The sequence below is a fragment of the Lygodium microphyllum genome, chromosome 27 (genome assembly GCF_053477565.2).
Source record: "Lygodium microphyllum isolate KBCC chromosome 27, Lygodium_microphyllum_v1.1.10, whole genome shotgun sequence".
NCBI classification, from domain to species: domain Eukaryota; kingdom Viridiplantae; phylum Streptophyta; class Polypodiopsida; order Schizaeales; family Lygodiaceae; genus Lygodium; species Lygodium microphyllum.
The window spans coordinates 74988107-75132285 of record NC_141161.1 but is presented as its reverse complement, the minus strand read 5'-3'; the positions used below and the strand labels follow the sequence as shown (position 1 = coordinate 75132285).

General features: G+C 40.8%; 1 pseudogene; it reads right to left on the bottom strand.

Annotated features, from left to right (window-relative positions):
- Positions 1 to 103997: 103997 nt before the first annotated feature.
- LOC148012476 (uncharacterized) lies at positions 103998 to 105150 on the bottom strand (annotated as a pseudogene).
- Positions 105151 to 144179: the final 39029 nt, after the last annotated feature.

Here is a 144179-nt window from a genome sequence, read left to right as displayed (position 1 = left end):
AGCCTAATGCATCTCTTGTGAGCATTAAAACAAGCATCTATCAATTTAAAAATACATTACTTACGACCTGTACGGCAAATTGGATTGATAGTGATGCCTTCGCTCGAAGCTCTGCTGGTTGTAGGATTGTCATCTGCACGCGACATTCTTCGCTTGGAGGCCATCTTCCGCAAGTAAACTCAAGAGATTAAGAAGGTGGAATAGATTCGAGATGGGAGAGCGAAAGAGAAGATGGTTAAATCGAGAATCGAGATAGAAGGAAATTGTGCAGCCTCTGGGGGTAACTCTTCTCTCTCTCTCTCTCTCTCTCTCAAGATCTCTCTCACAATCTCTTGGAGGGGTATACTCTCTCTCTCCCTCTCTCTTGCAGCCTTTTAGGGTCTCCTTATGCCTCCTTATGCCTCTCCCATGCCTCCTATTTATAATAAATTAGAGAGGAGGGGATAAGCCTGAGAACAAGAGTGGGGGGGCTCTTAGAAGACTCAGTGATCTGACGTTCAAATCATAAATCTGATGGTTGCATTGGCTTGAAAAGGGGGGTAAAACTCCAAGACACTTGATTAGAAAGCTCTTAGTTCACTCCTTTTTTTCTCTGTTCGAAGTGTTGTCTACTGCCTGTAGACTGCTATCGCGGTGCCCGCGATTTCACAAATAAATTTTCTTTATTTTTCTTTTTATAAATTCTCCAAAACTAACTAAAACATCACTTGTCTTTTCTTTTAAATGGCATTGTCGTACTGCTGCGCATCCGAGGTGTGGAATTCACCAAAAAGTTGTGTGTGTGACGTTTGTTACTTTGTACATACTTAGTTGTTGTGTTTGCATTTTTGTTCTGCGTGGGCAATATAGTAGAGAGGGGTCTGGAAACATGAAGGGGAGAAGCCGAGAAGACATCCGGACTTGCTGATGTCCATTTGTGCGAAGTTTCTGTCAGCTTTATAATCTCCAAAGTATAACACCAAGACATGTTACCTCTGATGATCCTTGCAAGTCTCGTTTAAAGGTTGAGATAGACTTGGCATATAGTACTATATGCTCAAGAAATGGGCTAAGATCCAAAGCTTGCATGCTGAAAGATAACCTAGATTGTGCTGAAGATACCCTTGGAAAGACCAGCTTGGTGCAAAATGTGTCAGGTGGGTTTTCTGGTCAAGCAGAGTCTAGTTCAGGCTTTTTGGGTACATAGGAACATTCATGTGCTTCTTTATCAGCTAGAGAGGGGTTCCCTTCAAAAAAACAAGATGTCATTGGAGATGTTGCAGGCCCTGGATTTGTTACTGCTCGTCAACTGCTAGGGGTCTCTTCCTTAGAACAGGGACAGGGAAGAGCGGCATCAAAATGAAAATTATCATCAATTAATGACTCAGCTGAAGTGCTCAACGATCTAGAGTCTTAATTCCAACTAGAAGTCAAAGATCAAGGAGGAGCAAACATCTTTCTATAGGTGCAAGGACCTCAAGGTCCATTGATGTTGATGCTTTAGAGTCCCCGAATAGTATATGCTTAGAGGATGATCAAGAGTCACAAAAGGCAAGGCTTTGCAAGTGCTTGGGCCAGGATTTTCTGCCTTACATGGATATTGTCATAGGCCCAGCTATTATTCCTGAATGGTGGTATCTATAAAAAAGATATCATTATACCATGGATTGATGAAGCAGAGGAATTCCTTTCATGGTAAATTGCAAAAGGACAGAGGATGCATAGGCCCAGTGATGCTTCTTCTACTGCAAAGAAAGCACTCAAAGCAAGCACACTAGGTTGCATTATGTCTTGATCCACATTATGCAAGATGTTTTGCTTCTTCTATTGCAATGAAAGTCATCAATGCAGGCCAGACTGGCTTTAATGGGGAAGAGCATCTCAATCAACATGGTGTAAGAAGATTATGCTGAGTGTTTGCATGCTTATACATCCCAACTGCACTCAGAGTCTCCTGCTGTGTTGACAATTATATTTCCATGATGATTGTGGAATGCAAGAGTTGATAAGCATCCTGCAGGACTGTAGGCGGAAGAAGAACCCCAATTATGCCAAGCAATTACATGCCTATATGCACCAACAAAATCTGGAGTCCAATCCAGTCATTGGAAATTATCTTGTCCCTATACTTGTGGAATGCAGGAGTTTGCTGGATGCCCAACATGTTTCTGATAGGCTACCTGCACTTGTTACATCATATGCTGAAATTAGCCCACTTTCCTAGGGAAAAAGGGGCTACTTTTCTGGAAAAAGGGGAAGCTTTTTGAATTACGATGGAGGGACGGGGCGAATTCACAAAAGCTGACGAAGATCACAAAACCTGTTGAAGACAAATGATGGAGAGAGAGACGCATTAAGGCTGTTGCAAATTCTATGCCAGCTACATTCCTACGTGTTGTTGGTAGTGAACTTATACAGAAGTACCTTGGAGATGGAGCAAAGCTGGTCAGAGAGTCTTTTAGAGTTGTCGATGACCTTTCCCCATCAATAGTTTTCATTGATGAGATTGATGCTGTTGGTACCAAGCGCTAGGATTCACTTTCTGGAGGTGAACGCGAGATTCAGCGTGTCACAACTCTATAGAAACAGAATTTGTATCATTTTTCATTAATTTGTCTATATAATGATTTATTAAATTTATTTCCTTTGCACTAATTAGATATAAAGAAAAGTGCATTGGAGCTGGCCACTGATGAGTGGTCACAGGTTATGGTGGACCCACGCGGTGGGTTAGAGAAAAGATAGTTCACACTTCCACCTATATGACCCGATTGGGCGCCTCTGACTAGAACTCACGCATATCAGGGTTAGACTCGCACACAGAAAGGATTGATGCCTTGAAGTGTGGGCTAGATCCACGAGAACAGACAGTTACAATCAACAAGATGGCATGATCATGAAATGCTTGTATAATGTGCATGTGTGGGCTGAAAGCTTGAAATGCACATTTATTTGCATAGGAAAGTCACATGAAGATTCGGATACCATTTTTGCGATGTACACGGAAAAAGCTTTCATATGATACCCATATTGGGGGGGGGGGGTCCCTAAATTTTAGGAGATTCCTAAATTTTAGGAGGTCCCTAAATTTTAGGAGCCTCGAATTAGCTTAAAAATGCTAGTCCTAAAAAATAGGGATGTCACTCTAAAAATAGTAAGTTCTGTACTCTGACTGTGCTTACTAAATTTGGTTGTTTCTATTCTTGACAGTATTCAACCCAAAAAGGAAGGCCATAGAGAAGAGACAAGTGTCAAGACACTTGTCACACAAGTTTCCAAGTGTCCCACCACTTGTCACATCCCATGACATGTGGCTGGACACTTGTCTTGTGCTACTCCACTTTCCCCTTTTGTACTAGCTCTCCCCTCTCCTATAAATAAGAGCTCGTTTTTCTTCATTCATCATCATTTTTCTTTGCTGTAAACTCATGAACAGCACCCACAGATAGCCAGAAACTGGCCCCATCCATCCCCATCATCATTCCCCACTTCTCCATTATCAAATTCCTCCATATTCCCTCTTCTATCACTGTTTTTTTTTTACAAGACAGCAAGCCTGTAAATTCATTATAGCACCTCCTTCTCGAGCTCTTTCTTCCATTTTAGCTACAAGAAGTAAGCCCTATCCATGTACTGCTGATCAACGATGGAGAAAGGCTGAATTTCCCTTTTTCTTCTCTCATATTGTAAAGAAATCAGTTCTTATCATTGCATAATAGATAATGCATGTGTGTTTGTACATCTTTGCATGATCTTGTGAGAGTGAGAATTACTTCTTCTCACTCTCAGGTTGATTGTAACTGAGCTCTTCCCTAAGGGACTTGGGTTGAGCAGAAATACATTCCTTCGGGGGGGTTGCCCATCTTCAACCCTCAATTTTGTCTCCATTACTTTTACATTTTCATGGCTGTAATTTTGTGAGAAATTTTCATTTTCAGCTTTAAGTGTTCATTCTCTTTTATATTAAATCTCGAAAACAAGCGAATATCATAATTGTTAAGCATACTACATTGTTCGGGGCGTTTACAGTGGTATCAGAGCTTTGGCTCGGTCCTCACCCCCAACACTGGTAGTGCTTACAACTATAAGTTTGTTTGTTTTCAGCCCTTGCATTGAGTGCTTGAGCATACATTTTTTTTCCTTTAGTCTCAATGGATCAATCAAGTGCTATCCTTCAAGCCATTCAAAGTCTTAGAGAGGAGAATCAGCAAATTCGTGATCAACTTCTCAAACTAGAAAAAGTTGAGAATCCCAAAGAATTCAAGGAAAGAAGCCCATCTACTTCAAGGAGACAAAGCCATACCAATGAAAGGAGCCGATCAAGAAGTCTAACTACTTCTAAGAGGCAGTCCCATTCTACTTCAAGACAAAGAAAGAGATCGCATCGAAGCTCATCCTGTTCTTCAAAGTCATCTGGCGCCTATTCTGATGGATCCTCTTCTAGTAATGAGGAGTCACACCCTTCTCGTGGAAGACCTCATCGTCGTCAAAGGCGTCGACATTCTTCACCCTCGTCTCCATCTCCATCCCCATCAAGCACTTCATCATCTTCAACCTCAAGATCCGAGCATGGACGAAGGCATAAGAAGAAGAAGAAGACTAAGTCACTATCTCAACTTGAAAAGAAGATCAAGTTCAGTATGTATGATGGTTCCCGAAATCCTGATCTTCTTCTGAAGTTTATTCGTCAATTTCAAATTTTGTATGGTCGTGACAAGTATAAAGAAAAAGAAAAGATTAAGTTTGCAGCTTTACATTTAACCGACTTAGCCCATACTTGGTGGACGGGGTTGGAATATGATCATGCTGCCCCAAAATCATGGCGGTCCTTTGTTCGCCTGATACAAAGCCAATTTCTTCCTGTTCATTTCAAAAGAGATGTAAAAATGGAATGGGATCGGCTTTGGCAAAGGAAAAATGAGTCACTTGGTGACTATACCAAGAGATTTTGGGAGCTACTTTTGAAGGTCCAACATTTCAAGAAGATTAGCAGTTCGGAAAAGCTTAGGAAGTTTCAAGGAGGTTTGCATTTTAAACTTCGTACTGCTCTTAATCATTATCATTGTTCTAGTCTTAGGGAACTCATTGACCATGCTGAGACATGGGAAATGGAGCACAATGGCAACAAATCATTCCAAAAGAATGATAAGAAGAGAGTAGCTGATGATGAGGAGTATTCAGCCCCAAATGAAGGACAAAAACAGTCGCAAAAGCAGCCATCAAATCAAAAGAAGATGAAGCCCTATGCACCTCCTAATGCTCCTCAATTTCGCTCCAATCTATACCCACAAGCAAAGCAACTTTCCGAAGAAGAAAAGCAACGCTTCATGAAAGAAGGAAAGTGCTTTAAATGTGGACAAACAGGCCACATAGCGAAGCAATGTCCAAACAAGGGACAAAGCAAGGTTTCTGATAACAAGCCTAAGTCGCCAGTGAAAATCAATGCTATCAGTGATGTAGTTGCAAACACAACTCACACTCCAGAGAAGCACAAATTATTAAAAGCTTGGGGACAGTTAGAAGGTAAGCAAGCACTATTCTTGATAGATCTTGGGGCGAATGAAAATATCATTTCCTTGCAATTAGCTAAAGAGCTTGGATTAAAGAATGAAGAGATGGACACTCCGGCAGAAGTTCACCAAGCTTTAAATGCTGATGAAGGTGACACAGTGAAGACTGTGATACCCTACATTGGCAAGCTCAAGTTTCAAATTCAAGGCTACAGTGATGAAGATACCTTCTGTATCGGAGACCTTGATGGTTGCGATGTGATTCTTGGCATGCCCTGGAATCATAGAGTAGATTCAACCATCTTCTCTCAGAAAAAGAAGGTAGAACTCACCAACAAAGGCAAGAAGTACGAGATCCAAGCTGGAGTTTCTGGAGACACCATACCTATGGTAAGCCATATGCAAGTCTCTAGAGCAATTAAGGATTGTGTTCAATGTTGTCTGCTTTATGTCACTGATGTAAAAGATAATATGAATGCTGAAAACCAAGAGCAACTTCAGCTCTTGGAAAAGTATAAAGATTGTTTTTCGGAAGATCTTCCTTATCAGCTTCCCCCAGAAAGGCCAGAAGACCATCATATTGATATTATCCCGGGCAGTTCTCCTCCTAATATAGCACCATACCGTGTGAGCCGTCCTCAACAAGAAGAAATCAGAAAGCAAGTCGAAGACCTACTCAACCGTGGGCTAATTAGGCCAAGTAGCTCACCATTTTGTTCACCAGTTCTTCTTGTTCAAAAGAAAGATGGCACATTCAGGATGTGCATTGATTATCGAGCCCTCAACAAAATCACTGTGAAGAATCGGTTTCCTATTCCTAGAATTGACGACATTTTGGATCGTCTAGGAGGCTCAAAGGTTTTCAGCCGCATTGATCTAAAGAGTGGTTATCATCAAATTAGGGTAATACCACAAGATGTACACAAAACTGCTTTCCGCACTTCATACGGTCTTTATGAATTCTTGGTGGTTCCTTTCGGATTAACCAATGCACCAGCCACCTTTAATCGAATGATGGAGCGCATCTTTAGAGAGCATCGACAATATGTCGGTACTTTCTTTGATGATATTCTTGTCTTTAGCAAGAATGAAGAGGAGCATCATCAACACTTGGAAATTGTTCTACAATTACTACAACAAAATCAACTCTTGGTAAATGGTAAAAAGAGTGAATTTTTCATGCATAAAATAAATTACCTTGGGCATGTCATCTCTTCTGAAGGGATTCAGATGGATCCTGAAAAGATCAGGATAATCCAAGAATGGCCTCATCTTCGTGATGTACATGAGGTGCGATCGTTTCTTGGCTTATGTTCTTATTACCGCCGCTTCATCAAGCATTTTGCACATATGGCTTCTCCACTTCATGACCTTACAAAGAAGAAGATCTCTTTCCAATGGAAGGAAAAAGAGAAGGCAGCCTTCACAAGGCTGAAAGCAGCTCTTACTTCTGGACCTGTTCTTATCATTCCAGATCTGGTAAAACCATTTGTGGTGGAAGCAGATGCTTGCGGTGATTGTATTGGTGCAGTGCTAAATCAAGAAGGCCATGCCGTAGCCTTTGAAAGCCGCCGTCTAAATGATGTGGAGAAAAGGTATGACATTTATGAAAAGGAGCTCTTAGCAGTGGCTCATGCTTTAAAGATATGGAAACATTATCTTTTAGGCAATGAATTCCTTATTAAAACCGATCATCAAAGCTTGAAGTATTTCAAGACTCAAAAGCATTTGCAGGAGAAACATGCAAGATGGGAAAATTTCTTGTCTATGTTTCATTTTCAAATTATGTACACTCTAGGGAAACAAAATGTAGTTGCTGATGCACTTTCTAGAGTGCCTCGCATTGCAACTATTACAGTGGCTCATCATGAAGATTTTCAAACGATGAAGAATACTTATGATGAAGATATTGATTTTGCAGCAATTTGGTCAAATTTACAGCAAGGAGATTCTCATCTAGATTATTCCATCAAAGACGGTTACCTTCTCATGAACAATCGCCTTTGTGTCACTCTTCCTGTTCGACAAAAGGTGCTTAAAGAAAGTCATGAACCCCCTTATGCAGGGCATAGAGGGAGGGCAGCCACTCTAAGTGCAATTGAGCGCTACTTTTATTGGCCAACATTACGAAAAGATACACATAACTTCATTGAGGCTTGTCTGGTATGCCAAAAATCCAAATATGATAGGCAGAAGATTCCAGGATTGTTACAACCTCTTCCAGTGCCCAAAGATCCATGGGAATCTATCACAATGGATTTCATCTCAGGTATTCCAAGAACACCTCAAGGTCATGATATGATTTGGGTCATAATTGATAGATTCAGCAAACAATCACATTTTATTCCATGTCATAAAACATTGAAATCCGCACAAGCTGCAAGACTTTTCATTCAACATATCTTCAGATTACATGGTATGCCTTGTGAGATCATTTCAAATAGAGACTCCAAATTCACAAGTAACTTTTGGCATGCTTTATTTGAGAATTTGGGAACCACTTTAAAGTTCTCTTCAGCTTTTCATCCTCAAACTGACGGCCAAACAGAGGTGATGAATCTCACTCTTTTGGATATGTTGAAAGCTTATGTTAGTGAACATAAGTCACAATGGGAGAAATATCTTCCATTATTGGAGTTTGCTTACAACAATACAGTGCACTCATCCACAGGGAAAGCTCCAAATGAAATAGTACAGGGTAAAGTGATTCCTCCTCCAATTATTCGCACTAAAGATAAGATTTTTGCTGCTGATGAGTTTGCTTCAGATTTAAAAACAACAATGGATCAAGTTCGAGCCACTATCAAAGTGGCCCAAGAGCGACAAAAGAAGCAAGCAGATAAACGAAGAAGACCTTTGGCTTTTGAAAAAGGTCAATATGTCTTGCTAAAGTTTGATAAAAGCAGGCTCAAACAAGGTTCTGGTCAAAATTCATCTTTTCCAAAGCTCTCCAGTACATACTTTGGACCCTTCAAAGTGATTGAGAAAATAAATGAAGTTTCTTATCGACTTGAGCTTCCTACTCATTGGAAAATACACAATGCTTTTCATGTAAGTTTGCTAAAACCTTATATAGGACCAGAACCAAAGGAACCCATTACTGAAGATCCCCCAGAAGTTGAAGAAACAGAGCAACTCTTGGAACCTGAAAAGATTTTGTTTCTCAAGGATCGAACCACGAGAAGTGGCCTTGTGACACGAAAATTCTTACTAAAATTCAAGAATCTACCCACAACAGATGCACAGTGGGTAGATGAAAAATTCATGAAGGATTACCCAAATATTCTACAGCAATATCAAGAAGCTTTTCAGCTGAGGACAGCTGAATAAAAGCCAGAGGGCTGTCACAACTCTATAGAAACAGAATTTGTATCCTTTTTCATTAATTTGTCTATATAATGATTTATTAAATTTATTTCCTTTGCACTAATTAGATATAAAGAAAAGTGCATTGGAGCTGGCCACTGATGAGTGGTCACAGGTTATGGTGGACCCACGCGGTGGGTTAGAGAAAATATAGTTCACACTTCCACCTATATGACCCGATTGGGCGCCTCTGACTAGAACTCACGCATATCAGGGTTAGAATCGCACACAGAAAGGATTGATGCCTTGAAGTGTGGGCTAGATCCACGAGAACAGACAGTTACAATCAACAAGATGGCATGATCATGAAATGCTTGTATAATGTGCATGTGTGGGCTGAAAGCTTGAAATGCACATTTCTTTGCATAGGAAAGTCACATGAAGATTCGGATACCATTTTTGCGATGTACACGGAAAAAGCTTTCATATGATACCCATATTGGGGGGGTCCCTAAATTTTAGGAGATTCCTAAATTTTAGGAGGTCCCTAAATTTTAGGAGCCTCGAATTAGCTTAAAAATGCTAGTCCTAAAAAATAGGGATGTCATTCTAAAAATAGTAAGTTCTGTACTCTGACTGTGCTTACTAAATTTGGTTGTTTCTATTCTTGACAGTATTCAACCCAAAAAGGAAGGCCATAGAGAAGAGACAAGTGTCAAGACACTTGTCACACAAGTTTCCAAGTGTCCCACCACTTGTCACATCTCATGACATGTGGCTGGACACTTGTCTTGTGCTACTCCACTTTCCCCTTTTGTACTAGCTCTCCCCTCTCCTATAAATAAGAGCTCGTTTTTCTTCATTCATCATCATTTTTCTTTGCTGTAAACTCATGAACAGCACCCACAGATAGCCAGAAACTGGCCCCATCCATCCCCATCATCATTCCCCACTTCTCCATTATCAAATTCCTCCATATTCCCTCTTCTATCACTGTTTTTTTTTTACAAGACAGCAAGCCTGTAAATTCATTACAGCACTTCCTTCTCGAGCTCTTTCTTCCATTTTAGCTATAAGAAGTAAGCCCTATCCATGTACTGCTGATCAACGATGGAGAAAGGCTGAATTTCCCTTTTTCTTCTCTCATATTGTAAAGAAATCAGTTCTTATCATTGCATAATAGATAATGCATGTGTGTTTGTACATCTTTGCATGATCTTGTGAGAGTGAGAATTACTTCTTCTCACTCTCAGGTTGATTGTAACTGAGCTCTTCCCTAAGGGACTTGGGTTGAGCAGAAATACATTCCTTCGGGGGGGGTTGCCCATCTTCAACCCTCAATTTTGTCTCCATTACTTTTACATTTTCATGGCTGTAATTTTGTGAGCAATTTTCATTTTCAGCTTTAAGTGTTCATTCTCTTTTATATTAAATCTCGAAAACAAGCGAATATCATAATTGTTAAGCATACTACATTGTTCGGGGCGTTTACACAGCGGACTATGCTGGAACTTCATAACCAGCTTGATGAGTTGCTACCAACGTGCGCTATTCCAATCTATCACAGCATTGTCACCATGGACCCCTACAAGTTCTGCCCGTCCAGTGCTTACAACTCCCCCTTCTTCACCACAAACTCAGGTGCTCGAGTATGGAACAACAATTCATCCTTGACTGTCGGCGCCAGAGGTCCTATTCTTGTGGAGGACTATCATCTGGTTAAAAAGCTTGCTCAGTTTGACCGTGAGAGGAGTCCTGAACGTGTTGTCCACGCTAGAGGTGCCAGCGCAAAGGGCTTCTTTGAAATGACTCATGATATTTCACACCTCACATGTGCAGATTTCCTACGTGCTCCTGAGACGCGGTTTTGCTGTGAAATTCTACACTAGAGAAGACAACTTTGACATGATTGGCAATAACTTTCTGGTGTTCCTGACACAGTGGAAAAGGGGTCACTTATTCAGAGCTACTGCTGCAGATCTAGAACCAGTGTATTGACTTGGGTAATCTATATCATTTTGCAAAAGGTGGAAAGGGCCATTGCAGCTGAGTGAACAGTACTTCCTGACTACAAGTTTACTTTTGGGTGAGTACTCCAGATCTCACATTAGAGTCCTCCATAGGCTGGTCAGCATAGGGGAGGCTAGAAGGATTATGGAGGTTGTTTAGTCTGAATAGCAGTGTCAATCAAGGTACTAGATTGATCTGGACGCATCATCATGCAAGATTCGGGAAGCTGTTCAGAAGAAAATGCAATGCCAGAGGTGATCAGAGTCTATCATGTAAGATTCAGAGGTTTTTGATGTGGGAGAGGGGATCACCATAGACCTGGAGCTGATCCAGTACAATGGTGCAGAAGAGATTCTTGTAAATTGGATTTGCCAGTCATTCCCTTTTCTTGCCAGCCTATTTTACGAGGAATATCACCACAGAGTAGCTAGCAGAGGAGAGTATAATATCCTTGATGCAATTGCTCGTTTGACCATGCAGTGTCATGCGAATTAGAGTTCTGTATTGGGTCGCATCTAGCACCTATAGATGTTTCTCAGATTAACATTTAGTACTAAACCTCTTCAAGAAGGCTGGAAGGGCAACTATTTTTCGCATTCTCATGTATGTTGGAGTTTGTGACGTCCAGTATTAATCAGCTTTGCGAAACTTTCAAGAGCCATGTGCAGATGCCATAATCCATTCGTATTGTAATGCTGTCATGAAATCTGAAGGATTAACCGTATTTTCCATGGAAGATACTCCCCATAATCACATGTCCAAGATGTCTCTTTGTGATTTACAGTGGAATGTACTGGTTTAACAGGGCGAAAACATGCCATGCGCTTGAAATGTTGCTAATACTAATGGGGAGGAAGGTGCTACGCTTGTAGAGGCAGTAGCTCTTTACGTATTACTAGAGGAAGAACCCAAAAGGATTGGTGAAGACCCTGTAGTTGGGAGCTTAGCAGATCTATTACTGCTCACAAATCCTCTCATCTTGCTTATTCGTACAATTGATCTTCTATCCTAAAATTAGTCAAGGTCCTCTGTGGTCGCGACTTTGCTTTCGAAAACCCTTCCACATCTTTGGTGAACTCGACGTGAAAGCGTCGCATTTAAATTTCAGGATGGGAGATACTTCATCATCAATTTCAGCCTCTTCTACGATGCCTGCTTTGTCCTCTACTTCAGCTCCATCATTGACTGCTACTTCAAGTTCTTCAACGGATGATTTAAAGCAAATTTTGTAGAATATGTCTATGTATATGCAGCTTCAAAATCAACAGACACAATTGTATACGCAGCAGCAGCAGCAGTTGCATCAACAACAGTTGTCTCAGCAAAGGCAACTATATTCGGAGCAAGAGAATGCAATCAGCGCGACTAAGGCAATTGAAGCACTTGAGAATGAAAAGAAGCTATTTGATGGCTGTAATGTATTGGCTTATTTGAAGACGTATGAGATCAAGATGGGATTTTTTGGAGTACCAACAGGACTTATGAGTAAATATTTTCTTCGCCTTGTCACACCTGCCTTGAGGGCAAAAGTGACTGATCTTTTCCTTCAAAATTCGCATTGGCAAGATTTTAAGAAGGCCCTGAAAGAGGAGTATTTTCTTGAGGACTTTGGGATGGCTACATGGCGGTCATTCCGAGAGTGGGTCTACATGCCAAACAAAGGTCTAGTTGCTTCAGAATTGATACAAGAATTTGAAGAGAGGTATAGTTAGCTTGATGCCATTGAACAAAGAGCATTGGATGTTGAGAAAGTTGAGCTTTTCTTGCAAGCTACAGATCCTGCTCTTTAGGAAGAATTAAGAGAGCTTCTTGAGGATGGCACGAAGCCTATGGGTCTTAAAACGGATTGGCATGATGCCCAGGATGCGGTCTCGACTTTGACCAAGAGGAGGATATGGAAGACCCGCTTACAGAATGGATCCATGACACGAGGCCGTCTTCTGCTCCTATGTCTGCTTCTACCCCTGTTATTTCTTCTCTTCCTCAGCCAGTTTCTTGGCCTATGCCAGTGCCTACTGTTTCTAATCCTCATTTCCTCCTATTCCAAGACCGATGTCGGCTCTTTCTGCTCCAAAACCATCCACTCCGTCGGTTCCTTCCTCTCTTGATGACATAATCAAAGGCATAACAAATTTGACACTGGAGTCACTTAAAGCAGAATTGGTGGAAAATTTGAAAGAGCAATTTGCTTCGATTGTGCCTACTATTCCTTCTAGTGCTCCTACTGCACCTAGGAGTGCTCCTACTGCACCTAGGAGAGATCGAAGATGTATTTGGTGTGATAGTACGGACCATCAGCATTGCAGCGATTGTGAATCTTTTCAAGATGCAAGGAGGAAAAATTTGGTATTTTGGGGACAAGATGGCAAGATTTGGTTGACTGAAATAGGAGCTCCGCTTGCTACCAATTTTGGGAAAGACGGAATGAATAAATTTATAGATGATATGGCTGCGCGTACTTCTTATGTGGCAGCTAGAGGAGATGCTTCTGCATATGGAGTCCAGATTGAGAAAAGTTCAGAGAATCAGTCAGCATTATGGACCTATGCTATGGAGACGGCAAACAAGGGGAAAATTCAGCAGACTGTTTTGACTAGTGCAAGTTCTAGCATCATATCTGAGACAGGTTGGGATTCGCCTGTTGACAGGTACGCTATTTATGCCTACTTGGCTAAGTCTGAGGGAGCAGATGTACTTGTTGAGGAGAAGCGTAAGAGGGATGAAGAGAATCCAAATGCAGCTAAAAAGACTAGAGGGGGTGAGTTTGTTACTCCACCTACTACAGGGCCGTCTTTGAGACCACGGTCAGAATGACAGATGGAAGATGCTCAGAAGAAAGAAAAGAGGCAAGAGCCTAGAGAGAGAAAGCAGTCAGGGTTTAGATTGATGTCCGATATTGAGACATCTATGGATATGAAGAAAATCTTTAATGACAAGATACTTGGCAGTGAGGTGACTTTTACTATTTCTGAGGTTTTGGGCATCTCGAAAAGAGAGTTTCAAGATCAGTTCCAAGAAGTCCTGAAGAGGAAAAGACATGCATTGCCTACTATTGATACACAGGGAGTTTTGATTGGGGAGTTGGATGAGGATGAGGATGAGGTTATGATTGAGAATGCTTCTATTTTTCCGCAGACAGAGAAGAGGGTTCAGCCTATGCATTATGCTCAAACTGATGAGCCTATCTCGATACCGCATAGTCATTTTTCACGGAGTCATTGGGCTAGAGCAACTACAGAAACAATGGTAAAAATTGGAGAGAAACAGATGCGTTATGTTGCTTTGGTGGATCATGGTTCAGAGATTAATCTCATAGTTTGTGGAGTTTATGAAAGTAATAGATGGCCTATGGATGCAGAGCATGGGTGGCGTATGAGAGCCACTAACAACACTGCAGGTGATTGCTGCATGTCCTAGTGTCAGGATTTCTATTGGAGATGTAGAGGAGGATTTCCATTTCTTTGTGCACGATTCATGCTCTTACCCCATAATCCTTGGACAACCATTCATCACAGAGATGCGCATGGAGACGAAAGTAATGGATGATGGATCTGCTTATGCATGGATTCGCAGTAAAGATGGTATGAGAGCAGTCCAGTATATGACTGTGTGTGTAAACCATGCAAGAAACAGAGATACTCTTCGAGATGCACCTTTGCCCACTGTGAGGGATTCAGGTTTTCATTAGGTATCACTGTCCCGCGAGACGACGGTGGTACAGAGCAGAGGAGATTGGAGTTCTCGCCTCCTAGCAGCAGTGTTTTCTCCTCCAATTTTGTTGAAATTTCAGCAAACAGTTTGATGAGTTATCAGAAGATTTCTAAGTTGCCTAGAGCTGCCAGGCAGTACATATGCAGGAATGAGAAAATTTTGAAAAATGCAGGTGTTTTAGAGGATGATGAGCGTATAGATGGGATATATGATAGTATGGTTTGTGTAGATACGATGACAGAGATGGAAAATATGCTGAAAACTGATATGCAAAGTTGTCACAGTAATGTATCAATGCAGTCCCTGGACGTGTTTCATGAAATTTTAGATTTTGTGTCATAGATAGAGTCAGAGGCTGAGGTGACTCAGCAAACAGTGTTGAGTGCTGAAGAAATTCAGTAAATAGAGTTTTTAGTTGATTATGATCAGCCTACAGAGACACAGAGGGTTGAAAACTTTTAGCCAACAGAGTTTACTGCTGAAATATTTCAGCATCCAGAGTTTAGGGTTGTTCCTATGCAGTCCATAGAGTAGAGGACTGAGGATATTCAGCCCCACCAGAGTGCAGAATTGCTGATTTACAGCATGATTTGAGTAATGTAGAGGATCATAATGAAGCTAGGGTTGACACGAAATACAAGACTGTGGATAAGAAGGTGAAGCCAGTAGTTGGACCGCTTCCACCTGACAGTGATCAATAAATAGAGAGGGCTGCCAAACAGCCAATTTTGAGGAATCCAGAGCATATAGGCCATAAATTTTCAGTAGAGACTCTTGCCGAATTAAAAATTGGAAAGGGTGATTTTTTGCTACGTTCAGAGAAGCAATGCTTTCAGGATATGCTTGAGCGACATGGAAGGGGGTTTGCTTTTTTCTCGCATGAGATTGGATGTGTGAATCCAGATATTGTTGCCCCTATGGTGATCTTTACTATTCCTCATATTCCATGGAACCTCCGACCTATTCCAGTGCCTAAGGCACACCTGCCAAAGTTAATTGACTCGTTGAATGAGAAAATCAGGATGGGAATCCTAGAGCCATCATTTGCACCATACTCAAATAGGTGGTTTACGGTTCCAAAGAAGAATGGTACTCTCCGTTTTATACATGACATGCAGCCAGTAAACATAGTTACTATCAGGAAACTTGGTATAGGTCCATGAGTTTGCAGAAGCATTTGCTAGATGTGCCATCTATTCTTTAGGTGACTTGTATTCAGGATATGATCAGTTTTAGCTAGCTTTGGAAAGCAGGGATATAACCACTATGAGAACTCCTATTAGGCTTGTCAGAATGTGTACCTTGCCTCAAGGTGCCACTAATTCTGTTGCACATATGATGAATGCCATGCATAAGGTCCTTTGTGAGTACATATCTTAGCTTACCATGCCTTTCTTGGATGATGTGCCCATTAAGGGGTGTGCAGAAGAAGAGAAGGATGAGAGTCTAAATGAGCAGGGATGCAGATACTTTGTGGTTGATCATATTTCAGCTTGTGAAAAGATTTTGGCCAGGTTAGAAGAAGTGAACTTGACACTATCAGGGCAAAAATCTGTTTTTGGAGTAAATGAGGTTGTCATTGTTGGACATATGTGTGGGTATTATGGCAAGAAACCTTCACCTGAGAAGGTGGATGCTATAGGCAAGATTACAGAGTATTGTTCTACCACTTCAAAGGTACGGAGATTCATTGGATCCTGTGTGTTTTATATGATTTGGATACCCCATTTTGCACACATAGCAGATTGTTTATATTAGCTGCTTCGAAAGGGACAGCATTTTTTTTTGGGATGAGAGCCACACTAGAGCCATGCGAAAATTAAAGAAGTTATTTTAGATTGCTCCTACTCTCAGGAAAGCAGATTATAATTGCGGAAGGCCTATTGTATTGACAGTTGACACTAGTCCAATTGGCATAGGTTGGGCTGTGGGTCAAGATGATGCAGATGGAAACATGTATGCTATTTAGTTTGGGGAAAAAGTCCTAAACGAGAGACAGAGGAGGTATCCGCAAATCAAGAGAGCAAGAGGGAATTACTGGGAATTGTTACAGCTCTCAAATGTGAGAGGGAGTACTTTATTGGAGCCTTAGTTGTGGTAGAGATTAGGAGTTGCTCTACTCCGGATATAGCTATGCTGAGATGGATCACATACATCAAGTCATTAAATCCAAAATTTAAACATATAGCAGGGATAATCCAGTGGTGGCGGATATGCTGTCTAGAGCCAGATATGATGATGAGGAGACACTACTTGCAGAAGAGGATGATGCAGAAATTTCAGCCGCTATGGTTGATCATGTTTGCCATGTCTATGATATTGTGGCTTTCATAGAGGAACTCTATGTTGGAGATTGGTTGCAGATTGGCAAGTATCTTAGTACACTAAGCAAAAGAGATGAATGGACAGATGAAGAGTTCAAGAAGATCAAAAGAAAAGCCTATGGTTATTTTCTCAAGGACGGATTTCTTTGGAAGCACCCGAAGAAAAGAGGTGGATTACGCTTTCAGGTTGTCTGCGATGAAGAGACCCAGTTACAGGTGATGAGAGAGTTTCATGAGAGTCCTTGGGCTGGTCATAGAAGAGTGTGGGCTACTTATGAGAAAATCAAGGAGAAATATTGGTGGAAAGGCATGTACAAAGATGTTTCTCGCTTTGTAGAGACTTGCAGAGACTGTCAGATGTATTCCGTAGTGCGTCATCGAGATGAGCTTCATCTGACCTATCCGCTATGCATTCATTATAAGTGGGTAGTTGACTTGGTTACTATGCCTATGGGTCTATGGCAAATGAGGTATATTGTTTTGGCTAGAGAGGATCTTATCAATCATGTTGAGGGCAGACCTTTGAGAACGAAGACCACTAGTGCAGTGTGTAAGTTCTTATTGGAAGAAATTTTTTGCAGGTATGGCTGTGTGGGTAAGATCACTGCAGATCGTGGTGAATTGGATGCGAATGAAGCTAGGGAGTTTTTCTCTCAGCTAGGAATCAAGTTGGCTCTAACCACAGCATACAATCCAGAGGGAAATGGAAAGAGTGAAAGAGGGCATCCGCCGATAGTGAAAGCATTAGCCAAAGCATGTAGAGGACGGATTGGAGAATGGCCGAGACTTCTACCATTTGCTTTGTAGGCTGATCGTATGACTCACAGTGTTACCACTCGATATATGCCCGCAGAGTTGATGTATGGTCAGAAACCGATTATGCTGACTGAGACTTGTGCTTTGACTTGGTCAGTTTTACCTTGGTAGGAGGATTTGACGAGAGAGGAGCTCTTAGCTCTTCGGATCTGGTAGTTGGAGAGAAGTCCGGACGATATTCAGCTAGCTATTGACAAGTTGAAGGTTGCTAGACTTAGAAATAAGGACAGGTTTGACAGAGCAGGTATCACTTGCGGCCTAGAGCAATAGAAGAGGGAGACTGGGTATTAGTCTTTGATAGCAGCCTTGAAAATCAGCATACTGTACTTCGAAAGATGGTGAAAAGATGGTTTGGGCCGTACATAGTCAGATATGTCTTTGATAATGCAACATATGAGTTGTCAAAATTGGATGGGACAGTGCTTAGACTGCCCATTGCAGGGAAAAGAATCAAGATTTTCAAGAAAAGAGATGATGAGGATTATGCATTGGAAGAATTTGCAAGAGAAGAGCAACGAGAAGAAACTCCAGTAGAAGAGACATATGATATGATAGATAATCTTGTTGATATACCGGAAATACACAATGAAGAGATTCATCTGTTCGTGGATCTTGACGACAATGATCATAGGTAGTTGGCCCATCTAGAGGATGCGCAGGATCAGAGGGGGTGGATGTTGTACTGCTGCGCATCCGAGGTGTGGAATCCACCAAAAAAATGTGTGTGTGACATTTGTTACTTTGTACATACGTAGTTGTTGTGTTTGCATTTTTGTTCTGCGTGGGCAATATAGTAGAGAGGGGTCTGGAAACATGAAGGGGAGAAGCCGAGAACCATTCGGACTTGCTTGTGTCCATTTGTGCAAAGTTTCTGTCAGCTTTATAATCTCCAAAGTATAGCACCAAGACATGTTACCTCTGATGATCCTTGCGAGTCTTGTTTAAAGGTTGAGATAGACTTGGCATCTAGTACTATATGCTCAAGAAATGGGCTAAGATCCAAAGCTTGCATGCTGAAAGATAACCTAGACTATGCTGAAGATACCCTTGGAAAGACCAGCTTGGTGCAAAATGTGTCAGGTGGGTTTTCTGGTCAAGCAAAGTCTAGTTCAAGCTTTTTGGGTACACAAGAACATTCATGTGCTTCTTTATCAGCTAGAGAGGGGTTCCCTTCAAAACAACAAGACATCATTGGAGATGTTGTAGGCCCTGGATTTGTTACTCCTGGTCAACTGCTAGGGGTCTCTTCCTTAGAACAGGGACAGGGAAGAGCGGCATCAAAATGAAAAGTATCATCAATTAATGACTCAGCTAAAGTGCTCAACGATCTAGAGTCTTAATTCCAACTAGAAGTCAAACATCGCAAGGACCTCAAGGTCCATTGATGTTGATGCTTTAGAGTCCCCGAATAGTATATGCTTAGAGGATGATCAAGAGTCACAAAAGGCAAGGCTTTGCAAGTGCTTGGGCCAGGATTTCCTGCCTTACATGGATATTGTCACAGGCCCAGCTGTTGTTCCTGAATGGGGGTATCTATAAAGAAGATATCATTATACCATGGATTGATGAAGCAGAGGAATTCCTTTCATGGTAAATTGCAAAAGGACAGAGGATGCATAGGCCTAGTGCTGCTTTTTCTACTGCAAAGAAAGCACTCAAAGCAAGCACGCTAGGTTGCATTATGTCTTGATTGACATTATGCAAGATGTTTTGCTTCTTCTATTGCAATGAAAGTCATCAATGCAAGACAGATTGGCTTTAATGGGGAAGAGCAACTCAATCAACATGGTGCAAGAAGATTACGCTGAGTGTTTGCATGCTTATACATCCCAACTGCACTCAGAGTCTCCTACTGTGTTGACAATTATATTTCCATGATGATTGTGGAATGCAGGAGTTGATAAGCATCTTGTAGGAGTGTAGGCAGAAGAAGAACCCCAATTATGCCAAGCAATTACATGCCTATATGCGCCAACAAAATCTGGAGTCCAATCCAGTCATTGGAAATTATCTTGTCCCTATACTTGTGGAATGCAGGAGTTTTCTGGATGCCCAATATGTTTCTGATAGGCTACCTGCACTTGTTACATCATATGCTGAAATTGGCCCGCTTTCCTGGGGAAAAAGCAGGCTGCTTTTCTGGAAAAATGGGAAGCTTTTTGAATTACGGTGGAGGGACGGGGCGAATTCACAAAAGCTTACGAAGATCAAAAAACATGTTGAAGACAAATGATGGAGAGAGAGGCGCATGAAGGCTATTGCAAATTCTACGTCAGCTACATTCCTACGTGTTGTTGGTAGTGAACTTATACAGAAGTACCTTGGAGATGGACCAAAGCTGTGGTCAGAGAGTCTTTTAGAGTTGCTGATGACCTTTCCTCATCAATAGTTTTCATTGATGAGATTGATGCTGTTTGTACCAAGCGCTATGATGCACATTCTGGAGGTGAACACGAGATTCAGCGGACTATGTTGGAACTTCATAACCAGCTTGATGAGTTCAATCTCCAGTTGCCAACATGCGCTATTCCAATCTGTCACAGCATTGTCACCATGGACCCCTACAAGTTCCACCTGTCCAGCGCTTACAACTCCCCCTTCTTCACCACAAACTTCGGTGCTCTAGTATGGAACAACAATTCATCCTTGACTCTATCGGCGCCAGAGGTCCTATTCTTCTAGAGGACTATCACCTGGTTGAAAAGCTTGCTCAATTTGACCGTGAGAGGATTCCTGAACGTGTTGTCCATGCCAGAGGTGCCAGGGAAAAGGGCTTCTTTGAAGTGACTCATGATATTTCACACCTCACATGTGCAGATTTCCTACATTCTCCTGGTGTGCAGACACCATTAATTGTCAGGTTTTCAAGTGTGATTCATGAGCGGGGCAGTCTTGAGATGCGGTTTTGCTGTGAAATTCTACACTAGAGAAGGAAACTTTGACATGGTTGGCAACAACTTTCCGGTGTTCCTAACACACTGGAAAAGCGGTCACTTATTCAGACCTACTGCTGCAGATCTGGAACCAGTGCATTAACTTGGGCAATCTATATCATTTTGCAAAAGGTGGAAAGGGCCATTGCAGCTGAGTGAACAGTACTTCCTGAATACAAGTTTACGTTTCGGTGAGTACTCCAGATCTCACATTAGAGTCCTCCATAGGTTGGTCAGCATAGGGGAGGCTAGAAGGATTATGGAGGTTGTTCAGTCTGAATAGCAGTGTCAATCAAGGCACTACATTGATCTGGACGCATCATCATGCAAGATTTGGGAAGCTGTTCAGAAGCAAATGCAGTGCCAGAGGTGATCATAGTTTATCATGCAAGATTCAGAGGTTTTTGATGTGGGAGAGGGGATCACCATAGACCTGGAGATGATCCAGTACAATGGTGCAGAAGAGATTCTTGTAAATTGGATTTGCCAGTCATTCCCTTTTCTTGCCAGCCTATTTTACGAGGAACATCACCACAGAGTAGCCAGCAGAGGAGAGTATAATATCCTTGATCCAATTGCTCGTTTGACCATGCAGTGTCATGCGAATTAGAGTTCTGTATTGGGTTGCATCTAGCACCTACAAATGTTTCTCAGATTAACATTTAGTACTAAACCTCTTCAAGAAGGCTAGAAGGCCAACTATTTCCCACATTCTCAAGTATGTTGGAGTTTGTGACATCCAGTATTAATCAGCTTTGCGAAACTTACAAGAGCCATGTGCGGATGCCATAATCCATTCGTATTGTAATGCTGTCATGAAATCTGAAGGATTAACTGACTTTTCCATGGAAGATGCTCCCCATCATCACATGTCTAAGATGTCTCTTTGCGATTTACAGTGGAATGTACTAGTTTAACAGGGCGAAAACATTCCATGCACTTGAAATGTTGCTAATACTGATGGGGCGGAAGGTGCTACGCTTGTAGAGGCAGTAGCTCTTTACGTATTACTAGAGGAAGAACCCAAAAGGATTGGTGAAGACCCTGTAGTTGGGAGCTTAGCAGATCTATTACCGCTCACAAATCCTCTCATCTTTCTTATTCGTATGATTGATCTTCTATCCTGAAATTAGTCAAGGTCCTTTGTGGTTGCGACTTTGCTTTCGAAAACCCTTCGACAACATTCAGTTCTAAAAATCTCCATATCTTTTTTTTAGGATAATATCTAAAATATCTAGAATATACTAGTTTTTTCCAAAATTTAATTTTTTTGGACTATACACATTAATACTAGTGATTAAGAAAGCTCATAAGTCTCATTCACGTTGTAACTTACATGAAGGGTGGCTACGGTCCTTGTCAATCCGAGAAAAATATCGGATTTATGACTCTCAATTTTTCTTAAAAAAATATTTTTAATTAAATAAAAGTCCTTAATTATTAATGTTAATTAGTTTTTACCTTCATTAGTCTTTAGTTAGTACCCTTACTAACTTATTAATTGATAAATAACTTTCAAACTAACCAACTCACTTTTATTGTGCGAAGATATTACATCCTCCTCCCCTTCGAGAAATCGAGATGTCCTCATCTCGAGAGAAACCGGGGGGTATCATTTTGGAAAATGTGGGTGATGGTCCCACCATGCTTTCGTTGCGCTACTCTGATCACTCACAGACATGCGGTTCTTTGAAAAAGGAAACAACCTATTGTATTTGATATATCCGAGTCTTGATTACAATAGAAAATTTATTGTAGTTACATCTCATGGATATCTTCTAGGTTTTTCCTAAGCACTTGGTATATCCTAGATCACTGGAGCTTGTACAACTTCTTTTCTTGTAAGCTCAAGTTCTCTTCGAGTTCTGTTGGGACAATTGATATAATTATGTCCAATGTTGTGGCACTCGGAGCATCGGTGTTTAGGGTGCTTTGGACATTCCCTTTTGAAATGACCTAACTCCCTGCAATAGAAACAACGCGGAGCTTTATCACTTGTAGGCACAATATTCTTGGTTGTCCTTGGTAGGATTTTCTTCTTTAGACCAAAGTGTCCTAGGATTCTTTTAGCCAATTGGAGTGGTCCTTTATCTTGGAAACTACATTCCCAGATCATCCTCTTCTTAGTTCGGGACTGAGCTCCATGGACAATTGGCTTTGCTTGTAATACTAAAGAATACTTCCAAGCTTCAACATTCTGGTAAGACCCAATCTATATTAGTTGACAAGAAACGACTTAAGAGAAATTCATTGCACGTTATAACTATCATTCCTTGCGAGAGTATCTCCAATCATTTGCAAGTTCTAGACTCAAAATAGATGCAACTCATATTACTCAAGTTAATTGTAGTTACAAGAGTAAAGTTTATTCCAATACAAGTTGTATTTCATGCCGACAAAATTTCTTAGATTTCTAATAATCTTGAAGTGGTGTAGTGGGTGCCTGACAATCAAGCCATACGACTCAGGTTATTTCTGTTTAGGATATGTCTATGAACCGAACATTAATCAATCATGTATCATCATGAAGTTTCGCTTTGATACCAACTGTAACGTGTCTGCTTGACCACTTGTGGGACACATCTTAGCAGCCCATCAGGAGGAGAGTCTAGAAAGCGCCACCTGGCACTTGCAAGGAATGTCACAGGGTTTTCAATCTAGGTTTTCCCGAGTGTGCCCCGAAGCGGAAGTATCCAGCCGTTCCCACTTAGGACCGACCTGAAGTCAGAGTTTCTTTGCTATCAGCCAAGTCTCTAGGAAGTAGCTAGCATTGAGCTCCAAATGACCCACTTTGAGTAGGATTAACAGAGTCGAAGCAGATTTATGCTACACTTGGTTCATAGAGAATGGGAAACAAGAGGGATGCACCGCTCAACCTCTCTGCCCGTAGCGCATAGTCCCATTCCGGTCCTCTAAAACAACATGAATTGAGTTCTAACTTAACAATAACTAAAGTCATCCGATGGTAAATCCTTGTGAGAATCCTCCCAGTTCTTTGGGACCACCCAACGGTAGAACGGACCCGTCAGGGGATTCCGTCCACCACTTCCCTTGATAGCTTTAGTTTTCTAATTAGGTCCTACTACATTTATGTGCGACATTTAAATCACCTTCATTAATTAGGCCTTTTAGGACACAGAGTCCGTTCACGTAATTTACAACACATACACAAAAACAAAATAAGCAGTCCTTTTATCAAACAAGTTCCTTAACTTATCTTTAAGTTAATCTTTGTCTCCTACCCATACAGGAGAATTTTATATCCCTTTTATCCAACAGAAGTACCCGGTCCAAATCTCATGGCATCGAAATTTCCATCCTTTATCTAGAATAGGATCTTCCAATGTCCCAGATATTGGGCTCACAGGGATCTCCAACTCCATTCAGGATAGGTAAGGGTGTCCAGAGCTCCACCTAACCCACAAGTGGTCTAGGAATGAGATGCCATTTTCGTGGTTGGCATTTTCACCACTCGATCATTGACCTATGAATCGAGCAGTGGCCTCTTGGGATAATCCGCAATGCGATCTTGGAGATGATCCACATGTGCAAAATATCATTTCTTAATTAATCCATTTAAAATTCAAGCACAATCAAAGCAATCAGCCCTAATATCATCTTCTAGAAAAATATTCATTTATTCCCATGGCAACTTGTCATTACAGACCCCTGCCATTCATTTGCCATCAACACAAGCCTTGGAATATTTATCCAAATCACAATGCAACAATTCCTTGATTGATAGAAAAATATTTAGGGTGTTGTTCAATCAACAAACAAAACTAATTGTATTTTTCCCAAACAATACAATAATAGACGCGACAATAATTCCATCGCATATTCACTCTCCCCCTTGCAATGGGGCCAAAGAGTAGAATTTACTTAATATTCTCTCCTTTAGCCTAAGGCATATGCTAAAGGTTCCAATACTATACATGACCTAAGTCCTATCATTCCAATGCAAATTAATCAATCTAGCAAAAGCATTTATGCCTCTTCTCTTAGTGACAATTATCTTTTAGCATTTTCCTACTATGCAACATTTTTTTCTCGGCTTTATCTTCCTTTCTCCTAAGGCAAGGAATCGCATGTCATCGATGTAAAGTTTACATAATCTCTCCCATGTATGTACCATGTACATGCATTTGCGAACTTTAAACAATATTATCCTCGGTAAAGTTAATCAAGGACTCATCGATGCTCAATACTTTAGTGTCCCATTTGTTGCTTATGCTATGCATGGATTCATCGCATAGCAACTAGGTGCAATTCAACTCCCTTGATACAAGCACTTCACAAACTTCATCTTTGAATATTTGAGATGCAATTTATCCTTTTCAATGACCTATTCTAGCACCACAAGGTAGGAGCCTAATGCATCTCTTGTGAGCATTAAAGCAAGCATCTATCAATTTGAAAATACATTACTTACGACCGGTACTGCAATTGGATTGATAGTGATCCCTTCGCTCGAAGCTCTGTTGCTGGTTGTAGGATTGTTATCCGCAAGCGACATTCTTCGCTTGGAGGCCATCGTCCGCAAGTAGACTCAAGAGATTAAGAAGGTGGAATAGGTTCGAGATGGGAGAGCGAAAGAGAAGATGGTTAAATCGAGGATCGAGATAGAGGGAAATTGTGCAGCCCCTCGGGGTAACTCTTCTCTCTCTCTCTCTCTCTCTCTCTCTCTCTCTCAAGCTCTCTCTTACAATCTCTTGGAGGGGTATACTCTCTCTCTCCCTCTCTCTTGTAGCCTTTCAAGGTCTCCTTATGCCTCCTTATGCCTCTCCCATGCCTCCTATTTATAATGAATTAGAGAGGAGGGGATAAGCCTGAGAACAAGAGTGGGGGGGGGGTCTTAGAAGACTCAGTGATCTAACGTTCAAATCATAAATCTGATGGTTGCATTGGCTCGAAAAGAGGGGTAAAACTCCAAGACACTTGATTAGAAAGCTCTTAGTTCACTCCTTTTCTCTGTTCGAAGTGTTGTCTACTGCCTGTAGAGTGTGATCACGACGCCCGCGATTTCACAAATCACTTTTCTTTATGTTTCTTTTTATAAATTCTCCAAAACTAACTAAAACATCACTTGTCTTTTCTTTTAAATGACATCCAGTTCTAAAAATCTCCATATCTTTTTTTAGGATAATATCTAAAATATACTAGTTTTTTCCAAAATTTAAATTTTTTGGACTATACACATTAATACTAGTGATTAATATAGCTCATAAGTCTCATTCACATTGTAACTTACGTAAAGGGTGGCTACGGTCCTTGTCAATTCGGGAAAAATATCAGATTTACGACTCTCAATTTTTCTAAAGAAAATATTTTTAATTAAATAAAAGTCCTTAATTATTAATGTTAATTAATTTTTACCTTAATTAGTCTTTAGTTAGTAACCTTACTAACTTATTAATTGACTAACTAACTTTCAAACTAACCAACTAACTTTTATTGTGCGGAGATATTACATCCTCCTCCCCTTCGAGAAATCGAGATGTCCTCATCTCGAGAGAAACCCGGGGGTATCATTTTGGAATTTGTGGGGGTGATGGTCCCACCATGCTTTCGTTGCGCTACTCTGATCACTCACAGACATGCGGTTCTTTGAAAAAAATGTATTTGATATATTCGAGTCTTGATTACAAGAGAAAATTTATTATAGTTACATCTCATGGATATCTTCTAGGTTTTTCCTAAGCACTTGGTATATCCTAGATCATTGGAGCTTGTACAACTTCTTTTCTTGTAAGCTCAAGTTCTCTTTGAGTTCTGTTGGGACAATTGATATAATTATGTCCAATGTTGTGGCACTCGGAGCATCAGTGTTTAGGGTGCTTTGGACATTCCCTTTTGAAATGACCTAACTCCCTACAATAGAAACAACGTGGAGCTTTATCACTTGTGGACATAAGATTCTTGGTTGTCCTTGGTAGGATTTTCTTCTTTAGACCAAAGTGTCCTATGATTCTTTTAGTCGATTGGAGTGGTCCTTTATCTTGGAAACTACATTCCCAGATCATCCTCTTCTTAGTTCGGGATTGAGCTCCATGAACAATTGGCTTTGCTTGTAATACTAAAGAATACTTCCAAGCTTCGACATTCTGGTAAGACCCAATCTATATTAGTTGACAAGAAACGACTTAAGAGAAATTCATTGCACGTTAAAACTATCATTCCTTGCTAGAGTATCTCTAATAATTTGCAAGTTCTAGGCTCAAAACAGATGCAACTCATATTACTCAAGTTAACTGTAGTTACAAGAGTAAAGTTTATTCCAATACAAGTTGTATTTCATGCCGACAAAATTTCTTAGATTTCTAATAATCTTGAAGTGGTGTAGTAGGTGCCTGACAATCAAGCCATACCACTTAGGTTATTTCTGTTTAGGATATGTCTATGAACCAAACATTAATCAATCATGTATCATCATGAAGTTTCGCTTTGATACCAACTGTAACGTGTCCACTTGACCACTTGTGGGACACATCTTAGTAGCCCATCAGGAGGGGAGTCTACAAAGTGCCACTTGGCAACCGCAAGGAATGTCATAGGGTTTGCAATCTAGGTCTTTCCGAGTCTGCCTAACTTAACAATAGCTCAAGTCATTCGATGGTAAATCCTTGTGAGAAGCCTCCCAGTTCTCTGGGACCACCCAGCCGTAGGACGGACCCATCGGGGGGTTCCGTCCACCCGCTTCCCTTGATAGATTTAGTTTTCTAATTAGGTCCTACAACATTTATGTGTGACATTTAAAATGAGCTTCATTAATTAAGCCTTTTAGGCCACAGAGTTTGTTCACATAATTTACAACACATACACAAAAACAAAACAAGCAGTCCTTTTATCAAACAAGTTTCTTAACTTATCTTTAAGTTAATCTTTTGTCTCTTGCCCATATAGGAGAATTATGTATCCCTTTTGTCCAACAGAAGTACCCGGTCCAAGTCTCATGGCACCAAAATTTCCATCCTTTATCTAGAATAGGATCTTCCAACGTCCCAGACATTGGGCTCACGGGGATCTCCAACTCCATTCTGGATAGGCAAGGGGTGTCCAGAGCTCCACCTAACCCACAAGCGGTCTAGGAGTGAGATGCTATTTCCGTGGTTGGCCTTTTCACCACTCGACCATTGGCATGTGAATGGAGCGGTGGCCTCTCAGGATGATCCGCGATGTGATCTTGGAGATGATCCACACGTGTAAAATATCCTTCTGTAATTAATCCATTTAAAATTCAAGCACAATCAAAGCAATTATCCCTAATTTCATCTTCTAGAAAAACATTCATTTATTCCCATGGCAACTTGTCATTATAGACCCCTGCCATTCATTTGCCATCAACACAAGCCTTGGAATATTTATCCAAATCACAATGCAACAATCCCTTGATTGAAAGAAAAACATTTAGGGTGTTGTTCAATCAACCAAAAAAACTAATTGTATTTTTTCCAAACAATACAATAATAGACGCGACAATAATTCCATCACATATTCACTCTCCCCCTTGGGGCCAAAGAGTAGAATTTACTTAATATTCCCTCCTTTAGCTAAGGCATATGCTAAAGGTTCCAATACTATACATGGCGTAAGTCCTATCATTCCAATGCAAACTAATCAATCTAGCAAGAGCATTTATGCCTCTTCTCTTAGTGACAATTATCTTTTAGCATTTTCCTACTATGCAACATTTTTTTCTTGGCTTTATCTTCCTTTCTCCTAAGGCAAGGAGTCGCATGTCATCGATGTAAAGTTTACATAATCTCTCCCATGTATGTATCGTGTATATGCATTTGCAAACTTTAAACAATATTATCCTCGGTAAAGATTAATCAAGAACTCATCGATGCTCAATACTTTAGTGCCCCATATGTTGCTTATGCTATGCATGGATTCATCATATATCAACTAGGTGCAATTTAACTCCCTTTGATACAAGCACTTCACAAACTTCATATTTGAATATTTAAGATGCGATTTATCCTTTTCAACGACCTATTCTAGCACCACAAGGTACGGAGCCTAATGCATCTCTTGTGAGCATTAAAACAAGCATCTATCAATTTGAAAATACATTACTTACAATCGGTACCGCAATTAGATTGATAGTTATGCCTTCGCCCGAAGCTCTGTTGCTGGTTGTAGGATTGTCATCCGCAAGCGACATTCTTCACTTGGAGGCCATCGTCGGCAAGTAGACTCAAGAGATTAAGAAGGTGGAATAGATTCAAGATGGGAGAGCGAAAGAGAAGATTGTTAAATTGAGAATCGAGATAGAGGGAAATTGTGCAGCCTCTTGATGTAACTCTTCTCTCTCTCTCTCTCTCTCAAACTCTCTCTCACAATCTCTTGGAGGGGTATACTCTCTCTCTCCCTCTCTCTTGCAGCCTTTCGGGGTCTCCTTATACCTCTTTATGCCTCTCCCATTCCTCCTATTTATAATGAATTAGAGAGGAGAGGATAAGCCTGAGAACAAGAGTGGAGGGACTCTTAGAAGACTCAGTGATTTGATGCTCGTATCATAAATCTGATGGTTGCATTGGCTTGAAAAGGGGGGTAAAACCACAAGACACTTGGTTAGAAAGCTCTTAGTTCACTCCTTCTTCTTTTCTTTGTTGGAAGTGTTGTCTACTAGTGTAGACTGCGATCGCGGCGTGCACGATTTCGCAAATCACTTTTCTTTATTTTTTTTTTATAAATTCTCCAAAACTAACTAAAACATCACTTGTCTTTTCTTTTAAATGACATCCAATTCTAAAAATCTCCATATCTTTTTTTAAGGATAATATCTAAAATATCTAAAATATCTAAAATATACTAGTTTTACCCAAAATCTAATATTTTTGGACTATACAAATTAATATTAGTGATTAATATAGCTCATAAGTCTCGTTCACGTTGTAACTTATGTGAAGGGTGGGTATGGTCCTTGTCAATTCGAGAAAAATATCGGATTTACGACTCGATTTTTCTAAATAAAATATTTTTAATTAAATAAAAGTCCTTAGTTATTAATATTAATTAGTTTTTACCTTAATTAGTCTTTAGTTAGTAACCTTACTAACTTGTTAATTGACTAACTAACTTTCAAACTAACCAACTAACTTTTATTGTGCGGAGATATTACACTCTCTTTCCCTATTATGTTTAATGTTGCCCCCCTCTCTCTCTCGTTCCTTCTTTCGTTTTCTCTTTTCCTCTCCCTCTCTCAATACACATTATTTTTAACAAAAACAAGTAAACAAAAAAGAGAAAAAATAAAAACAAAGCAAGAAGGAACAATGCACTCATCGTAAAGGCACTACAAGGGAATGGGGCAATAGCGACGCCGATTAGCGACGGCGGATATCGGCGTCGCTATAGGCGTCGCTATTGGCGTCGCAACTGGCGTCGCTATATGCGTCGCTATTTGCGACGCAAATAGCGACGCATATAGCGACGCCAATTGCGACGCCGCAGGGAAAAAAAGCGCGGCCGAAACCAGAGCGCCATTTTCATTTTCTTTTCTTCGCCTTTTGAGAGCGAGAGCGAGGGAGAGAGCCAAGGCTTTGTGAGAGAAGAGGAGGAAGAGACTTGCTGCCGCCGCCGCCACCACCACCGCCACCGTCGTTGTTCGCGAAGGAGAGGAGGAGCCCTCGTTGCAAAGAGAAGCCGCCCACGCTCGCCATATCTCATTGCTGAGTCTCCCTCTCTCTTTCTTTTACTTGTTGAAGGTTTAAATTGTTCTCTTTCATTTGTTTAGGAGAGGAAAAGAAAGAGAAGGAGAGGGAGAGGGAGAGAGAGGGAGAGAAAGAGAGGGAGAGGGAGAGAAAGAGAGTGAGAGTGCATTCTCTCTCTCTCTCTCCCTTTTGCTTGTTTAATGTTTAAATTACTTTCTTCTTTGCTTGTTTAGGAGAGGAAACGAGAGAGTAAGAGAGAAAGAGAGGGAGAGGGAGAGGGAGAGGGAAAGAAAGAGAAAGAAAGAGAAAGAGAAATAGAGGGAGAGGGAGAGGGAGGGGGAGGAAATAGGAGAGGGAGAGAAAGAGAAAGAGAGGGAGAAGGAGGGAGAGTGCATTCTCTCTCTCCCTCCCTCTCCCTTTTGCTTGTTTAATGTTTGAATCACTTTATTTTTTGCTTGTTTAGGAGAGGAAATGAGAGAGAAAGAGAGTGAGAGGGAGAGGAAGGGGAAGGAAATGAGAGAGGGATAGAAATAGAAAGAGAGGGAGAGTGCATTGTATCTCTCCCTCTCCCTTTTGCTTGGAGGATGTTTAAATCACTTTATTTTTTACTTGTTTAGGAAATGAGAGAGAAAGAGAGATAGAGAGGGAGAGGGAGAGGGAGGGGGAGGGGAAGGAAATGAGAGAGGGAGAGAAAGAGGGAGGGAGAGGGAGAGGGAGGAGGAGGAGGAAATGAGAGAGGGAGAGAAAGAGAACGAGAGGGTGAGGGAGAGGGTGAGAGAAAGAGAGGAAGAGAGGGAGAGGGAGAGGAAGAGAGGGAGAGGGAAGGGAAGGAAATTTAAGATAATATACGTATTGATAATGGTATGCAATGTGCTTTGCATACGGCCACGTACTTCATCAAAATTAACCCAAAATTATTGTTATAGAAGAAGAAACCCTTAAATTGAGTATAGGATAATTTCTCTCAGGTCTTATGACTATAAGTAGAATTGATTGAAATAAATTTTATTACTATAGTTATAAAATTTCATAGATGGCGTGCATTAATTTTAAAATGGATTACTTATACTCAAAGCCGAGATATAACAAAAAATTATCTACTGGGACAAACAAATCGTTGAGCATGATACAAGGCCGAGATATAACATCGGAAAATCTCTCGACTACTATATACAATGCAAGGTTTATGGTCAACTTGCAACTTGATGTACATCTCCATAAAGCTATCCATTTAAGCCTCGTTTGCTGTAATGTAGATAAGATGGTAAACGAAGAAGGTCCTATTGTTCAAGACTACGAGTCGTATCTTAATCAGTGTGTCCCATGTCCTTGCTCTCAATGCAAGTTGGCAATTAGACGAAAACGCCGATTGTCTATAGAACACGTACGACGATTTGGCGAGTTTCAATCTGAGATCATTGATCAGGCGATTGCAGATTTTCAGCAAACGGTAATTTGAAGTTAGCATTTTTCATGCATTGTACTCTCAAGCTAATTGAAAACCATACACAATAAGATTGGGTCTTGTTGGCAAATTTTGTATCCAGGGGGGTGATGTATCGACCCAAGGGGGAGTGCACCCTTTGCGGACAATTAGAAGAGTTCGTGGACGTGCGATGGATGGATGGCAGGAGCCAATCGACCACTCGCAAGGCCCATCTATATCGTCAATGCCAGAGGAGACAGACAACCTTCCCGACTTGCCTACAATCTTGGAGCCTGAGATGGAGGCAATGATCGATGCATTGATTCCCATGGATGTTGAGACATCTGACTCGCTTAGAGAGGAAGCATCCATACCATTATATGATGGGTGCCGAGTATCTCGGTTGAAGACATTGCTTGCACTCTTAAGTGTGCAAGCAAAATACGGTTGGAGCGATACGAGTGTGACTGAGTTATTCAGGTACCTTGCACACAGACTTCATTGTTTTTTTTTTAAACAGTATTATTGCAAACATGGATGGATTTTTCAAGGTGTTTTATGATTTTTTCAAGTTATTGAAATATCATATATTGCCACCTGCAAACACCATGCCTGAGTCTCGTGATGATGCACGACATGTTTTACGGAAGCTTGGCATGGACTACAATAACATCCATGCATGTATCAACGACTGCATATTGTTTCGAGATGAATACGAGACTATGGAGACATGTCCAAAGTGTGGTGCTCACAGGTATCGACAGGACTTGCAAGGGCAGACCATCCCTCAAAAAGTCCTCAGACACTTTCCGCTCATCCCCCGCATAAACCACATGTTTCGCACATCTGCCATGGCAAGCTTGACAATGTGGCATGTACAGAATAGGTCTACGGATGGAGTGCAACGAATATCAGCAGATTCGCGTGCATGGAGCCACATTGACTCTACCTTCCCAGGCTTTGCGCGAGAGCCAAGGAATCTTCGGCTCGGTCTCGCCATGGATGGTGTGAACCCATTCGGTCTGCGCTCGACTTCTTACAGTGTGTGGCCTATAGTGCTTGTCAACTACAACATTCCTCCATGGCTTTCTACGAAGAAAGGACATCTCATCCGAAAGGACAGCTCGTCCGGAAGGTAGCATGGCGGAAGGTTGGTTGGTGTCAGAGGCGTTAGTGCATATCTCACAATGGCTACCAAGGGTGGAACCAGACAATGAAATGCTATGGACGCTCAAGGACGATGACAGGCTGACTGGAGACGTGGTGGTTGCAAATGGGGTAGAAAAAAGAATGGATGCCTCAATGGAAGAGAAGGTGAATCGCTTTTGTATGTTGCACCATGCCTCCATGGAGACGTGGCTCGCCAAGTACCAGATTGCAAGGCAAGATCGAGAGGAAGCGCGAGCTGAATTCCGACGCAGTACGCGTCACCGACCGATTCGATATCCCGAAGGCATGGAGGAGATGCCACGGTTTATGTCAACACGATGGTTGCATGGAGCCTTGATAATGGAGGAGTGGGAGTTCTCGAGGGGATGTAGTCCAAAGGTAATGAGGGGTTTAGAATGTGTCGTATCTGAATTTGTTTGCTACATCTAATTAGAGTGTTTCAATGTGCAGTACAAAATATATAGTGCAGCGTGGTCGCGCGGACGGAATTTTCGGGTGGAGCGTATTGACAAAATGCGCTCCACAATGGACTGTAGTGTCATGGCAAGGTTTGAGCAAGAGAGCCGGCGACGAGCAACGGATCTGAACACGGTTGTGGATGAGATGGAGTATTTTGGGAATTTGCAAAGTATTATTACGGTGGATTACCGTAGCTTCTCCATGATAATATTCGATGTGTAGTGGTTCAAAGTGGTACTTGGAGGAGTTGGTGCAACAGTTCGACGAGGTCCATCTGGATTTCTCGAAATAGATTCCGAAAAAAAATGGATGGATTTGCGCGACACCTTTGTGTTGCCGGCACATTGTGAACAGGTACAACTAGTCATTTGCTTGCTAATTGTAATACGACATGGTTTATGTCACAATGGTTTGAAGACGGTTTGTAAGTGTTTGTGAACAGGTAATCTTCTATCCAAATCCCCGACAACCTCGATGGTGGTATGTTATACCTTCAACTCCTCGAGGTGCGAGAGTATACGATCAAAGCGATGTTCCAGGCATAGATGAAGAAAATATGCAAATAGAGGGATCGAAATTACAAGGGGTGGAGGCCACCGCAAGCTTGGAGCCCGTATCGGCTAACAATGATGGAAATACAGAAGTCGTAGAATTTTTTGAGAACGAGGCAGACTCGTTCTTTTGTGGTGACATGTCTATCGACCTTCCAGTGTATGCAAAGTTGTGTCAGGAGATTAACATGGGACCATAGAATACTTCATTCTTGGAGAATTGTATTACTCAATTCGTTGTTTAGATCTTCCATAAAGGTAGATAAGATATGCATTTTAAGAGGGATTTTTCAAAAATGATTTATATTAATGTGCTTTGTATAGTTTAAATTGATTATTCTAACATTATTTTTTATCTGTGCAGGTATCGACATTTTCAGGATGAGTCGAGGGATGACCGATGAGGAGTTTCAGGAGATGATGGCACGTATGTCTCCAGATCAGCTCGTGAGATTCAGAGAGATAGCAGATCAGGAGCTGTCTCGTTCTTCGTCAGGGCGCTCTACTAGATCAGCTTCAGTGCGATCAGATGCTTCAGCTTCGAGCAGATGATCTCGACGCTCGTGACTTGGGCCAGAGGGAGGGACTGCGACTGCAGGAGGATCAGGGGGGTGCTGCTGTGGAGACACGGACACGGTGTCTCCGTCTCGTCGTTCAGCTGGAGCTCGGTCACCTCCAGGATTTGTCACACCTGTGGGGACGTCCACTCCAGTTACTCCGACTTTTGCACAGCCGTCAGCAGATGTCACGCCTTTTGGTGGCACTCCTTTTGGTGGCACCCCCTCAGGTGGCACTCCTTTTAGTGGCACCCCCTCTCGTGGCACCCCTTTGAGTGGCACTCCGGGAGAGGGTACCCCCGTTGGTACACCGGATGTTCAGGGGTCTCCTGGATATGCCCAGGAGCGTGGACGGAGATGGGAGAGGGCCCATACGAGGCCCACTCCTAGGGATTATGGATACCTAGTGGATGGCAGGTCAGGAGCCATCATCATGAATGATGAGGGGAGGAGGGTGATGGCTCGCATGAGGGAGTTGTGCCAACAAGTTTTTCGGCACAACGTCCTGGATCATTGGAGGAACATACCGGAGGGGAGCAAGGAGTACATAGTAGCATCCTTGCACGAGGAGTTCCCGGTGCCAGCCGTAGTGGATAGATTCTCTACGGGCTGGATGATGGATTGCATGCGTGCATACATGTCACATAGACGATCCGACGCACGCAAGGCAATCAAGAGTGGGGCTCCAAAGCCCGAGTGGTTAGATGCAGATGACTGGTGCCGACTGAGGGAGGAGGCTACAAATTCGCCAGGACGTTGGAGTCAGCAGCGGGAGGCGGCGAGGGCACGAATCGAGGCCGGATCGGTACATCATCTTGGGAGTGGCGGCCACAGGACATATTTGGAGGACTTTGTAAGTTTCTCTTTTGTTTTGCTTATTTGTTTTTTTGAGATATTATTTGTACTGACAATCATGTTTCTAACAGTTAGCATTTTGTTTTCTTTGCAGCACTCCATTACAAATCGCGATCCGCAAGGCCTTGAGACTCGATATGCAGAGAGGCACGGTCTCAGATCATTGATCGACCGATTGTACAGACGCGGCGGCCCAGTAAGTCACTCATCTTTCATGTCCGTAGTTACCATGAGATATTTGAATGCATTATTGTATGGTGGATTGATATGTTGTTTCTTTTTCTGCAGAAGCCGTTTGATGCTCCTTTACAGCGGGAAGAGCTTTCGGGGGACGACGATTTGTAGCTCGCCCTTGGATCCTTAGCGCTCACATACCTTTAGTTTTTAGTCGCCCGATCTATGTAGACATTTTCTATGTATTAGTGATATTGTTTTATGATTGTACCAATCGCATTTTATGCGATATCATGTATTTATTCCATCTATCAGTTTTATGATTTCAATATACATTCTTTTTGTTTGCAAACGCTTTGTACGCAGCAATGCAGAAACTATTTTGTATGGCTCTCATACAGCACACTACCCTGCCACAAAATTTTTTTTTCTCTGTTACCGTCGCTATTTGCGTCGCAAATTTACTGCAGGCGTCGCTATTGTCGTCGCTATCAGCGTCGCAAACTGTCTGTAACCGTCGCTATATGCGTCGTTATATGCGTCGCTATATGCGTCGCATTTGTGACGTAAATAGCGACGCTTATACCGACGCATATAGCGATGATTCTATGGCATCGTCAATAACGACGCTTTTTGCGACGACGGGGGCAAATTTTGTTGTTTGTATTTTCGTCGCTTTAAACGTCGCTATAAGGTCTATATCTTGTAGTGAGGCCCGAGGATGGATTCCGCGGCTCCTCTTGGCGACGGCGGCTCCTCTTCGCCCTCCATACACTTCCTCCTCTTCTTTGTGAACGGCAGTGGCAGTGGTAAGAAGCTTTCATTCTCCCTCTTTCTCTCTTTCTCTCCCTCTCCCTCTCAAATGCAAGATGGAGTTCACTCTCCCTTTTGCTCTCTCTTTCGTTTGTTCGCGCAAAATAATGCGCTCGGGTTTCGACCCGGGTTTCGACCCGTGTTTTTTCGTCTGAGCACCGTCGCTATTTGGGTCGCTATTTTGCATCGGAAAGCGCCGTCTCTATGCCTCTGTATCCTTGTAGTGCTTGTAGAACTACTTACCCCTTCAAAACAAGCCCTATTTTTTTCCCTAGGGGGTCCATCTATAAGAAAACATCCATATAATGTGTGTTCAAAGGATATTAAGAAATATCCTTTCTTTGTATACTATAAGGCTTGAAAATGATCTCTTTTACTTTATTAAACTTATGATTTTTTAAATTATAATTAAAAAATCCCTTTTGTAAATATAATCATATAAATTTTACTAAATACAATACCTTTTCTTTTGAACTCATATAGTATCTTACATGTTCTATAAGGTGAACCCCCTAGGTTTTACTCCAACTCGATTTCGAAGCTCAAAGTTACATTGGATTTTGTGCTCACCATGTCTATGCAAATTTTGTATTTTACAAAACTTTCAAAAAATCTCTAAAAATGCCAACTTCTTCATGCATTTTGGGTCCATGTTTGTATTAACTTTGACCAACCAACTCTTAAAATATGCATTCTATTCTGAATCATGCATTTGTTCGATGCATTATGTACATGTAGGCTAGTTTTGTTTAGAAAAAAATCTAGAACGATAGTATTGGCTTTTGTTTCACAAGTCACAAACGAGCTACTCTTTCTTCTTACAAATACTATGATATTGTGAATTGAGTGATCTAAAGTTGCAATGCAAAGCTGCAACTCCTATGACCACTCATACTGAGTCTTTTAAAGACATTATTAATCAACTTGTAGCAAGTGGTGATCCTATTACATGAAGGAAATTAATGACATAATTACTTGATATAGTAAAAGATTCACTATATGATGATATTATTGTGATGATACTCTCTAATAAAGATAGCATTGACTTTGATCATAGCCATACATCATTAATTGAGTGTTCATATGAGTGTGGAGTTGAAGTTCATGAATTTTCCATAGTTATAAAAGAAGATACAAGTCTAGAAACATTCTTTCTTGCTTGAAAGTGTCCTCTTTCACATTTTGGTTGGGGTGGATGAAGGGGCAATGAAAATTCTCCACGACTACATATCCTCATAAACATTGTTTACATTACAATTGCAATGATCATACTTCTTTTGATTATTAGGCACAACAATATGATGAAGAGCATGATATCAAAACTAAGCAACCTTGACTTTCTCAAAGTTCTTTATTCTACTACTATTCTAATAGTGTAGGCCATCCATCTCATCAACGTTTTAAAAGATATATGATCAAAATTTTCATCATGCAACATTGTTCACACCATAATTCCTAGATAATTGTGATCAATTTTTTATAAGACAATATGATTAGGATTTTCATTATGCACACTGCTCACACCACAATTTGTCCATGGATAATCATGTGCATTAAGAAGTTGATTCTCTTCATTGTGATGTTTCACTTGAAAAGATAGTTCATATTCAAGATGTATCTATTTTTATTATTGATCTAGAGCAATCCATAATATGACATATTAATATACAATTATCATTCTCTTACTTTAAAAAAGGTTTATGTATCTTGCTAATGATACTATCTGTCAAGTTATGAGTGTTGGTGATCTAAACCTTTGTACTCTTTCTTCCACCAAATATTAAATGGTGTTCTAAATATACTAGATCTCCAAAGAAATCTTCTTTCTGTTGCATGGGTTATTAATATTGGTTTATTTTTTTGGTTTGGCCATGATCAATGCCAAGGGAGAATGAGGCATTTTCAATGTTGTCAATTGCCAATGAATTCCCCTTATGCCAAATGACTTACTTGTGGATTACTACAATACGCAACTTGGAGATGTTCAAAATGCTATAGCAGCTTTGGGATGCCACTGACTTGGTAGCAGACACAACAATTGGTGACCAAGAGTTGAGAGCAATGCAAGCCGCATTGGTGGCATGTTAAGCACCTTACGGGATACACAACAACAAGCTCCCATTGATGCCAATCTAGACTTGACCAAATCCTCAAAGATGATCATTGATGATGTGTAGAAAGTTAAGTATCATAATCATCATTTTTGAGATTATTTTTTACTATACACACTATTTTGAGCTAAATTATTGTCAATGTAGGCTAGGATTACCATCAATGATTTCACAAGTTGCCAAAAGGGCCAAAGAGCTTTCACGAAAGACACCTCAATAATGTACTATATGGGTCGAATCTTGATTGGTGATATTGCCATCATACATACCTTGTTCACCCTACATGCATAGATCGAACTCACAATTTTGAAGGCCCTGTTGAATATTCTTTGTGCTTGCACCATTAGTTTAAAATGCACATTGTCGAAGTGTTTGGGGTTGAAAGTCTACCATGGGGATAAGAGACAGTAGGGTGAAGGGAAATTTAGGGAGAGCAATTGATGAAAGAGAAGGGGTTTGCAGAAATAGAAGATGTAGAAGAATACTCATAGAGGTGAAGCCTGTCAATTTATATCTACATCCTGAGAAGATGAATCCCTTATAGACCAAAAATGTGCATTAAACAGTAGCTTCTTCTCTGTTGCCTAGACTGTCAATTTGATGCTTTCATTGGCTTCGAAAGGGGGTAAAATACTAGGACACCTAGTTAGATTTCTCCTAAATCACTCCTTCTTCTTCTTCTAGTTCGGAGTGCTGTTTGCTACCTGTAAACCGCTATCGCATGTTGCGCAATTTCGCCAATCTTATTTTTGCATAAAATCCCCCAAAAATGGTTGAAATCCACTTGTTTTTTTTACATGTCATCCTATTCTAGAAGTTGTCTACAGCTTTTGGATACTTACGAGAAATAATATCCAAAATATAAAAAATAGGTTAAACTTGTCCAAAAATCTAGAATTTTTGAACCATCCACACTACAAACACTGACACTAATGACTAATATGGCATTGACTCTCTAAATCAATAAGAAAGCCGAATGATGATGCACTCTAGAGTTCTTCAAACTGTGTTCTCATAGCGGCACGACATTCACCCCCTCTTAACCCGCATGGAAGGATGTCCCTGGTGATTAATATTCAAGAAAATATATGGAAAATTTTAACTCAATTTTATGTTTACACTGATCAATGGGACCCTAGCTATACCTAAAATTCCAAAAAGACAAAAAAATGGGATCCAAGGAGCTTACGGGAGATCTTGCCTACCACAGCATGTGACCTACACATGTCATGGTGGGCAAGCACTCCTATAAGCTTCTTTACTCAAAAACTTTTTAACACTAGTACCATTTCACTTTGATGCACACTCACACCTAACCTACTTTGGACATTGCATGTGACCCTTGCTTTCACTGATGGTTGCATTCATGTCAAGCCTATCTATCCCATTCTTGGGTCTGCCAATGTCATCATAACATTTCATAAATCTCATCGTAACATTTCTCCAAAACTTCACCTTCATTGCTATTGTTTCTCTTACCATCATTTCCCTCTCCACCTTTGTTTCTCTCACCACTACCATTGTTATCTCAATCGGAAAAACTTGACCAAGTGATCTTAGACTTTGAGTGAATGGTAAGAAAAGTGTGTATCAATCATGATTTACACTTGCAAAGTAATTAAATATCACATACAAAAATATTAGACATGACCATGAAATTTGTATATAGAGAGGTGACGCTTCATCCCAAGAAATACACCTATTGTGGCCCATTAGAAAAGTTTGTGGGCATGCAAAGTATGGATTGCCTGAGCCGATACACCAATTGGAGGGCATGCCATAGATGACACCTTCCTCAATATGAGAGGAGACAATGGGCATTTTTAGACCTTCTTGCAAACTTGGAACTTGAGATGGAGGCAATGCTCGATGCATTAATTCCCATGGACACCGAGTAATCTAATCCATTGAGAGAAGAAACATCTATACCATTGTATGATGGGTGCCACGTATCCCACCTAAAGATGCTACTTGCACTCCTAAGTATGCAAGAATAGTATGGGTGGAGCAATGCGAGTGTGCCCAAGTTTTTTATGTACATTCTATGCTTCATTGATTTTTTTGAATCTATTATAAAATTAAAAACACATCTTATGCTCTTCAAGACATCTTCTGATTCTTTAAAGGTTGCTAAAGTATCATATATTACCACCAGGGGACATGATGCTTCAGTCCTGTGATGATGCACGATTGATGTTACAAAAGCTTAGCTCTACAATAACATCCATGCATGTATTAACAATTGTGTGATGTTTCGAGGGGACTAAAAGACTATGGAGATATATCCAAAGTGTGGTGCTCATAGGTATCGATAGGACTTGCAAGGGCAAACCATCCCTTAGAAGGTTCTCAAAAACTTTTTACTTATACTGTATATACGCCACATATTTTGTGCATCAGGAATGGCCAGCTTGACAATGAGGCATTCGCAGAATAAATCCACAGATGGAGTCCAACAAATATTAGCAGATTCACATGCATGGAGCCACATTGACTCCACCTTTCTAGGCTTTGCACGAGAGCCAAGGAATCTTCAACTCGGTCTTGCTATGGATGGCATGAATCCATTTGGTCTTTGCTCAACTTCTTACAGTGTGTGTCCTGTAGTTCTTATTAACTACAACATCCTACCATGGCTTTCTACTACGAAGAAAGGACACCCGATCCTTAGCTTGCTCATTTTTGGGTGCTACAAAGTTAAGAACATGGAAGTCTACCTCCATCCATTAGTTGATGAGCTCAAGATTTTGTGGGAGGAGGGGGACACTGTGGAAGACATGAGCAAGCATGATGGCCGACAGTCCACTAGTATATGAGCCATTCTCATATGGACCATGCATGACTTTCCAAGATTCAAGGAGTGCTCAAATAAGTGGGCTTATTCAAGTTTGTGATATCCAACGTAGCTTGTTTAAGTTTGTGTTGACTAGATAGGAGTGATGCAACATGTTCGGTTATCTCAAGTTATCATACATGTGCATTGTGTGGGACACAGTTAGACTCTTGAAGGTCATAGACCATGAAGAAGATGATATATCAAGGACATGCAGTGGTTTCTTACGGGAGGGTTATGAATTGAGGGAAGGTTTTCTTGTGACAACCTCCAACATGAATGAATACCCAAAGTTAGTACGAGTTGAAAATGGTCCACAAGGAGTCACATCCAAGCTTAATGCGATAGTTCTCAATTTTCTACAAGTTGTCATATTGGATTCACTTACAAATCAAGCATTTGTTGGATCCCATGTATTGGACCCACTTAGAGATCAAGTACAAATGGATTTGAAGGAGATAGGCAAGATGGAGACACTTTGGCCACACTCGCAAGTACTGATGGTCACTTGCAACTACCTCGCACTCCTTGGGTCCTATCCACTAAAGAAGAGCACATCATGAAGCAAATTAGCAGGTCTATCCATGCCCTCATGAGTATGATGGGTTTCCTTAAGTCTGCTTTCTCTAAAGATGACCAGCTCTCAAGGCTGAAATCCCATGATTGGCATAAGATATGTCATTTTTGACTTGATGTTGATTGCAAGTAGCCTCAATATTATGCTATTTAGTGTCTACTTAATGTTTGTAGCGCTTTTTTGTTTGTGACAATTTGTACTGCCAATCTCAGGGTGTCTCACTCCAGAAATATGCAATGTGATTTACATGTTATCAAATTTAGTGCAATAGATCTCACAAAAGAAGATCAAGACATCCTCTATTGAATTCACAAGGTGAGGAGCGATGGAGACAATCTATCTCTTTGAGAGATACCTACCCACAAGCATGTTCATCATGATACAAACTTACCTCCTAGTGCATCTTGTAGATGAAGTAGAGATTAAGGGACTTGTCCATACGCGATGGATGTTCTTTTTGGAGTACTTCATGAAAATCCTGAAGGGCTTTGTACGATAATGAGCTCGGATGGAAGATAGCATGGTTGAAGGTTGGCTAGCGCTTGTTGAAGGAATTAGTGCATATTCTAGAGTGGCTACTGACCATGGATTCAGACAACAATATGCTGTGGTCAATGAAGGACAATGATAGATTGATCGGAGTTGTGGTGGTTGGAAATGGAGTGGAAAAAATGATGGATAATGCCATGGACAAGAAAGTGAATCCTTTTTGTATGTTGCATCATGCATCATGGAGAAGTGGCTCAGTAGGTACGAGCAGGCTAGAAAAGACCGAGAAGAATCACAATTGAAATTTTGATGCAGTACATGCCATCGACCAATTCCATATCATGAGGGCATGAAGGAGATGTCGTGGTAGAAAATTTCTAAGTTTTAGTTGCTTGCTTTGATTTTCGCATATGGGACACATTAGGTCCATACTATGCCACACTAGAATAGGTAATTGAAAAGGATAAATTTCATCCCAAACATTCGAAGATGGAGTTTGTAAAGTATATGTATCAAGAGAAGTAAATTGCATCTAATTGCTATGCAATAAAATCCATACATAGTATAAGCAGCATATAAGATTCCTAGGTATTGTCAACTCCCCTTTTCTTGTAAATAATAGATATGTTTTTCACCACACTGAAAGTATGTTGTAGCTTGCATGCTTGACGGACTGCATGGAAGTAATCTAGCCTAAAGGAAATTCATCCTAGAAACTTTAGATCTTTGCCCAAGCTCTTGCTAATAGCAGAAACTGATAGTTCATTGGGATCTTGATGATGTACGTAGTTAGTACAAGCAATGACCATAAGGATCAAAACTAGGATGCATTGAGATCCATCTGTTAATTACTAGTTTCACCAATCCAATTTGGGGTTAGGCTAGATACAAACAAAAACTCCATACCTCAAAGGCAAGTGGAGAGCTCAAGCATTAGGAAAAAATGAACTCACAAATGGGCCTTTTAGTCCCCCCTCTCTCCTCCTTAAAACAAGGAAAAGAGGAGAGAAGAATAGTAAAATAATCCTCTTCTCTCTCCACTTTTGCAATCTTGTTTTGCCTTTTTTATATTATCTATAAAGATATACTCAGATTCCTTCTCTCTCCTCATTTAAAAAGTCTTTTTCAATCAAATTTTATATTCAAAAAGCAGTTAGTTACGGGAGTTTGGTGCTTTGTTTTTAATGCAAAATGATTAGTAGATACAAGGTATTTGATTTTTTAATTGAGAACAATGAAAATAAAAATTCCAAAGTTCCTTTTAAGATATTTTGGGGATTTTTTTATATTCTAGCTTTTGGTCAAAAGACAAATCAATTGGTCAAATTTCGTGTTTTTTGAAAATGTTTTTGGAGGTAAAATAGAAATGTCTAAAATATGAAAAATCTTGGACATCCCTACTCTCTGAGCTTTTTTTTCCCATATCTATACTCTCTCATGGCTCTATTGTGATCTCTTCTCTGTGTTTATGCAACCTTCATTAAAACGGAGTGAATTACTTATACCCTCCTTTCCCTTGGCACCTTTGTGTACCTCTCTGTGCATCTCCACTCTAGCTCTTGTGACAACCAAGTAGGCTTCCCATTTCTATTAATAGTAAAATGAATATAGGAAAGAAGGAGTTGCATATTGAGGTAGAGATTGAATACGTCCCATTATTCAAAAGAACCCAGTATACCAGTGTCAACCCTCACGTTTTGCAAAGTTACAGTCAAATGGGATTGAAACATGTGGACTTGTGGGTTGATGGGGGAATCTACCCAATTGACCCCTTAAACAATAGACCTCCAACTTTCTCAGGAATCACAAAAAAAGTATGTGTGCGAGGGTGAAAATGGATTGCTTGATTACACTAGGTGGCTCAATGATCAGCCGTTCAAAGTATTTACAACTTGCCAACAAGAAACCATTAAAAATCGGCATTATGTGATCGTTGCACATCAACTTCATATACAACAGCTCATAGGACAAGTGGTACAACTGAATGACACTATAATTCAACAAAACAATCAAATTATTTCAATGCAGGACACTATTCATGACATTGGTATCTCATATGAGGAGGCAAAGGCACAATTGGATGACCTAATAAAGATCAACAATAAGCTAACATAGGAGTGCAAACAAAAGAAGAAGCCAATCAATGAGTTAATTGTGAATAGTGGCCAGTGGAAGCAACGTATCAAAGCGTGTAAGGTAGCTCAGAATGAGAACCTAAGTGAGGGTGAGGTTGGATTGTGTATTAGTAGATTGCTGAAGGCAAGTACATTGGAAAATGCTTTGAGCAATCCTAAGTTTAAGGTTGTGAAGGAAAAGGTGATTGAGTGCACATTAAAAGATGTGTCAAATGAGTTTGCAGCTATGGATGCACAATCCATTTGTGACAGGGTTGGTATTAGTACAATGACTTACTCAAAGATATTCAAAGGTGTGAAGGCTAGGTTTGGTCGTGTGCTGAAGAGAAATAGAATCGTGCCTTTTTCTCAACCTTCAAAGTTAATAGAGGCCTGATGAAAACTTAATACAAAGGTTTTGGAGTTGATAGGAGATCACATGCATGTTCAATGTGTGGAAACACTAAAGGTTGCCAAAAATGCAAATGAGGTGAAGTTCATCAAACTCAACAATTACTATTTAGATTTGTACAAGGTGCAGTCGGCAATGGTAATGTACTACAATATGTCTATTGAGGAATGTAATGGTAAATTGCAACTTGTTATAAAATTAGATGAAAGTGAGGTCGTGAAAGGAGTAAAGCTTGAAAGAGTTAGTGTAACTCTGATGAATAAATCTTTACAATTTGACAAGAATAATCCAGGGAACTTTACTATTCAATTCGAGTGCTATGTGTAGTGGCTTGCTGCATTTGAAGCTCCTAAGGAAACATTTGAGGTGCTGTAGCTATTCTTTATGTACACAAGCATTCCAAGCATCATCAATCATCATGAACATGGTGAGATGCTCTCGATTGAATGGTATGGTCAATACTTAGTTGAATGGCATCTTGTAGGAGACTTGAAAACTTTAAAATGTATGTGTGGAATCTCCAATGGTGCAAATAAAAAGAATCCATGCCTATATTTCTTAACAAAGAGGGTGGAAGGAAAGTACAGAAATAAGAATTGGCAAAGGGTAACAAGTGTTGCATCGATGTGCAATAGAGAAGATCCCACTTGGAAGCCCATCTTCAACATTCCATTGGATCGTATTCACAATTTTTCATTACATGCTTTTGTCAAAATCATGGAGAAACTTGTATATGAATACGTTTGCTTTTCTTATAGGATGCAACCATAAAAAGAAGCCATTGCAACATGTAGGAATGTGGAGCGAGTGCTATCAGAAATTCGGCTACACAAGCATCAAGTGACAATTGAAAAAGATGAGAAGAGATTAGGAAAATTTGGTTAACTTGCCAACAAAGCCTTGCTTTAGAGGAGCAAAGACTAGGAAGTTTCTCTCAGCACCCATCAATGAGGAAGGGAATGTCATGGTTCGTAGGCCATAGAACTATGATGGGTGGAAAAAGTTACATTTTGTAGTTTGATTGAAGTAATGGAGGAAAAACAAGGTTGGCCAAAGCTAAGGTTTGGATAAGTCTTAAAAAATTGGCTCCCTTACTTCGTAAGATGGTGTTTAACAATGAAGATAAGAAAGAAATTATCAATGCTATGTATAGCTTCTACAAAAGCATGGTGGAAGCATGGAGCAAAAGCTCTATCACACATTACATGGTGCGTACTAAGTTCATATTTTAAAATTGTATGAATTGTATAAACTATTGAGCATAGTTTTACTCAGGTGTGATATGTGTCTTTGTAGCATATCCTTGAGGCACATGGACCATACTTTGCAGAAAAGGGAAGCATCGAAATTGGGTCCACACAAGGGATGGAAAATTCACATTGGATAGCGTGTGGTGCATACCAAAGAAAAATTGATCATGGTGGAGGGTGAATGGTAGCAATTCAATGATCCAATTGCTATCTTGGTGGCATAGGATTATAGTAGTGGATGCAACTAAACTCTCGCAAAAGAGAGCAAATGAAAGTGTTGATGAATCAGCTGCAGACATGATGAAATCACCTCATCTCACTAAAAGAGTGTGTTATGAAGCACCAAGTGCTAAAGAAAACCATGCCAAGTGGCTAGAAACAAGGCTTTGAAAAGGCAAAAAATGGGTTCGAAGAGAGCTAAGATAGTAAGATTAACAATGTATTCAGTGTGAATGCAATTCATAGTTTAAGAGAGAAAGAGAGAGTGTGCATCTATGTGAATGAGTCTTACAGTTTAGGGTTATATAAAAGAGGGTTTCACTTTCTATCTTATTCATTGAGTTCTCACATCTCTTGTGCAGGAAAGATGGCTAGGTCTAAGGTAGTTGCAAATAAGCTTCCCATCAGAACCCCATATCGTGTTCAGCCCCTTGGAGCATCTACTAGCTCTAATGCACCCCCTTCTCAACCTAACCCACCTTCCTCAATTCGCCCGCACAAGGGTCCTCCTCAGCATCCCCACAAGAAATGCAAGTGGAAGCCAGGTACAGTGGCCCTAAGAGAAATTAGGAGGTATCAATGCTCTTTTGATCTCATCATTACGAAGGCGCGCTTCTTGAAACTTGTTTGTGAGATTTTGCAAGACCTCTATCGCACAAAAAGCAGGAAGTGATTTTATGCACAAGGTCAGGATAGACCTAATTGCTTAACAAAAGAATGTCTTCATGCTCTACAGTGTGCTGCAGAGGCCTTTTTAGTTGACTTGATGACTGATGCTCAGTGTTGTGCAATACATGGAAGTGCATCACTGTAACTCCCAAGGACTTCCAACTTGTAAGAAATCTTCAAGCAGTGAAGGATGCATTTGTTTCCAATGGAATGAACACAGTTTGTAATGTTATCTTTTTTGGCATAGTGTTCTCCTTATGCATTGGACATATGACTATGTCCCCGTGCAAAACTATTGTACGTGCCCTTAAAGTACGAATTCAATTATTACTCTTGCTCTTCACTCTCAACTTTGACTGTGCATCTTCGATGTATTTTCAATTCTTACTTATAGTTTTTGCTATCAATGTCAATTTTAATAGGAAAAATATGTAAAAATTTTCCATTTCTTATTGCAAACATTACTCCTAATGCCTCTGTATAGTTGATGTGGTGTGAAGTTTCTAAGAGCCAATAGTTGCGATGCTGATTTCTCGATTATCAATCCATTCATAATTTTGGTATGCGATAATTTTTAAAATACTAAAGTGTATTGGAATGCGATGAAACTTCACAAGCGCACTCGTTAAGTGGCCAAGAGCCCTTTTTTTTGAAAAAAAATGCCTATAGACCCCTGGTCCAAAGTCTAGCATTTAGAGTCACTTTCCTGGCTTCAGACGCCACACTTCGGACCAATGCCAAGAAAGTAGCTCTAAACACCAAACTTCAGGGTGCCAAGAAAGTGGCTCCAGACAACATACTTTGGACCAGGGATCTACATGCATTTTTTTGTCAAAAAAATAATTTTAGCTCTTGGCCACCTAATGAGTGTGCATGTGCATATGAAGCTGCATTAACCAAGTTTTGGGGTTTAAATGGGTTAAATGTTCATTCTTTGTCTCATTTTTACATCTTGATTTCTTTGGTTCCTCCATTCTCACACCCACAACCTTTATCTCTTCTCTATCTTGCCCTCCTTGAGTTTGCATGGCACGCACCAAGCAAGCATGTCGCCATTTTGTCGGCCCTGTGAAGACATCACGCCAAGGCCTACCACCTGGAGCCACAAGGTGGAGCCTCCTCTAGTGCAATAGCAAATACTCCCCATAGAGCACAACAACCACCCACAGAAGAAGAGAAGATGGAAACTGGGCACTGTTGCCCTTTGGGAGATAAGGAGAGTCCAACACAAATACGAGTTTCTCATCCCGAAAAGATCTTTTCATAAGGTTGTTCAGGAAGTCATGCAAGACTTGGAGCTTGAAGGGATGGGAAGATTTTGGGCACGAGTGCAGGATGGCCCACCAGCAGGAAGGTAGAATGTTGCAGCTATGGAGGCCCTACAAACAAATACAAAGGGACTTCTCATTGACTTGTTCAATGATACTACACAGCTAGCGGCCATCCATGCAAAGCGTGTCACAATCACAAATAAAGACATGAACTTTATCATTTGGCTTTGACATGGCAAGGGGACTTCTCCATAGGTTATGAGATTAATGATGTAAAATTTTGTAATGAGTACATCACCATAGCATCTTGGAAGGCCAAAAAATTTTGTATACTTTGCCTCATTGGAATATTTATTTATATATACATAATATCTCATGTGATGTGTACTGAATTCAAATACTTGAGTAAAGTTTTTTTGATTTGTTTCTTGAAACATATGACTTTGCTTACGCACAATCACAAGTGTAGTACTACGTATTGACATAATGAAATTGGATTATGTTAACGTATGCAAATGTGTCATTCACGAATGACACATTATCATCACACTTACATGAACCACACATTTATTCAATAAGTATTTACTTATAGGGACAAAGTGAAATATCTTATATTCATCAAGAAAAATACATGTTATGGTTGATAGTGATGGCAAATACAAAATGCTGATAGCTAACAAGAACTCTCAATTGTTCCTTAGCTTTTTCATCAGTGGGAGAGGGGTCAGCTTTCGATAAAAATATAAGTTCCTTCTTTGCTTCAAAAATGATGCGCTCCCCCTTCAGCTCCTTTTCTCTAGAAGAAGTGGATCTAACACTTTAGCAAGGTCACCTAATGTAGCAAGCACACACACTGCTCCACCACACATTTGGTCTTTAGTGAGCCACCAAATTGTGCAACAGAGCAATCCTTAGTTGGGTACATTACATAGAAATGTCATTAGGTCTATGCTTCATTATTTTTTTTTAAATCTATTATAAAATTAAAAACACTTATTATGCTCTTCAAGACATCTTCTAAATTTTTCAAAGGTTGCTAAAGTATCATACATTACCACAAGGAACACGATGTTTGAGTCTCGTGATGATGCACGATTAACGTTATCAAAGCTTAGCATGGACTACAACAACATCCATGCATGTACTAACAATTGTGTGATGGTTTGAGGGGACTACAAGACTATGGAGATATATCCAAAGTGTGGAGCTCACAAGTTTCGATAGGACTTGCAAGGGCAAACCATCCCTTAGAAGGTTCTCAAAAACTTTTCACTTATACTGTATATACGTCACATATTTTGTGCATCGAGAATGGCCAGCTTGACAATGAGGCATTCGCAAAATAAATCCATAGATGGAGTCCAACGAATATCAGCAAATTCACGTGCATGGAGCCACATTGACTCCACCTTTCTAGGCTTTGCACGAGAGCCAAGGAATCTTTAGCTCGGTCTTACTATGGATGGCATGAATCCATTTGGTCTCTGCTCGGGTGCTACAAAGTTAAGAACATGGACGTCTACCTCCGTCCCTTAGTTGATGAGCTCAATATTTTGTGGGAGGAGGGGGACACTGTGGAAGACATGAGCAAGTATGATGGCCGATAGTCCACTAATATACGAGCCATTCTCATGTGGACCATGCATGACATTTCAAGATTCAGGGAGTGCTCAAGTAAGTGGGCTTATTCAAGTTTGTGATATCTAACATAGCTCGTTCAAGTTTGTGTTGACCAGATAGGGGTGATGCAATAGGTTTGGTTATCTCAAGTTATCATACATGTGCATTATGTCAGACACACTTAAACTCTTGAAGACCATATACCATGAAAAAGATGGTATATCAAGGACATGTCACGCTTTCTTACCGGAGAGTCATGAATTGAGGGAAGGTTTTCTTGTGACAACCTCTAGCATGAATGAATGCCCAAAGTTGGTACGAGTTGAAAATGATTCACAAGGAGTCACATCCAAGCTGAATGCGATGATTCTCAATTTTCTACGAGTTTCGATATTGGATCCATTTACAAATCAAGCATTTATTGGTGGATGCCATATATTGGACCCACTTAGAGATCAAGCACAAATGGATTTGAAGGAGGTAGGCAAGATGGAGGCACTTTGGCCACACTCACAAGCACTAATGGTCACTTACAACTACATCACACTCCTTAGGTCCTCTCCATTAAAGAAGAGTGCATCATGAAGCAAATTAGCAGGTATATCCATGCCCTCATGAGTATGATGGGTTTCCTCAAGTCTACTTTCTCTTAAGATGACCAACTCTTAGAACTGAAATCCCATGTTTGGCATAAGATATGTCAATTTTGTCTTGATGTTGATTGCAAGTAGCCTCAATTTTATTCTATTTAGTATCTACTTAATGTTTGTAATGTTTTTCCATTTGTGACAATTTGTACTACCAATCTTGGGGTGCCTCACTCCAGAAATATGCAATGTGATTTACGTGTTATCAAATTTAGTGCAATAGATCTCATAGAAGAAGATCAAGACATCCTCTATTGAATCCACAAGGTGAGAAGCGATGGAGACATTCTATCAATTTGAGAGGTACATGCCCACAAGCATGCTCATCACAATACAAACTTACCTCCTAGCACATCTTGTAGATGAAGTAGAGATTAGGGGACCTGTCCATACGTGATGGACGTTCTTTTTGGAGTGCTTCATGAAAATCATGAAGGGCTTTGTATGACAACAAGATCAAATGGAAGATAGAATGGTTGAAGGTTTGCTAGTGTTTTTCGAAATCATTAGTGCATATTTTAGAGTGGCTACCAACAATGGATTCCGACAACAGTATGCTATGGTCAATGAAGGACGCTGATAGACTAATTGGAGATGTGGTGGTTGAAAATGGAGTGGAAAAAAGAATGGATAATGCCATGGATAAGAAAGTGAATCGTTTTTGTATGTTGCATCATGTATCATGGAGAAGTGGCTCACTAGGTACGAGTAGGCTAGAGAAGACCGAGAAGAAGCGCGATTGGAATTTCGATGCAGTACATGCCATCGACCAATTCCATATCATGAGGGCATGGAGGAGATGTCGTGGTTTGTGTATATACAGTGGTTACATGGAGCTTTGATCGGAGTTTCTTGCAAAGGGCTATAGGTCTCTACCAAGGAGTGGGTATTCTCAAGGGGATGTAGTCCAAAGGTTACCAAATGCTTTATTTGATGTCCCATCTAGATTTCATGAGCAACAACTAATCTAATCGTTTCAATGCATAGTACATAATCTACAATGCAGCGTGGTCGTGTGGACGATATTTTTGTGTTGAGCACATCAACAAAATGCACTCCACATTGATTGTGGTGTCATGGCAAAGTTTCAACAAGAGAGCCGATGATAGGCCACAGATCCGAATACCGTGGTAAATGAGATGGAGTATTTTGAAAATTTGCAATGTGTTATCTCATTGGATTACCATAGCTTATCCATGCTCATATTTGACGTATAGTGGTCTAAACTGGTGTTGGAAGGAGCTAGGGTAACCATTTGGCAAGGTGCATATAGATTTCTGGAAATAGATTCTGAGAAAAGATGGATGGATCTATGTGACATGTTTGTCCTGTTGGGTCATTGTGAGCAAGTGCATGACCTATTTTTTTAATTTTTCCATAACATGAAACAATCCCAAATGTTGATTCACTCTTATATGTCATACTGAATAGGTAATCTTCTATCAAAATCTTCGACAACCTCGATGGTGATATGTTGTGTCGTCAACTCCTCGGAGTGCACGAGTGTATGCTGAAAGTAATGTTCCCAACATAGAACGAGGAGAGTTTGCCTGTGGAGGAGTCAATATTGTGGGGGGTGGAGGGCAAAGAGGGCTTGGAGTGTGCAGGGGAGGCACACATGGGTAACGTAGATGAAGAGACAGGAGGCCAAGAATTTTTTGAGAATGAAGTGGACTCCTCTTTCTATGGTGACCTATCTGTAGACCTTTCAATGTATGCCGACCTGTGCCAGGAGATTGACATGGGTCCATATGCTAAGTTGTATTTGCATCCGCTTACTCAATTTTTTGACGATTCACTTTTAAGGATACTTTGGTATATGTATTTTAATTAGTATGCATTTTTTTCAAAGTTATATTGTCGTGCTTTATCTAAATCTTTATACTGATTATGATAGCATCATTTTTTGTATGTGTTGCAGGTTACCATTGACGATACCGAGTGAGCAAGATGAGTTGAGGGATGACTGATGAGGAGTTGCAGGAGATATTCACATGTATGTATCCAGATCAGATGGTCTGATTTAGAGATATGGTAGACCAGGAGCTGTCACGGACATCATTAGGCCACTCTATGAGGTCTACTTTGGCATGTTCTAATGCTTCAATTTTTAGTAGATGAGGTCAATGCTCTAGACTGGCCACGGATGGAGAGAGTGGTTTTGGGGGGTGTTGTAGAGATGTGGATGTTGTGAGCCCACAGTTGATTCCAGAGAGGGTCACTACTCCTTGCTCTCATACTGGTGGTGAGTGAAAATGAGTGACCGGGGACATGATGCTTCATGAAGTCAAGTGGGGTAACACATGCAAATATCATTTTTTTGTCTTTCTAACACTTACCCGTAGCGGGAGTCAGGTTGATAAATAGAAATCCCAAGTGCTATCATACATGCTCGACACGTGGTTGAGAAATTTCAATTTTGGGACACACGCTTCATGCAAGAAGAGAAGAAAATGTGTTCTCATTTTCGATTTTGAGTCCCCGAGTGGAATTTTACGTGGCAAGGGGCATGTTTGCCATTTAGCAATTAAGTGGAAGCAAGGGGCAACTTGAAAAATTAAGGGAAAAAGAAAAAACATGAGTAGTTTTTTTTTTGGGAAAAAGAGAAGAGAAGTGTTGGACACAATACAACACAACAAGCGTGAGTGAGAGAGAGAGAGAGAGAGAGAGAGAGAGAGAGAGAGAGAGAGAGAGAGAGAGAGAGAGAGAGAGAGAGAGAGAGAGAGAGAGAGAGAGAGAAAGGGAGAAGAAAAATCTTGCAAGATGAAGAAGGGAGAAATCTGAAGCAAAGAAGAAGAAGAACAAACTGTCAAAAGGAAGAGACCGTGAAGTTGAAGCTATTGGAGCTGAGAAGCAGGATTGCAGAGCTACTGAAGTCAATGGGCTGATGCGAGTTCTCAGTTCTCAAATGATGGTAATAACAATCTCCTTTTTGTCTTGTTTTCTTCTACTACTTTGTGGGGTGGCAGAGAGTTTCTAGATCAGTTTTGGTGTATGGATATGAGTGAAAGACAGGAGAGGGTTGTTCTTCTTCACGATGAGAGTGATGCTTGCTAGTCCTTGAGTGAGTCTCCCCATCAACAGAGAAGAATGGAAGTGAAAGGTCTCTACATCTGGAACTGGGTATGCAACAAGGAATATGTATTATGGTCGAATGTTGAATGTACGAGCTCAGGTTATTGGAAAATATGAAAGGATTTGCAGCCAAGAAGATAATGGATCAGAGTTTGTAAAGTTCAAAGCTCCTGCAACTCTTCATCAATGCAAGATCGTGCTTTTGGAACAGAGAAGTTGTGTTTGCTGTATAAAGCGTGTAGGAATTTATGACTACAGACTGTGCAGAGTTGTTTCAGGGTAGCAAATCAAGGAATTTGACTCTGAGTTATTCTGAATAATTGTAGATTAGAAAGAGAGCTACAACTTTCCTTTTTGAAGCTTGGCAATCTAAAGTCTGATTAGAAAGTTATGAGTTGTTCTGTGTGCAATGCTCTATGAAGCAGTTTCTGTGCTTTATGAGGCAATTTCCATGCTTTATGAGGAAAGAGGTGAATTCAGCAGCTTCTACAACACCAACTTGGTTTCTCGTGGAAGTCATCATGATTATCCATTGATATATCAATGCAAACTCGGATTTGATGCAGTAATGGAATGTCTATAGCTGTGAAATGCTTGTAGCAGTTGAATGGGCATGAACATCTGCCATATAAAGCTTTGATTCCCTGAGTATTTGGTTTGTATTTATGTGTGCCTTGAAGGAAGAATGACAGAGAGGGTGTACAACTCATTTTGTACTGCTTGAAGCAATCATGCTTTGTGGAGCAATTTGCTGCATGGGGTTTCCATCCCTAAAAAATAGGGGTTGTGTGAATTTGAAAGCTCTTATTGTTAGAGTCTATGCCATGGTTGTTTCCGCATTAGATCTTCTCTAAAAGTCGTAAAATATAAGCTTGAAATTTTGAACTATTTAAGTGTTGAGTTGAAGTCTAAGGAGAAAGTGATCAGGAATTTTTGATTATATGTTCAGTAGTGTCGTCTCTCGTGGGTTTTGCTGAGGGAAGATCCTCGATCGTTATCCTATGGTGTTGTCTTGGGGGTTGTTAGAGGCCAACTACCCAATTCACCCACCATAGATTGGTGCCCCCGTTGAGGATCTCCCATGTTGAAGATCTCTTGTTGATCTTATAAGTTGGGAAGTATAAGGTTTGGAAACCAACCTGTACACAAACTCAAGCATGGCGGTGTCAAGCGTTTTTCTGAAAACTGAAATCCCCTAGTCAAATCGTAGTTACGTTTGATTCTTGCTAGCTTAGTTGTTTGTGTGACAGTTTGTTTTATTGTTTCGTAATTGGATTTCTTGTGTTTATCTAGCTTAGGATTTGTCTCTGTCATTTTGTTTGATTTGTTGAGTGTGAAACTTGATAGACTTGGCCGAGCTTGGTATTTTTTTGAACAGGATGAAGCTTGTGTTTGTCAATAGCTACCGAACATTGAGGAGCAAGGTATGTTTTCTTGTCGAGACCTTTGCACATCACAGGGATAATGGGTTCACGAGCACTTCACATTGCACTTGTTGATGCACTAAACTCGGGGTTCGTCTCCTGTTCTTATCAAATACTTCCATGCCATGGGCTAGGATTATGCACGTTTTGCACCATCATTGAGCACTAGCATGGCATGAAGTCCACTGCAGCTATATGAAGTAAATCTTAGATGCACGCGCACATGAGAGAGTACCTGTCATTGAGCACGCACATTTTTACATGCACAATATTTGGGATGCTCATCACAAAGTTAGGAACCTCTGGATGAGTGTGTAAGGAGGTTGGCTGAGTTTAGAGGGTCGCGAAGGACGCCATCAATTGTGAGATGGGTTGTTCTTATCTGGTTAACATCTTGAGGACTATCATTTTCTTGAGAGATTGTGAGATTATGGATGGGTAGAGTGGAGTATATCATATCTTTTTGAAGAGCGTTGAGAGGTGAGGATAATGAATTTTAAATTAACAAGGAATTTTGTTTGCATTTTGCATGATGCACGATCACATGTAGATAGACTAGGCACAATTTCTTCAATGCATACATTATCTTTGTGTGAAGCATCGGTTGAGTGGTTGCATAGCATTGATTTTATATTGCATGTTTTCTCAAATCGTGTATGGTTGTGCACGAAGTTCTCTTTCATAGCATATTCCTGCTAGGGCACACTACATAAAAAATAGGTTCATATCCAAAGAATATTTATTTTGAAGACTCAAGGATCAAAGGAAAAAGGTCGTACATTTTACATCGTCAGAGTATTTCCCGAAGGAAAAGAAGACATGTGTGATGAAAGTGTGTGCAATTACAAGAACAATAGGCCAAGGAAGAGAATAAGTCGTCCAAGATAAAAGATGGAGAAAAATGATGCAATTTACGAATATCGATATTTTTGCCCATTTTTTATGGAATTTCGTAATTCTTCCCGCGTTAGCTTGTTGATCAGATGTGTTACGATCGTTTTGAGTACCCGACTACTATATTCGGAGTTCAAATGACGAAGTTATGATCCAAACAAGTTGCAAACAATCATAAAGCAAAAAAAACGAAAATAGTGAAAAGCAATAGAAAAGCAAAAGCCAAAAGCTGAAAGCAAAAAGCCTAATGTGTGTGAGTGTGGATAGAAAACTATATAAGGAGATGAGAATGGAGAGTTAAGGGCCTTCCCCCTTGATTACAATTGTATTTTGTGAGAGAGGAGAGAGGAGGGTCGCATGCTAGAGTGAGCTCTTGTCATGATAATTTGAAAGTCAGAGCCTTTGGATGTCAAAGCGCTGAGCGTCGGATCATGGTTGTTAAGGTACGAGAATATTTTTCACTTGGTTTGTTTTCAAATTGTTGGATTTTTTTTTGTTGAGTTGTGGTTGTGTGATGCTCTACCCGAATTAGGGTTTTAGTTGTTTGAGCTACAAGAGGCAGTTCTTTATTGTTTTGTTTTCGTGGTGTATTGTCAAATATTTGAATTTTTCAAGTTGTGTTGTGCATCCAACAAAATCAATTATCCCAACCGGCACTCCTTAACGTCTCATTATCGGGTTGTGAGAGAGGCTTGCTCTTGATCACCGCTCGCGTAACATCTCTTTTTTGGTGCCCCCATTGAGGAGTGCTGGAATTGACATTGTTGTTATTTTGAATGTGAGTTTGTTTTGATTTCTTGTGATTGTTGCAAATGGCTGATGAATTTTCCGAGTTCCATGGTAATCATACTGAAGATCCCGAAAGATTTTTAGAAAAAATAGAGCTGTGTTGTTTGATAGAGAGAGTGACTAATCTTGAGGATAAAGTCCAGATTTTTAGGTATCAATTGCAAGGAGAAGCACGAAATTGGTTGCTTGACTTTGAGAGAAGCCTGAAATTTAGGAGACAAAATTTGGACTATGAGACTATTCAAAATGCATTTCTATCTAGGTTTAAAAAAAGAGAAAGTCAATGTGAGATGTGGGCAAAAATAGAAACTTGTGTTCAAAAAGATGATGATCAGTGTGTTGAGGATTTTGCTAGGGAGTTTGAAAGATTGTGGAATCGATGGAGTTTAACATTGTTAGAAGGTGAGATAGCCCCAGTTATGTTGCAGATAATGTATTTTGTAAATGGATTAAAATTAGAAGATTGGAGAGTGAAATTAGAGGTAAAAAACCCTAAGACTTTTGAGGAAGCAGTGAAGATAGCTCAATATCAAGAGAGGAAGACCAAAAGGAAAAAAGAGTTAGGGTTTGATGAACCAAGGGAAAAGTTGAGTTCAAGGCAAGTTGAGAGAAAAGTTTTTGAGGAGAAAAGAGTTAGTTATGCCTATCCTGAGAGAGGTATACTATATTCTCTGTTTAGAAGAGATGAGTTAATAAATTGCATGAACAGTTGGCAAATCTGAATTTGAATATGAGCCTATTGAAGGCAAGGCAACCTCAAATGCAACCTAGATTTAGAGGACCAAGGAATAGATGGGAAAACTTTGAATGCTTTAATTGCAGGGGGAGAGGTCATATTGCTCTTGGTTTCCCTTATCCAAGAAGAACAAGAGAGGAGATGTATCCTATGCCACAAGGGAATGCTAGGCAAGATGCTAGACCTCAACAGGAACAAAGCCCACTTGAACCAGCTAGACAACAGTTGGAAAGAAGACCTAATGAAGGCACATCGGATATGAATTTGATTGAAACCAGTGTGTCTAATATGGGGAAAATGAAGATGTTTTTGCTAATAAGAGAGTTAGAGAGAGGGATACTAAAACTAAAACTCAAAGGGCAGTAAGGATTAAAAAGGGAAAATAGGTTGCAGATGATCCAGAAACTAGCAGGAAGGCTAGACAACGAAGGAAGATTCAAATGGGGGACTTTTATTTGGGAGTCAATCAAGTTCCTTACAACCTGCTTGAGGATTTAAAAGGTAAAAAGGCTGATGTTACATATGGTCAGCTACTGCAGATGAGCTCATCTTTGAGGACGCAATGGCATGGTTTGGTTAGCATCAGGAAAGGAAAAACCCAAACTGGGCATGTTGGAGTGGTATACCTATCAGATGTGAAAGACATTATACATGTCATGGACACATGGATACATGGAAGGAAAATTGATCAAGTTTATGTTGATGGTGGTGCGCAAGTTTTTGTAATCACTGAAGAAACAATGTTGCAAATGCATCTTAAAATGACAGGGAAGTCACTGTTTAAGGTTAAAATGGCAAATAGCTCAAAAGTGAAATGCTTGGGAGTCATTGAGAACTTGGAGATCAACATTGGAGGCCAAAGATCATGTCTGGATTTCCATGTTATGCCTGCAAAACTTGGGGCATATCCTCTCATTTTGGGACGACCGTAGTTGATTGGTATGAGATCCAAACAAGACTGGTATAGAGGTCAATTGGAACTCTATCTAGAAAAGACAGTTCATAAGAGGGTGATATTTGACATGAAAATAGGGTCCGTTAGTCAAAGTGGACATGAAAGTGATGTTGGAGGTGATGAAAGTAGTGATTCAGAAAATTCCAGCCTTGATGAGGAAGATAGAGAATGGGAAGCTAGCCTACTCGCTAGGGATGTTGATCTCTTCGGGTTGTCAATCCAGGGTTCAAAAAAAGAGGAAAAAGTAGTAAATATTGCTGCAAGAAGTGAAGACTTCATGAAGGAAACATGTGATCTGCAACCTGAAATGAATGTTGGACTGCCTAAGCTTATGAATATGCTGGGAAATGACTTAACTAATGATGAAAGAGATGAATATTCGGCCATTTTTCAAAAATACCCAAAACTGTTCGTTATAGAATACCACCACAACTGAGGGGTACTAAAAGCATTATGCACCATATCAAATTGAAAGAAGGGTGTAAACTAGTGGCTCAAAAACTTAGAAGACTTGGTACAATTCATGAAAATGTACTTAAAGATAAAATTCAGAAGTTGCTTGATGCTGAATTTATCTATCCTGCTGATGATGCAGAATGTGTGTCTCCTATTGTAATCAGACCAAAGAAGAATGGAAAGTGGAGAGTATGTGTTGATTTCAAGCCTCTTAATGCAGCTACTAAGAGGGACTACTATCCTCTTCCGTTTCAAGATGAGATCTTGGATCAAGTGGCTGGTCATGAATTTTATAGTGTGTACGATGGATACTCTGGATATTTCCAAATCAGAATAGCAGAAGAAGATCAGAAGAAAACAACATGCATTACCCCATGGGGATGCTTCTATTATAGAGTCATGCCTTTTGATATGATGAATGCATACGCTAGCTTTTCAAGATGGGTTAGTTGGGTATTTTCCCCTTTCATTGGGAAATCTTTGCAGGTATTTATAGATGACTTTTGTGTGTACAACTCAAGGGCCTTACACTCTAAAAAGCTTAATGAAGTTTTTTACAGACTTGATGAGGATGGTGGTGAGTTGAACCCTGATAAATGTAAGATAGCAAGAACTAGAGTGATACTCTTGGGTCATGAAGTGTCTGTTAATGGTATTTCACGTGAGCCTAGTATAGTGGAGGCTTTACTTCTTATGGATTCTTCCAAAACTGTAAAAGAACTAATGAAATTTGTTCAAGAGTTGAGGTATCTATCAAGGTCATTCAATATGCTGGCTAAATATGTATATCCTTTATAGAAAGAAACTCAAAGGGATCCTTTAGTTTGGATGCAAGTTGAAGAGGATGCATTCTTGTAGATTAAAGAAAAGTTAAGCACTTTACCAGTTCTTATGTCTCCAAACTGGGATGAACCTTTCTTCATTAAAATGCAGTGGGAGCCATTTTAATGCAGAAGGGAAAAGGGATGTCTTATATGAGGCCGGTGTTTTATATAAGCAGATCCATTGGAGCGACTGAAAAAGCTTGGATGGAAGAAGAATTGTTGGTATGGGGGCTAGTATAAGCAGTTAAAAGATGGAAATCATACTTGATTCAAAAACCATTTGTAGTACTTACTGGTTCCCAATTGCTTCCACAAGTTTTGCGATCTGTTGAAAATGCTCCAAGAGTTACTAAGTGGGTGTTGGCTTTGCAAGAATTTGAATTTACATGTTTGAAGGAGGATATTGTAAGAGCTAGCTTGACTGATATCTTGACTCATAAAGAACCTGTTGAAAGTGTAGCCGTTATAAGACGGAAACTGATTCCGCATTCGCAAATTCATGAGGAGATGAAGGATAAAGATGCTACCTTGTTTTTTGATAGCAGTTACAAAAGAGTGTTGAAAAAGGGAGGGTTGGATTTTGTCATTATGGATGTTGAAAATCAAGAAGTATTTTCTGGAAGTCAAGAGAGTAAAGAGATACAAAGTAACAATGAAGCTGAATATGCGAGTTTACATGCTGGTCTAAAACAGTGTATTCAGATGGGATACAAAAAGATAGTTGCAAAAGGAGATGCTATGTTGGTGGTTAGACAGGTTCAAAATGTTTGGAAAGACAATAAAGATATTTTGAAGGACTAGTTGTTTAAGATGAAAGACCTCATGAGGCAGTTGCAAAAATTTGAAATTTGGCATGTTGGTAGGGAAAACAACCGTAGACCTCATGAATTGGCCGAAAATACTCTTTCCCAGTATGTTGCTGCCATGAGGGTGGATAATCCTATATATGAGGGTAGGGAAAGCCTTCACCTAATTGAAGAGTTTCTAAAAACTGGGGAGTCCAAGTCATTGGCTGATAAATACAAAAGGTATGCCATTATCAGAAAGGCTAGGGTATATGTGCTCATAAATGATCAGTTGTACATGAAGGGGATTGATAATGTACTAAGAAGGGTGCTAGATAGTTCTGAGATTCCTGCTTGTTTATTTTCCTGTCATGAGGAAGCATGTGGTGGTCATTTTGGTTGAACTTAACAAAAGAAAAATTATGCTAGCAGGACTTACTTGGCCTAGTCTAAGTGCTGATGTTGCTCATTGGAGTAAAAGTTGTCATGCTTGCCAGTCATATGCAAAAAGGGTATTAATTCTAGAACCTACTAAAGCCATTGTTGCCTATGGACCCTTTGAGAAGTGGAGTTTGGATTTTATTGGACCTTTTCCTGGTATAAAAACAGGAAAGTCTTACATCATTACTATAGTTGATTATATGACCAAATGGCCTGAAGCTAAGGCTATAAGGAATTGCAGGAAAGAGGATGTAACTCAGTTCCTCATGGAGGATATATGCTACAGATTTGGGATACCACTAGAAATAGTGACAGATCAAGGTCCTGGCTTTAGAAATAAGCTATTGAGAGAGTTAACAGGGAAACTAGACTTGAAACACAGATTTGCTACTCCTTATTACCCTCAGTGCAATGGATTGGTGGAAGCATTCAATGGAACGTTACAGAAGATTCTCTTTAAGTTGGTGGAAAATCATCCTAAAGATTGGGACAATTATCTACATCAAGCTTTGTGGGCTTGTAGAACAATGCAGAAGACAAGTACATGATTCATCCCTTTTTAGTTAGTATATGGTCAAGATGCTTTATTACATATAAATGTCATGTTTCCTACAATGGAGTTTGTAAGAAAGCATCAGTTAGATAAGACAAAATTGGGAATTGACAGAGGACTGAACTTGCATACCCTACAGTTGGATAGGCAACAAGCAATGGATTGTTATGAAAAAAAATTGTGAAGAGAAAGGAATGGTTTAATACATAGCAAAAGAAGAAGAATCTTGCAGAGGGAATGCTAGTTGTGAGATATGATAGTAGCTTCGATTCTACTTTTCAAACCAAGTTTCGAGTTAGATGGGAAGGACCTTTCCTCATAAAGTAGAAGTTTGAAAATGGCACTTACTTGCTACAAGCTTTAGATGGGACTGTTCACAATAGTAGAATCAATGGGTTCTATCTAAACAAATATATATGCAGGATCCTATAACTCAAGGGAATGTAAGTAATATACATACTATACATAAAGTAGGTTGCTTCTAGTTTATTGTTTGGGGCAGATTCAGTTTTCTGAAATCTGGTGTTGATCAGATGGTTGTAAATTATAGAAACTATATTTGAAAATGTGCTTTGACACCTACTAAAGGTCTTTGTCAAGTTTGGTGTTGATCCGAGCAAGAATGCAAGAGTTATGGTCTCTGGAAGGTTTATGTCTAAAGTGGACAGTGTGCAAGAATTTATGACTGCAGACTGTGCAGAGTTGTTTGAGGGCAGCAGATCAAGGAATTTGACTCTGATTTGTTGCTAAAGAATTGTAGATTAGAAAGAGCGCTACAACTTTCCTTTTTGAAGCTTGGCGATCCGAGGTCTGATTAGAAAGTTATGAGTTGTTCTGTGCTATGCTCTATGAAGCAGATTTTCAGACAAAGGTGTTTGTCTTTGTCAGATGTTTTTAAAGCTTTTAATAAAGGTTTGTTCACTCTTTGTGTTCCAAACCAGGGGGTGGCTAATCATGGTGAGTGAAAATGAGCGACCGAGGACATGATGCTTCATGAAGTCAAGTGGGGTAACACATGCAAATATCTTTTTTTGTCTTTCTAACACTCACCCGTAGCAGGAGTCGGGTAGATAAACGGAAATCCCAAGTGGTATCATGCATGTTCGACACGTGGTTGAGATATTTCAATTTTGGGACACGCACTTCATCCAGGAAGAGAAGAAAACGTGTTCTTATTTCTGATTTTGAGTCCCCGAGTGGAATTTTACGTGGCAAGGGGCATGTTTGTTATCTAGCAATTAAGGGGAAGCAAGGGGCAACTTGAAAAATTAAGGAAAAAAGCAAAAATGTTAGTTTTTTTTTGGAAAAAGAGAAGAGAAGTGTTGGACACAATACAACAGAGAGAGAGAGAGAGAGAGAGAGAGAGAGAGAGAGAGAGAGGAAGGGAGAATAAGAATCTTGCAAGCTGAAGACGGGAGAAATTTGAAGCTTAGAAGAAGAAGAACAAACTGTCAGAAGAAAGAGACCGTGAAGTTAAAGTTATTGGAGCTGAGAAGCAGGATGGCAGAGATGTTGAAGTCAATGGGCTGATGCGAGTTCTCAGTTCTTAGATGATGGTAATAAGAGTCTCCTTTTTGTCTTGTTTTCTTCTACTGCTTTGTGGGGTAGCAGAGAGTTTCCAAATCAGTTTTGGTGTATGGATATGAGTGAAAGACATCAGAGGGTTGTTATTCTTCACAATGAGAGTGATGCTTGCTAGTCTTTGAGTGAGGCTCCCCGTCAGCAGAGAAGAATGGAGGTGAAAGATCTCTACATCTGGAACTGGGTATGCAACAAGGAATATGTATTATGGTTGAATGTTGAATGCACGAGCTCAGGTTATTGGAAAATATGAAAGGATTTGCAGCCAAGAAGATAATGGATCAGAGTTTGTAAAGTTCAAAGCTCCCGTGACTCTTCATCAATGCAAGATCGTGCTTTTGGAACAAAGAAGTTGTGTTTGTTGTATAAAGTGTGTAGGAATTTATACTACAGACTGTGCAGAGCTGTTTCAGGGTAGCAAATCAAGGAATTTGACTCTAACTTATTTGAATAATTGTAGATTAGAAAGAGAGCTACAACTTTCCTTTTTGAAACTTGGCAATCTAAGGTCTGGTTAGAAAGTTATGAGCTGTTCTGTGTACAATGCTCTATGAAGCACTTTCTGTGCTTTATGAGGCAATTTCCATGCTTTATGAGGAAAGAGGTGAATTCAGCAACTTCTACAACACCAACTTGGTTTCTCGTTGATGTCATCATGATTATCCATTGATATATCAATGCAAACTCGGATTTGATTCAATAATGGAATGTCTATAGCTATGAAATGCTTGTAGCAGTTGAATGGGCATGAAAATTGCCATATAAAGCTTTGACACTACAAGGAAAGAGAGATATAGCGACACAGGTAGCGACGCAGGAATAGTGGCATCGTATTTGCGTCGCTTAATGCATTAGCGACGCAAATAGCGACGCCCCACAGGGAAAAAAAAGAGGGCCGAAACCCGAGCGTGTTTCACTTCGCTCATTTTCGTGAGACATTTGGAGAGGGAGAGCGAGAGAGAGAGCGACCGTTTTGCATAGAGGGTAAGAGAGGGAGAGGAAGAAGGCTTGCCGTCGCCGCCGCCACCGCCGCCACCATTCTCGAAGGAGAGGAGGAGCCTTCGTCGCGAAGAGGAGCCACCAAACCCTCGCCATATCTTTACGGTGAGTCCATTCTCTCTTTCTTTTGCTTGTTTAGGGTTTAATTTGTGTATATTGGAGGGAGAGGAAATGAGAGAGAAAGAGAGGGAGAGGGAGAGGGAGAGGGATGGTGAGGAAATGAGAGAGGGAGAGGGAGGGAGATTGCATTCTCTCTCTCTTTTACTTTTGCTTATATGATTTGTGTATATATATTGAGAGAGGGAGAGGAAATGAGAGAGAAAGAGAGGGAGAGGGAGAGGGAGGAAATGGGAGAGGGAGGGGGAGGGAGGGAGAGAGAGAAAGAGAGGGAGAGGGAGAGGGAGGAAATGGAAGAGGGGGATTTAGGGATGGAAGAGGGAGATTGCATTCTCTCTCTCTTTTACTTTTTCTTATATGATTTGTATATATATATTGAGAGAGGGAGAGGAAATGAGAGAGAAAGAGAGGGAGAGGGAGAGGGAGGAAATGGGAGAGGGAGGGAGAGGGAGGGGGAGGGAGGGAGAGAGAGAGAAAGAGAGGGAGAGGGAGAGGGAGAGATAGAAAGAGAGGGAGAGGGAGGAAATGGGAGAGGGAGGGGGAGGAAATGAGAGAGGAAGAGAGAGAGGGAATGAGAGAGGGAGAGGGAGAGAGAGAGGGAGAGGGAGAGGGGGGGGGAGACAAAAACATATTAGGGAAATGAGAGAGGGAGAGGGAGGGAGAAGAAATGAGAGAAGGAGAGGAAGAGAGAAAAAGGAAATGAGAGAGGGAGAGGAGAGAGAAGAAAAAGAGAGAATGAGAGGAGAGAGAAAAAGAGATAAGATGTTAAACATAATAGGCAAAGAGAGAAAGAGAGGGTGTGGGTGAGGGTGAGGGCGAGGGAGGGAGAGGAAGAGAGAAAAGGAAATGAGAGAGGGAGAGGAGAGAGAAAAAGAAATGAGAGAGAGAGATGAGAGAGAAAAAGAGAGAAAGATCATTAAATCTAATGGAAAAAGAGAGAAAGAGAGGGTCAGGGTGAGGGAGGGAGAGGAAATGAGAGAGGGAGAGAAAGAAAGAAAGGGAAATGAGAGAGGGAGAGGGAGAGGAAGAGAGAAAAGGAAATGAGAGAGGGAGAGGAGAGAGAAAAAAATTGAGAGAGAGAGGAGAGAGAAAAAGAGAGAAAGATCATTAAACCTAATGGGAAAAGAGAGAAAGAGAGGGTCAGGGTGAGGTAGGGAGAGGAAATGAGAGAGGGAGAGAAAGAAAGAAAGGGAAATGAGAGAGGGAGAGGAGAGAGAAAAAAAATGAGAGAGGGAGAGGAGAGAGAAAAAGAGAAAAAAAATCATTAAATCTAACAGAGAAAGAGAGAGTCAGGGTGAGGGAGGGACAGGAAATGAGAGAGGGAGAGAAAGAGAGAAAGGGAAATGAGAGAGGGAGAGGAGAGAAAAATGAACGAGAGAGAGAGGAGAGAGAAAAAGAGAAAAATAATTAAACCTAGTAGGAAAAGAGAGAAAGAGAGGGTTAGGGTGAGGGAGGGAGAGGAAATGAGAGAGGGGGAGAAAGAGAGAAAGGGAAATGAGAAAGGGAGAGAGAGAAAAAGAGAAAAAATCATTAAATCTAATAGAGAAAGAGAGAAAGAGAGTGTTAGGGTGAGGGAGGGACAGGAAATGAGAGAGGGAGAGAAAGAGAGAAAGGGAAATGAGAGAGGGAGAGGAGAGAGAAAAGGAAATGAGAGAGAGATAGGAGAGAGAAAAAGAGAAAAATCATTAAACCTACTAGGGAAAGAGAGGGTTAGGGTGAGGGAGGGAGAGGAAATGAGAGAGGGGGAGAAAGAGAGAAAGGGAAATGAGAGAGGGAGAGGAGAGAGAAAAAATGAGATAGGGAGAGGAGAGAGAAAAAGAGAAAAATCATTAAACCTAATAGAGAAAGAGAGAAAGAGAGGGTGAGGGTGAGAGAGGGAGAGGAAATGAGAGAGGGAGAAAGAGAGAAAGGGAAATGAGAGATGTAGAGGAGAGAGAAAAAGAAATATGAGAGAGAGAGAAGAGAGAAAAAGAGATAAAAATCATTAAACCTAATAGGGAAAGGGAGAAAGAGAGGGTACCCTAGCATGTGCTACATAGTATCATAGTACTGGGTACTTGGCACTATGATACTAGAGTACTAGGTGCTAGATACTAAGATGCTATGATATTATGTACTAGGTACTCAGTACTAGGTACTAAATACTAGTGTTTTATGATACTATATACTAGGTCACTGGAAAAAGAGAGAGATGGAAGGAGAGGATAACAATCTAAGAAAAGAAAAGAATGATAACAAAAACAAATTGTTTGTTGTAACGTAGACAAAATGAAAAACGAAGAAGGTCCTATTTTTCAAGATCGCGAGGCGTATCTTAATCAGTGTGTCCCATGTCCTTGCTCTCAATGCAAGCTGGCAATTAGACGAAAACGCCGATTGTCTATAGAACACGTATGACGATTTGGCAAGTTTCAATCTAAGAACATTGATCAAGCGATTGCGGATTTTCAAAAAATGGTAATTTGAAGTTAATATCAATCATGCATTGTACTCGCAAGCTAATTGAATACCCTCAGGGGGGTCACTCATGAATATATGTATATATAACGTGAGTTCAAAATAAGGGGTTTTTAAAACACAATTTTTATACATTTTTTACATATAGAAGGGTGTCATATAAAGGGGTTACTTACAAATTGAATAGAAAAGGGTTGTGTTTTATTCAAGAAAAATTCACAAGTTAGGATATTTATAAATAGGCCATGAATGCACGTTATATAGAGAATATATATATAGTGAGCCCCGCGAGTGAATACCATATACAATAAGATTGGGTTTCACTAGCAAATTTTCTATCCAGGGAGGTGATGTCTCATCCCAAGGAGGAGTGCACCCTTTGCGGCCAATTAGAAGAGTACATGGGCATGCGATGGATGGAGTGCAGGAGCCAATCCACCACTTGCAAGGCCAATCTATACCGTCAATGCCAGAGGAGACAGGAAACCTTCTAGACCTACCTACAATCTTGAAGCTTGAGATGGAGGCAATGATCGATGCATTGATTTCCATGGATGTCGAGACTTTTGATCCGCTTAGAGAGGAAGCATCCATTCCATTATATGATGGATGCCGAGTATCTCGGCTGAAGACATTGCTTGCACTCTTAAGTATGCAAGCAAAATACGGGTGGAGTGATACGAGTGTGACCGAGTTGTTCAGGTACCTTGTACATACGCTTCGTTGATTTTTTTTTTTGCACTATTATTACAAACATTTGTGCTTTTTCAAGGTGTTTATGATTTTTTTCAAGTTATTGAAATATCATATATTACCACCTGCAAATACCATGCCTGAGTCTTGTGATGATGCACAATATGCTTTACGAAAGCTTGGCATGGACTACAATAACATCCATGCATATATCAACGATTGCATACTGTTTCGAGGAGAATACGAGACTATGGAGACATGTCCAAAGTGTGGTGCTCACAGGTATCGACAGGACTTGCAAGGGCAAACCATCCCTCAAAAATTTCTCAGACACTTTCCACTTATCCCCCTGCATAAACCACATGTTTCGTACGTGCGGCATGGCGAGCTTGACAACGTGGCATGCGCAGAATAGGTCCACGGATGGAGTTCAACGAATATCAGCGGATTCACGCGCATGGAGCCACATTGACTCTACCTTCCTAGGCTTTGTCCGAGAGCCAAGGAATCTTTGGCTCGGTCTTGAAATGGATGGTGTGAACCCATTCTGCGCTCAACTTCTTACAGTGTGTGGCCTATAGTCCTTGTCAACTACAATATCCCTCCAAGGCTTTCTACGAAGAAAGGACATCTCATCCTTAGCTTACTCGTCCCCGGCTGCTACAAAGTCAAAAATATGGACGTGTATCTTCGTCCATTAGTCGATGAGCTTAAGATTTTGTGGGAGGAGGGGGTCACTGTGCAAGATATGAGCAGGTGCGATGGTCGGTGGTCAGCCAATATTCGAGCCATTCTCATGTGGAAGATGCATGACTTTTCGGGATTCGGAGAGTGCTCAGGTGAGCAGGCCTCCGTTCTCATTGGTAATATCTATATTTAATCTTGTTCAGGCAAGTATTCACTGGTCGTGGTGTTGGAACTGGTCTGGTTACCTCAAGTTATCATGCATGTCCATTGTGCGGGCCACAGTTAGACTCCCAAAGGTCACGAACCATGAAGAAGATGGTATATCAAGGACACACTGCTTTCTTGCCAGAGGATCATGAACTCAGGGAAGGTTTTCTTGGATGACCTCCAACACGTATGAACGCCGCAAGCTGGTACAAGTTGAAAATGGTCCACGTGAAATCACATCCAAACAGAATGCGGCGGTTCTCAGTTTTCTACGAGTTGCCATATTGAACCCACTTACAGGTCAACCACTTGTTGGATCCCATGCATATTTTCAAGAATGTGGGCAGCTTGCTATGGGACCACATCACAGGAAAGAGAGACATTATAGGGGCATGAATGGATTTGAAGGAGGTAGATAAGATGGAGGCACTTTGGCCGTAGTCAAGTGCTGATGGTTGCGTGCAACTTCCTCGCGCTCCTTGGGTTTTTTCCACTAAAGAAGAGCGCATTGTGAAGCAAGTAATCAAGTCTATCTACACTCTGATGGGTATGATGCGTTCTCTTAGGTCCGCATTTTCTAAAGACGACCAATTATAAGGGCTAAAATCCCATGACTGGCATAAGATATGTCTTTCTACTATGAATGGACTATAATTGGCGTGCGCATTTTGCTATTTGGAGTGTAGCCATTATTCGAAATGCTTTCTCATTTGTGGCAGTTTGTACTACCGATCGCGATCGCAAGATGTCTTACTCTAGAAATACGTGGGGCCTACAGGTTGTGGACTTTGGTGCAATGGATCTCACAGAAGGAGATTAAGACGTCCTCTATTGAATCCGCGAGGCGGGGAGCAGTGGGGATGGTCTCTCTCTTTGAGAAATACCTGCCTATCAGCATGCTCACAATAAAAATCCACCTTCTTGTGCATCTTGTAGATGAAGTGGAGATTGCTGGACCTGTCCATATGCAATGGATGTTCTTCTTAGAGCGCTTCATGAAAACCCTGAATGGCTTTGTGCGACAACGAGCTCGGCCAGAAGGTAACATGGCTGAAGGTTGGTTGGTGTCTGAGGCACTAGTGCATATTTCACAATGGCTACCAACGATGGATCCAGACAATGAAATGCTATGGTCGATGTGCAGGACGATGATAGACTGACTGCGCTAGTGCATATTTCACAATGGCTACCAACGGTGGATCCAGACAATGAAATGCTATGGTAGTTGAAGGACGATGATAGACTGACTGGAGATGTGGTGGTTGGAAATGGGGTAGAAAAAAGAATGGATGCCTCAATGGAGGAGAAGTTGGATCGCTTTTGTATGTCGCACCATGACTCTATGGAGACGTGGCTTGCCAAGTACCAGATCGCTGGGCAAGATCGAGAGAAAGCGCGAGCTAAATTCCAACGTAGTATGCGTCATCGACCAATTCGATATCCCGAAGGCATGGAGGAGATACTGCAGTTCATGTCAACGCGATGGTTGCATGGAGCTTTGACCATAGCGTCTCGCGAAGGGACAAAGGTCTCAATGGAGGAGTGGGAATTCTCAAGGGGATGTAGTCCAAAGGTGATGAGGGATTTAGAATCTATCGTATCTAAATTTTATATGCGACATCTAATTTGAGTGTTTCAAGTACAGTACAAAATATATAGTGCAGCCTAGTCGTGCGGATGGCATTTTCGCGTGGAGCGTATTGACAAAATGCGCTCCACAATGGACTGTGGTGTCATAGCAAGATTCGAGCAAGAGAGCCGGCGACGAGCAACGGATCCAAACATGGTTGTGGATGAGATGGAGTATTTTGGAAACTTACAAAGTATTGTTACGGTGGATTACCGTAGCTTCTCCATGATACTATTCGATGTGCAGTGGTTCAAAGTGGTACTTGGAGGAGCTGGAGCAATAGTTTGACGAGGTCCATCTGGATTTCTCGAAATAGATTCCGAAAAAAATGGACAGATTTGCGCGACACCTTTGTGTTGCCGGACCATTATGAACATGTGCATGGACTCATTTATTTGCTAATTATATTATGGCATGGTTTATGTCACAATGGTTTGAACTCTCTTGTACGTGTTTGTGAATAGGTAATCTTCTATCCAAACCCCCGACAACCTCGATGGTGGTATGTTATACCTTCAACTCCCCAAAGTGCAAGAGTATATGATCAAAGCGATGTTCCGAGCATAGATGAAGATAATATGCAAATAGAGGGGTCGATATTGCAAGGGGTGGAGGCCGTCAAAAGCTTGGAGCCAGCATCGGCTAACAATGATGGAAATACAGGAGTCCAAGAATTCTTTGAGAACGAGGTGGACTCATTCTTTTGTGGTGACATGTCTATCGACCTTCCAGTGTATGCGGACTTGTGTCAAGAGATTAACATGGGACCATAGGATACTTCATACTTGGAGCATCCACTTACTCAATTCGTTGACCAATCGCTTATAAGGGTACATAAGATATGCATTTTAAGTGAGTTTTTTTTTTAAAGGATTTATATTACTGTGCTTTGTATGATTTAAATTGATTATTCTAACATCATTTTTTGTCTATGCAGGTGACATTTTCAAGATGAGTCGAGGGATGAGCGATGAGGAGTTACAAGATATCTTCACACACATGTCTCTAGACCAGATCGCGAGATTTAGAGATATGGAAGACCATGAGCTGTCTCGGTCTTCGTCAGGGCGCTCTGCTAGATCTATTTCAGCGCGATCGGATGCTTCGGCTTTGAGCAGATGAGCTCGACGCTCTAGACTTGGGCCAGAGGGAGGGAGTGCTTCGGGGTCAGGGGGATGCTGTAGAGATACAGAGGCAGTGAGCCCGTGGTCGACACGGGATACATGTGCGACTCCTCACTCTCATGGCCCTTCCAGGGATCGTGGCTCAGGCTCAGGTGGATGCTGTGGAGGCACGGACACGGTGTCTCCGTCTCATTGTTCAGCTGGAGTTGCGTCACCTCAGCAATTTGTCACACCTGTGGGGATGTCTACTCCAGTTACTCCGGCTTTTGCTCGGCCGTCAGTAGGGTAGCACCCCTATGGGTGCCACTCCGAGAGATATTACCCCGGTCGGTACACCGGATGCACAGGGGTCTCCTGGATATGCCCAGGAGTGTGGACGTAGATGGGAGAGGATCCATCTTAGGCAGACTCCACAGGGATATGGATATCTAGTCGATGGTAGGTCATGAGCCATCATCATGAATGATGAGGGGAGGAGGGTGATGGCTCGCATGAGAGAGTTGTGCCAACAAGTTTTTTGGCACAACGTCTTGGATCATTGGAAGAACATACCAGAGGGGAGCAAGGACTACATAGTAGCATCCTTGCACGAGGAGTTTCCAGTTCCAGCCTCAATAGATAGATTCTCTACGTGCTGGATGATGGATTGCATGCGTGCATATATGTCACACAGACGATCCGACGCATGCAAGGCAATCAAGAGTGGGGCTACAAAGCCCGAGTGGTTAGATATAGACGACTGGTGCCAACTGAGGGAGGAGGCTACAGATTCTCCAGGACGTTGGAGTTAGCAGCGTGAGGCGGCGAGGGCACGACTCAAGGCCGGAGTGGTCCATTATCTTGGGAGTGGCGGCCACAGGACATATTTGGAGGACTTTGTAAGTTTTTCTTTTGTTTTGCTTGTTTATTTTTTTGCAATATTCTTTATACTGACAATCATGTTTCTAACAGTTAGCATTTTTTTTCTTTGCAGCACTCCATTACAAATCGCGATCCGACTGGATTTGAGACTCAATATGCAAAGAGGCATGGTCTCACTTCATTGATCGACCGATTGTATAGACGCGGCGGCCTTGTAAGTCACTCATCTTTCTTGTCTGTAGTTACCATGTTTAATTAGAATGCATTATTGTATGGTGGACTGATGTGTTGTTTCTTTTTCTGCAGAGTCCGTTCGATGCTTCTTTGCGACGGGATGAGCTTTCAGAGGGCGAGGATATGTAGCTCGCACTTGGATCCCTGGAGCTCACACACATTTATTTTTTAGTCGCCTGATCTATGTAGACATTTTCTATGTATTAGTGATATCTTGTCATGATTGTACCAATCGCTTATTATGCGATCATGTATTTATTTCATGTATCAGTGTTATGATTTTAGTATACATTGTTTTTGTTTGCAAGCGCATTGTACATAGTGTAGAAACTATTTTGTGTGGCTCTAATAAAGCACACAGTGCCCTGCCACAAATTTTTTTTTCCATGTTACCGTCACTATTAGCGTCGCAAATTTTACTACTCGTGTTGTTATTGGCGTTGTTATTTACGTCGTAAACCATCGCTATCAGTGTCGGTATTGGCGACGGTATCAGCGTCGCAAATGATACCGATGCCAATACCGATGCTGATAGCGACAGTGATACCGACTGTTCTATGGCATCGCCAATAACGATGATTTTTGCGATGACGGGGGCAAATTTTGTTATTTGCATTTTCGTCACTTTAAACGTCGGTATAAGGCCTGTATCTTGTAGTGTGATTCCGTGAGTATTTGATTTGTATTTATGTGTGCTTTGAAGATCATCATCAATTATGTAAGTTACAAATGTTAAAAGGAAAAACTTTCCCTCTCCTTCTCCCTAGCTAGTATATAAAGGAGAGGATGGCACTATATAGGGACAGAAATGCTCTTGGAGGAGGCATCACTCTCTCGGTGTGAGTGAAGCTAGAGGGAAGATCTATGTCTTAGCTTTCTCTCTTTCTTCTATAATAGTGTGGGAGCTCCGTCAAAATTTGCCAAGCTTCTTCCCTCTTCTCCACACATGTGCAGAAGCTCTATCAAAATCCACCAAGCTTCTCCCCTCTTTTCCACAGGTGTACAAAAGCTAGATTGAAATCCACCAAGCTTCCCTCCTCTTTTCCACATATATTGGAAAGCTCTATCAAAATCCAATGAGCTCCTACCCCTTTTGTTCACATATTCGTGGAAGTGCTATCAAACTCCGCTAAGCTTTTCTCCTCTTTCCCACATATATGCAGAATCTTTGGCAAAATTCACCAAGGTTTTTCTCCCTTCTCTATCATGATGTAGAAGCTTTATCAAAATCCACCAAGATTTTTTCTCTTCTCTAAAACCACACGAAAGATTTGCTAAAATTAGCGTAGAGAAATATCGTGTGGGAAAAGAAATCATTCAAGAAGACCCTTGTCAAGAACTTGAGGAAGACATCCTAGTGAAGAAGTCAAAAGATGGCATCAATGATGTAGACCATATCATAGAGAGTTGAAATAATTGAGTTTGAGTTGTTTATTTTATATTTTATTAGTTTTATCCGGATTAAACATGTTGCTTTAGTTGAGCTCGTTTATTGATCGGAAAATATTGTATTCCTTGCTTCAATATCTACTTTATGATTTTGCTTGTGAATTAATCAAGAGATTTAAGAGGTTATGTGGTTGTTGGATCTACAGAATCAACAAAAGAGGATATGTGACTATTGGATCCATAGTACCAATGAAGCCATCGATACTTGGACTGTTCCAAAGGTCCAATGAGAATGCTAGAGTGATTGAGATAAACTCAAAAGGGCATTGCTTGGTATCCAAGGTCGAGAGCTAAGTAGTGAAAATGGCCAAGCATGTTGTTGCTACATCACCTTAGGTGGAGGATCTTAGAGAATCTCTAAGCTAATAAATTCCTCGATAGCCTATGATAGGGATGTAGAGCCTCACGATCCCCATTGTTGTGGTTAGGACTAGATGAACTCAAATACTAGTCAACAAGTGGAACGACCTTGAGGGATCAAGATTCCTCATGGGTGAATGAGACAGCTTCGTAGAAGTCAAGATCCTTGTGGGGATCATAATAAAGAAATGAAACTCAAAATAAAAGAAAATGCTTTTGTTATTGATTGTTAATGTCCTTGAGGGATACACCTTATAGATTATGTAAGATACCAGATGAGCTCAAAAGAAAATGTGTTTTATTTAGTAAAATTTACAAGATTATATTTATAAAGGGGCTTTTTAATTACAATTTGAAAAATCTCATAAGTTTAGTAAAGGGGCCATTTTGTGGCCCTATAGCATGCAAAGAAAGGGTAATTCTTAGTACTCTTTGAATGCACATTATATAGATGATTTCTTATAGGTACGCCCCCAAGTTAATGTATTGTGCCTAAATTATGTGTAATGAATCTATGTAATAGAATGATAAAGGGAAGCTACTTTTATATTTTATCACAGCATGACAGCATGTGAAAGGTGAGAAGGATCGAAGCTTGCTTGGAAGTGAGCTATGGTGGAGAGAAAGAGCAAGAAGAGAGAGAGACACAAATGGGAACTCCAACAGTCACAATGTGTGATAGAGCCTTCCTTTATTCAAATTTTCACTAAAAGAATAAAGAATAAAGTGACGGTGACGGGCGCCCGCCACCTGCAGTGTGCAGTGGTGGGTACTGTCAGTGTAATAATGCACGAGCAGCTAGGTAGAGGCGCCTTTACCCCCAACAACCTCCCACTTAAAGGTGAATCTGCCCTAGTGAGGAGTGAAAAGAAAAAGAAAAGACAGTACAATGTACACATGTACAAAAGGATGAGGAAAAACGTCATCTCATCCAATGCCCATCAATCTCCTGAGGAAGGCAAAGTGCTCAGTAGTGAGGCTTTTCATGAGCACATCTACAGGATTTTTGTCAGTGGAGATCTTGACAATGTCAAAAACTTGTCTTCCATGACTCCCCAAATGAAGTGATACCTCACCTCAATGTGTTTTGTCTTCGCATGGAAGACCGGATTCTTGGCTAGCTGAATAGCACTCATAGAATCTGAATGCAGTGTAGATATAGTATCAATCCCAAGGTCATGAACCAAACAACCCAACCATATGGCCTCCTTGCAAGCCTTAGTATCAACACTTCTAAACCTTGGACATCCAAGAAACAATACCTCCAGCATTGTAAGAAACTGGGAATAAGGATTCAGTGTAAAAAAAAAAATTGATATTATGCCATGTCACACTAAAATTGGTATAAAAGGAGAGGACATATAATTTTTCATATCTTTTGACACATTAATACAATTATTGTCCTTCTCTCCCATCTTGCTCACAGCTTCCATGGCTTCTCTTTCTTTCATATCTTTCTCTCTCCAATTCTAGTCTTTCTGTCTTCCTCGTCACTCTCTTTCTCTCTCTTCCTCTAGTCATTCTCTCTATTCTCTCTGGCTCATATATGGCAGAGGATGGCTAAAGTGGTAGGTCATCATCAAATTTCATGCAAAACTGGAGGTAACTAGGGTAAAGGAGAGTTAATTGGGCTTATTTTGGGATTAAACTGTGGTTACTTTTCAAAAGAGGTATTCCTTTCCTCTTTCTCCAAGCTTTGGCCAAGCTTCCATGGAGTTCTTCAGCTAAGATCTTCTCCTTATTCACTGATCCTTGCTCTCCTTCAACAATGGCTTGTATAATGGCCTTCTAGGCATCAAATGCTACAGGTTGCATACCATTTTATTGACTAGAAGATCAGCCACGTGTGCAAGACAGCAGCCCAAAATATGCATTGATTTCTTCAGCCTGTTTCTCACTAATCCTCAGCCAATCTTCAGCACTGATGCTTCTCAATGGTCTTTGGCATTGTTTACTTCAACTCTCTAATGTGTAAACTCTAAAATGAGGCTATATTCTTCATCCTTTCTCTCTCTTGAAACCCTACACGAACAGTCCATGGGTAGCCATGAAAGCTTCAGCCCAAGCTCTCATTCTTTAACAATTTCTTGCGGATTCTTCATCAATTCAGCATGTGGCATCATCTTAGTGAGGATTCTTCAACAAACTGCAAAGATTTTAGCCCGTGGAGGACATTGGAGCTCATATTGAAGGTCTATTTTGGGGCTTTTCTTCAAGAGGCTTGAATCTTTGATATTCAAGTGTTCAAGCAAGCTTGAGGCATTGATTCTTCGTAGATTTGAGCATATTGGAGCTCATATGGACTGATTTAGTAGATATTTCAAACTCCATGGTGGATTTATGGTGGATTTTGAAGAAATCTTCCATCAATGGGATTGAAGCTAACATCTATAATCTTCTCTCAAGCTTAATCAAGGTATTTCTTTCACTTAATCTCTAAAATCTCTCAATAATCCACTTGTAATGCTTTTCCACTTGTTGATGAGAGATTATTGATCAATTAATTCTCTGAATTGATCAATAGATCAAAGATTAGTGTTATTCCTCGTTAATCTCAACCTATTCCATTGAATTTCAGTATTGATTCAATCATAACTTCATAGATATCATTTGCCAAGTTTGATGCACAACCTTGACTTGTTTTTGTTGAATTCTTTTGCCCAAGCTGAAATATTATACAAGGGTAAGTACTAAAGCAATCAGTGAGTCACTGAATTGCATTGGTAAGACCCTTTCCCTATCCAAATATTCCAGATTTCATTCAATTGCATCTCATGAAAAGGCCTTAATGAATATTCCAGCAATGCATTTCATACCGATTGATTAGAATAGAATGCCATTGTCATGTTGATATACCCACTGAGGAGAAAGGTAGATGCGAGGGGAGATAGTGGGACAAAAGAGAGGTGACCCTCCCTCACTATCAAAGATCCCGAAGGGGTGCAACCAACCGACCCGAGGGGAACTTTGCCCACCTCCCGGTGATTTGGAGCCCGTGTAGGAATCTTGTCATGTCATTTTATCCCTCACACATGTACATCGAGTGGAGAATTGAAGATTGAAGAGTTTCCAAAGGCTCAAGTATCTTCAGGATCAAAACAAGGTAAAACATGGATTTTACAAGGCACTACAGGGCATTTACAAGTTGTTACAGTCACACCCTTCATTACTGAAGTACAGGTGCAGGTACAACAGGATACCCACCATAGGTCCTACTCAGCCTTCTACAGGGTTTGGTAGCCATTTGGGGTTACTTTTTACCTTACAGGGTCAAAACAAGGCATTTATAGGTCAAAACAGAGTGCAAGCCTAGACAGTTCAGACTCAGAGATTGAGTTGCAGAATTTTCTGTCCTAAATCTATTATAGCATGCTATAGCTCATATTGAAGAGGGAATTCTTGGCTTCTATTTGAACTAAAAAAAATTGAAATCGGAGTTCCCTAGCAAAAGATATAGCAATTTTTTTGACAGGGGGTATTGCAGGTTTGCACGATTATGGTAGGGCATAAGGGTAAAAATAAGGTCTAGGATGATTTACTTCGAGAGAGCCCTGAAGAGCCTTAACAACAAGGGGAAATAAGTATAATCAATGATACCTTGTGCCTACATGAACAAAGACATAGAGAACATCATGAGGCCTTATTATCAAGAATGGAGCAAATGGTTTTGTCTACTGATCAAACGAAGTCTTCTATTGAGAAGTTAGTAGATTCAACAACTCAAACAAAGGCTTCTATTGACAAATTGCTGGAATCTAATGCTCAAATTATGGCCCAATTCTCCCAACGGATGCAGATGCAAATGGGATCTAAAGAAGCTAAGGAGAAAGCCTATTCAAACAGTGAGCCTTCAGTCCCACTTCGACCATCTAACCAAAATGTTCATGGTCATGGGATTATTGGATGAAGAGGCATCCCAAATAGCCAATATGAAGTAGGTGAGACTTCACAAAGGCATGATGACTATTTGGGCAGTTTGAATGGATCTAACTCTCAAGATTTTGGGCTGAATACTCAACTTTCTACGGGTCCTCTACCAATAGGAAGATTGCATAGTGGTTCTCAGCCACCTATTGGGAGATTTCCATCTCAATTTTGGGGTTCAATTCATAGTACTCATGATCAGTCTATTTTGGGACAACAACCATTTCATGAAAGAGAGCTAAAGGACAAGATTGTTTTAGCCAAGTTTAATGGTCAATCATCTTTACCATCTGATTTAGAGGAGTGGACCTCTAAGATGAAATCTTACTTTGTTATATTCCCCAAATCTAATGACATGAAGACTCATTTTACTTCTTTGCATTTGGAAGGATTTGCCCATACTTGGTGGAGGTATATCAAAAAGGAAAACATACTTGTAGAGAATTGGGAAGCTTTCAAGTCACTTATGACTGAAGTATTTGTCTCCCCTCTTGAAAAAGAGAAATTGGCATGGAGATGGTATGGTTTGGAACAAAGAGGCCTAAGTGTCAAAGAGTACACTAACCAATTTCTCAACCTAACCATGTATGTTGAAAGCATCAGTGATGAGGCTAAGCTCCACAAGTACATGTATGGTTTAGAGCCATCTTTATCAGCTGATGTCATGGCACAAAACCCTACTTCTCTCTTTAAGGCTATTGAGCATGCAGAGCGCTATGCAAGAAAATATAGAAAAGAATCTTCATTTCAGCTTGGTTTTGGAAAGCCAAGGACTATTTTTAATAGGGGCAAGTTGGTAACACTTATGGCAGCGATCATGTGTCAAATGGGAGCTTATGGGTGCCAACTTATCCACCGTTCAATGCTTCTAGACCTCAAAGTAATTTCAGGACAGGAAACAGTCCTAGACTTGACTTGAAACAAGGGGACAACAAGCCTAAATCCAATTCGGCCAACATGACTCCTAAGTCCATTCCTATGGATCTTTACAAAGAAAGAAAGGAGAAAGGCTTATGTTTTAAGTGTGGGAAAAAGTATACACCTGATCGTGCCTCAAAGTGTGTATATAAAAATGTCAAACCCAAGCTTCAAAGTATGTTAATCTTTGAGGATCTTGAAGATGAGATGGATGAAGCCACTGCAATTGCACTCAATGTTGAAAATGGAGATCTTGAGGAAGAAGTTGGGCAAGAGTATTTCTATGATCCAGTTGACTCTTTTCCTTTTGATCCAGGTGGAAGTGTTCCTTTTGATCCAAGTGGGACTTGTAATGACACACTTGCTACCACTAGTTGTTCTATTTCCATGGATTCTTGGACATGATCTAAGCACCCTAATACACTCCATATGAAGGGTAACATTCATGGAAAGGCAGTGTTCATTCTAATAGATAGTGGCAGTACCCATAGTTTTGTGAATAAGTCCATCATGGACAAGCTGAATTGTATTCCCACAGATTTACAACAGCCTATTAGAGTTCAAGTGGCCAATTGTGAAGAATAAATCAGCACACAGATATGCCCACAGGTTTCTTTACTGCTTGCTGAAAATTTTGAAGAAAAAGTAAACCTGATTACTTTGGAAATGGGGCCTATAGACATCGTACTTGGTTGTGATTGGTTGATGACATTAGGCAGGATCACTATGGATTTCTCACAGTTGTATATGGAGTTTATCTTCAATGGACAACTCATCCATTTATAGGGAATTCCTAGTAGATCATATATTTAGCTTGTTACCATTCAACAACTCAAAAGGGAGTACAAGAGGCGCTCACAAATATTTGTTTTGCATTTGAATAAAGAGATGCAAGATCAACCCAATAATTCAGCAAACCATCCAGCCTTGACAGCTCTTCTTGAGGAGTATAGGGATTTGTTTGAGGTGCCTATTTCATTGTCTCCCAAGAGAGTAGTAGATCACCCTATTGATTTGGAGCCCAACTCAAAGACAATCAATAAGCCACCTTCTAAGTGTGAACGAGAGGAAGTAGCCAAGCAAATCAAGGAACTTCTTGAGATGGGATTCATTGAACCAAGTTCTTCACCTTATGCATCTCCAGTTCTGTTAGTCAAAACGAAAGATGGATCTTTCAGAATGTGCATTGGCTATAGGGATCTTAATAAGATCACAGTGAAGAACAAGTATCCGATACCTAGGATTGATGATTTGCTTGATGAGCTCAAGGGGACTCGATTCTTTACAAAGATTGATCTGAGGTCAGGGTATCATTAGATTCGCATACGAGAGGGTGATGACGTCAAGACTGTTTTTAGGACTGATCCATTAGGGCCAAAAATGCTTCAAAATATGCACTTTTGTTAATCACAGGATTAAGGAAAGGGCCAAAAAGAGTTTTCCACGTGTGCAAGAATATGGTATTCTTGTCTCCTCCTTTTTGGAGATAGTAGAGTGGACTTCGTGGTTCTCTTCTCTCTTTTAGCCAAAATCTCCAAACTCTGACATGTTTTGATGGTCCCGAAGTCCTTATTTAACTATAAAATCTGACAAAACCAGTTATGATAACGATGTTGTGAAGTTAATACTAACTTTTTTGAAAGTGGGGAGCTTTTGGCGCCCTGACCATATTTTCATTAGTCTTTTCACTATTTCTTCTTTGTTCATTCATCTTTCTCGGTGAGCTTCTTTATTTGTTCATTTGCCTTTCTCAGTGAGCACTTTTCTCTGCGATTTCAATCTAAGTATGGCATCCAAAAGGCACCCGTCTCGTTTAATAAACTCCTGCACCCTCTATGGCCAAGGAGTAGATGGAAAATGGGAGCCCAAAACCTTTTGCATAAACAATTGGGTGACCATGTTGCCCTCTTGCAAAGGCTCTCACAAGGTCAAAAGAAGAAAAAGAGAGGATATAAAACATCACTGGAAAGGGCATATCATTGCTTTCAAAATTACGCATGAAGGGTGGTTAGTTAAAGTGCAACATGTTTACATGGCCAGGGATATGCACTTATCTCCTAATGAATGTGTTTGCCAGCAAACACATTTTAAGTCTTAAGTTGATAACATATTTGATTTTTAAAAAAATTTAAGCAATTATTAATATTGAATTCTTCGTTGCAGATATATTTTCATCAACAAGTATTGAATGGCAACCTGTGGAGAGTTTGAGTGGAACTTTGAATGTGATTCATAAGGCGTTTGCGGACATTATATATGCTGATGAGACCGTCGGTTCTTTCAGTGAGAGAAGAATTTTTATATATTATGCACAATATGTGGTTCCATCTAAAGAGGGTACATATGGACATATCGAGGATTTGCCATTGCCAAGTCTCTCCTCTCTTATTTGGGAGGTTCCTGATAAGGCAACCATGCATAGTTTTAAATTCAAAATATGTCAAGATATTCAAAAGTCCATGACAGCTGGAAGGATCTCAAGAAGAATACGCCTGTCATGGTTTATCCCCTTACATTTTTTTGTGGGTTGCTTCAAAATAGCAAACTTACAGAGAGCAAAAGTATCTTGGCTCAGTAGAAATTTTGCAAGCGCAGAACTAGATAACATTATAGGGAAGCTTTGGAAATCTAGAGATGTTGACCATAAGGGCGACACCATGAGGTGTATTGTATGTCCCCAATCCTTGTCTCTGTGTTATAATATAGCACAACAAACTCTTTCTTTGGGTTTTGATTATAGGAGATACAAACTTACACTAGGCATGTGGATTCCCTTGGATTCAGATACAGATTGCATGCCCTTCAATCTTAAGGTGCAAGTTATAGAAAAGGAAATAAATATCACTTTCAATTGGAATCTTAAAGATGTAAGGGATACCTTGGAGATGCTAGACTGTACATCCCCTGAATATAAGTTCAAAGTAAACGGTAAAGTAGTAGGGAAAAGAGCTAAACGCTTTTTCTCTTGTATGAGTTGCTTGCCTCCTTCAATTTGTAAGCTTCGAGCCATAAAATTGAAAACATTACATTGGACAAAAAGCTTTTCATTGAATGAAGAGTTACAAAATTGAAGTGTAGATATACAAAGATCTTGCCATTTGTATCTATTTTTCTTCTTTCATCATTGTAACTTCTTCGTCACTTTTTGAAAAGATAAATCTTGCTGTTGCAGTGGCTTTTTTTTTGGTTGGTTGAATAATTTAACTTGGACAGGGGCCCTCTTCTCTTGAGGGGGTAGATGAGAAGATGGATGAGAAAGTGTTGGCATTTCTGCCTTTGTGGAGCTTGCCTTACTTGTCTTTCCAGATGACTTGCCTTTTGCCTTACTCTTAGTTAAGGATTTATGTGGAGGAGAGTCGGGGTCCACTGGCATGATTGCCCTATCCAAAATTAACTCAATACATCTCTCTCTTATCCACAATAGAATGTGAAAGATACTTACATTAACCCCATCTACCTTGAGAATCTTTGAATCTATTGTCCTACAAACATTTGAAATTACTCTCCACCCACAAGAATACGCATCATTTTGTAAGGGTACTTATTGTAAGAGAAAACTATATGGTTTTTGAGGATCAGCAATATCCTCATATGTAGTATCCAAAAAGGTTACCACCAACCTCCCAGCACTGTCAATGGAAACATGTTATAAAAAAAGTACAATAAATAAAATAAACAATAAACCAAAAAGTGAGGATTTGTATTCAACGCACATTTTTGCTTGACCGTAGATAACCCCTAAGAGAGTTCATAAGGATAATTTCTCGAGTGAAAATATCAATATATATTAAGCTCTAATGTCCTCTACAAAGTAAAATGTTAGTAAGAAACGCATACTATAAAGAAGTATACATTAAACCCTTTGCAAAATTGCATACCTTTCAATGTAAGGAAAAAAAAATGGTAGTTTGTAATTGGATCAAATGATCTGAAAAATAATTCTAGGTTTGAAGGAGATTTTGAAAAATATAGTTTTAGAGATTTCTTGGCTAAGAGAAGAAATCAACGCCCTGAAACCAAAAGCAAAACCAAATGAATATCAATTGCAATGAACAAAACAACACTATCATTCAATTAAAAATATTTGAGCCAAAAATCCTTACCTTATGCAACAAAAGACTACTGAATCTGACAATTGAATATATTTCTTAACAGACATTCCTTTGTCCTCAGGGGAAATACTAAGATAGTCTTCTGAAGAAGTGCAAGAGACATTCACAATCATTTGCCCGTATACCTCATCCATTCTCTTTAGATTAACAGGACCAAGGACATTGATTTTTCTCTTGCAAACTTCATCCTCCACTTGCTCGGAGGTTGTCTTTGCAGGGTGTAAATGTGTCACGTCCTCAGTCACTGGCTGTTTAGCTCTCCTAGAAAATTTTGGAGGAACGTTAAGGATCTCAAATGCTTTTTTATCAGTAGTGGGCAAGGGCCTCAAAGTCTTTGTTCATCAAAGTCATTCTATGAGCGTGGGCAGCAACAATGTAAGCATCATTCATAAAATCAATAGCGAAGTCTTCAGCAGCCTCTTGAAGGCAAAGAATGGCTGCAAGCTGCCTTTTTTTTTGCATGCCAACTTCAGTGGGCACCCTTGATAATCTAAAATAAATATCTTTGACAACCCTAATAAATATTGTCTTTGGAATCACATGTTGTGTAGCTCTTTGTGCCTTTCTTATCTTAGTAAAACATTTCTAAACATAAAAAAATCTAGACTTTCCCTTTCTCTTCAGCTTGGAAGATTCTTCTTCTCCATGGGGATAGGAGGGTCTAGGTTGCTCTGTCTATTGAATAGGGGCTCCAAGGGTGGTTGGAAACCTAGCAGTTATTGTAGGGTAGGATTGTACATGATGAAGCTGACTCTGGGCAGGAGAAGACAATGTCTCTGCACTAGATTGTTTAGATTCCATGGTAGGAGACTAAGGGCAACCAGGGGTAGGTGGGATCTGAGGGCAACCAGGGTAGGTGGGATCTCAGGATGGAAAGATTGAGAAGCTGAAAGCCTTGTCTCCTCCTCACTCTCTTTGCTGTCTATATACACCTTCCTTGCAGTCTGCTTTGTCCTAGCCATGAACCTGCAGAAAAATGAGACTTGTTAGAACATTTAAAAACTATGAGTAAAAAATGCCCAAAGAGAAATAACAAATACAATGTGATAGGTGAAAAAGCCCGGGTTTGAAATGAAGCTCCTCGCGCCGTATTTACGGATGACTAATACGGTGTGATAGCGACAAACCGTGGATCAAAAATTCTAATCTTCGCATCATATTTGCGAAAGGAAAAAGCACGTTTAAACTGATACGACGCGAATACATCGAAACGAAGTCTTAAAAGGCAACTTCTCGTGTTGTATTTGCAAATGACCAATACGGTGCGATGGCGACAAACCGTGGGTCAAAAATTCTAATTTTCGTGTTGTATTTGCGATAGGCTAAAGCACGATTTTACTGATACGACGCAAATGCATCAAAACAAAGTTTTAAAAAGTAACCTCTAGTGCTGTATTTGTGGTGAACGATACGACGCGAAAACAATGAAAACAATGAAAAGCGCGGATTTGTAGTGTTTGATACGGCACGAAAACAATGAAGCGCATGTTAAAAAAGTACTTGCTCGCACCGTATTTGCAATGACTAATACAACGTGACTATGTTTAAGCGTAGGTTAAAAAAACAACTCCTCGTGCCGTAATTGCGGTGATCGATATAGGGCAAAGTTGATCTCAACGTGGCTGTGTATTCACGCTCTGGATTTGAAAAGTGAGTCACGTAAGCTACAATCGATCTTTTATAATTGCGGGGTCTATGACACGTGGCAATGTTTAATTGGCTAGGTTTTGCGCGGGCCATCCACGTGGCTATCTACGTGGCATTGCATGTGGCAAATATTTTTCGCTCTATATAAATACGGTTGTCAAACATTTATGATTTTTTTACAAATTTACAAGCTTGTTTAGAGTTGAGGTCCACTTTCAGTGTTTCTTATGTGAATTTGCGCGATTTTGTTTACCCTTTGATACGAAGCGAGAAGATATTGTTCTTGAGGTCGCTTTGCCAAATTCGTGTCGTATCATTGATTAGCAAATACGAAGCAAGAAGGCATCACTCGTGGAGTGGTTGCACACTTTTGCATAGTATCATACTTTCACTCATGTTTGAGCCTAAGGATGTTGTAGGCTCCCAAGAGCATGTAACCCCTTCTAAAAAAAGAAGAAGATTGTCATCAGGGTCAACAAGAGCTTTTGGTTGTGCTGCCTTCTCCCTTGAAATTCCCACAGCTTCCTCCCCTTGTTTAGCAGCAAGTGTGGGAATGCCTAAGAAGTCTCCAATCAAAGGCAAGTCACCATTGAGGGTTTCTGGATTGTCTCAGATCACAGATGTTTCTCCATCTGAAAGGCTCCTAGACTTTCTTCTTCAGAATGGCATGGAGTTATCTTATTACGGAACTGCAAAGGATATTTTCAACCCTAACTGGGATATTGACCATGTATTGAACTCATGTAAGAAGTTTTTCTTGGAGGAGTTTGCTGAGTTTGAAAGTCTTGCATTTCCAGTGGTTGAAAAGGATGCAAAGGAATATGTTCACATACCTATTGGGAGCTCACCTTCAGAGAAGGCCTCATTTTCAAGAAAGTATACATCTCATTCTCTTGACCGATTTTGTACCTCAGATTTGTTTTGTTCTGCTCATTCTAGGAAATGCAGGCTTATGTCCAAAACAACTGCATTCATTGTGTTTTCTCTTGTAAAATATCCTGTGAAATTTGATGAGAAACAATTAGAAGGTCCAAAATGTTTCAACTTTTGCCTTTTGGATGAGGTAACAAATGACAAGGATGCATAGGAATGTTTGGACCCTGAGCAAGAAGCAAATATTGTTGGCAAACTAGATGTTGCCCAATTCAAAGCTCAGATCATTATTGAAGAAAACCATGCAAATGCAGATCTTGTTTCTGACTCTTCTTTTTATACTGTTGCTTCACTTCCAACTTTCCCTATCAAGGAAAAAGAATACATACTGCTAACAGGCATTCAAAGGCTCTTCGATCTTAGGGAGGATTATTGTTTAGCCATCATTGCAGAGGCTTTTGATGCTGCAAATGGCATTGTTGACGTCGAAAATGAATCGAAAGAAGAGTTACTTAAACTTGACACTGAAATTACAGACGACAAGTTTATTGAAGCAGGGGATGCTCTTTCTCTTTGTTTTCGTAAGGCAAAGAATGCTGAGGAAGAGTATGGGATTACTGAAGAGGAATTCCATGGCGTTCAAGATCGACTTGGAATTTCCCATTTTGGAAGAGAAGAGTCGCAATATGTTAAAGAATTGGAAGATACCAATGAGGCACAATCATCAATTAACATATGGAATCCAACTAAGCTAGAAAATGATGAAAATCAATTGGTACTATTCTCTCAAATTCTGTAAGATGTATATACATTAATATGTTTGATTTCAACATTCATTTGACATTTATCTTTTTTTATAGTTGGAGATTGAAGATTTTGATAACTTCTTGAGACGGGGTAAAGGGACAAGAGTTGGTATTAGTTCACATAAAGATGTTGCACTTGGCCATTACTTAGCAAGGATTGATCCACATGTTTTCTTGGTTTTTCATAACATCTTCTCAGAGGAAGCAACATGGCCTATACATGTATTAAGGCACTTACAAGGCTACTTGGTTTCTTTGGGTTACAATACAATGCACACAAGGTGATGCTTTTGGAGAAGACTACGGCAATTAGGATTTTTGGTTATGGTCCTGGTTTCTCTGAGCAGGATACTTTCTGGCCCTCTCATCTTATGCTTTGGCAGCAAGTCGAACTGATATAAAATCAATAGTTGGCTACAAGAGAAGAAAATTTCTGCATTATAGAGGAAATATCCCGGAAAGGGAGGATGATGTAAAGGCTCATGAGAGCTAGCTTTGTACTTTTCTTTCTTGAATTCTCAAGTTCAAGTATTCATTCTTTGAAGTTGTCATCGAAAAATACTATGAACTCTTAAGTTGAAGTATTCATTCTTTGAAGCTGTTGTCGAAAAAACCAATTGAATAGCTCCTCAAGAGCATTGCTTTTTGTAATTCCACCTCCATATCTTGTGCTTTGAAAAAAACTTGTACGTGCTTAATAGTGAGATTTTTCCATGCCTTGGTCGCTATAAGTTGTGAGGGGGCCTTTCTCCTCCACAAAGTAAGGCCCATGGATATGAAGGATATGCTGCAAATTCATAAGAGTAACAATCAATTTCTACCACTGGAAATTTTATCGAATAAAGCTTGGATTAAATATTCTCTCTTACCAAATAAAAAGTGATATCTTTTTCTCCCCATGCCTCCTTTATTGCTTGAACAAGATTTGTAATCGAACATTTGAACTCTTCTGGATATGTGTACGTTTTCGTTTGTTGCTTGAGGAGCTTTAGGAAGACATCAACATGTCTCCAAACCTCCATCCTTAGAAATGAAAGTCGTGGTGTGGTTGCAATGTTTGTCGTTATCCCACACAGCTCTCTCCAATGCTTCCAAGTAATGCTTACCTGTTTTCCTGTATGGTTACCTAAAAATCGTCTAGCTTTTGAGCCTCCCATTGAGACATCAGCCAAGACATCTCTCGTTTTCCCTGAAAGTGTTGGATCTTTTCTTAAATGATCTTGACCTCCATGAAAACCCATTTTGGAGAGTAATCCCTCACATTTGTCAATACACTCATTCGATAAAGACAAAGGCTTAATTGAGTATGCATAGTTAAGATGCAACTTGAGAAGTTTATCAATAATTCTAATCTCTGGATGCAAAGTATATATATGAGCATTAGTAAGCATAAATGAAAGAATTGGATCCCATATATCTTCCTTGTTTTTTTTAAAACTTATATCATCCTTGTTTTTTTTTTAACTTAGATCTATAGAGTCTCTAGTTGGGGCTCTTCTTAGAGGGCGCAAGTTGCTCCAATTTTTAGACCCAACACTTTCCATGCAATAAATACAAGGATATTTTGCATTTGCCCCATTACATATTCCAAGCATACATTTGATAGTTTGCAAGTTAGCGCTCATGTGCCATTCCACATTAAAATTACCAACCCCATCAACAACCAACATTTCTCCTTCACTTTGAGACTTAATAATGTTTGGAATACCTGTATGAGTAAACAACCATTTCAGTGTTTCATGATTCTCAATTGGTACCTGAGTTGCACCAACCCACCAAATCTCCATCTCAGACTGGAACTTATGCATTGGTGCTTGACCCCCACCATTGTTGTATTCCAATGCCCTGTTCATAATGCAAATGATGACTCTTTCCATCTTTTGTCCTTTTTGAATCTATGCTTCATCTAACTTCAAGGCAAACTTTAAAACACCCTGACATTCCTCCAACGTGAGTCTATACATGTGAACCATTGCAATCTGCACTCTTCTTAGATCAACCCATATATTGTTAAATACATTGTATTCAAAAGTAGATTTTCTTTTTATTTTTTCATATGGCATAGATGCTTCAATATGAATGTATTCTCTGAAAACTTGTGGAATCTTACAATTCATGGCAGTCCTTGTAACCGATACTCCTAGGGCTCGAGGTAACCCAAATGGAGTTATTCTATTACATTTTAGATTTTTAAACCATAATCTTGAGATAGCCCGATAACCTTTTCGACTAATGCCCACAATATCACATGTCTCTACAATTTCGTTTGGTTTTACTGTGTCCTTTAAGTCCTTCACTAATTCTTTGAGAGTTGGGCATCTCAAATCCATATTTTGAGGTGACCTAAGAATCCTCAAAATATCATTCTTATTCATGGTCTCTTTTACAAAATTGATTCTCTCCTCACTCTCACGAATATTTATACCCGACATGTTGGAGACATATTTTTTTGCAAGATTCAATCTTCTTTTCTTTGCTCTCTCACACAAGCTAGTTATATTTTTTAATGGTCTCTTTCTCTCTCTTAATCCTATTGGAGTTTTCTTTAAATGTGCTAACTTGTCTTGTAATGACTTATTAGCATTTTCCAAAACGTCAATCTTATTTGTTAGCTCCGAAATGCTTGTCTATGCACTAAATAATGCTTTTCTCATTTCATTCATCTGAGCCAATGCATGTGTAAGATGCAGAGCGTAAGCTTTTACAATACCCAAGCATCCCATTATAACCTTCCCCAACATATCTCACGTAGTCATGAATATTAAAAAAATTAGGAGGTTTACCTGTTGAAGGATCCTTTGGATAAATATTTCCATCTACCCACAAATCTATATGTTTCTTTCCTTGAGTTCGCAATCTCTTGGCCTCCATCTCATCTGTTAGTACTCGATGATGTATACTTCTCCAAGATGAATAAATTGGATCTAGTTGGATGGTAAGTTTGTATTTGCATGTGCTCGCATTTGTATCACTTGCAGAGGTGTTGCTAAACATTTTAGTAGATCAACGATCGTAGTGATAAGAAAGTGAGCACAAAGAAGAGAATGACGAAAGAGAATGGAGAAAGAGAATGGCAAAAGAGAATGGAGAAAGAGAGTGTGAAAAGAAGACGTAGGAGTAGACAAATCGCGATATAGGTGGACATTTCTCGAAAATACAAATTCTCCCAAGTTCCAAGACAAAAAATGGCCGAAAAGGTGACACTGACATAAATTAAATTTGAGGACAATTAATGGCTTAGCTCTTTGATGAATTCAATATTCTCTCATTGGTCACATCTGAGCAACCAAATTTGGTTTTTTCATTCTTCCAAAATCTCAACTAATTAGCAACTTAATCATTTTCTTACAAGTGCCTTTTTTGAAGCATTTTTGGCCCTAATGGAGGGCTCTATCATTTCTTACTGATTCCATTTGGGCTTACAAATGCTCTAGCTACCTTTCAGAGCTTGATGAATAAGATTTTACAGCCTTTCCTCTTTCAATTTGTCTTGGTGTTCTTTGATGACATTCTAATCCACAGTAAGACTTTACAGGATCACTTGGCACATATGAGGAGGGTTTTTGATGTATTGAGACATCACAGGCTTTTTGCTAAGCAAAAGAAGTGTTCTTTCATGTAGACTAAAGTGAAATACTTGGGACATATTGTCAGTGAAAAAGGAATACATGGTGATCCCAAGAAAGTGCACTGTATAAAAGATTGGCCAACACCCACTACTACTACCTCTCTTAGAGGATTCCTTGGTTTATCTTCATTCTATCATCGACTCATCAGGCATTATGTGGCTATTGCAGCTCCTTTGACTAATAGGTTGAAGAAGGAGGCTTTCTTTTGGGATGCTCTTGTAGATAGTAGCTTCAACCAGTTAAAGGGACTCCTTACCTCTCCTCCTATCTTAATATGCCCAGACTTCTCCAAAGAATTTACCATATTGTGTGATGCTAGTGGTCGTGGCATTGGGGCTATTTTGTTACAGGAGCATGGAGTGATTTCCTTTGAGATCCGTAAGCTTACAGATAAAGAAATGGCCATGAATGTTTATGACCAGGAGATGTTGGCTATCTTGTATGCAATTAAGAAATGGCACGTTACTTGTATGGCAGTCAATTCAGAGTGCACAGTGATCACAGGGTTCTTAAGTATTTCCTTACTTAGTCCAATCTTACTCCTAAGCATCGTCAATTCAGAGTGCACAGTGATCACAAGGTTCTTAAGTATTTCCTTACTCAGTCCAATCTTACTCCTAAGCATCGTCGGTGGGTAGCTACACTATAGAATTATGATTTTGACATCACTCATATGAGAGACAAAGACAATATAGTGGCTGATTCTCTTTCTCGTATGTGGGCTTGCAAAGTTTTAGCTATGGTTGAATTGCATAATGATTGGATTGAAGAACTATAGAAGGCTTATCTTTTGGATGAAGAATTTAGCCATCTTTTTCAAAAATTATAGCAAGGTCTTATGGAAGAAAACTCGCATTATGAGTTCAAAAATGTCCTTATTTGGTTGAAAGGCAAGATTGTCATTCCTTCTACCTCTTCTTTTACACGGAAAGTTATGGAGGAATTACATTCTTTGACTTTAGCTAGACATTTACGAGTTTTCAAGACCTATGATAGGATCAACAAAAGTTTCTATTAGAAAGGACTGTGGAAAGATTTCAATGACTTTTTCATGAAGTGTATACCTTGTCAACAGAATAAGGACAGTACCCATAAGCTAGGAGGTTTGTTATAGCCATTACATATTCCTATAGAAAAATGGACTCATATTACTATGGATTCGATTACTAGCTTGCCTACTATTAAGAAGGGATGGAATAGTATATATGTGGTGGTAGATAGACTCACCAAGGTAGCCCATTTTATTCCAACCAAGACCGAGTTTACTACCTCTCAAGTGGCCAGTCAGTTTATGGAGTAGATTTTTAGACTACATGGATTACTGCAAGTGATTGTTCATGATAGAGACTCAAAGTTTATGAGTAACTTTTGGCAGGCGGTATTTACATCTATGGGCACTAAACTGGATCCATCTACCGCCTATCATCCACAAGCTGATGGACAGGCAGAAAGAGTTAATAAATGGTTGGAGACTTATCTTTGCCATTTCTACTATGGTGTCCAAACTTCATGGGATTCTTGGTTACACTTGACTGAGTTTGCTTATAACAACTCTACCCACGCTAGTATTGGAGTTTCACCCTTTGAGGCTATGTATGGTTACAAGGTACCCTTATCCATAGTCATCTTTAATGAAAGGATCAATCCCCATGGGAAGGAAGAGTTAGAAAGAATGAAAACCCTTCTTCAGCAATGCAAGATGAATCTTAGGAAAGCTCAAGACCAAATGAAGATGTATGCTGATGAAAAGAGGCGGCCTTTAGAGTTCCAAGAAGGAGAGTTGGTCTTACTGAAGGTGCCCAAGTCTAGGTACTCTACATTAAAAGATGGATCTAGTAATAAGCTTGCTCACAGGTTTTATGGCCCCTGCTGGATCCTTAAGCGCATTGGAGACTTGGCATATAGATTAGAGCTTCCCTCTTCCACAAAGATTGACAATGTCTTTCATGTTAGTCAGCTCAAGCCTTTTTATGGTGATCCAGTGGATATAATTGATGAGCTGCCAACTATTGATGAAGAAGGTCTTATTCAGTACATCCTAGAGGTTGTTATAGGTCAGCATGAGAAGAAGCTTCGATGTCGTTCTATCATGGAATGTTTGATAAAATGGAGAGGTTTACCACTTGAGGAAGCTTCTTGGAGGCTTGATTCTATATTGGATGAGTTTCCTTTCTTAAGGGATACATTAGTGGGGCTGAAGCCTATTGATAATGGAGCTAGTTATGGTGCAGACAAGATCAGGACAACACATTGTTTTAGAACAATTTTTATCCTGCCTAATTTTTAGAATTAAGCTATCTACATAAGTACTCTTCAAGAGCTCTGTTTTAGTATATGGCACGCCTCATTTGAACACTTCTACTAAAAGTTATGGCAGATTTGGTCCAGCAGGGTCTGTTTACACAGCAAGCTGTCTACTTCATTTTGAGATTATCTATTGAAGATTTTATGGCTCCATATACTTTTGAAGTATTCTAGATCATGTATATAGCTGAGGCCTACTCTTGTTCTTCAATTTTAGTCCTTGTGTTACTCATTCTTCATTCATTTTCCCATTTGTAAAGCTGTAAAAACAGAGTAGGACTCTGTTCTATCCATCCTTTTCTAGTCTTTCAAGTTTGTTTTTCAGGAACAAAACTTTTGGGAAGGGATGGATAGCTCGGAATAAGAATTTAGTGTAAAAAATAATATTGATATTATGCCATATCACACTGGCATTGGTATAAAAGGAGAGGACATGTAATATTTCATATCTTTTGACACATTAATACAATTATTGTCCTTCTCTCCCATCTTGTTCACAGCTTCCATGGCTTCTCTTTCTTTCATGTCTTTCTCTCTCCAATTCTAGTATTTCTCTCTCCTCATCACTCTCTCTTCTTGCAATCTTTCTCTCTCTTCTACAGTCTTCTCTGTCCTCTTTCTCTCTCTCTAGTTCTCTCTCTAACAAGCATAGGTAAATCCATAGCCGGAAAGAACTGGACTTCCTACTATCTGCATGTCCTGCATAATCGGAGTCTGTGTAGCCCACAACTCCTATATCCTGGCACCATAGCAAATACACATATCTGTTGTTCCCTTTAGGTATTTCATGATACCCTTTATGACATCCCAATGCTTTTTGATAGGTGTAGCCATATAGCGGGCCACAACACCAATTGCAAAGGCAATATCTGGACAAGTGGCTATCATGGCATACATCAAACTGCCCTTGGCTGATGCATAAGGAATCTTGACCATATCGGCCCTCTACTCATCCGTCTGTGGACAATCAGCCTGTGAAACCTTCACATAAGAAGGTAATGGATAGCCAATAGGCTTTATGTCCTGCATGCGGAAACGCTCAAGGACTTTATGAATGTACTCCCTCTGTGAGAGGTAGAGTAGTCCCTGATGCATGTTTCGCTTAATGCACATACCAAGAATGTGAGAGGCCTGTCCCAAATCCTTCATTTCAAAGCTCTTCTTCAGTTGAGATTTAAGAGCATCCAGCTCATCATGAGCTTTCTGTGCTATCAACATATCATCCACATAAAGTACCAAAATAAGCAATGAGCCATCACGGTCTTTCTTCATGTAAAGACACGGATCCATATCACTTCTACTATAGCCCTGTGACTGCATAAAGGCATCAAACTTATAATACCACTTCCTAGGTGCCTCCTTCAAGCCATAAAGACTTTTCTTCAACTTGCACACTAGGTGCTCCCTGCCAAGTTCTACAAAGCCCTTACGCTACTCCATGTATATCTCATCATGCAAATCCCCATGCAAGAATGCAGTCTTGATATCCATCTGGTACAAGTCCAAGTCAAGCTATGCGACTAAGGCCAAAACCAAGTGTAGGGTGGTCATCTTGACCATAGGAGAAAATACTTCATCAAAGTCAACTCCATGCTCCTGTTTAAAACCCTTAGTGACAAGTTTTGCCTTATAAGTCGACTTGGGGTTTCCAGGGGTACTTTTCAGCTTGTACACCCATTTGCATGGCAAAGCCTTCTTACCCTGAGGTAGTGCAACCAAATCCCAAGTCATATTCTTGTGCACGGAGTTTATCTTAGACTGTATAGCCCTCTCCTAGGAGTGAGTGTCACCCCTGCAAATAGCCTCATCATAGGTGAGAGGTTCTCTTGCATCTGTAACCAAGATATAATGCATCGAGTGCTCAAATCTATCAAGTGGACGTCTATCTCTAGTAGACCATCGCATGGCAGGCTCTATGGCTGGTCCAACACCTTGGCCATGTGTACCAACTACTGATGTAGGCTGTCCAACTAGCTATGCAAGAGCACGTGGCTCCTCCTGGAATATAACCCTGTGTATCTCTACCACCTTCTTAGGCTGCCTATGCATCTTGTCTTCATGGAAGACTACATCATGGCTGCGGATGACTTTCTGCACTTGCGGATCCTAGAGGCAGTAATCCATCTTGCATGTATCCCCATGGCCAAGGAAAATGCATTTGACACTCTTAGGATCCAACTTAATATCCTTGTCTTTGGGCACATGGCAAAATGCCTCACATCCAAAGACACATAGATGCGCATAAGATGGAGGTTTCCCAGTCCATACCTCCTCTGCAACCTAGAAATCCAAACCACTAGAAGGTGATCTGTTTATGACATGCACAGCTATACTAACTTCCTAAGCCCAAAAGCTCTGTGGTAAGCCTGCATGGCTAAGCTTACTGCATACATGCTCCTGGATGGTTCTATTCATCTATTCAGCTAAACCATTCTGGGGTGGGGTATAGGAGGCGGTCAATTGACGCTTAATACGCCTCTTGTCACATAGCTACTCAGAAGCACGTGACAAATATTCTCCCCCATTGTCAATCCTAAGGTATTTCAGCCTATGCCCAGTCTGGTTTTCAACAAATGCAAGCCATCTCTGAAATACATCCAAGACAACGGACTTAAGATTAATGGGTTAAACCAAGACTTTATGCAAAAAATTGTCAATGAATGTCACAAAATACTTTGCACCACCCATAGACTGACAAGGCATAGGCCCACAGACATCCAAATGTACCAATGCCAGGGGCTCACTCATGCGTGTCCTACTAGACTTGTTATGTGTATTCCTAGTCTGTCTGCCATAAAGACAATACTCACATGAATCAAAACATGCGTAGTCAAGGGGCGGTAAGTACTGCAAACCAGAAATCATTTTCATTCCAGGATCAAGCTCTAATCCAAAGATTATTAATTTTATGCCGTAAAGATTATTAATTTTATGCCCGTCTCTATTTTTATGGAGCTATTCAGGGCATTTAATGTGAAGGTGACAAGGACAATGCTAGTTTGCCAGAACATGAACAACACTCTCTCAGCCAAGCTACTTTATAAGCATTGGTATATGAAGCAGGTTGAACAGGTGCACTGCCAAATTGCTTTGGATACGCTCCAGGTGAAATACATGATTGCAACATAGACGTTTGTTATGTCATTTTGGTATGGTCGGCAATGTTACATTTGGCGGAGTCCTTGTGCCTATGGACCAGGAGTCTGCTAGCTTGGAGGACAACCAAGTAGTGGACATTGAGGTATTGGATGAGAAAGGCACTCTCGTTACAATCATCAGTCTACGATAAGAAAACACGCTACATCAATTACGTATGGATATACATGAGGAGTCACCACATATGTTACCGACGGACTTCTTCTTTGTGCACAATGGAAGGCATGTGATGAAGAGACGAGAGATGCAAATGAAATGCAAGGACCTAGAAGACAGTAAAGTGTATATTTCCTGATAGGTTTATAACCATATGTTTATTGCCTTAGGGCTGTGCCCACACTTTTGGTCTTGCCATTGGCAAGCTACCTTTGTAATCAATCTATGTATTGTAATCAACATGACCCTCATAATTACAAACAATTTCATTTCTCGATGAGAATAACTGAACTGATTTATTTTGGAAGTAAATTTTTCCATTTTAAGTTCGGTAATCACTAACATTGGCATAGACAGCACATATAAGATACTAGTTATTGATTCTGAAAACAAGAGTGTTATTGCTTATGCCACTGGCAAGCTGCAAGCGATCGACCTTTGTATTCGATCTATATCTTGTAATGGTGACAACTTTTGTAATTACAAGCAATTATGTTTGTTGATGAGAATCTCCGTATTATTTTTGGAAGCGACCAACAGCATAGGCACACACAACACATATAAGATACTAGTTATTAAGTGTGAAAACCAAGTCCAGAAATAGTCACGAAAACAATATTGGTAATTCATTATACCATACAAAGTCTACTGCATTCCCTTCAAAGTTATACAATCTCCAGAGATATGGAATGAGAATTTCCTGGAGGTACTCATCCTATGGATTAGCATTGAAACCCTGTATTACAAGTGTACTTCCTGTGGGATTGTATTTTCCCTTCTCACGATGTTCATCTAATAATATAGTATTGCATGGATCCACTGTATGTGGAATATGCAGAAAAGGTTTTGTATACATCTCAGCAAAAGGTAGATGGGGATGTTAGTACTCTGGGTCCTCATAGCAGTATGAGCGATCCAACAGAAATTCGAAGTAGGAAAAATCTACTCCAGCAAACTCCATGACATTAATTACACTTTGGAGGTCTCTAACTTTCATTGAGGACCATAGGCCTACGTTAAAGAATCTGAACAGGAAGTGCGAGAATTGTGTAAAACCAGGCCGCAACATGACGTAACGTCCCGCTGTAAAATAATGGTTCACTAGTGTAGGTTGGAAATAGCGTGGTTGCCTCCGCAAGAGGAGCCCATTCACATTTAATATAAGCAATCTCTGTACATAAACATAACAAGAGACTTCATAAATAACACAACTGCATACATGAAACTTGAGAGTAACAATATATTATAGAGCTAGAAAGTGATAAGAAACTGTGCAACTCCATGAGACACAACCCCACAACAAGAAATTGTACAACTAAAAAAGAAGTAGAAATTTACAACAAATTGTACAAGTCCATAGAAACCTGAAATTTACAAGAAATTGCAAAACTCCATAGTCAATTTGATTTTGCTCAAGGAACTGGGTTACATTTAGGTTAGATTCGTGAAGGCTCTTCAAGTATGGCATAAGCCTTGTCTGAAAAAACATGTCAGAGGGATTACCATCAAATTCTAAGGGGCATATAAATGTTTTTTGACCATTGCATATGCACTTATCTGGTGTGTCATCAATTAGAAGTGTATTTATAGGGTCATAATCTACATTCAGATTCACAAAGGGCTTTGTGAACAAGGGCACAGATGGCTTCTTCTTATTGCCTCCTACGATAGCAGTGCATCTATCTTGAGCATATATAAACCTAAACGATGAGGGTGCAATACAAAGATTGTCGTGTAACATCCCTACTAAGGGCATAAGATTTTTGGAGGTCATGGAGGACCATATCCCCACTTGAAACCGTTGCAACACGAAGCGCAAGAACTCCGGCAGGTGTGGCTGGAGAAGCACTGTTCTACCCCCCACCATTCTCTTGGTGGCCTTGGTTGACTGTGTGAAAAGGGAGAAGTCTCACCTCAATAGCAGCCCGTTGACGTCCAAAATGAGAAGCCTCTATGATAAATACATGTGGAACGGAATGGGAAAAATATGCACAAAATAACTGAAACATCTTAAAAACTCAAATGTATAAGTGATTCTCACCTGAATAGGGCGCCATGGCAATGGCGCAGGGACTCCAACCCCAGGGACTTTGTCCACATGATCGTCCTCAATAGTACTATCCCCACCACCCTTTGGATGTGCCTTGTCTTCATCAACATGCTTTTCTTGGTCCCCACCTCCCTGTGCTTCTGTGCTCTGGTGATCTCCATGTACATCTCTGTCTCGCCCTTTGCTTCCATTGTCCCTGCTATTGTTCCCTATTGTTTCTCACCCACCCTCTCCCTCCTCCTCTGTGGATCCACCACCCTCTCCCGAATCTGGGTTACAATCACCTTGGTCACCTTCATCAGGATCCTTTTCTTCCTTGTCACCGTCTCCTTTTGTTTTAGCATCCTCCTCTTGCTCCTCACTCTTTGTGTCTTCACCACCGTCTTCATCTTCAGATATGTCCATCTTTGACTCCTGCTCTGCTTTTCTCGGAGAGCCTTGGCTCTGTGCGGTCCCCTTCTTGGGCGGTACCTCCTTGACATCTTCATCGGACAAGGGTGAACCTTGCTCCTCTGGTATCTCTTGGGAGGCAGCAATGAGGGTGCGTATCAGGCTTGCCCTATATCTCTCAATGTATGCACTATCATACTCCTCCACAGTTTTCTGCACAGTAGACAGCAGGATAAATTTTTCTGTGTGCCTTGACGGGATAATGAGTGTTCGACGATCTTGATTGACAATATGCGCTTCAAAGCGCACTAAATAAATGCAAGGATGAACGGGCAGTTCATTACCTTGTTTATTAGAGGCGTATTTGTGAAGAGCGATTGCAACAGGTATTTGGCGTGGATCATCACTCTCCACCCGCGCGAATAGCTATCCTTCTGTGGAGAGACTTTTACCTCTTTGATATCCGCCCGGTGAAGTTGAGCACTGTCGAACATGCTCCCAAGGGCCATAAGTAGTCTCTTAATACATCTAAAAAACCGATTTTTGTACATTGTCAACATACTGAATGGGCTAATAATTTAAAAAAGGGAGCGTTCATGACAATAATCAAATCACCAATAGACTGTATCCGGTATACTTACATTTGAAACTCTACGTGTGTTCTCGGAACAAAATTGAGCATCCATACGATTGGCTTGTCGAGCTCACAGACTCTAGTGACCTCTGTTCTCATATGGCAGGATGAGGACTGTCACCTCTGCAGAGGATTACAAAATTGAAACCAGGTGTGATAAACAGAGAACGGTGTGTTTGGTGTTCTCATAAGCTGTGATAGTTGTGGATTCCCAATGAATACTTCTTGGTGGCAATCACCCGGAAGCGTCTATTGTATCAACCTGCACAAGAAAGTACAAAGAGTACGTGAAAAGGAATGGAGTTAAGCGTTGGCTCTGAAACTAAGTAGAGTGAGTTCCTTACATTTAGCAGGCATACAGAATGACACATGCGCCTCCTTGTCCATAAGTATCTTAACATCCTTGATGTCAAGACTCAGATGTACTTTCCCTCTCTCAAAATCCACAAGTATGTACATCCCTCCTTTGAGTCTAACCAGATACTCCGAGTTTTCCTTGTCCATTTGGAGGGTCCTGTCTTCCTGCTCTTTTTGGGAAGTTTCTCTTCTAGCTTCCAGCCCTTTTCTCTCTTCTTGTGCCCTCTGCCTTCTTGCCAAGGTCTCCACTCTGGCTCTTGTGTTGACATCATGTGTAATGTCAACCAGTCCCCGTTCCTTAGGCTGCCTCACAGGAGGGATAAGCAGTATATCCCTCATTTTGGCATTCACGAAGTCGCCTGGGTGCAAGAGATGGTCATATCTCCACTGCAGCCTCTTCAATGTATGGAGGTCCTTCAGCATGATTGTCCACCTCCCAGAGTGTGTAGCGAGAAGAGCTAGGTCATTGAAAATCTCAATAATGAAGTCCTCTGCAGCTTCCTGGAGACAAAGCAAGGCAGCCCTCTTCCAATGAACTTGCATTCCCCAGTTCTCACAAACCTCTCGTACAATCGGAGCTTCAGTATGCACAACTCAGTAGATTTTTGGGCCGCTCTACACTTCCTGAGGATGTTAGATTTTTGGCTGACCCTTTTGTACCTATTTTGTTTCAGTATATGCACGGGTTTTCCTTTCCTGCTAGATGCCTTCTCTGCTCCAGCTTTCGTTGTGATGCCTAGGCCAGATCTCTCTTTCCTTGCCATTGACTTCGTTCTTGCCATTTAGACCTGCACAATGGCATGGATGTATACGTCAAAAAAGGAAGCTTATTTACTGATAACAAATTAAAGTGCGCTTTGACGCGCATAGCATCATCCAAGAGCCCAATGAGACTGTCTGCACGTTAAAGGGTGAAACATTTTTTATGCTAAGTAACTGGGTACTTTTGCACCCGCCTAATGCCTTATGAGCCTCTGCTTGTGAAAGGGCAATCCTTACTCTAACCTAACCAAATGAGGGCCCTTTGACGAGCATAGTACCTTATGAAGGCCTTTTACAAGCACCTATGCGTCAAAGGGCTACACGTATTCTAAGCTCAATAAACAAGTGCCCTTTGACGCGCATAGTGCCTTATGCAGGCCGTGGAGATGCGATTGCACGTCAAAGGGCAAAACTTTTAAATGCTTGGAAAATGATTGTTTTTAGCATGCATAGTGGCTTCTGAAGGTCCATGACATGCTACTACGCGTCAAAGTGAATTGAAACAGAAGAAAATGGTTTGTTTCAAGAATATCTACCTGGTTGCGTACTGGTTGCATACCCGTCCAAGCTAAGGTCGTCTCTATCGCTCCTCGCTCCCTTGTAGTGAGTTTATCTGCTGGGCTCTCTCTTTCTCTTTGTCTCTATGTGTTTGTGTGTGGCTCTCTCTCTCTCTCTCTCTCTCTCTCTCTCTCTGTGTTTGTGTTTTTGTTGCACACTCTCTCTCTCACCCTAGGCCCTGTTGATTTCGAAGTGATTCCTAGCAACGTGGAAGCACTGGAACACAAACGGTGCACTATATCTCTCTATGTGTCGCACTATCAGACTATCTCTCTGTGTCTATTCCACAACATTGTTAAAACTTAAAAATGGTTCTTTAATGCATGTATGCGAGCTCTTTAACCCATGTGGGAGAATGGTACAGATCCGTTAGAAGATGATTTTCCGCATTTAATGTGGAAAAGTGGATGCGTGGCCCGAGGGAATCGAAGGGATCCGTAGTAAGGTACAGTAAAGGTAGTGAGAGAATGCGCCACTTTGCATGAGAGAGAGAGAGAGAGCCATCGTGCATTGAGGCGTGTTTGTGCCCGTTCAAGACACACACAGAGACTGCGTTGGAGAGAGAGAGAGAGAGCTCCTGTGTGTTGCTGTGTGTGTGTGTGTGTATGTGTATGCATGCGAGAGAGAGAGAGAGAGAGAGAAATCAAGTGTTTGAGAGAGACAGAGAGAGAGAAAGAGAGCGGTGCCTTTGACAAAGAGATAGAGAGAGAAAGGGAGAGAGGGAGACCTCCTGTGTGTGTCTTTGTGTGTGTGTGTGCGCAAGCATTTGTGTGTGTGTGTGCGCAAGCATTTGTGTTTGACAGAGAGAGAGATAAAGAGAAAGAGAGAGAGAGGGCATGCGTTTCAAAGAGAGAGAGAGAGAGAGAGAGAGAGAGAGAGAGTCTCCATCAAAGCTGCATTGGAGGGAGTTTACTGCGATCATCAGCTTGGTGGACCGGATCATCAGCAAGAAAGATGTCTCAAGAAGGTAGGTGGTCGTTCTCCGGTTCTGATACCAATTTATTTGTTTAATAGTATTTGTGCACTTTGACGTGTAACAGCTACTGCGACAATGTCAAATAAATGTATATGCGTCAAAGTGCACAACTTTTTGACCCCTTTTTCAAACCTGGCGTCTCGCGCACAGATCAGCAGAAGTCATAATCTCCTACTCTTTGACGTGCATATGGCCGTATCAAGACTACAAATGCGCTTATGCGCGTCAAGGTGCTGAGAATTTTGACCGTAGTTTATGTCTAGTTAAATGAGCCGTGCACTTTCGAGTCCATAAGGGTCTTGGAATCTTTTCTATTTATGTATATGCTTCAAACGGGAAATTCCGTTCTCGCAGGTTTAGGAGGATGTGGGAAGAGGCCATATTTTCTTGACCCTGAGCTTAGCCAAGAGGGGAGGGTTCAAGTGTCTGCAAAGGGAAGCCAAGCGGTCGTTGCACGTTCATCAAAAAAACGTGTAGTGGATTTCTCAGTACCATCACCAGTAGGTTCATTTGAGGAGGAGGGAAACTCTATCCGTGTCATAGAGTGCGCTCAACCTTTACAAGCACTGATCCTGCTATGGAGGTATCACCTCTCACTGGAAGCTCACACTACTGGCAAACTCAGGTTGTGACAGGTTTTCATGAATATTCGACCTCCACTCTGTGTGAAGCTAGTGCTGCTTCAAGTCTTGTCTGCCTTTCAGAACAGAAGACCAAGGGACCGTCCCTCAAATGAAAGGTGGATTTCTCAATGTCCCAACGAGATCGAGATCCCGCTCCCAAAAAAACAGCAAGCAAGAAAAATTCTGTAGCCTCTATGCCAGCAGATTGTGAAGCGGCTTTAATAGACTTTGTCAATGAAGCGGGAGCATCGGAGTATTATCCCAATTTAATAAATATATTCAACACAGCCGTGCCGTATCAGGAAATCATCAGAGAGAACATGGAATATTACACTATTGAATTCAATGATTTTGAAGCCCAGGTAGAGAAAGGATGGGTGACATCAGATCAGAGGGACTCTGTTCATCTCCTTGATCGCACAAAGGACAAGAAGCAGAACAACATCCTATATAAACGTTATCTCCTTCTGATGGGCCCTTATAGGCCGTTTTGGTGTCCAATGCACAAGAAGGACTACAAGCTTGTGTCAGTGGAGATGGGGTTCATCATATACCTGCATTGTCTATACAACCAAGAATCTACCCAATACAAATGTTGAGTTATTGTATGAGCCAGAAGAGGAGACAGAGGATGAGGGCCCGGATGTGGAAGGAGACATTGAAGGAGTTGGAGTGGAGGAAGAGTTATTGCCTATTGAGGAAGAGAATGAGACCAAGGCAATAAGTCTCAAAGATATCAAGAATAAAGTTTCAAAGGTTCCACAGTACACAAGGGAAGTTGGTGTTGTTGACACTTCGCTCCAGCTGCCTGCTCTTCCTGAGTTTCAAATTGAGGGAAAGCAGTATCTGTTGCTTAGCGACATCCAGAAGGTGTTCTCTATCAGAGAATAATTCGCACTTGCAGCAATTACAAGGAACGCAGAGGAGGAGGACGGATTCATTTCCGATGATGATATGGAAGACTTGTCACTAGAGGAGAATTTTGATGCAGGTTAGTGCCTCCTTTTGTGGTTCAATAGGGTGAAAGAAGATAGGGAAAGAGGCAGAGTGCCAAGTGAGCAGGAGTTCAGGTAGTTTCAGGAAGTTATGGGCTATGACAAGTTGCAGGAAAGCACTGCTCATTTCCTAAAGGAACGTCAAGGGGAGAGCGTGGGTAGTGTGAACCTTCAGAACGAGAAAACCTTCCTCTATGACGAGAAACTAGAGGTGACACTTACTTTTCTTTCATTGTTTGCTTTGATTAGATTATGGTGGAGGTTCTTATTCTTCTCACTGTAATTAGGATTTGGTCTATTTGGTTTATTGCAGAGGTTGTTCGGAGAAGTAGATGAGTTTCTAATTAGGCACAGAAGAGAGTTCCATGGATGCGATGCAGCTCTAAGGCACTACCTGAAGGGGCTTGCAAAATCGAAGGTTTTAGTGCACCACAACAACCTTAGTGATGAAGGTGTTGTGGCCACATTTTTCTTCAAAACACTTTCCCGGTTTCTCAGTGGACAGCCTATCCCTAACACCTATGAGAAGGTAATTTTGGCAGAGAAGTTCACAGCCCTGGATGTCTTTGGCTACCAGCCTGCGTCCCGATGCTCGAGAAGGGGCTATTTTAGTGCCTATGTAGGGCTTGTGCTAGCATTAGGAATAGAAGACAGTGAGCAGCTGGAACCCTATGGAAAGAACCAGTTAATACGACTCAAGAGAAAACAAGACCAACTTTTACTAGAATATAGACCAAGTGAGGGGCAAAAAGATGTATGATGTATTTTGCAACATTTCATTACACATTCTTAAACATTCTTAATACAGTCCATTGCTTTGTAAGTGGCTTTTTGGTTACAATGTGTTCACTGCATCTAACTACAGTTCCTTCATCCATCGATGGTTAATAAAGTGGCGTTCCTGTCTCCATCTTTGTTGTGATTGAAGAGCATTTGAGTTTCTGAATGCTTGAATCTTCTTCTCCCTTTTTGATTGAGCTTCCCTCAAAGCATGCACAATCTTTGATGAACGTAGAGTCTCTTCTTTGTGATGCTATTGCATTATTCATCTGTAGAACCACTGGAAGAGTTCATGAAGGCTATTTCCTTTATGACTGCCACCACCATGTTGAGTATGTATGAAGTATGCATTGCATGCCATATAATGCGACTTCTCCATTCCTTGAGTGCTCCATATGTTTGGATCACCGTACTTTTGAATGAAGAATGGTAGATGATTATAGATGATGTGTTGACATACAACAATATCATATGTTTTAGAATTATATCCTAAGATGCAAAATGATGTAGGCCAGATTGTGAAGCTTACCATGTAATTGTTATGTTGTTTTCTATCCAGGCTGCGATAAACTATTTTTTGAATTGTTGAAGGTGTGTTTGAAGAACCTTGATGTCCAGAGTGTCGACCAGGACTCCTTGTCGCACATCTTGAAGATTTTGTCCACTGCACACCATACCTCTACCTTTGCATTTCTGGATGCAGCCTCATGGTCCTTAATTGCAATGTGTAGTTTCCTCCATTGCTTGTACTCTATCCTGCTGACGTGGTTGGATGCATGCTTTTTAATTGTGTTGTTGATTGGTCTTGATAGGAACCGCCTTGCCTTCACTCCACCTATAGAAACCTTTCTAGGAAGATCTTTTTCATTGGTGGAGAGCTTCTGGTCTTGCTCAATTTGAACGTTTTCTCCATGAAGATGCATACTGGATAATACCTTTTCAATAGTAGCAATGCCATCATGGCGTTCAGACTTATTTCTAATTTTCCATACAAACCCAATGTATAGGTTGATTAGTTTCTCTATGACATGACACAGAGCATGCATAGTACAAATGTGCACATTTGTCAATGGTATATCAAAAACAGGTCATAAGCTCTTATCCAGCAATTGCCGGTCGGGTGGCTTTGTCCACCACCTGTGATCGAGGGTTTTTGCAAGCTCCATGCAGTACAGGCATGGTAAGGTCAAGGCTCCTCGATTGCAATTGTATAAGCATTTTAATGTCTTTAAATCAGAGGCCAGGTGCCAAACAACTTGAAAGGTGCCTCTGTCTCCAACAGTAAGAGTCCTTTGCCCTCGCATCTGCCCACTAATAAGATCAAGAATGGGAGTTTGTTGGAAGACCCATTCCAAGACATCATGGTCCTTGGTTAAAACCTACACCAAATCAAAATAATACATCTATTAGATTGAGTGTAGAAACCACACTATATTCACAAGAAAATGACCTAGCAGTACATACAAGAAAGCAATCAGGCCACCATAGATTCATTTCTCATTGTACTGAGAAGTACAGTGGATCATCCTTGGGCAATTTTCCCATTGCTCTATCCATCAATGTTATGGCTACTCTTTCCATCTTCTTATCATTCAGGATCTCACACTCGTCCATCTTCAGAACAAAGTTGAGAACACCGTTTGTTTCAGCATGTGTGATATTGTCAAACTCAACCATCCTTCTCTGCAATAGCTCCAACTCCATGAAGATGTTGTTGTGTTCATCATATTTAACAGTGCCTCGTTTCCCTTTGTATTCATTTGTAATGTGGTACGGGGATCCAACATAGTCGTTTTGCTTCTCGTTAAGTCTCTTCCGAAGCTTCCAAACATCTGTAGTGGTTGGTAGAAGTTTTGGAGTGATTTATTTAGCTTTGAATGCAGACTTGACAGTCTTATGTAATAAGGCATATCCTTTCTGACTAATACCACTCTCATCCATAGCACTCTGTACATTCTCAGTGGATATGGTGTTGTTGGTAATAAACTGATCCACCACCTCCCTCTACACAACCTTAAATTTCTTCTCTTGCAGTAGTTCCTTTGCAACCTTCGAGCTAATCAGAGGTTTCATCTGCATTGCTGGGCTGATATTCTCCTTGTCGAGCTACAATACAACCCTACATGCAGAACCCCAGTGTTAATGTATGGAGGAGCCAGAGGGAAGAAGGCACATAGAAATCAGAGGGCACATAGGAGCAAGAGAGTACATAGAATCAGAATGCTTACCTGATTTCTCTGATCCTTTTCTTGATTCCTCCTAAACCAACCTTAAGATCCTCTACGTTTTGCAACTTTCTTTTCGTTTGCCAAGGTCCAATAGATGTTTTCTTCATTTTGTATTGTTCAACTTGCTTTTGTAGCTTGTTGATCTCATGTTCCTGGTGCTTTTCTTCTTGCAACTTGCAAAGGTCTCTAAGGTGACAAAGATGGGTATTTTGAACCTGGAACATCTCTTTCTCAACTGTAGGGGTTACTGAAATTGATTTGCAGTAGCCCAACAAACCTTTCTGTCCATCTCCAACAAACCTGAGAAGTGAGGTTGGACTTGAGAAAGGTGGTTGACTGTAGGTTTGAGGATCATGTGGGTAAATAGATCCATCACACCATATATCCACATTCTTGGCTCCAGAACATCTTAGAGCATTCCTTTCATTTGCTGATACAAAGCTACCACCACGACATTTTTGCACTAGAGCGTAACTAGGTTCAAGGTCAATATGAAGATGGTACTTGGCATTGTCAACATGGAGATGGGAGTCCACCATTGCTAATAGAGGTAAGAACAGCCTAGTAGACTGATATTATCAACAGAGGGAAAAGCTCAGTAGACCACCATTGCCAAGAGGGCAGCAGGGATTAGAGGGGTTTAGTGGAGGGCACGGTGAAGAGGTCAAGTGGGACTTTCCCAACTATAGATGGCATTGAATGTAGAGGGGTGGCATAGTATATGGCATTGAAGGTTTACAGTCCTCTTACTCCCTAAAGATTCCTGACTTTAAATTTTCCAGTCATCAGTGTGGGCCGTCGTTATCCACAAAAGGTGTTACTAACTTTCTCAGGTGGCTAGTTAAACACACCTATTTTATTCCAAAAAATGAAGATTTCGGTATTTTCTAGAGAGATAATGATGCAAATACCCATTTTCTTACAAGGCCCTCCTTTTGACCTCCAAATAGCTCTAATGCAGTGTGCAGTGGTGGGTATTGTCAGTGTAGTAATACACTGGTGGCTAGGCAGAGGCACCTTTACCCCCAACAACATGTTTGCTAATTAGATAACTAAAATAAACTCATTGAGGAAAGTTGAAGGTCTCGATCGTGACGATTGAGAGTCTATCATTGGGTAGACCCAATCATTCAAGTAACTTTTCTAAACACTAGATAGAGTTGCTAGAACATGACCCCCGATTCAAAAATCCACAAATCAAGCCATGATGCATCCTTAAGCCTGAACTTCGATATATGGCTCGATGATGAGAATAGTAACTCTATCAAGATGTAGATAACAAGCATTAACTTCATATAAAGATCTCAAATTCTCAATCTTGTGATGAATCTTCACTCTTTGCACTTCTTGCTCCTAGGACATGATCCTGCAAATGCCACTCTGATATCAACTAAGAGGGAAACAATGATGGGATATAAGATACTTGAAATTTTCTCTCAACTATTCCATTAAAGATTTTTAAGTCCACACCATAATCTCTCTCTCTCTCTCTCTCTCTCTCTCTCTCTCTCTCTCTCTCTCTCTCTCTCTCTCTCTCTCTCTCTCTCTCTCTCTCTCTCTCTCTCTCTCTCTCTCTCTCTCTCTCTCTCTCTCTCTCTCTCTCTCTCTCTCTCTCTCTCTTCCCATATCAATATATACTAACTTCTTGACTTGAAGTAGTTTATAGCCTTCTTAAATTTTGGGAGAGGTCAAAGACAAATTGGTTTCTTTAATGTTAGAATATAAAGAGAAATAGCTTTAAACAATAATTCACATCAATATTATCATATTTATATCTAATGGTCTATAATGTATATTCATTCTTTTCTACTTTCACATATGTATCAAGGCAGATGGCCAGCCATATATGAGGTAACACAAGTATTGTAGGTAGAATATTGAGGCATAATGCCTACAAGGTGGAGTAGAGAGGGCTATGTTGACCACCACAATGCTAGCCACCACTTGGTAGAGAGGTGCCACTAACAACACTAGGGTCTCCACGATTGTGCATCTTAGCCTCATGCTGCAAAATAGCTACCTCACCACATAGCACATGAAGCATGACTACATGTTGAGTATCACCATGGTGTGCTTGGGTGCTAATCATTTGATGCACTCAACCATGGATGCAAAACACACATAAAAATGTATCCTTTCATTATGTAATACCAAGATTTGCATAGCACACGTACATTCAAAGTTGGATATATAGTGTAAGATTAACACAACCATAATTTGCATAGTGGATGAAAGGAATATTTGCCATGTAAGTACTAATTGCCTCAATTTGATTACCAAAATTCATATCTACACAAGTGGAGTATCTATCATACAAAGTTTAGTTTGATGCAATGCATCAAATCCTAGTACTAAAGTTATGGTAAAATTGTAGCCTTTGCTTTTGATTCGAATGCAATGGATCAAATGCCACAAAAAATATCTAGAAAACATATCTTTTATTATTGGATCATTGTTAAACCAATTACAATTTAATGTTTAGATCTATTTTTCTTTGGAAAAAAAAACTTTATCAAAACTTCTATGCATTTCAACTGTAGCAAATAGAAGTAATTAGTGTTATACATAGGGAATTTGGGCACTAGCAATACATCACAACTAGATGGTGTATTCATTGTTCTTGTGATAGAGCTTAATACAATCAAATACAATCAATCAATCTCAATTTTCTTCCCAAAATGTAATAAAAGAGAAGAAAGTAATGTTTGGTACATCATTTAAAAAAGAGTTCTTATGGATGGTCCCTAAATATTAGATTTCAAGCCTTAAGAGGTGTAAGCTAAAACAGAAAATGCAATAGTAGAGATAGCCTTTTCAAAATGGAACACTACACATAGCACATTCATGATCTCATTATTAATGAATACAGCCTTCTCAAGTCAAAAATGAAAGTGCATAATTTAGAGCCCAAGCTTACATATAATTGCATTTATGGTTCACTATAACCATGTGAAAATTTAAGATCTATTTGATATCATACATTCATTTTGTACTCCTAAATTTCTTGAAATATATTTACACCTTCATTGATGATGTAAGGCCAAGATTTATGTAAAACTATATTATATGGTTCAAAATAATCATGAGAAAACCACACACTTTTTAAGGTAGCACCTTGACATTGTACATGTACATTTCATCAAATAGATTTATACCTACATATATTATATATTTGTATGCTATTTGATCCTCTCTTACAAAAGACTATTTTAAAGGTAGTCTAACCTTAAGCATAACTTGTACACTATAGTAAACTCTATAGGGATGCTTCAAATGGATTTAACATAATTTATTAAACTACATTTTGATGTTGTTATAAAAAAACTCAAGAAAGGGCTTAGCTTAGATAGAATAATATTTTCAATAATACTTTATCAAGATGAATAATCAAGCACAAAATGTAAAACTTGAAATTCTTTCAAGATTTCTTAATTAACAATAAAAATTAATGAAGAGTTAGAAAGATGCACTCCATAATAGCACCATTTAATATATATGATATCAGTTGTGCTTAATCTCATGCTTGTGAGAATTCAAATTTCTAAAATTTAAGATGCTTTTGAAAAAAATATTCTATTAGTAAATAATAATGTTTTTAAAATCCCTTGATGTGAACGTATTTCTAAAGCGTGTCTATAGATTTTTCAAAAATTTTCACAAAACTATAGTTTTATAAAAAATCTTTAGGTAATGCTAGGGATCCTTAAGAGAAATATATAGCCTATGCTTATATCATTGTGTATTTTTTACTTCATACACTGCAACCACACACCTATTCATTGTAGATGGCATGTACCCTTCAGTGTCACTTTATTATTTATTCTTTTAGTAACTATTGAATAAGGGAAGGCTAATCACACATGGTGATTGTTGGAGTTTCCACACATACAATGTCTCTCTCTTGCTCTCTTGCTCCATCTACCATAGCTCTTGATGTGCTCTTGATTTTTCTTGAGTGCCTCCACTCGGGCTCTATCTTTCAACTAGTTTAAGAGCCAAACATTCAAGAAGCTTCTTCATCCTTTTGTTTCAACTTAGATTCAAAGCTTTCGCTCAAGGTTTTATGGGAACCATCATTTGTTCATCCCAATGTATGCATTGAGTCTTCCCTTATCCCAGCTTGTTCCAACTTACTCTTGGCTTATTAAGGAGCTTCCAGGTTCTAGGTAAGCCTTGTTGAGTGCTAAGGAGTAGCCATTCTTTCCATTTTGAGTAGTTACAAACCATGTTGTAGAAGTCATGGAGTGTTATGGTAGCTTGACAACACTATCATATTTTGGCCATAACTTTTGCCTATGGTATCAGTTTTAGGCATTCTATAGCTAGAAACAAAGAGTGTGATGAGAGCTATAGATTTGGATACTAAGAAAGTTGATTTCGTGTAGATTTTTGTTATTTGTTTCACACAATAGAATAGTTCTAGTCTGGATAGCAAACAATAAATTTGATAATGCATATTTGATAATTCGAGAATGCTATTTTGATGCTCACATGGTATGGTTATGCTTTTGGGATGCTATTTGGATAAATAGATCTTAATTTGCTTAGTTTTGGATAGGATTATTGCTATTGTAACAGTTTGGATAGCAAGTATATGACAATTAGCTTCATGCTTTGAATGCCTATTATGCCTACATGGTATTTCAAGGATGCTACATGTCTACCGTGATGTCTAGCATTATTGTATGAGCCTGAATATGGTTGTGACATGATTTGACACTTGGATTTGAGCTACATTTGATGTACTTAGGCTTTGGTTAAATGTTTTGAACTTTTATGCTTACTCACATATGGATATTGAAGCTTCATTTGACACTTATGCTCCAAGAAGTATTTGTGATGTGCATGGGCTTCTTGGATGCTTTGATGTATATGTCTTAAGCTTTTCTTTCTCACTTTGCATTCCAAATTTTCTTCCAATGGGAGACTCCTATACTTACTTGGTAGAGCTTTGTTCTTTGAGATAGTGGGACTCTTGGTTTATATATATGCTCTCTTGTATTTTATTGGATATAGATAGGATGTATAGGTTACTGACAATTTGAGTTTGTGATAGTCTCTGGTACCAGTGGCCTATGCTTAGTTACTACTAGTTGCATTTTTTGTATCTTGATCACTAATCAGATATCCTTGGCAATGGGAGCTTACTTTCTTGGCTATTTTTCCACAATTGGATTGCTATTTGCTACTTTCATTATTTTAGCATTGCTGTAATTATATTTTTCAACATTGTGTTAGCGAGCATATATTCTCATTTTGTAATCTATTGCTTGTAGTTGGTGAATAGCTCTATACTTTGATATTTCCTTCTTTTTTGCCTTTGTTTTGGATAAGTTTTGGGGCCTAATTTGCAATCATTTACAGTAGCCCATTCTTTTGGATTTTACGTTTGTATACTGTCATTATGGATGGTTCTTTGAATGCTATTGTTATTTTTAATATCAAAAATCTTGATGGCACACTTCACCTATTGGAAGAGATAGATAAGGCAAGCACTAGTTCAAAAAAAGTAGGTTAGAACTTTGAAAACCAAGAGTGTAAAGCTTGAAAGCATTGAGAAAGATACTTGGGATGATTTGGATGAGCTATGTAAATCCACTACTATATTGTCATTGTCAAAATAAGTTTATTTCAATGTTTTGGCACATGAGGATAATGATTGGCAATTATGGAGAAAGATATGCAATCTTTATGACAAGAAAAGTCATGTTTTACAAATGTATTAGTTGAGACAGATCATGGACCTTCCCATGAAGGAAGGGACTAGTGTATCCATGTATTTAAATGGATTTCACTTGATTTTTTGTCGATTGATCCCATAAGGCATTGAGTTTAAGGGTAATCTTCCTCCCTTGTTCTTGCTTGTGACACTTTCTAAGTCATAGGACACTTTCAGTAGTGCCATGTGTGCTAATATGCCTGAGGATAGTTTGAAACTCTAGGACCTTGAGGGTGCCTTACTCACAAAGGAGATAAATGGAAAGAATGTGGATGTAGTCCATACTTCTCATGCTGTAATGGGAGCTCACACTCAACCGCCAAGACCCACGGACTGCTTATTGCTTCAAGCATTTCAAGCGAGCTCTAATGGCTATCTCTCACCTAGCCGACGTGCCGGTAGCTCCACGATCCTAGGTGCGAGCTCAAGCATCCTCAAGCCTCCTCCATCTCCAAGCTCCATCCTCCATAGCCGTGCACGCGAGAAAAGAGAAGAGAAGAGAAGAATAGAAGAGGAGATGGTGAAGAGCTTCACCCTCTCAATCCCTCACTCTCACACACTCACTCCCTCACACTCTCACACTCCCTCTCTCAAGAGCACACACAAGCAAGAAGATGAGGAGAAGAGGAGAAGAAGAGAGCTCTTGTTAGCCACACACCAAAGAATGAGCTCTCATTCACTTTTTGAACTTTATATATACAAACCCTAAAATCCCATGGGCACCCATCCCTTTTTTACATGACCGGCCGTTTTGGCAAGGTTCTTTTTCCATTTCCCTCTTCTAGCCTTATGCCTCTAGCCTACACCCGTCTAATATTTTACAATTGGCACAGGAGGGAGCCTGGCGCTCTTTTACAAGAGTTTTCCAAGTTTTCTGAGGCGCCTTTCATTTAAAATTGCGCTTTTTTCCCTGGCTTAGCTTTGGAGGTCGCCTGCGTGTCTTTGCTCTTTTTCCATGCTTTTTTTTTAACTTTTTCCTTCCTTTTTCCACCATCTCGACTTGGGGTTAACATTACCCCCCTGCTACACGGGTGCCAGTCCCATGGCACTTCCATGTTGTTGTAGGTTGGCAAGCAATTGGCCAAGTGGTGTAAAGGTGAGGGCCACTTGGAGACTTAGGTGCTTGTGGAAGCTGTGAAATGATTTTTGTTGGAGAAGCCAAATGGGTATTGCATGGTTGACAGGGCCTCCAAAGTCGATAGTTTGTTGCTTTTTGTGATGCTTGAAAGGAGAGCGTGCGATGCTGTTCCTAAGGGGAGTGCCTACCTCATTGTGTTAGTGCATTGTGCTTGTGCTAGTGGAATGGGGATGTGGATCTAACCGTAGGCAAGCTTGGGTGATGTCCCACACTTGAGGACCCCATTTGTGCCAAGGGAGGTGCGGTGCAAGTGGCTTAGGGTGACAGGTCTAACCATAGGCGAGTGTTACCTCCCTAGTTATGTCCTGCCCTTGATGTTCCCTAAGCGTGAAGTGGGGGAGCAAAAGGGCTAGGGGGTTAGGAGTGGAGCCGGCCGACCAAAGCCACCGGGCATGCCTATCTTGATAACCCCTAGGTGCAGTGATCGTGCTTTATGTGGTGGTAAGTGCTTCTGCAAGTGGGCTATGTTGTCCAGTCAGTGGAGAGTGTTTTTCGTGCTTTTCCTTTCATGCTGTTCTTTTCTTCGCTTTTACTTTTCTTTACTTTTCTTTTTTTCTTTTTTTGTTGTTACAGTACTGGAATGACAGCCAGGGCCTAATTCTCTTCATCTGAATGAGGAGGGGAAGGGGATCGGATGGATTTGCTCAAAATTTGGTAGCTTTGCATGTATCCTTTCAGATTCATGCAGACGTGGAGAGAGGTGGTGGAGAGGAAAGGGTGATTGCACCTAGTAAACTGGCTGTGTCTTTTAGGAGGGCTAGGCAAAAGGAGGGGAGGAGACTAGCCCTAATCATAAGATGAGCCATGGCACAGCTATCAATGGCGTTAGGGTCAAAGAAGAGGGGAGGCAGGCCGTGCTCTTGTGGAGTCGGGTCCTGCTTAAGTAATAGCTTAAGTAATCTAAGGTAGTTACATGTAGTTACAAAAGCTGGGTCGTGGCATGAAGAGAAATCTGCAAGGAAGTGCGTCATAGAGTCATCTAGGCTTTCTGAGTTAAAGAGGAGTGCATGTTTGAAGGATACTACATTGGACTTATAGATAATGGGAAAGTCGTAATGCCTGTGGAGGGTGGCATCAAAATCCACACCTACCCTTCGAGGGTATGCCATGTATGTGGGGTTGTTCCTCTCGAAGGGCAGCGTGTTACAAAACGCCATCCAGGCGAGCATACTAATGTCGCATACTTGCCTCCTCCACAGGGGTTGGCTTTTATAGCCCTGTACTGTGTGTGGAACTTCAAAAACTTTGTTTTGCCAGTAGTAGGCCTCTTCAGTTCCCCAAGAGGTGGGGGTCTTCTCTCTCTCTTCTAGCCACCTTTGCCCTAGTCGGCCACCAATCCCAATCACCTCCTCCATCACCTTTAGCGGCAAGACCCTCCACAGGCTGTTGGGCAGGAGAAATCTAAAGGTGAATGGTCGTCGTCTTGCTTTTTTGTTCTTCCCCTTCTTCGTCAGTCTCTATTTTGTCGGTGGACCCTTCTTTGTCCTGGTGAGGGGGCGACCTATCCGGTGTTTCTCCTTCTCCTTCTTCTGCATTCTGTCTCCTTTATTGCCTCTTGGATGAGTGCAGTCAAAATGCTTTCGTCGCCGATAAATGAGGCCTTGGACAAGGCCTTCTTCCTTTCTATGGCCTTGGAAGCTGGAGACCCTCCACCTGCTGGCGTACTTCCCAAAGCCAGTGCTTTAACCGCCTGGTCGATGGTTTTGCGCACATAGTCATTCCAATCGACTTCATGCAGGGTATGAGTTGCCACATTCTCTAGTACCGGCACACTGATTCGATGCATCAATGCCTTGTAGCACTGGCTGGAAAAGAGCGTGTGTACCAGTTTTGCCTGCAATCTGGTTTCTACATCAGGGATATCTTGCATGATGATGCCGTTGTTTGTCAGCACGTCCTCCTTTCTCATCCCCAGCATGGCGTACACATCTCTCTTCTGCTTCTTTTCTATTTTCGGTTCTAGTCCCAACGCCTTTTGCACCAAGGCGGGGGTTAAGCAAACCAACACTTGCTTGGCATTTTGTCCCCTTCCTATTGTGACGGTGCCACATTCGTTGTTGGGGTCATAAGACCTGAGGAATTCCACGCACCTTGTGTGGTCGGGTCCTTGTGCAAATCTTTCCAGGTACTTGGTGAAGTTGCAGTTTCGACGATTCTCCTAGCCACCTCTTCCTTGGCCACCAATCCTTCTATGTTGTGAATAGTTCGGAATTTTAGTTGGTTGTAGGCGCGGCTCTCCAGGGTGATGCTGTACTGCGCTCTCTCCTCTTCTATGAATGGAAGCCGGTGGGCACAGTCTTGTTGCAACATTTTTCATTCCTGTCATAAACCGTAATTTTAATTAGTGCTTTCCACATAGTAATTTGCTGATTGCTGAAAAAGAAAAACTCTATGCTTTTTGAATGAATTCATTAAGAACCAACGTAGATTTTCCTTTTCAGACTTTGACTTTTTGCCCTTTACTTCAAAGTTTCCATGCCCTTTTTCCTACCTCATCTATTTTTCATAGTATATGTTTATGTGTTTCGCTAATTTTGATTTGATTGGCCTGATTTGATTCACCGTACCCCCTCCCCTTCTAGCTTGAGAAGAATCCTTCCTAGGATTTAGGGTCAGAAGGGCAAGGGCATTCGGCATGGTGATGTAGGAGTTACTTGTGAAGGAGCCAATCATAGAACTGGGGGTTGTATTCTAAGTGAGCTTCGCGGTCCAAATCGAAGGGTCGAATCCCCACTTGCGTGATGTATGTGAGAACATCTGTTAGGAAGTCACCTGAGTTGACATGGCTAGCAATGTGTAACTCTTCCTCAGTCAACAAGCGGTCAAGGTAGGGGTGTCCTTTGATGTGTTCTTCCATGGATCGGCCCCGAAGAGTGGTTAACACTCTATACGAGGTTGGTGCGACATATGTGGGGTCTTATTCCGCTGTTTTGATAGCGTGGTGCTGCTCAGCATTGGTCATTACTGCACCCTTCAACTTCCCATTGCAGCCTAAGAGTGTACCAATGCCTCAAGAATGGGGAGTCAGTATCAGCGAGCTTTGATAACACTGTGATTTCTTGATCAGTGATAGCAGAAGTGGTTCACTGATCATATGACGTGATGAGGCACTGTTTTGATGGCTTGCTCCTTGGAGATCTCGTTGTTGAGCAATTCAGCAGAGCGGAGCGAGAAGCTTTTGGAATGCAAATTCAAAGGTCTCCTAGGAGCATGGCATTGTTTTAACTTCAGTTGCAAAGGGTTCCTCCAATAGTCCTAAGTCCAAGCGGTCATAGCTTAGTGCTAGCGACATGAAGTTGGTGTCTAGTCGTTTAATGCATTCCACCACATCATCCCCGATGTCTTTAGCGAGGTCGGCGGGCCAGCACTAAAAAGGATTTGCATTCATAGGAGGACGTAAGGCCGATGGTCCAGGTCTGCTAGAACTAGAGTCTATGACAATGAAGAGTTGCAGTTGGGAGTGTTCTTGAGTCTGCGGCTGGGCTACTTGGATTATGGGTGGATTAGGAGCCGCCATGATGGATGGACTACTGCATTCGGGTTGGATTTGGGGAGTCAGATTGACTTGGTCGGGTGATGACTCTTGTGAAAGAGTCGGTTGTTTGGGACGATAGGCTTGTGTGACTTTTTTGGGTTTAGGCGTGGATGAGTCGGATGGCTGTGGTTTTGGAGAGCACTACAGCTTATGGTTTGGAGGGTTTATCGGACTTGGGTTGATCAAGCTTGAGGGCGGCGTATGAGTAGTGCCTTTGGCCGTGTAGGCCTTAGGAATCCACAGCTAGGTGTTTCCCACGTAGTAGCCTTGCGCATGCAAGAGGGCTTTAGGGACCCATCTTTGCTTGATCATGCGGCACTTGCTATGACTGCGTCTTGGCCTCCTAGGTTTAGAGTTTTTGATTTTATGAGGATAGGAGTGTCGACTCCTAGGCGGCGATTGCGGTTGCTTAGGCTGCCGTTGAAATCTAGGCTGTTGGGCCTTAGGTTTTGCTGTTTTGGGCTATGATTCATGAAATTTGGGGGTGGCAGCCACACACTACCCGCCTCCTTGGACTTGGTTACGGATATTTCTATCGATGGTGTTGCGGACAGTGATGAGGTCGCGCAGCCCTTGCTGAAAGCTGTGACAATGCGAATGTTGCCTATTGCGAGGTGGATGCGCTGCGACTCATAATCAACATTGCAGTGCATCTGCTTTTTGAAATTTTGCCCCAATAGCAACTTCGTGCCTACATTTTTAGCATTTGGCAACACGTAAAAAATCATTGGGACAGTCTCAGACTCGATAGAAACGGCGGCTTTGCACTTGCCGAGAAGTGCGTAGGAATGGGCCCCATATGGGCTTACATTCGCATTAGTGGATTGAAGTGGTGGTCTGTCAAGTTGAGTCCAATGATTGTGAGTTAAGACATTGAAGTTTTCTCCCTCATCGATCAAAGTGTTGAAAGCGCATGTTTGTTTTGTAGTGACCGTGATATGGAGGTATACGGGCTCTACGGCTTCCTCATCCTCATCATCAATCTCAGTAATTGTGGCCACTCGTATCTTGACAGGAGGTTTTAACATCGGGGGCTCGTGCAAAGGATGGGTGGGAGGGTAGTACTTCTTGACACGACTGCCATTGAAGAAGCCTATGCCCTCACCGTCTAAGGTCTCGAGCTCGACATTGCCTATGCGGCTCATCACACGAACTTTGAAAGGTCCAAGACCTCTAAATTTCATTTTCTACCTATGCCCCTTAACTAAGTAGAGGAGCACCAAGTCGCCCTGTTCAAAGTCGCGCTGCTTGACATGCTTGTCAAACCAACTCTTGCGTCGGGCCTTCTCACATATAAGTGCATGGGTGGCTAGAAGGTGAATCTCTGAGGAGTGCTCGAGTTCGACTAGGCGTTGCATCCATGCCTCCTTCCCTTCCCATCGTTCTTGAAGTGCTATTCTTAGGCTAGGAATGAAGAATTCTAATGGTAGAACCACTTCAGTTGCATAGGTCAGCCTCAAGGGGGTTTAACCGACAGCCGTTTTATAAGCTATGCGGTAAGCCCACAAAGCTGCCATCAGCTTGTTGTCCCAGTCACTGCGTGAGGCTGAGACCACCTTGGTCAAGACATTGACAAGGATCTTATTCGTGGATTCTACCTGACCATTTTCCTGAGGGTAGTATGGCGAGGATTTGCGATGGATGATGAGAAAGGTGGACAGGAGATGCGCTATCATTTTGTTGATGAAGTGCGTGCCTTGGTCACTGACCAGTTTGATGGGACAGCCAAATCGTGAGATCACCTGCTCCCATAAGAATTTGGCAATCATCCTAGCGTCATTTTTTCGTGTCGCTCTTGCCTCTGCCACAATGATGTACTTGGCCTGTGAGTACTGTGCCGCAGGACTGATGGGTCCTATGAAGTCAATTTTCCATTTTTCGAAGGGTTGTCGTGCAATAACTGGGGTCAAATCCATCTGATCCTTGTGAATTGGGACTTTTGTCCATTGGCACTCATCACAATGCTTGAGGAATCGCGCTGCATTGCAGAAAAGCGTGGGCCACCACAGTTGAGATTGCAACACCTTTCGTGCTGTCGTATCTCCGCTAAAGTGCCATCCAGCAATGCTGTTGTGTGCCTCTGAGAGCACATCGTGCATCTCATGTTCGCATACGCATCTACGCAGCAATCCGTCTTGCCCCAGCCTATAGAGTTGGCCTGCGATTAGGTGATAGGGATGGATCTTAAGGATTAATCGCCTAAGTCGAGCTTTTTCTATCGGTCGATCAGGCAGTCCGTGTTCTAGCACTTGGACTATGTCATCCGCCCAATATGGCATTAGATCAGCCTTGAATAAATCTCTCTCACTGGACAGGTTAAATAGATGGGCGTCGGGTAATTCGTCAACAATGCCTTATCCAGCGGCTTCTCCCGTGGGAATGCGTGACATATGGTTAGCCATGTAGTGCTGTTTTCCTTTTCGTACAACCACGGAGAAGTCAAATTCCAAGAGCAGAAGGAGCCACTGAGCTATGCATCCTATAGCACAAGGTTTGTTTACTAGATAGAGCAAGGCTTGATGGTCCACAAAAAAGGTAAAAGGTATGGCCAATAGATAGTGCCGGAATTTCTTCACAGAAACATCATGGCTAATCCTTCTCTTTCTATCATCATCGAGTAGTTCATTTCCATCTCAATGAGTTGTCTGCTAGCAAAGCTCACTGGATAGTCTAAGTTGTGTTCGTCAGGTTGCACAACACTACCCCCATGGCTAATCCTTCTCTTTCTATCATCATCGAGTAGTTCATTTCCATCTCAGTGAGTTGTCTGCTAGCAAAGCTCACTGGATAGTCTAAGTTGTGTTCGCCAGGTTGCACAACACTACCCCCATGGCAAACTTAGAAGCATCGATATGCATGTGGAAAGTAACGGTCCAATCTGGGGCTCGTAGAATTGGTGTTGTGGTTAGAGCCTTTTTGAACTCTTCATATGCTCGTTGGCATGCCTCCGTCCATTCGAAGACGATCAGCAGCTTGTACAAAGGTTTGGCGATCAATGCATAGTTCAGTACAAACTGCCGATAGTACCTCGTATGGCCTAGGAAGCATTGAACTCCCTTGTAGTTGATTGGGGGTGGAAGGTCAACAATAACCCTGACTTTCGAGAAGTCAGTGGCAATGCCGTTCTTCGACACCACGTGCCCTAAGATGCATCCATGCTTTACCCAAAACTGGCCATTTAAGGGGTTCAAGGAGAGACGATATAAGCGACACTGCTCAAAGACTGCGCGGAGTTTGTCTAAGTGTTCGATCCAGGTCGAGTGGACACAGAGGTCATCGACAAAGACTTCCAACTCCTTGCAAAGCATGTCTTTAAAGATGGTGCACATGAGGCGTTGGAAGGTCGTAGGGGCATTATTCAACCCGAAGGGCATGACTATGTAAGCAAAGATGCCCCACTCAGTGGCGAAGTTAGTTTTTTGCATGTCCGCAGGATGCACTTGCACCTGGTTGTACCTGAGAAGCCGTGCAGAAAACTGTAGGCTTCCTTGCTTGCCACTCTCTCAAGCATGTGCTCGGTGTACGGCAATGGATAGTTGTCCCTCTTCGTAGCATCTTTCACCTTCTTGTAATTGATGCACACTCAGATTTTTCCATTCTTCTTCATCATGATGACTACGGGTGATACCCAGTCTGTGTTTTCAATTTCGTAAATGAATCCCACTCTCATCAGCTTATCAATCTCCTCTTTGACAACATGAGCGTGTTTTGGATTCATAGGGTACGGTCGTTGCTTGACCGGCATTGCGTCTGGTATCATGGGTATGTTGTGAGTCACGACACTCAGATCTACCCCCTTAAGCTCTTCTAAGGACTAGGGGAGCACGTCTACGTACTCTCGCAAGAGAGAGACAAGACTCATTTCTTCTTCCTCAGTCAAGTCATCGGTAATGAAGACTGGTCGAGGTGTTTTCCCTTCCTGGGCTAGGTTCACCTCCTTGACCTTAGCTGGTCTCTCCATCGGTTCGCTCATTTGCCCGTGATGCTTGGCACCTAACAGAACTACTACCCTATCCCCTTTTTTGAATTTTGTAAATCGTTTAGGGAGGTCCTACGGTTTTCACTGTTCTTCCGTTCGTGTATCCCTGGGTTGTTTTGCCTTTTTCTGCCTTAGTCGTTCAGCGCCTCAGGTGGACGGGTAGGTCCCCCTTGGTGCGTCTGCCCGCAGGAAACCTAGGGATTTTTGGATCACTATCCGAACTAATCTTCGACTCAGAGTCGAACTCCCCGTCCTTGCTAGAAGAGGTGGTCTCCCCTGGTGGGTGCAGTTTGGACGCCGACTCTGTCCTAAGCACTGATGTCGTTCCTGGCTGGGCTAGGCCTACTTGGTCAAGGTATATGGCCCCTATGTGTTCCACCAACCAGGCATGATCACATTCCATTGGCATGACTCCTCACTCTATCCTAAAGATACTCTTTTTCTGCGGCTTGGAGTCTGCTCGTATTTGCTCGATCTCTTATCCTTCAGTGTCGTATTCCACGGTGTCTACCTCACCCTCACTTTCGTCACTGAAAGATTGGCAGTCTTCGTATTTGTCGTTAGAATCCTCTTCGTCAAACTGCTCGTCGTCTCCTAGGGCTTGGTATATCTCTTGTCGTTGGTCAAGAACTAGGGCCCAGTTATATATGAGGTTTAAGTCATGCATTCTAGTCCTGCCACTTGGATTCATCTAAGAGATCATGGAGTGGTTTGAAGTTTGCAGCTGGATTGCCAGCTAGCTTGGCCATTAAGTATTCTAGTATCTCCTGGAGTTCTGTTTTGTTGGTTGGGACTTGGAAGTTGACAGCTTAGGTTTCCCACGAAGGGTTCCTACTATCATGCAGACTAGTACAGAGGGTGTGTCATTAGACTTGCCGATTGTTTTGATGGCTTGCTCATACGCCTCATGATCTGAGAACGGCAGGTCGATTGAAGCAAGGACATGCATCCAATCCCACTCGTCCTCTAGGCATGGGATATACTTGGTCAAGGGCCCATAGGACTTCTTGACCTAGGTGTTACCCTTGAGCATAGTAGAGATGGCATCTAAGTCGACTGGTGAGGTCTTCCAAGTGTCCATCTCTATTCTCACAGTATCCGTTCTATTTCCAAGGAAGATCAAGCTGTTACCCCAATCTTCGATGACTCTGGTGTTGTGCATCCAGGGTCGGCCTGATAGGATATCGTAGTCCACTCCCTTCATGACTATAAATTCCACAGAGAATTGGACCCCTGAGATCTTCACTGGCCAATCCTTAAGCACCCCGAATGGCTTGACTCTCATACTGTTTGCTAATGTGACATTAAACCTAGCAGTTTCGACAGGCGAGTTTCCCCAATTCTGAAGCATCACGTGGCTAAGAACACTAACCCCAGCTCCCATGTCCACGATTCCCTTTCTCGTTGTATCGCCTAGGGCTAGAACCGGTAAGACCGCATACATCTCAAAACCTTCCTAGAAGGCATTGAATTGTAAGGATTTAGGCATAGAGTGCAGCGTCAAACTCAGTATTTGCGTCTCTGCATCATGGTCATGAGGGTCTGCCGTGACCTGCTCTCATGACCCTTCAACCCACTGCTTAAGATCTTGCCATAGGGTGGGATGCTGCCTAAGCAGATCTCCCAGGCTAAGTGTTGTAGGGGTAGTCACCAAAATGGTCAGGAGATCGTTGGGTGCTCGTCTTTCTCCTAACCTGGATTGTCCTGGCCAATGGCCGTGACTAATCTGCGGCCCTGTAGCATCAAGGCTTGGCCTTAGCGGCACTGCTTGTGGTGTAGTTGCTTCTCCCAACTCTGGTTGAGGAGGTGAGATTGGCGTGCTTATGCTGGAGAGATCATTGATCTCGTCCTTTATGATGGGCTCAACGTGTTTTAGATGCTCTTGAGCCTCCTTCACCCATTCCTTCACTTTTTCTATGGCCTCTAACTATCGCTTCGGATGCGGATATTCCCCTACCCTAGCACTTCCCTTTTCGATCATCTTAGGGGTTGAAGTCTCTGCCTCTGCGTCAGAGACCTTCTTTCCAGCAGGCAGAGTTGTAGCGCTCTCCGTTTTTAGTGCGATTTTAGCTTTCGACCTCTTCTTCTTCTACCTACGACTTTTCTTCCCCATCGAAGCTGCATAAAGGGTGCTAGGTCGTGGCAGTGATATGCTGGCCTGCTTTGTCTGGGCACGGGTCATGACCCGTAATGGGATAGGTGTCGCCTCCCCATCGAGTTTCTTGACACCAAACAGCCCCAATGGGACAGATGGTACATTGGCTGAGCTAGAAGATGGCTTTTGCTTTGGGCAATCGACGAAGAGATGAGTGATTCCGCACTCAGCACACCTTTGGTCAGCCTTGTCTCTGTTTTGCTGCTCCCTTTCAGGGCAGCGTGATGAGACATGACCTGGGTGACCACAAGTCCAACAGGTGATTGGATCCTGCGTCTGCCCTCCTAGGCCTCTACCTTGTTCTCTTCCTAACGCCATCACCGGCACGGGGCAATAATCCATGAGGACACCGTTGCCCTCATCGTCATGCGAGACGTAAGGGCATATGTAAGTTTCTTCCTCATTTGGTTCTTCCACATAGTGGACTGGAGCATCGCTCGGTGGATGGGTCACATAAGGACCAGGTGGTCTGGGTATGCCAATAGGGTTTATGTCCATCCTAGGAATAGCTAGCTTAATGTCGTTAGGCGTAGGAAGGGCCAATGGGGCTTCCCTTCCGAAGAATGGCTGCGGCCTATTCGCTAGGTAAGGCTGGCTGTAGGGTTGCAAGTACGGAAGTCTTCTTGGTAATCTACAATGTGTGATGTCATGACCAAACCTACCACAGTTAGCACAAGGTCTTGACCTAGGGTCTTGACACTCGGCTAGCAAGTGGTTTCCGCCATACTACACACATTGGACGTGTGGGCGCGTTGGTCGTCTCAACATGTCTTGCAACCTGGCTAACTCCATCTTTACATCAGCCGCGTCTCGGTGGCCTTCCCCTTATCTTGGGATGATGGGACTGATCGCTCACTAGAGGCTAACACTCTCTCTAAGCTTTGCGAGTTGGTCTCTTCTAGGTTTGAGCTCCTAGAGCTCTGCTCTTTTAGCTGATCATCGACTCTGATGGCTTCCTCAAATACTCTAGGTAGCACATCTCCCTGCAAGCTCGAATTGCCTACCAAAGCCTTATGTAACTCCTTGTCTCGAATTCCGCTGATGAATATAGTCAAAACTGCTCTTTCAGTTGGTCGCTCGCCCATAGGGATTCTCTTGAAGAGACTCCTCACGTGGGTTACATAGTCGCGAATGTCCTCCTTCTCTTTCTGCTTGACGTTCATCAAGTGTACTAGCAGATTATCGGAGTATCTAGGCTCAGCAAATCTCTTAATGAAGAGATCCTTGAGGCCACTGAAGTTGGCTCATTCTGCGGCATCTAGGCTTGTATACCAAGTCCTTCCCTTGTCACCTAAGCAGAACCCGAATGCTTGAGAGCGTTGAGTCAGGTCGTTGAGGCCGTTGGCTTTGCAGACTTGCTTGAACTGCTCTACAAAGCTATATGGATCGTCGTGGGGTTGGTATTTCTCGAGTTGCTTGGCAACAATAGGGATTTTAGACTGGCTCTTTGAGCCTTGGTTCGCTCTTAATCTTGTGAGCAGCGATGTCGCTAGTGCCAGAGCACTTTGCTCTGCTGCCGTGTTATCTAGTAGCTGCTTCATGAGAAGCTCGCTCAACGTCAAGTCTCCTTCTAGGGCTCTCTCGTGATCTGTTCGATTTCTACCTGCTAAGTTCAATACTCGTTGTACCTCATGCAACTCCGTGCTTTGCCTTTGGCTCCTAGCCTGTTGGTCCCTATTGTATTCGACTATGCTTTGCAAAGCCTTGTGGGCTAGTTTCCTCTCTTCCTCTAGGTCTGCGATGATAGCGTCTACCATCCTGCCACGGTGCTCGTACCCAGCTTGTGCATCATAGCTGCTGACTAGCTGCTGAATAGCCTCCGAGAAGACGTTCAAGTCGAGTTCCTCATTAGACCTATGGTCTGAGCCTTCTTCTGCCATAGTCGTGTTGTCATGCTCCACCAAGCTGTCGATCAGGTTGAGTAGATTTGTCAAATCCACGTCGTTGACGCCACCTTCTTGGTCCTACTTCGCGCGTTGATGGTTTGTCTACGTCTTGGGTCCTCTCCTACTGGTGGGTTCCTTGAGTGGTTTATTTGAGTGAGTTCCTTCAGTTATTGAATAAAATCCTCAATTTATGGTCACTCAGTGTGCGTATCGCTTCTCGTGCACTTGTGCTCAATCAGGCTTTCAATTTTCTTAAGTGCATTCAAGTGCGGAAATTAAAGGTGAGTGTAGCAAACAATCTCAAAGTGTCTTATGCACTCTGGCTTTGTTTCGGGCCTGATAGGCTTGTTGGTCAATTTTCTGGCTGCCTTGAGAGGGTTCAGGGTTTTTCTAATATGTTGCCTCGTTTGTTTTTGGCCAATCAGGTTTTAACTACTCAGCACTTTGCATCTAGGTCTCTGGGTCTTGCTGTTGCCTACTTCAAGCTGCTAAGCGGCTACTCCGTACGATTTTGTCTATTCCATATGCCAGAATCAAGTTCTGAGTGTCAGAAGGACTTTCGATAGTTTGCACTGCTGAGATCTAGCCGGGTCAGGTCAAATTTCTGAGAATTTGATAAAAATTTTCACTCGGCCCAGCTGGTTCAAATTGCAGGGTCCGAGTGGGTTACTTGGACAAGTCGAGGCACTTGGGCCGAGGGCCGAATTTGTGACTCAGATAGGGTAGGCTCGGACGGGCCAAGGCACAGACTCGCACAAAGTCGCTCGGACAAGTTGGCTCGGACGGGGCAAATGGTCAATTTGGATGAGGTCACTCGGATGGGCCAAGGGCCAAATATGACACGTGGCCGAGGGCCGAATCCTATGGCTCGGACGGTTTGGCTCGGATGGGCCGAGGGCCGAATTAGTCATTGGTCCGAATGGTCGACTCGGACGAGCCAAGTAGGTCTGGGCCGAGTGAAAGAGGGTCGAGGGTCGATTTTGGGACTCGGCCCAGAAGTGACCGCTCGAATGGGCCGAACACGGCGCGACGTCGACAGCAAGAGTTCAATTTCGCTCGATTCTTGCGATTTAATCCATCATAGCAAGCATAAACCTCCAGATCCTATCTAGGGGATAGGGAAAGGGATTCATATACCTGAATAGATTCATAGGCTTGTCGATAGTGCGATCGGATCGAATCGTGCGATGGCTCTCTCTCTCTCTCTCTCTCTCTCTCTCTCTCTCTCTCTCTCTCTCTCTCTCTCTCTCTCTCTCTCTCTCTGAAATGGTCACAAATGAGCTCTACCTTGGCCTCTTGGCTCTTATACCCCTTTCGCGGTATGGTGTTGATGCCCCGAATCACTCACTTCCTGATCTTAGGCATCACAAGCAAGCTTTTTACCATTTTTTCCATGATTTTTGCCCTGTTTTGCCCTATTTTGCAACAGTAAACCCTACCCTTCTCTGGTGCAATTTCCTAATCCTAACCTATGCTAAATGCAACGAATCGAAAGCAAAAAACTAAAATAATTTCTCCATGTTTCCCAATCATCAAACAAACAAAATGTCCCAAAATACGTACTTGTTTTGAATATCAAAAACGCCCAAACTTCCTACCTATCTCAAGCTCCATTTCGGGAATGAATCCCTTACTTCGATGCTCGATATGAGGCGCGCAAGTGCTCAAGCTTGAATCCGTTGGTCCCGGCAACGGAACCAAAATGTAATGGGAGCTCACGCTCAACCGCCAAGACCCACGAACCGCTTATTGCTTCAAGCGTTTCAAGCGAGCTCTAATGGCTATCTCTCACCTAGCCGACGCGTCGTCAATCCTATGAGTGTAGTGAGCTTACCTTGATGCCAATACGAGTTTCCTCCTCTCTCGCACACCCCGGTAGCTCTACGATCCTAGATGTGAGCTCCAACATCCTCAAGCCTCCTCCATCTCCAAGCTCCATCCTCCATAGCCGCGCACACGAGAAAAGAGAAGAGAAGAGAAGAAGAGAAGAGGAGATGGTGAAGAGCTTCACCCTCTCAATCCCTCACTCTCACACACTCACTCCCTCACACTCTCACACTCCCTCTCTCAAGAGCACACACAAGCAAGAAGATGAGGAGAAGAGGAGAAGAAGAGAGCTCTTGTTAGCCACACACCAAAGTGGCTAATGCCTTGTCCACCTTTTCTCAATGTTGGCTACTTGATTCAAGGGATTATTTTCATATTTCCTTGCATAAGGATTGGTTTCATTCCTATCATAGCGCGATACATTTTATGAGACTAGGAAATAACTTGGCATTGGATATTATTTGCATTTATGATATTGTGCTTCAGGTAACACTTTTTTTTGCATGATGTAGGCCATATTTTGGCTTTCATCAAAATCCTACTCTCTGCTACACAATTGGATGATGTAAGGTATCATGTATCTTTTGGTGATTCTGTATGGAAGATTATCCATGGGAGTATTGTCTTTGCTTAAGGTGTCAAGGCTAGCAGCCTCTATAATTTAACAAATACCCCCACTTCTCTCACTAGTAAGAAAAGAAATTTCTACTTGAATAAGTAAAGCCTCCTGAGTTCAATGATGAAGGTCCTAGAATCAAACCTAATGCTAAGACCTAAATTGAATAAATGAATGACTACATTTTTGCCATTGACACTAATGTAGCCAACCAAGCTATGATTGTATGACTTCATCTTACCAAGAAACTTGTCTCTATTGGAAACAATGATGCCATGAAATGCCATCATCGAAGCCTTCCAAATATGGAAAAAAGTTAAAGCAATAACCCAAGGAAGTTACCTATCTCCATCTTACCAAATCTGAAAGATAGATGAGTTCATCACTTTGAGGCAGCAAGATTTGACAATGGAAGGTTACTATTTGCGCATTATTTCCCTCTAAAAATATACCCCAAATATAAAAATAAAATAGAAATTAGCTTAATTTTTCAAGGCTTGATCTCATTGATAAATTGGTGGCTTAAAGACATGAAACCATCTAACCTTGAGGATTCGCTAGTGTGAGCTCAACCCTTGGTAGACTCACTCTTGAGATGCAACTTTTGGGTAGCCTTGCAACTTCCAAATCAAGGATTTCTCTATCAAAAGAGGACTAGAGTCAACCTCCAAATAGGCTATCCAAATTGGGGCCATCTCAATATTGCCACTAATGCCCCAAGCAACCCACCTGACAATAACAATCCTTATGCTCTCATTGCAAATGTCAATCAAGGAGCCCAACCCCAGTGTTTTTTATGTAACCAACTAGGCCATTTTAAAGCTTCGTGCCTCACCATGGCAAACAATTTGGATGCAAATCCTCCCCATAAAGCTATGACAAGGGGTAACTTTAACAACTATGGTCGAGGACGAGGAGCAAGATGATGGGGTATGCATGGTTGTGCTTGCTTCTTGGCTATGGAAGAAGGAGACCCTACCAAATATGAAGAAGTAAAGAGAGGTACCATCCATACAGTCTTCAACAAAAGAGGTTAGATGACAATATTCTATCCTACAAGTTCCTACAGATCACCAATATAAACATTTTTAAATCCTCATTCATTATGGTGCCACTCACTCCATTTATCCTAAGTGTATAAAGAAATTATGATTTGAACTTGAACCTACTACTAAAAAATCAAACTAAAAAATGAAAATGAATTTTTTTCAACTCAAGAAATAAAAAACATAGAGCTACATTTAGGGAATCATCATACAAATGTGAAGTTTCAAGTTTTGTCCCTACGAAGATATAATTTTCCCTTAGGTATGGATTGGCTAGTTCTTAATCTCACAAGCATCCATTTTGGGGAAGGGAAGAATACCTTTAATAATCTCAAAGGAATCTTAGTCTCATCCCTTAGAAAGGAAGGAAAATCTAGAATACAATTAGCTAAGGCAAGTCAATTAATTAAGGGTCTATGAAAAGGACTATACATATATATAATCAAACTGAATAAGGCACAACCACCATGGACTTAGAAGAACATTCATAACTTAGCTAATATGTTGATATGCTTCCAAAACATCTATCCTAGCTATCTTCTAATCTTGAAGTAGATCATGTGATTAAATTAACCCCAAGAGTTGAATAAGTTGCAAAAACAACCCTGTAAGATGTATATTCCCAATGCCATTGAATTAAAAGAATAATTAAAGAAACTATTGGAGTGGGAATTCATCTGATTGAGAATCTCACCTTGGGGTGTTTCCTTGTACTCTTCTAGAAGAAGAAAGATGGGACTTTAAGGCTTTGCATTGACTATTATGGATTAAATCAGGTAACCATCAAGAATAAATATTCCATCCCACAAATTGATGAGATTCTTGATGGATTGGAAGGAGATAAAATATTTTCAAAAATAATTTGAGGTCGAGATATTACCAAATCCAAATAAACAATGAAGATATCTCAAAAATTGCTTTCAACATTAGGTGTGGCCATTTTGAGTTCATAATAATGTTTTTTAATTTAAGTAATATCCTAGGTGCTTTCAATGGGTTAGCTCAATATATTTTCATGCCTTACCTCAATGAATTTGTTCTTCTATTTTTTTATGACATCCTAACTTATTCCAAATAAGAAAGATGCCATCTAGATAACCTCTGAATTGTCCTTAAGACTTTAAGGATGAATAAGCTCTATGAAAAATGAAGTAAATATACCTTCTTCAAAAACATTATCGAGTACCTAGGATTCATTTTCTCACCTGAAGGTATCTCAATTGAAGCATCTTTATCAAGAATTATGCCCTCGTTACCATCCCCTTGAGATTGAGCTTCTTAAAAAGTAAACCAAGATAATATACACTCCACTTTGACAAATTAAAGGAATGTCTCACTATAGCTCCTATACTAAATCTCTCTAACTTCTCCTAGGTATTTGAAGTCATTATAGAAACCAATATTATAGAATTGGATTGTGTACTTTCACAAGAAGGTTGATCCATATCTTACTCTTCTCAAGGAATTGAGATATATTGAGAGATTATCAATTGCCACTAAATGTAAAAGAATTTAGAGGGCTTGGTTTTCAATGAGTGCCATTGTAAAGTGGGACTATGATTGTGCTAAGTAGAAAAAGCTCTTGCCTCGTATAGCAGGGTCATGTGCTTTTTCTTCGAGTCTTATTGGATTTTCAACACGGAGTTCTATATGCTTTTAGAGATTGAGATCATGAATAGGATTGGAAGGCAATATATTTTTAAGGTTGAAAAAGATATGAGAAGGCATGGTTTATTGATTGTTATAGATTAATGCATTTTTGGCATATATGATGAATGATCTTATGTAGATACATTGTCTAAACTTTTAGCTATGTTGACATCTGAGAAAAAATTCAAAATGGGTTCATATAGGTGCATTATTTGAACATGTACTATATAGTAGCTAATTTTATGATGGGGGAGAGTCTATGATCAAATGACAAGGTTGAAACAAAGTATAAGATAGTAGATAAGAAAGTAAAACCTATTGCAATGGCATTGCCTCTAGACAATGAGACAACTGAGTGGACTTCTCATCAGCCAAATTTGAGAGACCCAAAGAAGATTGGTCACACATTTACTATAAAATCTCTCAAAGAGATGCAAATTGAATGTGAAGAGTTTCTTTTTACTTATAGAGAAGTGAGGTTTTGAGGAGATATTGTCTAGGCATGGTAGATCTTTTGCATTTTTGCTACATGAGATTGGCTATGTATATCTAGATATAGTTACTCCTATGGTGACTTTTACTATCCCACATATACCATGGAACTTGAGCCAATTACTATGTCAAAAGCCCATTTGTAGAAGTTGATTGAACTTTTGAATGAAAAGATAATTATGGAAATTCTTAAACCTTAGCTCCTTACTCGAAGATTTGGTTCGTTGTGCCTAAGGAAAATGGGGCTTTGAGCTTTATATAAAATATACAACTAGTTAGTAAGATGACCACTAGGAATGTGGGAGAAAGGCCTATTATTGATGACTTTGCAAAATATTTTGCTAGAAGAGCAGTATATTCCTTGGCTGACTTATACTCTAGCTATGATTAGTTTTAAAGTTTAGCAATTGAAAACATAGATCTTACCACCATGAAAAAACCCTTGGGATTAATGTGTGTTAGGGGTAAAGGCGCCTCTGCCTAGCTGCTCGTGTATTACTACACTGACAGTACCCGCCACTACACACCTACAGGTGGCGGGTGCTCATCACCATCACTTTATTCTTTATTCTTTTAGTGACAGTTTGAATAAAGGAAGGCCCGATCACACATTGTGACTGTTGGAGTTCCCATTTGTATCTCTCTCTCTTCTTGCTCTTGCTCTCCGCCATAGCTCACTTCCAAGCAAGCTTCAATACTTGTCACCTTTCAACTGGTATTAGAGCTTTGGATTAGAGCTTGATCATGGATCTTGGCTCGGCATTACTTCAACCCGGATTGAAGACCTAGAGCTTGGAGCTTCAATGCCAGCCATGGCTTCTTCCCCCCGAGGTAAGATTTCATCTCCCGCCTCTCCGTCCTTAGTGTGCCAATGCCATATCATTGCCTTGAAGCTCTCAACCTCACCTCCTCCATTACCATTATCTTCCTCGTCCCCCTTAGTGTAATTACCTTAGTAATTTTTTTAATAGATTAGTAAAAGCTTAAATATTTTGGGAAAGCCTGTCATCAACCATCATAACATCCTCTAAATCATCATTGCCATCATAGTCAACATTGCACCTACCATCACCCTTGTTATATGTACCCATCTTCATAAACACAGTAAAGCTTTGCCTCCTAATACAAAAAGATCAATTCTAATCATCAAGGATTGATTTGACTAGAGAGAGAGAGAGAAAGAAAGAAAGAAAGAAAGTTATATTAACGTCTACAACAGGGCAAGTTGGCCTATGAGACCAAAATGTTGCATACAAATGTCTGGGACATTTCAAAAGTCCCAGTGAAGCTAATATTTATGCTATGTTGAACTAAATTGAGTAGGTACAAAATGATATCTGGACTAGATACAATCTAGAGGTACTCCCAATGCGGTGTGGAACTGCTCCTGGGGTGTTCATCCTAAGATGTCCCGCATGGGTCGGTCTAGCATGGAGAGGCTAAAGCGGCAGGGCAGGGCCCTCCGATGGCGGCGTAGTATCCCTTGTATCTTTGACAGTGTCTTCTGCGGGGACGGGGGCCGGCGGGGCATGGGCGCCGGGCTTTACCTCTCGCTGTGGCTATTTCCAAGGTGGTCCCCGGGGGTCGGGAGGCCGATTGGGCTGGTGGGGGCTCGGTGGTGGGGAGGGTAGCTGGTATTTGGTAGAAGTTGTTGAGTGTGCATTGGTTGGTGGCTCCTTGTCTTTGCTCCGTGGTTCGTAGGAGGTGGTCTCTGTGGCGTCGTATTTCTAGTAGAAAGAGCCCCAGGCATCTCTGGTCTTTGAATTCCATCACCTTGGAGAGTGGTCCGAATCCTTCGCTGAATAGGCAGTGGAAGCGTCCCCGGATTTCGTAGTACACTGGGCATCTACAGATATAGTGTTCCTCTGTCTCTGGCTCGAGATGGCAGAGCTGACAGATTCGGTCTTCTGGGGGGAGGGGGTTGGCCCCGTATCTGCCCGTTTTGACCCATAGTTGGTGTGAGGACGTGCGGATCTATCCGATGGCACTTCTGACCCCGTGAGACAGGTGTGTATCCATGTAGCTTGGGTGGGTGATGAAGCCGTCTGGGGAGATATGCAGGAAGTGTTCTCGGTAGAAAGCCTTCTTGGTTCCTAGTTCCGACGTGGGGGTCACCCATGTCCTGGCGGTGTCTGTCTGGATGATATCCATTCTGGTGATGCGATTTACCTCCTCTCGGATGAGCTCCAGGTGTGGGCAGTCTAGGCTGTATTGTAGTGGGGGGAGGTGGTCCATGTGCAGGCCATGTAGCCGTAGCCAGGTCTCTGTTCGGGCATACCAGCACTCAGTGTCCCCTTGTGTTGCTAGCTGTTTGGATGACTTCAGGGCGAGTTTGGGGTACCGGTGTCGGGGCAGGTCCCATATTCGACGCAAGAAGGTCACGGTCTGGAAGAGGGCCTCAGCCACGAGGGGCGGTGCCCCCAGCTCTGGCGGATGATCTCGTGTGGTACGGATGGCTTGCTTCGGATCATCCGTGAGATCATAAGTATTAAGGGTCTCTCCATCTGCTCCCATCCCTCATAGGTGGCCTCCTCCTTAGGCAGTGGCTGATCCTGTGGGGCCCTCCGCGTGTGGTAGAGATTGGACCCCCATATGGGATCCCCGTACAGGAGGGCTGGTGTGACCAAGGTGTCAAAAAGCCAGAGCTTTGTCCGGGGTTTCTGGAACTGTATGCGGGCACATTGGTTCTCCATTGACCCGAGGGCTGCATAGCCTCAGGTTAGTCTATCTTCCACGGCTTTTCTCAGGGTAAATCTCGGTCTAGAGAATGTAATCCCGAGATAGACGTATCTTTGGACCACGTCCACGGTTTCTCCACCGTATGTAAAGGGGGGTACCGACCGTCGGAGCCATTGGGTTGACGTGTTGAACACCATGACCTTGGTTTTCCCCAGGTTCACAGTTAGGTCTTTGTCTTGGCAGAAGGCCTGTAGTGCGTCTAGTTGGCGTTGTAGCCCTTCGTGTGTGCTGGAGATGAGGACTATGTCATCCGCATATAGTAAGATAGGTATTAGTGTCCCTCCCAGGCTTGATCCCTCCTCGCCCAATCTATCTATGTACTCTGAGATCTCATCAATGTAGAGGCCAAATAGGGTGGGTGAGAGTGGGCATCCCTGCTTGACTCCGATGGTGCTAGTGATCTCCTTTGACAGCCCTCCCGGTGCCCGAAATTGGCCCGTTACCGATTCATATAGTGCCAGTATCCCCCATCGTATTTCGGTTGGTACCTCCAGTTCCTGTAGTCTCTGCGTGAGCCTCACTCATGGGACTGTGTCAAAGGCCTTGCGGAAGTCCACAAAGCAGCAGTACACCCGTCTTCCATGTGCTCTGCCCTCCTCTATGATGGCTCTCAGTGTGAGGATATGGTCAAGGGTGCAGAACCCCCTCCTAAACCTTGCTTGTCCTGCTGCTCGGTGTTGGTGTTGCTCTGCCCACTTGCTCAGCTCGTGGTCCAATATGGATCCATAGAGCTTGGCTAGTACATGGCCAACCATGACTGTTCGGTAGTTCATGGGAACCATGGGGTCTCCGGGCTTCAGGATAGGTATTATGGTGTTGGCTGACCAACTAGCTGGGAAGCCTTCGCATAGGGCTCTGTTGAACATGTGTGCTAGGAGAGGTGCCAGTATGTCTCTAGCATGGGTCAAATGCTCTGCTACCAAGCCTTCGTGGTCTTGGGCACGGCCATTTTGGAGTCTATCAATGGCGTCCCGAACCCGCCCCATGCTGAAGAATGTGGATGATCCGGGTCTGCTCCCTGGGGGCCGGGGTAGCTGGGGCTGCTTGGGTACTTGGTATAGTGAGGTTGCATATGCGTGCCAAGTGTCAGGGGAGGTGATGGGTGTCTGGGCTCGGGGTTCTTGAAACGCCTTCCATGCCTCTTTGTTGTCCTGTCCTAAGAATAGCTAGTAGAATTCGTGTTCCACTTTGGAGAGAGAGAGAGAGAGAGAGAGAGAGAGAGAGAGAGAGAGAGAGAGAGAGAGAGAGAGAGAGAGAGAGAGAGAGAGAGAGAGAGGAAAAAAAGTAATAGGAGAGTGAGAGAGGTAGATAGAAAGAACAAGTGAGTGAGATCCTTGTGGACACTTTGACAGTCAAGTAGATGGACAACAAACATAGCTACTTAGGAGGAACTCCCAATAGGGATAATACCTCCTATAACACTATATTAGAGATTTTGAGAATCACCCAAGTTCCACTCTCAAATTAGAAATAAATATTTGACCATGTGGCTAAATCTTAATCCCTATTTTGAAGATGGGAATTGGTACTATCATCTATGTAGTATCAAGAAAATGTTTCACCTTCAAGGAAAGGGCGTAACAATTTGACCATATGACCAAATATTGACCATCCTATAAATTCCCAAAGTATATGAAAATTCTCAAACTCCCTAATATAATGTTCTATGATGGTATCTACTCCATGCTTAGACAATTGGATGTTTATTTTTGTGATGAAAAAATGATTGATTCATTGAAAAGCAAGGTTAACTTCTATCTTTTGAAAGAAAAATTTCATACAATAAAATCTCAAAGGAAGGTAAGATAAATAGGAATGTTGATTAGGTACTATCCTTATTGTTTTATAAATTCAACTATCATAGTAGGAAGAGATTGACTTTTCAAGCTAGGAAGAATTAGGAAAACATCAATTCTTTTTACCAAAAACTTGTCTAGAAGGTATCTTGAGGAGTATTTCACCAAGGATCCCTTTAGCTAATATTTGCCAATTGGCTAAAATTTTATATATCTATATTTTTTCTTGAAAATTGAGTAGTTTAATCTTGGACTTTAAGAGTTTTAATTCACCCATTTTTCTAAGGTTTATTGAGATTATGAAGGCACTTCGCCATTCATACAAAAGAAAAATTCAATTAAAAAGGTTAAGTCTGCCCCAATATTTATAAGTTTTGGGGTATATTTAAAAACGTTTTCACATTGTCCTATCCTTAAGATTTATATAGATATTGATCAATAGTAGAAACATTCTAGCATTTTAAAAGAAGATCACACCAAGTGTTAAGAGAAGGATAGATTTATTGATAGAAAGGTAAGGGATAGTCCAGTATTCTTGTAGTGAGCACCTTAAGAGTAAGAATCTAAATCGGAAAAAAGATAGATAATTGGGGTTTGTATGGATATTGTGGACCATGATACATAAAAGACATCCTCAAATAAAGCTGGCATACTATCTACAAGTCTAGCTAAGGTTATAACTTATGATACATCCACCAGTCGTCATTATAACTTATGATACACACACACATGAGCATGAACACAAGCTTGTTTTTGTAAAAATTGGACTACTTTTTAGTTTGATTAGTCATGGTGGTGCTTTCCAAGGTAGAGTTGGTGAAGTTTTGTGCATGAAATCATGGAGCTACTCACAATTGACAATCATGGTGATGTGACACCATAGCTATTATTTCTTTTTGGTGAAAGTAAACACACACCTTCTCTTATGGTATGCAAGATGGTGTTATATCCAATGTCTAAAGTAAAATGTGAATGGATTTTGGCATATAAGCACTTCAAAAAGAAATTATGATGGTGTTTACTTGTCACTATCATGGTGATTGAGCTGATATTTTTGGTCCGTGTGACTTATTTTTTATCCTGGGCACTGTAAATTGTTGTGATAACACACTTAGAAGATCATGGAATCCAAAAAAAAAATGTTGGTTTTTCTTTCTTCTTCCATATGCAATGCAATGTACACAAAGCATAAATAAGATACAATGTAAAGAAAAGTAGCATAGTGTAATATTGACTATACTAATCGACTGGCACTACAACTATTCTAGTTCTAGGTAAGTGTAACTAACCAAATATAATAAGTGGTAAATCAATGGCCATGTGAGGATCATAATTACCACTAACATGCTCACAGTAGATGTGTGGACCTATCTAACCAAGTGGTCCATTATCAATGTCTGCATGTTGTGAGCTTGTCATCTCAACACTCCCCCTCAAGCTCAACTACACCTATGCAATTCCAAGTAAGCTTCAAACTTTTCGAAGCTTCTCTGCACCCAATGCCTTTATGAAATTGTTAACTATTTTTTTCTATATATTGACATATACCAAGTTGATTTATCTTGCAAGTACCTTCTCTCTCAAAAATTGGAAATGCACCTCAATATGTTTTGTCCTAGTATGGAATATTGGGTTCCTAGCTAATCGTATGCTACTCATATTGTCACAATGAATGACAACTAAACCTTCTACATACACATCCAAATCACTCAATAATTTTTGTAGCCATACCACCTCAGTTGCTTCCATAGCAATACCTCTATACTCAGCTTCTATACTCAATAAAGCAATCATTGGTTGCCTTTTTCTACTCCAAGTAGCTATTGTACTACCAAGGGAAAACGTAAACCCATTGATAGACCTTGTATTAGACTTGCTACTAGCCCAATTTGCATCTATGTATCTAAATACATATACATCCTTACCTACCTCATAAAAAGTCTATAATGCAAGGTGGACTTCACATACCTCAATATATATCTGACTGTATCTAAATGAGGTTTCATAGGACCTAAGTAAACTAACTCACAAGTCTAATAGCATGGCCTTGTGATTATCATATAGATCAAACTCTCTACTATCTTCCTAAATATAGTAGAGTCTTCTATCTCATCCCTAATGTCAACACTCAATTTTAAATTTTTCTCCAATGGCACTAAAAGAGGCTTACATACCATCATACGATACTCGAATAACCTATACAAACCATATTACCTTTGCGTTACATCTAATCAGCTTAATACTAAGAAAGTATCTCAACTCATCTAAATCCTTCATCTCAAACTCTTGTTTCAAAGTACCCTTGACATTAGCAATCCCACTACCACTATCACCTATAATAATCAAATCATCCACATACATGACTATGACCACTAAAATTGCATCACCCTTCCTCACATAGATAACTATGATGATTAAACTTACATCATCCTTCCTCACGTAAAATGAGTGATCTACATGAAAGATATAAAATTCAATGTTGACAAGATACTTTGCAATCTTGTCAAACAATGTTCTAGGTGCTTACCTCAGCCCATAGAGTGCCTTCTTTAGTCTGCACATAAATGTGGGATGCTCTAAATCCTCATAACTTGATAGCTACTCCATGTACACCTCTTCTTATAAATCACCATGCAAGACGGCATTCTTTAAATCCATTTCCTATGAACTCTAACCTTTGGCTACTACCAAAGCAATCACATATCTAACAGTTATTGTCCTAGTAATTTAACTAAATATCTCTACACAATATATGAAATATATGGGTGCATAACCTTTTGTAACCAACTTGACCTTACATCTACTAATAGAATCATCTTTATTATGTTCTATTTTATAGACCTACTTACAACCAATAACTTTCATTTATTTAAGAAATGGTACTAGATCCCAAATCCTATTAGCCTCTAATGTAGCCATCTCATCATCCATTGTCATGCAGCTTAATGAACATGACCACTAGGCTTTTCAAATGAAGTGGGTTAAATATCCTCAACTATCTTTACTATAAAAGCATAATGGTGAGTTACATAACCCTCAAAACCAAATCTTTAATAGGATATATCACCATACTAGGCATGTATACAACTAGATTATCCAATGGAGTCTTTACATTACCATGTGCTCTTTGTACACCTAATGTCATGACTAAAGGAATACCAAGATCATCGTCCAAACTCTCTGAGTTACTAGAGTCTTCATCAAGAACTATGAATAGTAGATGCATTATTTCCATTTAACGATTGTTTTTTTCTTTGTCATTTCATGCAATACTATAAGATGCACTTGAAGATGTGGGCTTACTCCTTACTCTCCCAAACCAAGGAGTCTATAGATCTACTACTAGATGATGACTCTAGCCTAATAAGAGTTTGTGATTTTTGTTTTTCTATTTGCTCATGACTATCATGATCATCAACATCATCCAATGCACCTCCACCAGATACATACCAACTTCTCATATCATCAATAGTAACATCCCTGCTCATCAAGTTTCTTGCTTGTAAAATATTATTCAGGAGTCGTATTATCAACTGTAGATATGGGAGACATGTTCACCATGTAGATAGTAGTATGAACTAACTCAAACCAAAAATACTTAGGCATACTCTTTTTCACCCCACCATCAATGCCCATGCAACTTTTGCAATATGTTTGTTTCTCCTTTCTCTAACCCCATTTTTTTTTGGGGTATATATACCTACATGTAAATTTTCAATTTATCTCATGGAGCTTCCAAAAAACACTGAACCTAATAGAGAGATATTCTCCCTCTCCATCTAACCTTAAGCACTAAACTTTCAAGCATATTTTTGTTTCAACAACAACGTTGAAGGTTTTTAAGTACTCAAACACTTCACTCTTTTCCTTCATGAAATATAGACAAAGTTTACTAAAGAAATCATAAATAAATATAGCAAAATACTTATTACTATCAAGAGATACATTTTTTATAAATCCCCAAATATCTATATGCACAACATCAGGAATATTCTTACTCACATCTCTATCATGTAAAAACGATTGCCTTGCTTGCTTCCCAAACTCACATGCTTCACAAATTCTATGTAATTCTTTAGCTCTAAATGTAGAATAATATGTAGCCAACCCTTTTGATTGTATTAATTTCTGCCTTTGTATATTTGTATGTCCAACATGTTTATGTCATATTTTAATATTTGTAAACATACATTTGCCTTTAGCATACATATGAGTATTTATAGCACGAATTCTAGCATCTAAGGTAAAGCGTGCGGCTTTAGCAATTATGAACATGACTTATTATTAAAGTCTTCAAAAAAATAGCCCTTCACATTAAATCTAACATGCAACCCTTGCTCTACCATTTAACCAATATATACAAAATTCTTTGTGATGGATGGTACATATAAACATCTGACAAATATATTATATGATGCAAGGACAAATGAACTTTTTCAATATATAAAATCAGATGACACAAATCATCATGTCTCTATATAACTTGAACTTTGCAAAGTATATATCTCTCTAAAACATTCAATATGGCTTAGATGCACTAGAATCAACATACTATACATCATCACATACCCTTTTCTATGTAACAACATTCATCATATGCTACATGCTAAACAAACACTCATTTTTATCATCATTTTATCTTGAAGATGATGCATAATTTTCTCTTGTTGCAACTTACCACTACAACTATCATCCTTCTTATCTAAACAGTGGGCTGCAATATGACCTATTCTTCCATAGTAATGGGTGACCATACCAAAATTGCTAGAACCTTGATTCTGCCATCCATCTCTTCCTCCAGAGCTCCACCTAATTCTAGAATTATCATGGCTTCCCAAAATTTGCATGTCACCAAACTCTTGATTTAACATATTTTGCTTTATACCATCAGCATGATCTATACCCACGACCTCTTGAAGAGGATTTGTCATGTTTCCTTGTTAAACTTGAGTAAAATGCTTTGACCTATTCACCATTTATTTTAGATGATTTATCCTACATGTTGATATCTTCAATGATCATAAGATAGATCAACTAGTCAAAATGTAAAAATAGCTTCTATACATACATAGAAGTAACAAAAGATTTCCAAGCCTTATCATTATTAAGGCCACCCAAAGTAGATTAAACCAAATCATCATCATCAAGCATTGCATTAATAGTTGCTAAGGCATCTACAATGCCTCTCACCTTCAAAACATATTTATTTACAAACATCTTTCATTTCTTCAAGGTATTCAACTCTTGCTTGAGTTGAATATTCCATACCTTTGTATCTACTGAGAACATATTCTCAAAGGTTGGCCAACAGCTCTATCCAAAGCTACATGTAAGGTCTCTATACTTCTAATATATCCTAGTATAGTGTCACCAATGACTATGGATAACCAATATATTACCTTTTTATCTTTTGCATTCCATTATTTTCATACCTTTGATTCTTTTGTAATCACAAGATTACTTAACTTTGGTTCCTTTCTTCACCTAAAACAAACTTGTAGATGCATTTTTCAATAAGGAAGTTTATCACACATGAAAGCTCCATGATGGATAGCCGTTCTTGTCTATCTTCTCAATAATTTGATTTTCACTGTTCTTGGTCATTATGACACAACTGAGTACCAAATAGTAAGCAAAACTCTTGTAACCTTTTGCAAGATGTGCAGAGTAATAAATCAAGCAATTTTTTTCACTGAATGCTCAATAATACGTATAATCTCCAACCTATTTACAAATAAACCTTGTATTTGCTTCTTGACAAACACCTCAAAACTTACCAATTTGAAATTTGTAACCCGTGCACTAGAGAATGATAGGCACAATCGACATTTAAAGTAAGCTTTGAAAATATTGTGTGCAATCCTACAAGCCCAAATAGAACCTAAAATGAACCTCAAAATGGAAAATATTACAATAAAAATGTACCAAAGGGCATATCTAGAGAATATATATCCTTCGAAATCTCACATAAATCTAAAGTTTTTGCTCCAAATAGTGCCACCACAAGCACTATCCAAGGAAAAGAGGAAAAGAATGGGAGAACTTCTTATCAATTGCTTGCTTACTTGTTTATTTATTCCTCCTTCACTTCAACCATTAAAACCAACCTCTTTTAGTGGTGCCATTCTGATATCATGTTCAAAATCATGTGGTGGGGAGACTTGATGGAGGCCAAAAAGTTTTATAGGCAATGGCTAGCCCCAATCTATGAGATAGTATATAGTTCATTTCCATACTTAAAAGCATACAAACATGGTCTTTAGTGCCTATAGAAATGCTCATGGTGATCATGGCTAATAGTTATGTAGTGGGAAAATCAATCACAAATGACAATCACTCACAAGTTTAGCCATTTACTTATAAGCACTCGAAATTCATAGAAAAATCTTTCATAAATAACAATATTCTCAATCAAAAGTGTATTTGTATTATAGCACATAGTAGGTTAATGCCCTCAAATTTATGTAACAAGCTAATATTTACCCTCCATAATTCTAGTTATGTTGCTCATGACTTGTAGTCATGGTGATGTTGTGAAAATCAATTACACATGGTGGAAACCTTACTCTCAGTAATATTGATTTGAGGTTGTTGTCAAGTTTTATCCTCTTGGTTGTAACACAACATTTAAGAACTTCGAATGCAAGCAAAGGTTGTGCTTTTAGGTCTCTAATCATGAAATTGTGGTGGTCATGGCTAGCAATCATGGTGATGTGGAAACTAGGTCATGATACTAAACAAGCTCCTACAATTATCACAATTTCAATCAGTGTAACTAGCATTACCCTTAGGACATCCATTAAAATATTTTAAAAATACAAAAAAAAAGTGCAGATAATGTTTTGGACTCCCACTCAAGCATTTTGGTGATGGTTGGATGCAATCATGTTGATCATCAGAAGTATGCATAGTGTGGATTAGATAATGTCGAGTGCTTTTAACTGAGTTGTAATAATTAGACTTTGTTCTTAAGATATGCCTAGGCTAGATTTGATAGTGTCTAGCGCTTTCAAGTGAAGTGTACTAGACTTTGTTCTTAAGATATGGCACAGAGTGTTTAAGCATTCGATATCATGAAATCATGATGATTTGAGCTCCAAATCATGCAATTGTGTTGATGTCAGGTTACAATTGTGATGTTGTGATGGAGCTCTTGATTTGTAGCCAAAAAACTATGTAATGCTCCTAGTGTATATCTTGTGCATAGATCTTGTTCCCTAAATGCTTACCACTATAATTTCAATATAGGAATATAAAAATGATTAGTTTTATGGCTCCTAGAAGATCAATCATTATAAATAATGAAAGTCCAACATTTGCAAATAGAACTAATGTTTGTTACCTCTAGTTGTGATATGTTGTGTCTAGACCTTGTCCCCTAGTAGATGCCATGCATTGTGATTCCAACCTCTAGGGTATAAAATTATGATACTTATGGGCGAGAAATCCTAGTGGTCGAGAAAACCCTTCTACTTGTAGACAATCACAAGTACAATGCATTCAAATGAGGGAGGGACAAGCAAGGATACAGCTGTCAAGAAACACGGATCTAGAGCCAATTGGCTATGGTGGATGCAAATCATAAAACCGAAACATGATAAAGAGAAGAGATTGTAACTCGAGTGAATTAGGTTCCAAGATAGATTAGCTTGGACTCATAAACACAATCTTGAGTGACTCAAAGTGAAAGTACCATTTTCATTGAAATGAGTGTAAAGTACATGCCTTTATAGCTTTTTGGATAGTACCATTTTTCTTCTCTGTGCTTATGGGATTTTGGACATCTCTTCCTAGAGCTTCTAGAGCATATAACTTTGCCATATCTCTCATACAAAGACACTTATGGGCAAGCCTCTATATCAAGCATCATTTGCTATTCTCAACACCCCCCCTCAAATGATGAGTTCCTACACCTGCTGCTGGCATTTGTCCCCCCCTTACATGCAGACATGGACTTGAAGACTAGCTCTTTGGTAGCCTTAGTCAGGTCAAGCTTGAAACTTTACATTTTCGGGAGGGTTTGTTACATCCACTATGAGAAGCAAATCCACTACAGGAAATAGAGATTCACTGTGGGAAAAACAGGATCCACTAAGAGAATATTCTTTATTGTCAGTAGTAGAGATTTCTTTATCTTCTTCATGCTTCTCTGGCATACTTTACTTTTCTCGATATGAAGTTTGAAAAAAGTGTTAGGGGTGAACTTTTGTGCGGCACTCATGTTGTCCTTGATTGCCTTCCCTACTCGCATGGGATTAGTAACAAGAAGATCGTCTCCAACAATTTGAGCTTTTTCACCAATCTTAGTTGTAAATTTATTGTAATGCTCACAATCATCTTGATCAAATGGATCTTCAATTGGAACAACCGGATAGTCTTCCACAAAAGATTCATAAAGCTTTATCAACTCATCACCAGAGATCTTCTGGCTCCCAAGCCTAGGTTGCAAACTAGGGCCACTCTGTGATGGAAAAGGGTGGTTCATGCGGTCAGCAAATGGACGATGTGCACTCACACTGCTTTGTCTCATCATTGGACCTTCCGAGATAGTATCTGCAATTACACTTGACATGTTATCTTGCTGAATTGACGAGGGAAGCACTTCATCCCCAACTCTAGTTTCTAAGGATGCAGACTGATCTAACATAGATGGAATCATGTGCTTTTGCCAGTTTGAACCATCATTAAGTTAAATTCCTCTTAGCATGTATTTCTTTGCCCTTCTATGTTGCTCCTATGCTACCACAGGCTTTTAAAATGCAGGTGAACGAGACATCATTTGGAGAGAAGTTCTACTACTACATCTATTCAAAACAATTGAGAGCTTCACGACCATGTCCATGCTGGGTATACCCTACGATTAGAGAATTCCATAAAACTATATTACGAAGTGGAACCTCTCCGAAGACTTCCTGTGCTTTTGCAAGGGCGTCGTATTTGGCATACACATTAAGCAGACAAGAGGTGGCATAGACATTCGATCAAAGCAATCCTGACTTCCGAAGGTCATCATGTATTCTGGTGGTCGTGCAGTGGTCCTTTTGCTTGGCGTAATGCTTCAGGGAGGCCAAGAGACCAGCGATGTCATTGTGCAGTACCAAGGGGCTGCAGTTGCAATTGAGGCTGCTAGTAAAAATCATGTGGTGTGAGTTGCGCGACTGATCCATGTGCAGTCCTCATCTTGTGAGCTCCTCTGTAGGCCAGGGTGAATAGTTCTAGCCATGGATCCACAAGGGCTTCCTGGTCCTTTCATGGCTAACCTTTTGTAGCCTCGTGTTGCTCTCAGTGTTTCTATAATTCCCCCGTTGTGAGGGATCCCTGAAGCAATCGTTCCACAGGCTGTCTATGACTCTATGCAGGGCCTCCATTGAAGGAGAAAACTTCAGCCTATACAAATGTCCTTCATCTAAAAACACTAGCACTAGGTTGCCATGGTTCTGATACCATGTTAAGAAACACAAATCTAGAGCTAGTTGGCTATGGTGGATGCAAATCATAAAACCGAAACATGATAAAGAGAAGAGATTGTAACTCAAGTGAATTAGGCTCTAAGATAGATTAGCTTGGACTCATAAACACAATCTTGAGTGACTCGAACTAAAAGTACCATTTTCATTGAAATCAGTGTCAAGTACATGCCTTTATAGCTTTTTGGATAGTACCATTTTTCTTCCCTGTGCTTATGGGATTTTGGACATCTCTTCCTAGATCTTCTAGAGCATACATCTTTGTCATATCTCTCATACAAAGCCACTTATGGGCAAGCCTGTATATTAGGCATCATTTGCTATTCTCAACAACAAAAACTCTACTACATGTACCAATGTACCAAACACATGAACAAGTTTCATTAGGTTTGTAGGCGATGTGGGAGATGCAATTTGCACGTTCAAAAGAGTCATTATGCTACTTGTGCATAACTTGCCA